This window comes from Puccinia triticina, chromosome 8A (genome assembly GCF_026914185.1).
Source record: "Puccinia triticina chromosome 8A, complete sequence".
NCBI classification, from domain to species: domain Eukaryota; kingdom Fungi; phylum Basidiomycota; class Pucciniomycetes; order Pucciniales; family Pucciniaceae; genus Puccinia; species Puccinia triticina.
Window position 1 is genome coordinate 5,547,784 of NC_070565.1, and position 143,719 is coordinate 5,691,502.

General features: G+C 46.3%; 12 protein-coding genes across 12 annotated transcripts; 9 read left to right on the forward strand and 3 right to left on the reverse strand.

The window, feature by feature from the left end:
• Positions 1-16,805: 16,805 nt before the first annotated feature.
• PtA15_8A591 (uncharacterized protein) lies at positions 16,806-17,757 on the forward strand (the record flags this gene model as incomplete). The annotated part of the gene is made up of 2 exons (XM_053172036.1): positions 16,806-17,579; positions 17,716-17,757. 2 exons carry the CDS (start codon positions 16,806-16,808, stop codon positions 17,755-17,757), a joined length of 816 nt encoding a protein of 271 aa, XP_053023240.1.
• Positions 17,758-22,916: 5,159 nt separating this feature from the next.
• PtA15_8A592 (uncharacterized protein) lies at positions 22,917-24,212 on the forward strand (the record flags this gene model as incomplete). Its single annotated transcript, XM_053172037.1, has 2 exons — positions 22,917-22,991; positions 23,070-24,212. The coding sequence occupies 2 exons, from the start codon at positions 22,917-22,919 to the stop codon at positions 24,210-24,212; spliced, it is 1,218 nt and encodes a 405-aa protein (XP_053023241.1).
• Positions 24,213-31,483: 7,271 nt separating this feature from the next.
• PtA15_8A593 (uncharacterized protein) lies at positions 31,484-35,027 on the forward strand (the record flags this gene model as incomplete). Its single annotated transcript, XM_053172038.1, has 6 exons — positions 31,484-31,667; positions 31,726-32,091; positions 32,190-32,408; positions 32,484-32,991; positions 33,057-33,157; positions 33,283-35,027. The coding sequence occupies 6 exons, from the start codon at positions 31,484-31,486 to the stop codon at positions 35,025-35,027; spliced, it is 3,123 nt and encodes a 1,040-aa protein (XP_053023242.1).
• A 1,056-nt stretch (positions 35,028-36,083) lies between these two features.
• On the reverse strand, positions 36,084-42,812 carry PtA15_8A594 (uncharacterized protein; the record flags this gene model as incomplete). The annotated part of the gene is made up of 16 exons (XM_053172039.1): positions 36,084-36,952; positions 37,049-37,118; positions 37,223-37,669; positions 37,754-38,031; positions 38,132-39,440; positions 39,508-39,710; positions 39,777-40,118; positions 40,219-40,372; positions 40,475-40,867; positions 40,937-41,179; positions 41,258-41,323; positions 41,415-41,619; positions 41,686-41,939; positions 42,035-42,260; positions 42,348-42,475; positions 42,546-42,812. The coding sequence occupies 16 exons, from the start codon at positions 42,810-42,812 to the stop codon at positions 36,084-36,086; spliced, it is 5,454 nt and encodes a 1,817-aa protein (XP_053023243.1).
• Positions 42,813-43,132: 320 nt separating this feature from the next.
• On the forward strand, positions 43,133-45,013 carry PtA15_8A595 (uncharacterized protein; the record flags this gene model as incomplete). Its single annotated transcript, XM_053172040.1, has 1 exon — positions 43,133-45,013. The coding sequence occupies one exon, from the start codon at positions 43,133-43,135 to the stop codon at positions 45,011-45,013; it is 1,881 nt and encodes a 626-aa protein (XP_053023244.1).
• Positions 45,014-45,720: 707 nt separating this feature from the next.
• Positions 45,721-47,960, reverse strand: PtA15_8A596 (uncharacterized protein; the record flags this gene model as incomplete). Its single annotated transcript, XM_053172041.1, has 7 exons — positions 45,721-46,015; positions 46,088-46,529; positions 46,652-47,112; positions 47,186-47,277; positions 47,348-47,574; positions 47,643-47,739; positions 47,841-47,960. 7 exons carry the CDS (start codon positions 47,958-47,960, stop codon positions 45,721-45,723), a joined length of 1,734 nt encoding a protein of 577 aa, XP_053023245.1.
• A 3,645-nt stretch (positions 47,961-51,605) lies between these two features.
• PtA15_8A597 (uncharacterized protein) lies at positions 51,606-54,148 on the forward strand (the record flags this gene model as incomplete). Its single annotated transcript, XM_053172042.1, has 7 exons — positions 51,606-52,129; positions 52,190-52,664; positions 52,748-52,941; positions 53,004-53,217; positions 53,293-53,642; positions 53,703-53,944; positions 54,009-54,148. 7 exons carry the CDS (start codon positions 51,606-51,608, stop codon positions 54,146-54,148), a joined length of 2,139 nt encoding a protein of 712 aa, XP_053023246.1.
• An 88-nt stretch (positions 54,149-54,236) lies between these two features.
• On the forward strand, positions 54,237-59,255 carry PtA15_8A598 (uncharacterized protein; the record flags this gene model as incomplete). The annotated part of the gene is made up of 4 exons (XM_053172043.1): positions 54,237-54,253; positions 54,346-55,303; positions 55,402-56,344; positions 59,239-59,255. 4 exons carry the CDS (start codon positions 54,237-54,239, stop codon positions 59,253-59,255), a joined length of 1,935 nt encoding a protein of 644 aa, XP_053023247.1.
• A 13,992-nt stretch (positions 59,256-73,247) lies between these two features.
• PtA15_8A599 (uncharacterized protein) lies at positions 73,248-75,634 on the reverse strand (the record flags this gene model as incomplete). The annotated part of the gene is made up of 9 exons (XM_053172044.1): positions 73,248-73,257; positions 73,359-73,750; positions 73,838-74,156; positions 74,254-74,310; positions 74,379-74,844; positions 74,906-75,237; positions 75,295-75,356; positions 75,432-75,494; positions 75,626-75,634. 9 exons carry the CDS (start codon positions 75,632-75,634, stop codon positions 73,248-73,250), a joined length of 1,710 nt encoding a protein of 569 aa, XP_053023248.1.
• Positions 75,635-76,036: 402 nt separating this feature from the next.
• On the forward strand, positions 76,037-79,077 carry PtA15_8A600 (uncharacterized protein; the record flags this gene model as incomplete). Its single annotated transcript, XM_053172047.1, has 3 exons — positions 76,037-76,048; positions 78,775-78,986; positions 79,071-79,077. 3 exons carry the CDS (start codon positions 76,037-76,039, stop codon positions 79,075-79,077), a joined length of 231 nt encoding a protein of 76 aa, XP_053023249.1.
• An 8,652-nt stretch (positions 79,078-87,729) lies between these two features.
• Positions 87,730-90,783, forward strand: PtA15_8A601 (uncharacterized protein; the record flags this gene model as incomplete). Its single annotated transcript, XM_053172048.1, has 2 exons — positions 87,730-87,789; positions 90,664-90,783. The coding sequence occupies 2 exons, from the start codon at positions 87,730-87,732 to the stop codon at positions 90,781-90,783; spliced, it is 180 nt and encodes a 59-aa protein (XP_053023250.1).
• A 12,077-nt stretch (positions 90,784-102,860) lies between these two features.
• On the forward strand, positions 102,861-103,327 carry PtA15_8A602 (uncharacterized protein; the record flags this gene model as incomplete). Its single annotated transcript, XM_053172049.1, has 2 exons — positions 102,861-102,907; positions 102,988-103,327. The coding sequence occupies 2 exons, from the start codon at positions 102,861-102,863 to the stop codon at positions 103,325-103,327; spliced, it is 387 nt and encodes a 128-aa protein (XP_053023251.1).
• Between the last annotated feature and the right edge of the window lie 40,392 nt (positions 103,328-143,719).

A 143,719-nucleotide genomic window follows, 5' to 3' on the forward strand; every position in this document is an offset into this window, starting at 1 on the left:
GTCCTCTCAATGGCAGGTCAGCACCGGCCATTGAGATGTAGTCCTTTTGATGGCCGGTCAGTACCAGCCATTGACTTGCAGTCCTTTTGATGGCCGGTCAGTACCAGCCATTGACTTGCAGTCCTTTTGATGGCCGGTCAGTACCAGCCATCAACTTGCAGTCCTTTTGATGGCCGGTCAGTACTGGCCATCAAGATGCAGTCCTCTCAATGGCCGCTCAGTACCGGCCATCAAGATGTAGTCCCCTTGATGGCCGGTCAGTACCGGCCATTGAGATGCAGTCCTCTCAATGGCCGCTCAGTACCGGCCATTGAGATGTATTCCTCTTGATGGCCGGTCAGTACCGGCCATCAACATGGCTGTGTGAGTCACTCAATGACCGGTCAATCCGGTCATCAAGAGGAGATGTACTGTGTCCTCTTGATGACCGGTACAGCCCGGTCATCAAGAATTGTGCGTCCTCCCAAGAACCGGCCTGTGCCGGTTTGGCCGGGATGGCAGTTGATACGTGGATGTCTGGGGTTGGGGATATTGAGGTTGTGTGCAGGAAGGAGCGGAGTATCACAGGCCTCCGGCTGTGTGATATGTGTGTCAGAGGAGCTATGTGGGGAGCTATAGTGTCTTAAATCTGGTCTTGGTTTAGCTCCCCGGATGGGTTTTCCTACTTTAGGGTAGCCTTTAGCGCCTCTGGTGGAGGAGCTAAATTGGATCTGGGGAGCTAAATTTGGTTTAGTCCCTCGATTTAGCTCCCGCGGTGGAGATGCTCTCACTCAACACGCTGAGCAAAGTCAGGTAAAGAAATACAGGCCACCAGGGCTTTTTTTGGGTTTTTATTGCATTTTAAACTTTTTTTAGGCTTTAATACAGTTTTTTCTATTTTTTTTTTTGTTTTTGTTTTTTGGAGTTTTTTTTGAGTATTGATTAATGAGAAGTAAGAAAAGAAGAGATGAATCAAGGGTGGTAAAGATGAGGAAATAACTTGAACCAAACACAATGAGATCACCTATTCTAATTGGCAAGGGCGACTTCTCTCATCATGAGAGCATGGACCTTGTTGTTTGTCAGATTGGGTCCGAGTTGGGCCATCATCACATGGGCCTCCACATTGGTTTCAAGAGGGTTTGGGATCTGCACCAGTTCAATCGGAACATTGGTAAACATGAGATTGCCGGGGAATAGCTCCCGGTCCCTGCGCAAAATGAGCAGGCCATGCCTAAGTCACAGTTCCCAGATTTATTAGTATACATAAAGGGGCTCGAAGGGGCTGGCAATATGAAGAACTGAGCTACTCACGCTTGTATTTCCAGATACAACTTCTCTGAGTTGTGGTTGAGAATTAAGTTTGGTTCAAGTATTGTCGGCGATTTGCAGCGCTGTTCGGGGTTGAAACTGGCAATCTATTTGCACAGCTAGTTCAAACAGCTTGGGGGCCAGCCCCAGCTCTTGTACTCAGGTTCTTGCCAAACATTCATCAGAAGCTGTCCGCGGAGAGGCCAGGCAAAAAGGGAGCAAACATACCAAGTTCCGCATGTGAGTCCGCTTGTGCTTGACCATGGCTCGCTGCAGGAAGGTGATAAGGCTTGCCATTGCCTCGTGAGTGTTTGGAAGTCCTGGGGGGGGGGGGGGGGGGGGGTTGTCCTCCTGAATGCGTGTAAAACAAAGGTCTAGATGTGATTGGGTCAGCTATTGCGCCATACCTGAACTCATAGAGCATAGTACCAGCTCACATGGAGGCAGTGGGAGTGGAAGTGGAAGCGGAAGCGGCCGGGTGATCAGTCTTGCATTCACTCACGACGAGGGACTTGGTTGGAGAGGTGAGGTGGAGGGGTGTTGAGGGTGATGTGTCCCTCCGACGCACGGACTTTTGGAATCTGTGTAGCCCCCCCTCCCGCTGGCCGCTGGTGGTTGTTGGCTTGTTGGCCGTCAAAGCTTCTTGACAGCAAATCGCCGCTATGCCTGCCAGCGGATGTTTGTTCAGGGCGTGTTTGCTGGTGACTTGACCGGGCAAGTTGAAATAACTTGCCTGAAGTCAAGTCAACTTCATCTGAGCTTGAGTGTTGGCAGGAGAGTGGTCAGATTGGCGGCAATTTGACAGAGCGGGGGTCAATTTGCCGGTGGCTTCCACCCCCCGTCAATCTGACAGGCAAAACTTTAAAAAGCAAAACCGCCGTGTAGGGGGAATGTAGTCAATTGGGGTGCTCTGAGGAGCGCACTACTCAGTGTGGAAAAGGGTGTAGCCCAAACCCCTTCTCCAGACCTGCCACAGCAGCCACTCTACTTTCCTCTCTGCTTCAGCAGGAGAGTCGTCGAGATATACTGGTTCTCACCCAGTGGCTCCTACCTTCCAGGTTGAGACACTCCACGGGTATGAAGAGCTCAGCAGACTTGAGTCTCTCCGCCGTGTTGGAAGCCTGGGTTATGTACCAAGATTACAAAATATGGTAATTGGAGGAACATGCACATAATCTTATTCATCATGTAACTATGCATATCCATATTCACCTTACTTAGCTACTGCGGCTGCGGCAATGTTGTATGTAGTCTAGCTCGCCGCCCAGTACCGGTTCTACTCTTTCCTCACCAAGAGTTGGACCAATACCAAGCGTGCTCAGAGCATCAGCATTGGTGGCTAAGTTAGTATGCACTAACTAGCTCGGATCATGCTTGGAATAAGCTAATCCAATCAGCCGACCGCATGGGTGGGGATTAGCGGGTCCGAGGCTGTTGGAGGTTATGTGTTTAGTTCCTGCATGTTATGTGTTTGGCACTTAAACACATAGAGCTCATGCTTATGAGCATGTTGAATATTCATTGTGTGTTTAGTCTGAGGACTAGTGAGGTCTACATGTAGACCCCACTAGCTCCAAACGGAGCTCCGGGTCAAGTTGATCCCAAGTTGATCCAAGCCAATGCAGATGCGGGGGTGTACTAAGTGCCCTAATCTGGGCTAACTTAGTGCTGAATGCGGATGCTCTCAGAGCTGATCAGCGGTGTGTTTCTTATTGTCAGGTTAGTAATCAAAGACCAAGAGTTGGACCAATACCAAGCGTGCTCAGAGCTGATCAGCGGTGTGTTTCTTATTGTCAGATTCACATCCTGTCAGCTTCTTATAGGTTAAAAGCCGTATTCTACCAGCCGCTAACCTTGTGTTGAATTCATTTCTTGGGAGACCAGCAATTGAATGGTTGGAAAAGGAGGAAAGATAAAAGAAATCCAAGAAAAAGCGATTAAAGAGACTTTTGAAAAACAACAAATCAAAAGAGAAAAAGAAAAAGAAGAAGAAGAAAGACTACAAACAATCCGAGAATTTGAAGAGAATCAGAAAAGATCATACAAACAATTCAACCAACCTGTGCAATCCTCCTCCTCGGTAGATGTCGAAATGGCTGGACAACCATCTGCGGAAGACTACTTTTGTCTGAAAGCCAAAATCAATCAACTATTGCTCCTGATCCCTGCCCCTATACCACAATCTGAAGGGAGAAGTGTCCTCAAAAGCTTCCAAAAGAAGCCCCTTGATCTCCACTACATGCAAAAACCAACAAAGGCCCAACTTGCAAAAGGAAAAGCTAATTTCAAGGTCTGGGATCGCGAAATCAACCTAACCCTCAAGTACAGTTGAAAAAGCCAATACTTTCACTGCTGTAGAATCAAACTTCAAGTCAAGGTCCGCCAAAGATCAAGCAGCCATCGCATGTCTTCTGCGGTCCACAATTGAGACATCTTTACTTGACATTGTGGATGGAACTAACTCTGACAACCCGTGGACAATCTTCACAAGCCTCAAGAGCCAGTGCAATCAATCTGATTGACAACAAAAACTTGACCTCATTAGCCAATTTAATGGTGAACAGATTGATTCCAGGAACTGACGTCGACCTAGCAAAGTGGAGCAAAGTTTGGGCTGAAATGGCTCAACTCAAGATTTCTTTTGAGGAAATGGGCGGACTGTGCTTACAAAGTAGCTTCTCAGCGCCTGCGGGTATTGATCCAAAAACATTTGAATTTGTGGTGAGCCAAAAAATTGAGACGGCGACTGCCGTTTCCATGAATGATGTCATGACAGTAATCCAAGCAGCGACCGGGAAATCCCAGCAGAAATCTAGTCCAACCGTCAAAGACCACTATACCCCGATGGATCTAGATGCTATCAATGCTGTGCGCACAAACACCGGTAGATATGCCCCGCCACATTGTTGATTTCCTCAGCAACTCCCACAAAATAGTTGTCAACCCGGACCTCAGCAAAACCGATTGCCAACATCTCAACCCAAACCACTGTTGGTGTGGTAGCTCGCAGGAATGATGATTTTATTACTATGTAGCAAAATCATAACTAATACTATCTACAAAACAGTCTGTGACAGTTGTCTCTGTCAAGTACTACCTACATGTCACAACAACCAAAACTATCAATTGAGAAAGCAAAGGTCTTCTGTGGTGTTCCCCTCAACAGCAATCTCACGGACAAATGGGGTATCCAATGCCACTACTGCAAGCAGAATGGGCATTGGTACAACAACTGCCGGTTGTTTTGGGAAGATGTTGCGTCTGGCATAATCCAACCTCCCCCTGATGGACACGACGCCCCGGGTTCAAACTACTTACCTCCAGACCGCAATTTCGGCAAACACAATTGCTTGCGTCAACTTGATGTCCCAGAGGTTAGTGACGGTGTGGTGCTCCATTCCAAACCATAAGTAGTATTTTATTGCTTTCTTTTACAATATATTCATCATTACATTGCCCATTTCTCCATAACCCTTCACAAATACCTCATTATTATTGCATATTCAGATTCTACATCAAATTTTACATATAGTCACTCATACATAGTATACTCTTATCTTCAATGGTTCAATAGTTATAGAGGATATAAGACTTACAGATAATCTACAGTCTTCATTAGTTACAATACTCAATTCATTAGTAACTTACTGGAATCATTACAGTACATCCCTTTTACATAATTACTTTCACATACTAAACCCTTTACATACATTCCTCATTATGTACTATGGCTATTGTACACATTACATCATTAGATCTGTGCTTACCTCTTTCAGTAGTGCTCATCATTACAAGTTGTTACTATGTTCTCATCACTTTTCCCCATTAGTACATTCTTTTATTCCCATAACCAGCATTCCCTTTTCAGCATTGCTCATCATTACATACTGTTACTATGTTCACATCACTCTTCCTCATTTGTACAACCTTCATTCTCATAGCCAGAACTCCTCATTGTTTGTGCTCATCCCTCCTTTTATATAAGAACTGTTCTTCCACCCCTCACTTGTACCTCATGCAGAGAAATATATACAGAATTTATAGATAATTTTGGATACAGAAATTATAAGTTCCCCACTCTCATCAATCCTCCATCTCTCTTACCCTCAGTAGTCAGTAGTTAAAGCTCATAGTACTAGCTCCTAAGATCAAGCAGAAATCAGCCACACCTTTTCTTCTTTTTTCTTAGTGTTACTCTCATCCCCTCAGCATTAGTCAGGAAGGCAGCCTCATCAGCACCCTTGCATAGCTTACATTAGTACTAGTGTTGCTATCCATTTACCTTCCAAGCTCTATTCTCCCCTTTGAGTAGTTCCACAACGGCAAAATTCTGCTTGACTCTGGAGCATCAACCCACGTGAGTTGCACTCTTGATTTATATACATCACACAAAGAGCTAGCCATACCCAGGAAGATCTTACTTGCGGTGGCTGATTGCTGTGTCAGACGTTGCTGGCCCATTCTCCCATGACATTTCCAGGAAGCAGTACATATTAACCATGAGAGACCACGCGTCAACCTACATATGGTGTGAAGCAATGACCAAAAGGAGTGAAGTCCCAAGCAAGATCATGTCATGGCTCAACCATCTCAAGAACACTTTTCGCCGGTTTCCCAAGAGCATCCAATGCAACAATGCGCTGGAGTACACGGCCTCATTAAAAAGGCTTCTGACCCCAATTGGTGTAGGCTTAGCACCGGTTCCTCCGTATAGTCCCGAACAAAACGGCGAGGCGGAAAGAGTTAACCCCACTTTGGGAGACATGGCAAGGACAATTCTCCACAAGTCTCAGATGCCAAGAACTTATTGGAGCTACGCGTATAAAATTTCTGCGCACATTCACAATAGGATCCCCAACAAGAAGGTTGACACCTGTCCGGTTACCACTCTGTATAGGATTGAAATAGACCCCAACGCTCTGTATCCCTTCAGAGCTCAGGCAATTGTACACGTCCAAAAAGAAAAGCGCGATAAGCTGCCCCAACGCGCGGTCAAAGGTCAACTGATTGGTTACCCCGCGTCCGGAGGTGGTTGGCTTGTTCACTCAAACTACAATGGAAGAATGCTTCACTCAACGTTGGTTGTTTTCCCTGAATTTCCGAATCTTCCAGTCAAAAAGAAGGAACCAAAAAAAGGCGACTTGGATATGATCTTGAACCAAATTGTACTGAAGCTTGGAGAAGAAGAGACAGAAGTGAATGCAAGATCTGAGCAGGAAGCAATGTTGAATCTTCCGGTGACTCAAGATAGAAGACTTCCCAAGAACATCAAGTCAGCATTGACGGCCCCTGATGCAAATAAATGGATTCAAGCAGCAAACTATGAAGTCAATAAATTTTTCAAAATCAACGCATGGGACATCGTGGAGCCGTTCAGTGGAGTGAAGCCTCTTGGTTGTTGCTGGGTTTTTGTCATTCAACCAGGCGAGCGTGAAGGAGACCCGGAAATTTTTCACACATGTTACGTAGCTAAGGGATTTAATCAAGTAATGGGCCGTGATTGCAATGAAACATACGCTCCCACGGCTTCATTTGTCACACTGCGTATGCTAATCTCACTGTTGATGAAGCACGGCTATCCCATCGCCACTTTCGACGTCAGCTCAGCATATTTATATAGCCCAATCAATGAAGAAGTTTACACGCAACATCCGGTAGAAATCCGACCAGATTTGAAAGGGAAGATCTTAAAACTCAAGAAGGCCATGTACGGTACGCGGAAAGCTGCAAGGTGCTGGTGGCTATTCTTCAAGAGCAAGATGGAAGATTTGGGTTTCACGGTCTCACAACTCAAACAATCATTGTATACTTATTGCAGAGGAGATGACTTTATCATCATCTGGCTTCATGTAGACAACAACCTTGTGGTAGCTTCGCGGAATGGCTTAATGAAGGATTTGAAAGATGCAATTGCACAAGAGCTCAAGATTAAGTGGTTGGACAAGATATGTGGATTAGTGGGATTGAAAATCAAGATTGCGGGTCATGTTGTGGAGTTAGATCAAGAAAAACTGGCACAACAAGTTGTCAAAGACTATCTGCGCACAATTTTCACTCAACGCAGCACCCTCCCAGACACAAGCCTTGAGATCAATGCCGGAGAACCATTAGATCAAACTAGATACCGGTCCATCATTGGATCCCTGATGTATCTAGCGGTGGGGACTCAGCCTGACTTGTCTTATGGAGTAAATCTGCTTGCCCGTTACTTGCAAGCACCATCAAAACACCACTGGAAAGCGCTGGATTCCTTGGTTGGATACGTTAAACGGACAACATCGATGAAACTAGTTTTGAAAGGCGGAGGTGACTCGTTGGATCTGTGGTTGGATGTGAATTGGGGCGGAGAACATGAGAGGTAGACATTGGGGTTTGTGATCAAGCATTTGGGAGACTTGGTGGCATGGGGTGCAAAGAGGCAGACAGTGGTAGCACTCTGGACATGCGCGGCGGAGTATGTGGCGTTATCCGAGGGAGCTCAACAGCTAGCGGGACTTTTGATGGTACTGGAGGAACTCAATCAGACAGTCAAGATGAACATATTTTGCGACAACAAAGCAGTGGTGTTGATTGCAGGTGATAATGCGTCCAAGAAGAAAACAAGATACCTGGTTCAAGCATTCTACTTTATTAATGACTTTGTGAGGGAAAACAAGATCAAGATTCAATGGAACAGCACAAAAACTCAACAAGCCAATATCTTCACAAAGAAACTTGGTCCCAACAAGATGGAAACAGCGCTGGAAAACCTTGGCATGAAGGCATAAAGTTTGTAATCTTGGGGGGGGGGGGATGTTGGAAGCCTGGGTTACCAAGATTACAAACTATGGTAATCGGAAGAACATGCACATAGTCTTATTCATCATTTAGCTATGCATATCCATATTCACCTTACTTAGCTACTGCGGCTGCGGCAATGTTGTATGTAGTCTAGCTCGCCGCCCGGTACCGGTTCTACTCTTTCCTCACCGAGAGTTGGACCGATTCCAAGCGTGCTCAGAGCTGATCAGCGGCGTGTTTCTTATTGTCAGGTTAGTAATCAAAGACCGAGAGTTGGACCAATACCGAGCGTGCTCAGAGCTGATCAGCGGTGTGTTTCTTATTGTCAGATTCACATCCTGTCAGCTTCTTATACGCCGAGACCCGAACACTGGCCCCGGTGAAAACCTACCAACTGGTAGGAACCAACGAAGCCTACGGGAAGACCTTTCGGCTGCTGCGGCCGCAGCAAAGGTCTACCCGGAACGTGTGCAGACGACGGAGTAGACCTTGAAAGGGATTCCTAGGGAAGAACCAGGAAGAACCGACATCAAACATCCCTTGCCGCCCTGTACGCGACCTCCTCCGAGCTGAGGCACCTTATGTACCTCGCCTCACGTGTTTGGAGGCTTGCCACATACAGGGCGAGGCTGGGCGGTCCCCATGGACTCGACCCACCTCCCACTGCGTTCCCGGTAAGAAAACATACCACCCGCGGGTAAGGGTACCAGGAAGTTTCAGCCTAAAACAGAAACCCGGCATTACTGCCACGGCCAGGCGGTGGTGTGTACTGGCGGTACCGAACTTTCGAAGTCCGCGTCCCTGCTTCGGTGGGGCACCTGTTTGGCCTGGTCAAGATGTATAGCACTGCGATCCTCGCGGGCTTTGTTACGCTTGCGGCGGTGCCTGCAGTTAATGCAATGAATGAAAGATTTTCATGAGCTAAACTCACCAGGAAAGCTCAAGAAGTCCAGTTCCATGTATAAGAGACCCGGTTCATGAGAGGCAGGGGCCTCGAAGCCTCGAACTTGAGTCCCAGTGTAACGACTGGGATTTCTGTTAACTACCATCTACACGTTTTCTAGAATTACAATCACGTTTTCTAGAATTACAATTAGAATCGAGCGTAACACGATAGCATCATGCGCTTTAAGAATGATAAAGATAATTATCGTTCTTTTGTAGTAAATTAATTTGAAATAACTCGGTTGTTTTACTAATATGATCTCGGAATTATTCATATATAATTCTATGTTGTATCCGTCTTTGTCCTCTTCTTTTTCTTCTTTCTCATCTCGTTATCTTTGTTCTTTATTTCTCATTACTATCGGGAAATACTAAATACTATTCGATTCAAACTTCTATCCTCTATTGATAAAGTGATCCTCATTAGAGTTCTAAGAGGATCATCTTTCCCCTCGTTCTTATGCTAGGCTATCTTGCCAATTGAGATAAGAATAGTAGGTGGGCCCTCACAATTATAACGAGATCTTTATATTCAGACTTCCATATAATCAAGCTTAACGATCTTGGAATCCTGTTTTATTAATCATCATATCGTTCCGCATTTCTTTTTCAGGCTATCTTGAAACCTTCGAAATTCAAGCTTCCCAAAATTTTGCCCGAGTTTGTATCGACCATCATTGTGAAATTTTTTTTGTTGTCAATCTCTTCTCTCCAAATCATCCCTCCCCTTTCGTCATAATGTCCAATAACTCTTCTCCTCTCAAATACGCTCCTAATCGAATGACCCTTCCTCGTGGGAATTCATCCGCTCAGTTCACTCAACCGCCTAATGTTTTGCCGACTCCTGGTGATCATGCTACTCCCCCTCCATATAACTCTCTCCCTTCTCCTGGTCCCGCCCCGCCAAATTTTGTTCCTCGACCAATTCCTTTTACCGAAGATACTATCAAACAAAATCCTCACCCTGTTCCTAATCCTCATTTCACTACACCCCTCATTCCTATTGTCCCTCCCTCTTCAAACAATCACAATGTCGCAGATTTATTAGCTGGACTACAAGTTAACGAAGGTTTAGATCGCGATCACACCATTCTCTCCCACGCACAGTCCATTGCCAATCTTCAAATCGAATCACGCCGTATTGAAGATTCTATTCGACGGAACGAGCAATCTATTCGGGAGTTAAACGAACTCAGGGTTTTCGCGGCAGACGTCACACGGTTGAGAGCAAGTGTACTTCGCGAATTTCGTGAAGTTTGAGAAGTGACGGACGCTGCAAATTTAGCTATGAATGCTCGATTGGTCCGTTTAGAAGAACCTGTTGTGGCACCTCCTCCTCCTCCTGCGCCAGCGGTACAGCACATTCCGGAGCCCCCTTTCTTTTCTCATATTCATTTTTCGGGGGACGTTTCAGAGACTTATCGCTTTGTTTCTTTGGTCCGAGATACCTTTGCTCGTTTGCCAAATCATTTCGCCAACGAACGTCAACGCGTTTTATGGATTTCTTCCTACTTCAGAGCGGCATCGGGCCGTATTGGCGATTCTTGCCCTTCCTACACTTGGTGGCGCAGTTTATTGGCACGGAACGCTCATGTTCAGAGATTGGATGTTCGACGGGCATCGGCGTTATCTGATTACGTCATAGATGAGCTGTTGACTTCGGAAAATTTTTTGAACGCGATTGAAGACACCTTTTCTAATCACACGGAAGTGGAGGATGCGAGAAGACAGTTGTTGGCGCTTCGTCAAGTTTCGAGGCCCATTGGTGATTTCAATATTCATTTCATAACTTTGCTGTATGGAGTCGATCTCTCGGACGCTTCTCAAATGGAGATCTATGAAACAGCGATCAATCCAAGAATTCTTGATTTGGCGGCGATTAGAGGTGGATGGAACGAATTGACTTCTTTGGAAGCTAAGATGCAGTTGGCGGTCAAGTTATTGGTCGATGTCCCTCGTGTGGCGTTGATAAGTCAACAACGATCGGCCCCTCCTTCTGTCCCTCGATTGGAGCCGCGAGTTGCTACCGCCCCTGTGAAGCCTTTACCTCCTGCGGTCCCGATGGATTTGGACGCCATGGAAGCTGCGGAGGGTTTTTCTTTCGCCAATTTCAGAGCTGAATGTCGCAAGCGTCACATTTGCATCCGTTGCGGTGAAAATTACAATGAAGAACATGAAGCTATTCACGGTTGTCCTCTTCCGGACGATCAACGGTTGAAGCGTCCGGATATTTTGCAGTTGTGGCGTGATATGGGGGGGACGCTTCGAGAGGATTCTCCGACGGACTCTCGTCGTGATCGTCGGTCCAAATCTCCTCGTGAGGTTCGTCGTGAATCAACTGTGGGAAAAGGGAAGAAACGCGAGTCGGTTTCAGAAATGGCACATCAAGGGCCAGCGAAGCGTTCTCATTCTGAGTCCCCAGTGGCTTCCGCTCCTTCCGGGTCTTTCATTCCTTCCGGGGTTCCTTCTGGTTCGGGTTCTGGCGGACCAGTCGCTGGCCCTTCTCAACAAACTGTGGAGCCGTTGGATTTGATCTCAGCGGAGCCATGGTCTATCAGCGAAATTTTGTTCCATTGTCAAATGATGGAGGCTGAGTATGATGACGAAGAGGGTGAAATAGAGCGTAAGTCTTTTGAGTTGATAAAAAAACCTAATGTTTTGAGCAATCGCCCATTTTTTGATGGAAAGTTACTCGTTAAGAAGAACAAGCTAATTGATGTTTCTGTGCTTGTTGATTCGGGTGCTTCCACCTCTTTCATTGATGAACGTTTTGAAAAAATTCAGGAAACTAAGATTTATGATTGCCGTTAGATATCTATTTTTAATCTAACTACAATCTCTAATTTAAAACTGGAAAGAACTGGAAGATGTGTTTTACCTAAGAGCAAGCGACAAGCCGCTTTCTACTTAAGTGAAGAGTTGAGATGAGGAAGTGGGAACCCGAGGCGGTCTTTTTCCTTCTTGGTAGAGAATTCGAGTTACTCGATAGATCTGAGGACACCAGATTATATCCGTCAGTATTCTCGGCTTTCTTCCTCTTGAAACCTTTTAGGTTCTTACTTGAGTAGAGCGTTCTGCTCTCTTTCTCCAGTTCACTTTCAGAAACGGCGTAACAGTACGGCAACGTTATCTGCTTTAACAGACAGCTCGTAAGTCTTTTCGCCTTTTGTTTCTGCCATAAGCTTCTGTCTAGCACTGAGTGCTTACCGATTTGGTTACCAGCGATTTGCTTGGAATAGGCTCCGTCCGAGTTATCCTTTTGGTTAACAACGTCTGGTAGGTTCGAATGCAGCATTAGCTTTCATTCTGATCAATTCGACAGATTCCGACCCAGCTGCTTACCTTTGGCGCTTGCTGTGGTTATTCGATCTGCGAGAGACTTGTTGCTGAGATTTTCCGCAACCTTAATCTTCCTGCTCGCGTGCGTGGCACCTGTTCGCATCCAAGAGATGTGATCAGTCTTTTCTGCCCCGCTGCGGCGGTTTTGGACTGCGGTTCAGGGTTCGCTTTGCTCACCTATCTCCGCAGCTGATTGGGCTCCCGACCTCTTTCTCAATTTATGAGACTGAGGTCGTTCACTTAGGCGTGTATCTTCACACTTTTTGTGTCTCAGAATAAGATAAAAGTAAAGGATTTAGAGTTCGTGCTTCAAGTACGATCATTCGATGGTTCTTCTCCGGTTTCTGGCGACGTTTTTCATTTTATAGATGGTTTTATTTTGATCCCTACTGTTAAGGGCAAATTTCTTCACTCATCCGTAAGGTTACATGTTACTAAGTTGTCTTCAGCGTCAATTATCTTGGGCAGTACCTGGTTGAGTGCCACTAATACTTTTATTGGTGGAGTTAAGAACGATATTGTTATTCATGGCTGCAAGATTTCGACTTCAGTGAAGGAGCCGCTTAAGGGTTCTTGTTTGTTAGATGAGTTTTCCGACGTTTTTGTATCTGAAAGCCTGGTTTCTCTGCCCCCGCATCGATTGGGTTTTGACTGTGAAGTAAATTTGAAAGACAATTCTATTCCCCCGTTTGGGAAAATGTACAATTTGAGCAAAACTGAAAGAGTTCAATTAAAGAGTTATGTTGACGACAATTTGAGGAAAGGGTTTATTCGCGTTTCTTCTTCTGCAGCGGCTTCTCCCATCTTTTACGTCAAAATGGAGGGGAAGGCTGATCGCCCTTGCGTGGATTATCGGTTGTTGAATGGTATGACTGTCAGAGATTCTTGTCCTCTTCCGGTTATCTCCCAGTTATTAAACAACTTACACGGTTGTAGGTTTCTTTCAAAAATTGATCTTAAAGCGGCCTTTAATTTGTTGCGGGTCGCCGAGGGTCACGAGTGGAAGACTGCCTTTCGCACTCCATGGGGTTTATATGAATACTTAGTGATGCCTTTTGGATTGGCGAACGCACCGGCAACTTTTCAGAGATTCATACAGCACGTTCTGCGTGAGTATTTGGACGTGTGTTGTTTTGTTTATATTGACGACATCTTAATTTTTTCGCGGACAGAAGAATCACATTTCGAGGATTTGCGCAAGGTATTGGGGAAGTTAAGAGAATATTCTTTGAAGGCTTCTTTAGCCAAATGTGAATTTTTTTGTTCAAAGGTTACTTTTTTAGGTTTCGACATAACTGCCGAGGGTTTAAAGATGAATAGTTGTAAGTTAGATACAATCAGAGATTGGCTCTATCCAGCAAATTTGAAAGGTTTGCGGCGATTTCTAGGGTTTACAAATTTTTACAAAAAATTTATTCCAAGGTTTTCTCATGTAGCAGGGCCTTTGACGACTTTGACTCAAGAAAAAATTGGCAGCAGTGTGGGTTTTCAAACTGATGAGTCGTTAGCAGCTTTTGAAGAGCTGAAGCGTTTGTTTATGGAAGAACCGTTGTTGAAACATTTTGATTTTGAGAAACCAAGGATCGTGCATTGTGATGCATCTGGGTTCGCTATAGCTGCGGTTTTGAGTCAGTGGGACACTCACGGACAGGTTTTCCCTGTAAGTTATTTCTCTTGGAAGCTAACAGATCGGGAACGTTCTTGGCCTATTTTCGATATTGAACTTTTAGCGATAGTGGCGGCTTTTGAGGATTGGAGAGCGTGGTTGATGGGAACAGTCGAGCCGGTACAAGTTTTCTCTGACCATTCTAATTTGTTACACTTTAGGACCGCTAAATATCTTTCTCCTAAACAAGCTAGGTGGGCAGGATTCTTAGATAATTTTCATATGTTAATCTATCATATTGCGGGTTCAAAGAATCCAGCGGACGGACCAAGTCAAAGGGATGACTTTGTGGGATCTCGCCGGGATATTATGGAATCAGAATTGTTGGCAAGGAAGATGGTGAGTTGTGATGAAGTATCTTCTAATGACAGAGCTTCAACAATAGGTTTTAAAGGGATACATGATATGGGTTTTCAACGCCCAAATCAACAGCTGCTGACGTTTTTTAAGCAAAACTATACTGACGACGAATTGAAATTAAAGGGAGTTACTTTACAAGACGATGTGGTTTGGTTTAAAGACAGAGTCTTGGTTCCAGCTTCTCTACGGGTACGAATTTTGACGATGTACCATGACGCACCGACAGTGGGCCATCCGGGTGTCGCTAGGACTCTTTCAACTCTCACTCAAACCTTTTCTTGGCCTCAAGTCAAGACTTCGGTCATTAATTACGTCAAATCTTGTGATTCATGTCAAAGGGTGAAGGCTCGTAGGCAAGCAAGTGACGGTCAGCTTGTGCCATTGGTACCGGATGATAAACCTTGGAGTACTATAGGTATGGACATGATTACTAAACTTCCTCTTTCGGGGGGATATGATTCAATACTAGTAATAATTGATTTATTAAGCAAGCTAACACATTTTATTCCCTGTAAAGAGTCTTCTTCGTCGGCGGTTTTGGCAAATTTATTCAGGAAGAATGTTTTTCGTTTACATGGTTTGCCTGAAAGAATAGTTTCGGATAGGGGAGCTACATTTGTGAGTGAATTTTGGAAATCGTTGATGACTGCTTTGAGTATTAAGAGTTTGCTGTCGACGGCTTATCATCCACAAACTGATGGCCAGACGGAGCGTATGAATCAGGTGTTAGAAGATTATTTACGACATTTTTGTTCATATTATCAGGATAATTGGGATCGTGCTTTGGATATGGCGGAATTCTCAATTGACAATCTGGACTCGGCAAGTTTACGAGTTTCTCCGTTTTTCTTCACTTACGGACATCATCCAAGATTCAATATTATAACTGAATCTCGTGGTCGCAAGGACTTAGATAGTTTTATTACGGATCTACAATTGACTCAAGAAACGGCGATGGAGTGTTTGGATTTAGCAAGGAAAAAACAAGCAAAGTATTACAATTTGAAGAAGAAACCAGCTCCAGTGTACAAGGAAGGAGAAATGGTATTGTTGCTGCGAAAGTTTATTAAGACCAGACGCTTAAACTCCAAATTAGATTATAGATACATTGGGCCGTTCCAAGTGGTGAAAATGATAGGAAGCAATGCGGTTCAGTTGGATATAAGTAAGGAATATCCTAAATTGCATCCCGTCTTTAATGTTTCTTTGATTGTTAGGTACATTGGTCCGAATGCTTACTTTGATCGAGGATTGATTGAGGGTATTAAAGAAAAGTATTATGCGGACGAAGATGTAGTGGATTGGACGCTGTTGAAATCGATCTTGGATGCACGACTAGTAAGGAAGGGTAAATATGAATACTTACTTTCGTGGAATAATTCTACTGTTGGGAATGATACGTGGGTTGCTGAAGAACATCTTCCAGAGAAATTGAATTTGCGCATCAAGAAGTTTCAAGAAGTTCATGGTGAATTGTTTGGCCTTGCGAAGCGAAAGAGGAATAAAAAAACGGCCACAGCTTCGGAAGGATTGTAGGTATAAGGTGAGTCTTATTTGTAACGACTGGGATTTCTGTTAACTATCATCTACACGTTTTCTAGAATTACAATCACGTTTTCTAGAATTACAATTAGAATCGAGCGTAACACGATAGCATCATGCGCTTTAAGAATGATAAAGATAATTATCGTTCTTTTGTAGTAAATTAATTTGAAATAACTCGGTTGTTTTACTAATATGATCTCGGAATTATTCATATATAATTCTATGTTGTATCCGTCTTTGTCCTCTTCTTTTTCTTCTTTCTCATCTCGTTATCTTTGTTCTTTATTTCTCATTACTATCGGGAAATACTAAATACTATTTGATTCAAACTTCTATCCTCTATTGATAAAGTGATCCTCATTAGAGTTCTAAGAGGATCATCTTTCCCCTCGTTCTTATGCTAGGCTATCTTGCCAATTGAGATAAGAATAGTAGGTGGGCCCTCACACCCAGCCTCAGTGGGGGCGTGCAGCAATACTCTGCCGGTCTCTTTCCGCATAAATATGTCACATTATGACCTGTTGGTAGTGTTTCATTTCATCTAACGTCCCCCCTCCTCCAGCCTCCTCCTCCCTCCAATAGAAGCTGGGTGTTTCATGCTGTCAGTGTCGGGTTTGTTTGAGGGCCTTGGACGTGGGGATGGTCGAGCCGTGATTTGCGCGGGGGTTCCACGTGGAGTGTGACCAAGCAGCAAATTTCAGCCCACAATCCACGACGGCACGCCGCAAGATTGCACAGAAATCCGCTCAGTGCGTTTTATGCCCGGAAATTGGACGACATGATTTTATATTTTATTCAACATCTCTATTGGATCCTTCCCTTGATCGACCATGCTTTTGTACTCACCACATCGGACCCAGAAGGGATAAGGATTCCTAGAATGCTTATGGATTTAAACGCGTTCCCACCGGATGAGCTTCCAACTACGTCTCGACTCTGTTCCTTACAACCGACTCCTTCATCAGATGCTCCGAAAAGAGACTATGTCGCACAGAGTTACCCGCACTGGTTGGCCTCCGCGTCAAATAACTTTCCGGCGAATGATCATTCGGCTAATCCCCGCAAGCGGAAGAATGTTGATGCTGGTATAGAAAAGATGGCGCTCATTGACCCGGCCCAATGGCAGAAGACTAGTTTAGAGTACCAAAAGGACTTGGAAGTCGAAAATGAAGTTAGTAAACCGCAAACAGCTGAGCCCGTCAACTCGCAAGAAAAAGAAAAACCAGTGATTGAGAAATCCGGCACTTCGCGCAATGATCGAAATATGGACATTAGCCGACTCGAAGAAAGTGAAAGAAAACGTGTACCGTTCAACGTTAAAAACTGGAGTTTTGTTAGAACAAATTCGAACATTCAAAGTAATGAGGATAACGAGACGGTGAAGAATTTTTTCAAAGCTATGACAGCATGGAAAAGCGATGTTGAATTGAGTGCATTGAAACTAGAGCCTCATCAACACGGTAATGAAGAGTTCTGGCTTCCAAAACAGTATGAAACATCCTTTATTGGCCGGTTTAGAGACAATGTAGTAGGCTATCCAGATGAGGAAATCTTACCACGTAGTGCCAGAGGATTAGAGATTTTGAAGACCATCTTGAAACTATCAGATGAAAAACTCGATCTTGAACGTTACCCGGTTTTTTCGAACCACATCGTAGAATACATGACCCAAAAACTCCGGGAGCATCTCAAGCATGCTTGCAACAAATCCTGGGGGAATATTGGAAACATTGCAACAAGAATTGAATATATCAAGAAACTAACCAAATGCATGGTTTTCCTTCATATAGTCCTTCTTTGTCTTTTTAACGAACATGAAAGTGGAATATTAACCAAAGGTTACATTGAAGACTATCTGATTGACCTCGGCCATGTCTGGCGCGATATTGAAAGCGGTTCAAATAATATGCTCAAAGATGATGTTGGCCAAAGAATGCACGAATTTCTGACCTTCAAGCAGAATTGGCCAATTACTGGCGCAGGAAGTGTCCTGGGCACGGCCTGGAAGATCGTTCGACACTGTGCAAAAGAAAAGAGTAATTTTTTCCCAGCAGACCATGGTATCGTTGCGGAGATGGTCAACAAGCTAATCCTTTATTCAAACTATGGAACCATTCTCAACAAAGCCCAAGCAAAAGTGCGGGGGCGGGAAGCAAAAAGTAATAGAATTAGAAACCTCATAGGATCAGTGCCCTAGTCCATTCATTCTTATTTTTTCATCTGTTTTTCCCAGCCTCTTAAGCAAAGCCAAGATTTCAACATACATCAAGCTGTGTATCCATTTTTCAGGAAATTTAGGGGGAAAAATATAATACGAGGCATTCACTCAATTACAAATTTTGTTCTATCTTCTTCTCCACTGGGAAGCCAAAACTTACATGCACCTCTTGAAAATTGGGGGAGTAAATTCATCCACCCCTGCTGCATATGTAGCTTGATAAAGCTGATATATTTTAATTATTACTGTGAATGGATCTTGAGTGTGACAATTAAATTGGAGAAGTCATGCACAGAAACACACATACCATGGCCAACATAAGTGAGAGATGGGTTCTCTTGAAAAACAGTATTTTCATCACAAATCCATACATCTTCATGATACCTTCTGACCTCTGCTGATCGAGCATATAATGGTTTTTTAGCTTCTTTATGCAGCTTGCCGGGGGGCTGAGAACAGGTTGGGGCAGCTTCCATGTGGGGTGCTTTGTGCCCATTGGCGCGGGCTCTAAAAAGAGCTTTGACCTGTTTTTGGTGAGGTGTGGACGAACTTAGCTAAGAGCATCCACCCTTGTTGCAAGCTTAACAATGATCAATGGGTCTTTCAATGTGACTGTTCTATTGATGACCACGTCAAAAGACTGGTAATCAATAGAGTGGTCTTTTGATTCTATGACCGTCCGGTATTTTGATGTGACCGTTCTATCAATGATCAACTGGTCTTTTGATGTGACCGTTCTATCAATGACCAAACGGTCATCAGGGGGTTTCAAAGTAGACCCGCGCGTGCATGCAGGTCACTTTGCATAACCCAGTTTTGCGGGGAGACTGCAAGTCAATGTTCAACATTTCAGTTGAACGCCGGCTTGCCTTGCCTTGCAAGTTAAATGCGCGGGTCTACTTCGAAACCCCTTATTGATAGAGCGGTCATTTGATTCTACACCCGATTCTATGACCGTTCAATCAATGACCGACTGGTCACAATTCAATGACCGGTCTTCACAAGTCATCAAATGGGGCACAACCTCAAGGAGGTGTAGCTGGGATGATGATGAGATTGGTGCCAGAGGGATGTATGGGGTACATATGGAAAAGACATATCACCACGGATGTTTGCTCAGCACTTGCGTGCAAGTGCCTTCACCCCTCTCTTTAGGAACCCTTTAAGATCTCTTGCAGAACTTGACACCAATTTATGCGTAATTTTGGATTGAATTTATGCTCAAGTGTGTCTGAATTGATGCTGAATCTTGTATGGATTCATGTTGGACATGGTTTCATATCAACCTGATATCCACCCCAACTGGACTATTTGAGTAATTGTATCTTTTCCAGAACATGGGTTCAACTGCATTGCAAAGCAATCTCCATTTCTTGGCAGAAACCAGATTCTTCTTGATGTAATAATATATTTTCATTGATCATGTGCTTATTATGCCGTCCACACTGCTCAAAACATGTTTTCATATATGAGAAATAAAACTTTTGGCTTGGTAGGTATACCTTTGTGATTAAAGTGCATAAATTCAATGAATCTTATTTCTGTTTTTATCACTTGAGATATTTATAGACTTGTGGAAAAAATTGACATAGTGGATACTTATATCTTTTGTATTGATTGATGCTATAAGCATCACATACTTTGAGAGAAAAGGTGATTTTCTTCTGAACTGAGCTAGCTTCACTCACTGTCTATCCCCTTGATGTTTTATTTTTGCATCAAATGATGAAAAATTGTTAACTGATCAATCTCCATAACCACCTTGTGATCTTGCAGGTGGCAGATAGGCATCTGGGCTGCAAGCATTCTCACATAATTTCCTTTAGCAAATTTTATGATTTTTTTCACAAGAGAGTTGGAAGTCTGGGCTAAGTTCAGGGGAGCCCCATATTATCCAGGGTTTCTTAATCACTTCAGAAAATCCCAAAAAAAGAATGTGTGTACATATAGGTGAAAATATATATAATTCTTTTAAACATTTCATCTAATATTCCGGTGTTGCGTGGGCACTCAGCTCAGCATTGCTTGGCTGTGTGGTAATATAGGTGTCACACAAACGTATGGGCGTACAGTTGTGTGACAAATCCTTCCAGCTAGCCCCTCAGAAAATGCACACCGAATTCAAACCAGATTAAAATCATGATTTAAGAAAAACTGTCATATTTTTGGCAAGGATAAGATACCTTCTCCATATTATACCTTGGCCCAAGGGGACCAAGTTCAAGCAGCATTGATAATTACTCTGTCACCTCACACACCTCCTTTTGAATTATGTATGCGCTGAAAATTATAAAAAGAATGTTCCAGAGCAACCTGTAGGACATATATATGGGTTTACACAGAGGTTAAAAATCATCATGGTCAAAAAATTCTTATCTTTGGTCAAAATTATAAATTTAGTACAACTGATCATAAAGTTGGGCTGGGTTTCAACATAGTTATGGTGTACATTATACGGTTACATTACACAAAACATCTGACATGATTCCAGGTGACATCAGTATAGATTGTGCATTACATGACCTGGTCTTTGAACCAAGATCAGACCAACTTCAAACCAACTTTGAACCAGTAACTAACAAGGATCGGACCAAACCTTGGCATGAATTGTGCCAAGGCACTCGTAAACAGGTGCTGAGCAAACATCCGTGGTGTATGGGGGTGCGGGGGGCAGTTGGTAGACTTGTTAAAATCTCCCTTAAAGAGGCTCTGTAGCAATGGGTAAATCTAGCAAGCCCTAAAGATTTACCAAACAACTATTTAGCTAACAAGCCCTAAAGAGGGAACGGGAGTGGAAAATGGCTTACATACTTGGTAAATATGCCTTACTGAGTGGGTTTACAGAGATAGTGGTGGATGCTCCAAGTCCCTTGATCGGAGGTGCGCAAGCACTGTCGCGAAGCAACCCTCCAAAGGAGGGACTTATGCCCCTAGCTTAACAAAGCCACTCAAACAGAGGTCCGGGGGACCCGCGCGGAGCGCTCTCCATAGGAGAGGCTTACTTGCTATCCCTCAATTTTGGAAGGAGCAGACGGGATATTCAGTGCAAAAAATAAAAATACAGCCCTATAAATTGTAATAAAAACAATTATGGTGTTCAAAGTTGGTTTGCATAATTTTATGCATGCATAAATCATAAAATCATTTTTGCAGGGGATATGAGTGTCTGATTATGTAATACAAAATTTCCTCACCAAAATATTTTCATGATTTTATGATTTATGCATGCGTAAAAATATGCAAACCAACTTTGAAAACCATAAATAAAAGAAAACTGAATAGACAGTCTTGTAGCCTTGATAAATGCACAAATTTTGACACCTGTTCCAGCCTCTCAATCCAAAGACTGCAATCCCTAGTGAAAAAAGTGTCAAGGCAGCAAAACAAAATTCCAAACCATGTCTCAAGTTTGGAAGATCCATGTGTGGATCCACATTTGGCCAGAGGGAAGCCTAGGGAAGCACAGTGTTGATCTTAGCTTATGTACATACAATGTGTCAATTTACATACAACCTAGAAAGCATGCATATTTGTTGGTCCACAGGATCTACAAGCAATACAGCCTTGTGAATCCTTGTGCAGCTCCATTTCTTGAGAAGTCACTTTTCAAAAATTTATCAAAAATACATTGAGGGTGATACAAAAATTCTGAGGAGACAGAATTGTAGAGGAGATGTCAAAGGGTCAGAAAGCTGTGGCTCAGACCTTTGGAGGTGCTGGGGGCGGAGCTATTGAAAAGTTAAAAAAACCTTACAGCCATTTGGTACTTTCTGCTCCCCTATGAAATTGGGGATAATTATTAATATGCAAGTCCCTCCCTGCGGGAGGGGCCGCTCCACAGCCAGAAACAGCAATCCTCCCACCAGGGGGACTTGTGTTAAGTTAGCTTACCCCCTATCTCACAAAACAGTAGGCAGCAGAAATCCCATCTGGCTGGGGAAAATTTTCAAAAAATTGAACTGTTTACATCTTGAGTCAGGTAAAAGCCATTGAAAATCTGAGCAGACAGAATGGAGGACTTCCTGTTGCAATCTGGGAGCAATCTGAGAGCCTTCCAGATTCTCAAAGCCTAACTTTCCCTGCAAAATTTGGCTCAGATCTGGGTCTGGAAGGGGTTCCCAGATTGACAGGAAGTCCTCCAATTGTCCACCTACATCTGCCCTTCCACCTGCCACCTCCCTGAGGCAGTGGTGCTCTATTTCCACCTTTGAATCTGAAAAGGAAAATCAGGAATTTGTGAGCGCTCTTAACACAGCTCCTTGGGTAAATCCATACTTTGACACATGCCAAAGATGGTCTTATGTACAACATCCCTTGAGTCTGACAGACCAATACAAATGTGCAACCCAATGTGTGTGATTATCAAGAAGGTGGTGTTCAGCTGTCAGGTTTCAGAAAAACATGCACTAAAACATCTGCTAGCACTTGCAAGAAGGCAGTCAGATGTCTTGTGTTGGATAATTATTTAAAAATCAGGTTTGGGTGTTAAAAATATAAAAAAAATGTGAGCAGAGAGCCTGCATGCTTCTTGCGCATCTTTTGGGGTAGCTCACTTGGCCTCCAGTACATTTGTGTAGCTGCTACAGAACAAAACATAACAAAAGGTCCAAAACCTTCTGCTGCCTACTGGGTAGGGCGCATCTGATCCAGGGACTTGGCTAAGTTCGAGGTGTGGACATGGGCTGTCGGCCCGGGCCCGAGCCAGCATCACTTGGCTTGGTGCAACGGTCAACCCCTTTCTCGTCTCCATCAAACAGTTTCTTATACATCGCAATGGAAATCCAGTCGATAGCCGTCAAGTCATTCCAAATCATCCAACCAAACGATTCATCCAAGCCATACGTTCTTGTGAGTATGAAGTATTAGTTGGCTTCGTTGATGTCTACCTTCACATTCTGACCTCACCTCTTGTGGTGGTATGTCCAGTATACAATTGAAATCGGCACCAAGCTCAAATCTTACACAATATGTCGGCGTTATTCGCAATTCGAACGCTTAAGTGAGGACCTCAAGGGGGAGCTGGACTCGGCTACCTCCCGTCGTTGGTTGCCCATCTTGCCACCCAAGTCGACTAGCTTTCTCGGCTATCTCACCGGCTCGAGCAGTCTGATCAACCAGCCATCAAAAATTGTGGAGCGTCAAGCTGGCCTTGAACGATGGTTGAAAACAGTAATCGTTCACAAGGAGCTGAAGGATAAAACTTCAAAGAGCCGGGCGCTCATGGATTTTTTAGAGCATCCCTCAACGCTAAATTCGAATTCATCTCTATCAACCAAGGCGAGCAGCATGGGTGGTACTTCTGCGAACCCATTTACGTCACAGAGCTGGCTGGCCGAACACAATGAAATTCGGGGCAGTGTCAGGGAGATGCATGATCTACTCTCCCGTCGGGACGAGCTCCATCATCAGTCCACTTCCACATCAGCTACCCTCACCGAGCTGAACCGGATCAACGTCACTGCAAAGCGAAACTTGGAAAATATTACTGCTCGCCTCGGACGGCTAACTGAAAGCCTCAAGCAATTCACTCAACCTACCAGTCCAAAGGACCGTACCATTCTTACTGGAGGAGAAATATCTAGGAGAATGCAACTTGTATCTACATTACAAGACGATTGTGAAAGCCTAAGTAAGAAGATTTTGGCTCGGGCAGAAATCGGGACTGGGATCCGGCAAGCGAACCAACTGATTTCCTCGGAAGCGGCGTCACGAGACCGAGCAGAGCTGTTAGGAATCCATAGTAACAGTTCGACTAGTCGACCGACAACAAGAGTCCTCGGTCCAGGTGGATCAGCTTCACGTAATCTTCCGGCGGAGGAAACAGCTGAAACCAGACAACGAGATAACAGACAGTTGATCGACCACCAGCTCCACCAAGTCATAGGCCAAACTCAAGATGAAAAATTGAAATCCCTCACCGATATCCTTTCGAGACAAAAACAGCTCGGCTTGATGATCCATCAAGAACTGGCCGAACAGAATGAAATCTTGGAAGACTTGGATAAAGACCTCGATTCGGCTTCGAGGAAATTGAAGGATGCTACTAAGAAGATTAATCGGCTCACTTGACCTTTTCTTTTATTTTTCCTCTGGCGCACACCGAACTCATCAATGAAGATCAAACTGTTTTCGGAATATTCATTTTGGATCAAGTTTTTATCAACGCTTGATTCAACAGTAATAAATTTCTATTGTTTTTGTGTAATCGGCCGCAATCGTTTACTTAATTCATATTTATTAATCAACGGGGGGGGGGAGGGGGGGGGGGGGGGGGGGGAGATATTTCAACTAGATCTCTTGTATGTTTCTTTGGACGACCTCCTCCTTGGTTAGTTTAATTGAACCATGGAGGGGTCTGTGATTTTTCATACCGTTGAATATATGCAATGTAATGAATAGGGGTTATAACTTATTCCAATCTTCTGCAATCATTAGGAACTCTTTTGCAAAACAATTGCTTTCCTCATATCTGTTTAGGATGAAGGAGATCTAGCCCAATGACACAATCATTCCTCCTGGGCAGGACAAAGTTGGGTCTACCACGAGTTTTTCAGCCCGCAGAAATCCTCCTTAGTAGCTTCCTCCCCAGCAAATCAGTGCTGCACTAGCTCACCCTTGGATGACTCTGTAAATAGCTTTTGAAAAAATCACGATCACATAAGTAAAAAAACTGAATATCATCAAGCAAACAAAACTGCAGCTCTGGGTAAGCTGTAGTAAATAGTTATTCAAAGCTAGAAACCATAACAACACATCTGCCGCAAATAATATCAGCCCAGTTCACATGCATTGGATCAACACTGTTTTTTTTGAAACTTTTTCAGGTCGGCAGATCCGTCTGGAACTGGTTTTTCTGATAAGTGGAATTTTTGGGTGAAATTCATGATAAAATGTGATAAAATCAGTGTCAAGGTTTCCAATTTGAACCAGGCTATTATACACACTTGCCAATCCAGATTCCAAGACTCTGCACTGCAGGAACATGTACAAAATGCCTTTGCAACCAGAAAGCTACTTAGTACTACAACAACCCCAAAGGCGTAGCCGAAAACTTGAAGGGACTGCATCCATCCGTGCCAAAGCCAACAACAAGAAGGAGCTGCGATACCAGTCAATCTTACACCACTGAAAAGAAAAGGGTAACCCCAATGAAATTTATAATGATACAGTAAGTAGCAAAGAATCCCCACCCCCTACATTACACTTTCCCACCCTCTGCCTTGGCTAACTATGGTCCCCTAGCACCAATACTCACTGTCCAATCACTACTCCACTTGCACTCCTGCCTCCATTGTATCTCATATGCCTCTCTCCAATGCTTGCCAATGTGCCCTCTCCACATGACCTGCTTTGTTTTTGGCTCTCTCAGTGCCACCTTAGCATGAGACAGTCCCTATTCCACCTTATCCATTTCCAAATCTGTGTTCAATGTCTGTGCCTGTCCAAGTTGTTAAGTGCATTAATAAATTTAACATGCTTATTTACTGCCCACCTGTTCCAATCTCCGCAATCTACAGTACTGCAACTGACCACCACACTGAAAAAATCATCCTCCACAAAAACCTTAATCTTAAGACTGCCCCATGAAATCTAGAAATAGCTATCTGTAGAGGTATTTCCCAGCCATCAATAGGCTTGTGGGGATCAATATTTTATAAATATATTATCACTGATCAGGACTATAATCTGTGAGTGGAGGGATATTTGGGTCCTTATGCACAGATTTTATGTGGTCATTCAGTCTCATTCAGTCAAACCTGTGATTATTGACATTCAACTTTTGCCTCATAGACTTGGTTCTGGACTGAGTACAACAGATGAGTAGGAGCTATAACTAGTGATAAGAGATGTCCCATTGGACTAAAACCAATTCCAACAAGATTTACAAGCTGAAACATAACCAAAGAAAAAAAAAGAAACAACTTGAGAAAAGAAGAAATAGAAGCAGAAGATTTGGGGGAGTGGATCCTAAGAAAGAATTGGTGACAGATCCTTTGCGGAGAGAATGCAATGTGGAGTGTCCAGAAAGCTCCCAATGTCCCAAATAAATTGTGCTACCGCCTGTGAAGCCCCCGGCTCCCACTTCCTCTGAAGGTAATACTCTCTCTCCTCTTATAAACGCTCTTGGTCATTCTTCTCTCTTGTATGCCGGCTCCGGCCTCATCTCTTTCTTGCTCATATCAATAACTCTAAAGTCTAACCCTCCTGACTGCTGCTCTTGGCTGGTACTCTATATGTAGCCACTTGCGGCATGCTTACATTATCATTTCCCTATAGTTATATCCTAAACCGTGCATATTAGCTTGTCTATTGCGACCGGACTTTCCCAAGTCTGGTGTGAGAATAAAGGTTGGTTGGTGGGTAGAAACGTCCACTAGCCGCCTCTTTCAAGAATATATATGTGTCCGGGCTGAGTGATTATTGGTGTCTTGGCTCTGCACTGCTACTATCCACTAGCCTTCAGCGCTCCTCAATGAGCCTGATCTATAGCGTAATAATCCACAAGTGAATAAAGCTCTGCACTCCGCAAGTAATCCTGTAAGTCAAGATAAGTTCACGTAAAACTCTTCTAATACTCAAGTACATCCGTAAGTGTAAGTACAATGATGAGTAGTAAGTAAGATGATAGAAAGAAGAGAGAAGAGAAACTGTGAACCTCCACCCCCTTCCTTCCCTCCATGCAATTCACCTTTCCCACCCAATCCCACAGATCCAACACTTTCCCGCACTAGTACGTCAGCTCCCCCTTCTTTCCCGCATGTCACTATCTGCTCCTCTCCAATGCTTGACCTCCCAAAACCTCTGTCTAGCCCCGTCAGTCAGTCTCTCACCACCGCCTCCACCCCAGTTCCACTGCTTTGGCTGCCTTGGCTCACCTGCTGACACGCCGCTGCGACCAGTCCACGAGTGTAGTCTGCCGCAGTCCAGCCCTGTCTTTCCGCTCTGGTCCGCCTATTCAATCCGCAATCCGTGCATTCCATCTGCGCGTGACTTTCCGTAAGCTTTCTTAGTGTTATTTCTGACATCATCCTGAGTGCTTATGTCACCAGAATGCACTCTGCGCTCAGCCGCTCTGTGCATTCCTGCCCGTGCTATCTCCAAGTGGACATTCTACCACACCTGCCTATATAAATCACCACACCAGCTACTCCTTTTGTATCCTCACAAGACCCTACGAGGCTTGTGCTTCGCGCGAGGGGCGCCAGCCTGCCAACTCAGAAGGAAGGACTGACTCAGTTTGCCTCCTCGTTGCTCTGTACCCCTTCATGGCCAAGGCACCACCAAACAACAGGTTTGCACATACATATTCAAATCTTAGAGTATTCACATTTGTGGCTGCAAAAGCTTGATCAAACCTGAATCAAAATTCCAAGTTTGTTAGCCTATTGCATGTGTAGTGTCAAACACCTACTGGAGGACTGACCTGCTCAGCGAAGCCGAGTAACGCATTGACAAAGCCAAAGCGAGATCATCCGAACCACATCAAGTGTCTTCCCCCGAGTTTTACCAGGTGAATGCAGCTCTATGGGAGATAGCAAGAACCGCATCCACCAGGAGAAGCCAAATGTTTAACTGAACCTGGAGACGATGGCCCCACGAGCACGCGTGGGGAAGGCAAGAATCGGAGGTGTTTTGAAGGCCAACAGAAGCTCTACCACATGGCTGAATATTCCTTACCAAAATCAGTATACATCTATTTTCTATTTCATGTTTTATTAAGAATCACTACCATGCCTACCTCCATGACACCGATTTTTTACATTGCCTTCTCATCCACCGTTAATTTTGTTTTACCCCAAGGAGCAAAAGCGGGCCTTCTTCGCAAGCCTTGCTTGTCAGTCAAACCTTGTTTTTGTGCCCTTGCTATGGCTGTGCTCCGTGGAGATATGTCGCGCAAACACTTGAAAAGTTGAATTCATTTCGGACACTATTTATTTTTCCTGCCTTGAGACCAACCCCCCTGACAAATATTTGGTCCCTCTGGTGTACATACTGTGGCAAATAAAACTTACGTTTGTGATCTACGCCCTACATTTGGCCCTGCACTGCCGAACGCTGAGATAAATCACGAACTTGCACAAGCTGTAGCACGCGTCAAGCTAAGTCCACTTCCAGCCGTCACGTCATAGGAGACTCGGAATCAGATGAGTACTCGCTGCTTGCTCTGATAGAACCCAAACCAACTATGCATTCACGTGGAATTGTCATAATGATGAAGGAGATAATCTACTCAAGGGTGATGCGTACACCTCCCAATAACCACAAAGATGAACCACGTTCCCGCTCGTTTCTTCACCGAAAGATTCAAAGTGTATCAACACTGCATCAATTTGGGTTTTTCACGCCGGACCCCAAGAAATAGTAAATGTCTGGTATGGCACAACATTTGACACAAAGATCTACCATCCTGAATCTCAGCATGAAAGACTGAGCGCTCTAGGGTGGCAGTGTTCACGAATATGAAGACTTTGTTGGTATTTATATTTACAAAATCATTTCTCAATCTACATACATACCTCTTCCCACTGCTGCTAGTCAAGTTTTCCTTTACAAAATTATTTAGGAAATGTTATTTCCATGTGCTCAGATTTGAGTTTTTTATTTTTCTTTCTTTCTTTTTTCCCCTAACAACCTGTCAAATGCAGATTCAGCCTATTGCAATGCATACATTATTGATCATGTATAACATCTACTTTTCCTTGGAATTCAAAACACCAAGCAGTTAAAAAAGGCTTCATTAACATGGTGAGAGATCAGGAATAGGAGCGATCCAGAGAGAGCTGGCAAAATGGTCCGAAATTGCTGCTGGGGCTTTCGAGTGTTTTTGAAGTCGCTTCCGAATATAATTTCACACAGAATTTGGCTACATGATTGCCCGTGTGTATGTAATTCCCATAGGAAAGAGTTGAACAAACAAGGTATCGTAAGAGTGTAGGAAGTATGAATCCTTATCGATCTTGTCGTTCAGGATAGGGTGAAACCCTGGCGAACAATCTCTGAATCTTGTTGAAAGAAAACAGCTTAACATCTCAGGATGGCACCTGTTAAGTTCCAGTTTGGATCAAACCCGATAAATACGAGGCTTGAGTACAGAATATATCAAGTTGTGATTTCAAAACTGGAGCATTTCCTTCGAAAGAAAGAAGATCGTCGATCGGGATCGAAGTGACGAATAGTCTAATCGAATAGACTAAACACTGCCCAAAAATGTTACAGCTATATTCCAGCCAGGGTGATTCCATGTCAATGAAGAAGCAATATACCTGCTTTGCTGGTCGGCACATGACATTGTCAGCTCGGATGAAAGCATCGGTTCATCGCTGCGGTCGGTCTCTGGTCATGGTGAGCTGGTCTGGCCGCAGACCGTGGACCCCTAATCACTCGATAACGACCGGGTTGTTTTTGTCGGTCCTCATTTTAATTTTTATTCAAGTTTATTTCTCCTCAGCTACAGTTTAAGCCTCTCCTTCCGAGAGTGTCCCGGGGCCGCAGGACGCGGACTCGCGCCGGGACCCTGCGATCGAGAGGTTCAATTAAGCTCGTCCGGGATCGGCCCTGGAAAATAGCAGCAGACTCCATTGTAGAGCTGACTTCGCATGCATGGCCTGCCCTCAGCTCTGCAGTGTTGGGGGTATACAAGAGGCGCTGATGCTTCAGTAGACGACATGCCAGTCAGAATTAGCAGTCCTGCTAGACAGTAGATGATTATAAGACGCCAGCAACTACTGAACATGTACCGAATCCCTTAACAATGGTTGTGGCTCTGGCTAGCTTTCCAATTTTCCTTCGTGAAGTGTCTCTAGCGAAGTTCAGCTGCCTTTGGCAAGCTCAACTAAGGTTAATGGTGTGCATAGCCCGGACCCCAAGTTATTACTGGGTACGCCATCACAACTGCCAGTGATGATTGGTGCCATCCATGTTTACGTCAGAATACCCACCTACAACTATTAATCTCTTTTTGGCCTTGAGCTACAGAGGTTTTTGAGCTCAAGGAACCTTGCATGTAATCTGTCGCACCAAGTTTTCCTCCATCGAAACAGGGCTCTGATGATCAATTACTTCTCCTTCATGTCATAACTGTGTCTGGCCTTTGGGCATCCCGAAATGCCTTGCCCATTCACAAACTCGGGAGGCACTCCAACGGAACAGACTTTAAACATCTTCGGAACGGAAAAGCAAGAGCTTTTTTTGTTTCAAGGCTTAGAGATCTTCCGGTCATTCTAATGCTTAGCGCTCAGCTGAAAAATATGTGGACAGAGTATAGGCTTTAATGTTGGTTGGTCCAAGTCAAAACGACGTATGTATGTAGGCCATCGTTCCTCTGCCTAACCCAGGCAACTCAGTCGTAGGATTCACCAAAATCAGCCGTGTACCGTCATCCCTTCAGTCATTTATTTTCCAGAATTCAGTTCTTGGCCCCCCCATCATACAGCCAGCTTTAACGGTCTGCCCCCAACCATTGCGAGCGCTATTTTTCCGCGTTAAATATACCACTGGCCCGACTTGAAAGTTGGCCGATCACGCTTCGATGGAAGACGGTCTCTCTGTTTCAGGGCTAAACTCTATGATTCTCCATTACGAATTCCGGGTGGCATCTCTCCGTGTCGTACCCCCGGCGCCCACAAGCTAGCCAAAGTCAAATCATCCGCCAAAACTTGTAGTGTTTTGTTTGTCCACAGACATTCTACTCTAGAATCTCTCTATTCGTGGTTTCTCTCTCTTTTTTAAAATAAGGCGACATCCATTGGTGGTGCATTGATTCGTCCAAGGATTGGTTTTTTCTCTGTTGTGGAAAAATTTAAGCTTGGAACGCCTCTTCCCAAGTGATTCTTCTCGCGGCCCGACCTACCCTTCTATATATCCACATAGAGCTCTACTTTTATTAGGATCATTTCCCAACCTTCCGTTTACTTAGCCTCACTAAAAAAGCCCCGGAGTGCTTTTGTGGAAGTTGGCTCCGATCTCGCCTATCTTTGAAAACCCCGCCAGAATCTCGAGCCCATGGCAGATCTACCTTTACTCTCTCAGTGCGTTGCTTCCGAACCCGTCGTTACCTTGACGGGAGATTTGTCTAGCGGAAGGCAATTGCGCAAATCTTGCCGGTTTTGTAGGGTTTGCCATTTTGTTTTCCCTCGCTCTATCGTCTCCCTCCCACTATCTCCCTTCACTCATCCGCTTGCATCCATCATCTGATTGAGATTGGATCATTACTCGGGCTTTAATTTCCATTTGCTCCCGAATCGCAGTCTAGGAAGATACGCTGCACCGGAGAGACAGATATTGGTTGTTTAGCTTGTCGGAACAGGAACCAGAGGTGTGTATACGAGCCAACAGCCGCCATGGGTCGTCCTCGCAAGTACCCCAGGACAGATTATTGTGGAGATCTAAACGGGTCCCTATCGGTGGAGCTCAACTCCCATACATCACCTTACTTTCAACAAGGGTGGAATCACTCGACATTGTACATGCGAAGTCTGCAGCCTCACGAGTACGAACAGGGACCACTCGGAAGCTTTGAATCAGGTAACGATCGTCAGCGCGGTGATTTGCCCGACAATATCTGACCATGTGTGATGAATAGGTATAGCCCCAAGCTCATGGAGATCAACAGACGGCCACGAGGAGACTAGAAGCGGTCCGTTTCATTTGGATCCCTCGGCAAACATGTTACGATATCGACCACTCATGCCTACATTAGGTGGACTGCCTATATCGCCGGATCATCGAAGGGTATCTTCGACGCAAAATCACCCCGGGGGTGATGTCGCCCTTTTAAATCAAATGCTTCCTGCCCCTAGTCCAGCAGCTTCACTTGGGAATTCAATGAATTTCCATCCTCCTTCGACTGGGTCTGAAGAGGCGAGATTTCAGTACTCAGCCTGCTCATCCCGAAGGATTTCACTTGATCAGACCCAAATGGATCCCTATTCGATAGGTCTAGCCGGAGGTAGCCTATCCCCCCTTTTTGCACTTCACATAGCTCACGCAGCCATAATATGGTACATTTGCTGAACTCACCTTCTTGCTTTTTTCATCTTCTCACAGGAAAACTTTCGAATGACCATCGACATTCAAGATCACAATCCCCACATTCGGTTATACCTACGGAACCAGGCCCGTACTTATTGGTAAACACTCATGAAACCATCTCGACCTGTGACGCTGCCCACATATTTCAGCATTTTAAAGGGACCACCCTCCATGTCACTACGCAAGCCCATCTAGAGTTCATTCTTCGAGAGTATCCCAACAGCTATGCTCCAGGTGAGGAGTTATTTCTTCTTTCTGGCACTAAAAGGATACGTGAAATTAATCCGGACGAATCACCTCAAATTATAGTACCGCCTCACAAACATCCTAGTGTATTAGGGCCAAAGCTGTATCATACAATGTTGGCGGATGTGATTTCTTGGTTTGTTTGTGGACAAGCATCCGTATCTGATCGACCGGATAGTTCTTCCGGCACTCAAGAATCTTTATTTATAAAGATGCTCGACTACGATCGCGGTGAAAACAATTTCCAAGAATCAACAATGCACGCCGGCGAGGGTGGGTCCAACCCTCTGACACAGCTGACTTACCAAGAATTGGATTTTATCTACTCGCGATGGCTTTGCGGGAACCCTTTCGCCTTTCTTTTCAACGATGCAACTCCCACCCAGCAGTCTATCCACCTTGCCGAGAACAGTGCATTTTTGGCAACGGTGATTGGCTGGCATTTCTACTTGAGCTCGCATAGCCGTAACTACGCCTCTCCCCAAACGCCTCATCCTCATCTGCACATACCAGCTCGATGTCATATGCCGTTTTTCGAGTACGCCGAAGCACAGTTGATGAGCAGGGCGATGTGCGTCAATAGGTCGACTCTGTCGATAGTCCAAGGTTTAATTTTACTTGGAGCTTTCCGCTCAGTCGATTCTCAGCCCAGATGCGGTTGGGCATTGCTGAGTGTTGCACAATTACTCTCGAAGGAATATTTGTCATCATCGAAGCGTCTCAAACGTCCACGAAGTGTAAGCGGGGAGCTGGATATGGAAGAAAATCAAATGCTAGGAATAAATTGGCTTCTTTGTAAGATTCAACTCGGTCAAAACTCTCACTCGAATCATTGGAAAATGTTGACCAGTTTGCTTTGCAGGCCTATATAAAAGTTGGACACTGCTCTCCATGCAATTTCCGAAATCAAAAGTGCACGCCATGATAAACGCCTCGCCTTCATACCTGGAGGCATATTTAAGTCATGCCCGTATGAATTCTAGCAGCGTCCATACTGAGTGGGCGAACCGCATGCTTCTCAATACCAGTCAAATTCTGGAGGTCTTCTGCACGTTGTGCCAAGAAGATCCTCCGCATACAATTCTCCCGGACCCCACGGCGAAGCAAACCAGTAATGATTGGCTATACGAAAATAAGCTCTATCTGATTCGATGGTTGATGGATACAGCCAAGATGAGGTGTCAAGTAATGGGCACATACGATTCTCCGCCTTCTCACCCAACCAGAGCGACCGGTCGTGACATCCGTAACGCCCATAGCAATATTGTGCTTGCAGTCGTATTTAGTATCTTTGCTTTAAGCCGGTTAGTGCACTTGGAAGATATAACTCCCTCGAACTTCACAAGAATTCCAATTCCGATCTTCCGGGACGTCCTAAAGTTGCTCCAAATAATCACTGCCGAGGGAGCGGATTCGATTGTGGCCATCGGTTCCATCCATCAATCTGGTACTTTGGGGGAGGCACTGCTGCTGCGAATTCTGCAAGGGCTTTTCCCATACTTCTTAATATTGGCCCAAGCTTTCGCCAATACCCTTCGTGATTTTGCAAATACCTCTACGTCGGATTCTACCCACTTGACCAACCAGTTGCTGGAAGTGGTCGAGTCTCTCGGAAGATTTGCATCAGCTGGGCTGAGCTCGTACCCCGCCGAGGACTTTCAAGTAATCGAGGAGGTCCGGGGCAGAGTGGTCTCGCTCTCGGTCATGCTGAGAGCATCCTTTCAAATCAGTGGAAGTCAAGAACAAGCAGGAGCCTTTCAACCTCCGGACTCCGTACCCTTCTGTGAAACGACTCAGATTCAGAGCTTCGTGAAGCCTTCTCGAGAGAGCGAGCGCCTCGCTTCCGAACCCTTCGAAAACAGCGTAGTGAGACAAGCCCATCACATCCCTACCAATAGCTACTCTTCAGAATCGACCGTCATGATCAATTCTTACTCGAGGGCTACTCAAGCTGTTTCCACTGAAGGCATATTCGACTCCAATGACGCCGCACAATTGTCTTTTCAAATGAGCTCTGCAGATATAGGAGGTGTCTCATCATCACCCCCACCCTCAGACCCTGCTTCCTCAGCTTCCTATCCATTTCAAACCAACCACGATCCCGAAGCTAAATCCGAAAACTTACTTATTCCCTCTCAGGGGTCCGGACTCTTGCTTTCTTTTCCTGGCTCTCAGGGATTAATTGAGCCTAGCGAAATCACCGGCACCGAAATCAACTCCCGTCCAGGTGTATTCGGATGTCCCAGAGGAGCAGACCCATATTTTTGTGCATTGGATTCTTCTTGGATTAACCAGCCCCCTCTTCATCAAATCGATCTAGAATCTCACTCGCATTCCCAAGCTTTGGATTCTTTCCCACGAACCAGAACTCCCCATCATCTAACCCCTCCACTGGGGAGCCCACCGGGCTATCGACTCCATTCGCCTTGTTTGGATTATTTCCCTAATAATTTGGAGTTTCACGAAAGTTCTATGGGAAATATTCTCGTAACCGATTCGACAAGTAGGTCATTTGTACCGCAGGAATTGATCGAACCTAGTTCAGGGTTTCAATACGACGCCTTTGCTCGACCAGAGACTTCGCGGCCATCGACACCGACCAGGTAAACTCATCAAGACGACTTTTCGGCTTTGGAGCCGTACCATAAGTTCTCCCCTTTCCTTCCCTCCTATTTGTTAGCAAAGAAATCATATAAGTTGAATATTATGTAACCGTCCAGTTTTGTTGTGGCTGTGCCAGGGATGGAAAGTGTTGGAATATCACTATTCACCGACCATCTTTCCTCATTCTTTATTTGTTATCGATATTCATTCTTTCGGCATGTAGGACTCACCATAACGCTTGTACCTAGATTATAGATTACTTAAAACGCTCAGTACAAGGAAATACATTCATCTGTTTTGATTTTTAAAACTTGCTCTTGAATTATGGCACTTCGGTCGTGCTCGCGGTCTCTCTCAGGGACGCGTCGCACCTTCGGTCCTTGGGGCCGGCAAAGCTAGAGGGGGATTTCTATTCTTCCTTACTGCATTATCATTCCTTTACATTAGGGACCTTGACTTTCATATGACCTGTTCAGTGTTATTTACCTCGGAGAGGATGAACGCAGTCTTATCTTGTCACCAGTAATAAGCTTTATTATCACAGGTATCACCATCCGGTATCATTGCTCTTTCTTGATTGGTTTATGAAATTTTGAGCCGGTATCATTACTCTTTCTTGCTTAAATTTTATGGGGTCTTGACTCTTCACAGTGGAACACATTTTTTTCTCTTTTTTTGCAAAGTTTTCCATATGTTCGGCTGAGGTGAGCACCTGAGCAGAGCAGAGCTTGTCTGAATAACTCTGCTTCCGGAACCACGAATACCGGACTGACCTTGCTGACAGTCCCCCTATTTGTGGATGGGGGATTCGGAGGGTCCCTGCGGGATGGCTAGGCCCTAGTCACTCCGAATATCAACATAAGCCAGGACTTATGAAGCTTTGAAGCAAATAAGCAAGGACTGCATCCCCCCACAATTAAATTATTTAAGTTTGCATATGATTTCTTGTACACATAACTACATGCTTTAACAGAACCGAGCCGATTCAAGATTACAAAAAAAGAAGTTGGAATGATCAATTGTGAGTGTTTAGAACAGGATCGTATTATAAAAACCACGTCAACGTCTCTTTGCACGTTTAGAGCCTGAGGTTGTCGGCGGATTAACAGGGGCGGCCGCGCTGCTTTTCTTGCGGGTACTTCTCGCTGATCGTAAGGTTGGCCCGGTGTTTGATGAGGAGCTTTGATCGACGGCCAATGGAGACAATCCCAAGCCTTTCCGCTTCTTGGTCCGACTAGAGTCTTGTTCAGCAACGGCTCCGATGGATGCTTGTTGCTGCTGTAATCGAGTCTGTTCGGCTTGGTGCGCTTGGACAAGCTTCTGTTGCTCCTGTGCCACCAGCAAATCTTCCCCAGACAGTCGACTTGCAGGTGGAAAGAGTGATCTTAAGAAGTGCAGGGGCATGGTTGATAGTCCATCAGTTATCAGTTCGTGTTCAAAACAAAGCCTTTCACCTCGGATGGGCGCTTCTTCTTCTTCTCCTTCGGATCCATGTGCCCCTCCCATCTGTTGATCAGAGCTTCTTTCGCCACCTATTTCGATTTCTTCTGCCCTCGTTTCTTCTCCCTCAGCGTTTCCACGTTTCGATTTGGGCTGTCTGCTGATCAATCTTTTCGGCTCAGGGATCTGCTCAACATGACTCAACGTTTGGCATTTCAAAGCGTCGATGCTGATGAACCCAGGTCCACTCAGATCCATCTTCTCTAACTCTTCCCACGGTTTTTCCTCTACAAACTTCACTGCGCCATCCCCGAGTCGCTCTTGGAAGATTGTGCTCGAGCCACGCAGAGAGGAGCCAAGAAGATATTTCAGTCGATTGCTTGGGACCAAGTTGGCCCCGTCATCCAAGTTGAGAATGGGAAGATAAAGCCAACGAAAACGTTTCCTAAGAATGCCCATAGTTGCTGTTAAGCAGGAATCGTCCGGCACTGTTTGTAGCAAAGCCGAAGAAAAAAGCGTAGTTTTTAGAAGATGATGATAGGCCTTGACAGGTTGGATCGATAGAAAATGGAACACTACTCAACCTGTGGGGAAAAGTAAAATACTAATGGTGTCCATAATCTGATTCTGTAATGCAGAGTCGCCTTGTACCCGCTAAATATTGGAGACAAGTTTGTCCGGGGGTTACGAGTTAGAGATCAAAATATCAGAAGACGATGGGATTGACGAGCGGCCGTGAAGACTGGATTTGTCCTTACCAGAGCTATTTCGATCCAAATCTCGGCAATCGTCTGTTTGAGGGTTCCAAGATGCTGAGTAAGCCCAGGTAAAGACCAGAGCACGACCTGAATTGAATGGAGTAGAGCGCGCATGATCCGATATTCCATGCGCTTGGGATTCAACCCGCTTGGTTCGGAGGCGGTAAGGCGCGTGTTGAGGAGTGACAAGCCGGACTTCAACTGCTGCCAATATGACATGTAAGACTCGACCGTTGCATTACAGCCTAGCGGCCCGCAACCACCAACCACCTTGATCATGGCATCACCATTAGGTTGGTATGTTCGCACAGTGAGTTGATTCGTGAGGGTGGTAATACATCTGCATATGTGGTGGATACGCAGAATTTCAAGCGCTGAGTCGGTGTTATTGGGGCTAAGTAGTTTACAAATTGACATCCCCAAATACAACGACAATTTTAGGATTAACTGCGAGTAACATGAAGAACATCAGCCAAACCACTACTTGTAGGTAAAAGCCGCAAAAGGTGATGGTTGGGTGCAGAGACTCACAGCTTCAGCTACCTGTTCCGGAAGACAATCTAGAAAGAAGGGCGATGCATCTTTCGAGTCCGTTAAATGTAGTCGCTTAGCCATCGTCTCTACAAGTGCTCCCAGTGTACTGGTGAGATCGAGTGGTGCTTCTTTGTTAGTTGTCATCTGGGGAGGATTTTTCGACATTAAAACACGTATATGAAGTTGAAATTGTCTGGTGCGGGCTGCGTAATTAAAAATACAAGTGGCTTTGAAGATTGATTCTAAATAAGGATACTTTTGATTGACGAGGTCAGCTGTAGTTATCAAACGTTAATCTGGTCAGCGCTCCGAGTAATAAGATGTCGCAGAGATAACGGGAGAATAGACCAATACATTGTGTATATATTAACTTACTCGGCTGGGAATAGGGTAAAAGCTCATCGATTGAATGAATCAACTTTGTGTGAAAGATGGTACCCAGATCATTCTTGCTGACGAAGTCCAACATCGGATTCAAGAAAACTGCAGACTGAGCTGGAATCTGTCTTCGGAGAAGGTTGGAGCCACGGCAAACAGTACCTCTCAGACTTTCAAAGACATCGAGAATTCTTGCGATCAGCTGCGCGAAAGACTCGCGTTGTTGACCGGCTGGATTTTCTGGCGCCTCGGGATCAAGCGAAAGTTCTGAAACAGTTTTGATTGAAATAAGCAAGGATAGCAGCAAACGGCTGCAAAATGCGGATCCTTCATCACTCTGCTCAAACCAGAGTTTCCGTTCGACGCTCAGTTTCCAAGTCCTGACATATTCCTCAATCGCGTGCTCTACATCTTTAGATTTGAAGGAAACTTCTGGGGTGCCTTGGTTTGTGAAACTCTGATGACCTTCCGAACGAGAATGTGATGGGGTCATCATCACCGCAAATTCTTTGTCTGGCGAGTGTGAAACCGGAGAGCATCGATCGGTATGCTGCTCAGATAGTGCTTCGTTGACGAGTTCGTAAATCTGTTTGACTTGGCGTAACGCTTCCTCTGCTTGCGTCGTTTGAGGGGCACGATGAAAATCTGAGCTATTATCTCCACAGAGGTTTACCAACAGTTGCGGTATATCGTCAGCCAGGGGACGTATTGCATACTCTTCGAGACCCACTTCGATGCTTATCAGACCGCACGACATGAGTTCAATAATTAAGCGACGGATGTTTCGACAGAGAGACCGCGGATTGTGAAAGAACAGAGATTTCAGGCTTGGGCCCTCCGCCGCTATCTCTTCGCCCTCTTCGCCCTCCTCTTCTTCAGATGTCATTTTGACGTCAGATTTATCCACTGGTTGGGAAAACAGCCCCTCATCGTCCGAATGGGGATAGTTGGTATGTCCGGCTCTCATAAGGCAGCCAATCAGTCCTTCCTCATAAAGCACGTCGAGATCTTCACAAAACTGCATGATTACTTCCCGGAAGTGCCCCCAATTTTTACTTGTAACCTGCGCGCTATCGCCGGTGTTTTGTGAGAGGGGTTCTTCGAATTCTTCCTGTGAATATATTTTGAGTGCAGCTATTAAAGAGTTCCACAGTACCGGTCCCCAGTCCATGTCCGATCGATATTCTTGCCAATATTTGAGCACCAACTGCGAAGCTTGGTCTGTTGAAGGGGATTGAATTAATTGAAGGATCTCTCGGGTACGAGAGGGCAATGTCTCTCCACCAGGGGGGGCCGTCATCATTTCCTGTGGTATATGTGTGAGCAAAGCTAGCTTACAATAAACAAAATGAAGAAGTAGGAGCAGAACGTACATCAGAGACCGGGTGGTATTCCTTGTGCAGGACTTCCAGAATTTGCCCGTCGACGGCGTTACTTTCGATCACAAGGTTTCGCAGATATCGCACGAACCCACGAACGACTGGAAATGTGCCCCCAATCAAGCGACGAAAGTGGACATAGATGGCGAATAATCGGGATATGAGATCGGCGAGTTGTCCGTTGATCTCCAGAATCTCTTTGTGATTAGAGGCGGTCATACAAATAACTTGAAGATAATACAAGTTTGATTGAAACGAGAGACTGAGGTCGGCGCATGCTCTTTCATCGCCCCGCAGGGCTTCCAATCGGCTCAAATCGATCTGGACGATTCTCTGCATAATCTCGAAGAGTGCAGTGTACGCCTGGCAGGCTTCGATGAGTTGAATTGCCCAGGTGAGCAGGGCAGATGCCATCTGGGGATGGTTAGGAGCTTTGCCGACGAGAAAACCTGAACCCGAGAGGTTAGGAAAGGCAAGTTCGCTGACAAGATTGACGAGGGCGTTAGGTAAGATTTCGGCTAGTAATTTCCTGTTAGCTGAACTTGGTTGGCGAACATCAAGTCGGCGTTTAAGTAGTGAGGTGAATCTTCCGTAGTCTGCAGAAGCTGAGATGATAAAAGAAGTGTTTTGTTTGCGTGATATGGAAAATTCTTGCGAATCAGTCTGTGCTGCAACTTTCAAGAGATATTAAAAGTGGTTGCAAACCTATAGCGGAGTTGAAATCAGCGATAATAGCCATCAGTCCATTTCGCGCGGAGTCACGACCAGGTGAGCGTTTGATAGAACTGCTTCGCTCTCTAGACGCCTTTGATGACGCTAATGGCATCCATTCACTCAGTAAGGCCTGTAAGCCGCTTGCCTAACAATCACGGGTGTGTCGAAAACATAGTTCATCGAAAACTGAAAATCAGATCAAGTGCCAGTCTACGTGCTACAACTGGATGAGATAGACTGTATCTACCTTTCCTGGCACGATATCGCATTCAGTATCACCTTTGGCTACCATTCGTTGTACGTAAGCGCCATAGGAAAAAATATTCCGACGTGAAAGTTCTGAGAATAGTCGGACCAACAAGTCGCCGCCTTCGATACTTTCGATCTGTTCCAACCAACCAACGAGGATATTTTGAAACTCGTCTGCATTTTTCTTGTAATCGTGTTTTACGCATGACAACGTGCTGGCGACCAAGTGGACTCTTTTGTCAGAGGCGCGTAAAAACGTCGTCGCCCAAGAGAGTAGAACTTCCAGCCTGTCTTTGAAGGACACCGAAATATGACCGGCTACTGATGGGTTGAGAAAATATTTATAATAAAGCTTTGAACAATCGTTGTAATCTGTATAACTGTCCAGGATCTTTGGTTTGGCGTGAGCGCTCGAAGACACAAGTTGTCTGATACAGGCATAATCAAATATGAAACTCACCTCGACTAACTGGGCCCGCCGAGTGAAAATATTAACAACAACTCCAGTCCCGATGCCCACTTCACCAATCAACTCGCTTATTCGCCAATTGACAGCATAAAAGTCGCCTTTCAACATTTCCCTAAGTTGATGGGTCTCTGAGCTGGGTGAAGAATTGGCCAATATGATGTCTTCGAGTAATACCTTGTTTGAAATCCATATATCGGGCCAAACGAAATTATCAGGAGAGAAAATGAAGGCACTCTGTACGTAATTTGTTGGAAAAACCGTAGTCAGAAGAATATTCCTGCAATGTGTTTTAGTTGAGAGGAATGGCTCTACCTGAACAGCCAACTTGAGCCTACGCTCCAGCTTCGACAAAAACAAGGTTGAAGTTTGCTTGGCAATCTTGAAAGAAAGTAAGAAAGAAGAAATTGATTAGCGCCACAATACATACGGACCATCTTGGGCTCATCTGACAATAAATGAAAGTACTCACGAAGCGAATCTGGGACAAACAAGCTTCGACGAAGCCTCTGACCAAGTTAGAAGATAGACTGAAGCGCTCGAGTACTGAGTGATGAATTTCGAGTAGGAAGTTGATTTGGGCGAGGTTGGCAGTCTTCAATTGATCTATGAGCCATTTGAAGAATGTGGGCTGATCGAGCAGAGACTCAAAATACAACCGCTTCAGCAGCATGCGACTAATTTGTGAAGGCATCAGTAAACATGATGTTTGGGTGGAGATCGACAAACGAAGAGCAGTTTACCTTTGATTCCATTTGGCAACCCAATGTTTCCTTGTTTCGGGATCTGAGAGAGTACTCGACCTCGGCTTACTTCTTACATTCATCGCAGCCAAGCGACTGCTGGTGGTGATCAAGCTTGTAGTGGATGATGATAGATTCATTTGTAAGGGCACAGTGACTTCTGAGAGTTGCTTGTAAAGGAACTGGCAAACATCGGATGTAAAAGAAAGTGTGTATCGGATGTGACTGAGCTCGTTCTTGTTTCTTTGGGCATTCTAAAAAAATAAGTTTTTTTTTTTTTTTGCGAAGATCTCAAAGTCAGGTCAATTGACATCGAGATTCAGCTCCCAAAGAATATTTGAGATCTCACGATTTCATTCAATCCGATCAGTCGAATGTACCAGGTTGCCCGCGTGGAATCTATCTTGCGTGTGACGAGCATCTCCAACAATTTTTCCCCTTTGAATCCGTGAGGAACGTTTTTGGAGAGTTTCAGTAGTGGAACCGAGTTATCAGCCAGCTCCCGCAGCCAGTTTTCCCGCTTCTGTTCATTGAGCGTAACACGTCCAGGCACTTTGATTGTGGACTCGGTATCGCTAAGTGGCCAGCAGAAGAGAGGAAAATCAGTTAAATACGTGTTGGGGATGTTGTCTGGATTTGGTTGGAGATCGAGGCGGACTTACTAGCTGCTGATGGCATAATACCTGCGTCTAGCCTCGATTAAGGCCGAAAGGGCGGAGGAGGAAACGTTGAATGTAGCCTCATCGGTAATTTTCTTATAGATCATCTGATGGGCTGAGAACGATTCAGTCTGTGTGAGAATCAATGGACTATCAGCAAAAGGCTTTCTTCGCGGAAGGGACAACAGAAAGGAAACTAACTGAGACGAGCATCTGGGCCGAAAAGCCCCATTGGACCAACGACTTCGTGATCGCATCCTCGTGTTGCCCAGGGTGAGTCGGATGCAAGCCGGGGTAGCCCAGCTCGGGCCGGTTGAGTTGGGTGGGCAGCCGCCATTCCGGCGGCTTGAGCTGGTAGATAGTCAGTGCCGATGAGCCCTGCTCGTTCGCTGATGTTGCAGAGTGCTGGTTATCCGATTGGGCTTGGGCGGCTCGAGAAGGGTTGATGGGGTTGTGGGGGTGAGGCATGACGTTGAGGACAGAGGGCCGGAGTGTGCGAAAAAAAACTACATCTGTTGGTGTATGGCTGAGTATTATGTAATCATCCACTCTCGGGCTGGCTCGGGGGTCTCCCCGAATTCAATCGGGTCAATATCATGGCGATTTCGGTTGTGCTGCACTGACAACTTGGTACAAACTGTGTCGTGCGTATTGTTTTCCGTCTTCCTTCCCTTCCGCTAACACATAGTATATCAACAAACTTCTGTTTTGATGTAGAAACGAGAAGAGAGGACACCCAGTGGACGAACGATCGACCTGGACCTCCTCGGATTCCCACCCTCTGATCGATGTTGGCCGGTCGGCTTAGATACAACCTAGGTTGCCGAGCAATAGCTCGGCCCAGACGATTGCAATTCGGGCAATCCCGAACATACGCATTGGAGACGAGGGAGGAGCGGCAGATACTAGCGTCGATCGAGGGCGGACTGAAGAGCGGGCCGGCGGAGCCGATGCCGGAAGATGCGAAGGGCCAGGCGATCTCGGCGTTCCGGCGGATCGGGCTAGTCCTCCGGGCGGTCGTGTACGGCGGTCTGGGTCTGGGCGTGGCGGGGACGCTGGGCTTCTTTGGTCTGCATCTATGGGTCGAGCATCTCGAGCTCGCCCCGGGCCGCCACGATGATGGACGAGCAAGCACCGTGGGCCGCCAGGACGACGACTACGGCTGGGAGGAGCAGAGCGAGGGCTGGGGCGGCGGCCATCTCGTCAAGGGCACCGACCCCTCCCTCGGCTGGTCCATCCGCGCACTCATCCGCGCCGCTTGGGTCGCCCAGAACTGGCAGTCCGGACAGCAAGCCGTCGCCGCCGACCAGCTCCCGGAAGGCCGGCTCGTCGACGCGGCCTACGCTCTCTCCGAATCCCGTCTCCAGCAGGCAATCCTCATGGCTAAGCAGGCCGGCTTCAAACTCGAGGACCGCACCCTCGTCGAGCTCCAACTGCGGCTGGCACACATCTGCGAACGCATCAATACCCCACCGAGCTTGATGAAGGCCTACGAGATCTACTCCCAACTCTGGAAATCATGCGTGGATTTGAGCGCGCGATTCGACCCTAGTGTGGACTCGAGAGACTGGGAAGCCCGGCAAGCGATCCGGATCGCCGACCAGCTCGGACAGCTCGGACTGAAGATCGCCGCCCTGGAACGACAGGCGGAGGGCTCTCGGGCCGAATTTTATCAGCAAGCTGCCGAAAACTATTTGGTCTGGGCGATCAGTCGCGGGTTGGGAATCGGCTCAAGCCTCGACCACTCTGCAGACCTACAATCTACGAGCGCTCAGTCCAAAGCCCCGAAAGGATCGACATGGTCAACGTTTTTCGGCCAGCATGCGCGAGAGCCTGCGGGCCAGAATGATTTCTGTGCAGCCAACAGCGCCGTGGAAGCCCATCTGGCCCCGATCACAGACCGACTAAGCCTGTTATCGGGCCTCCCAATGCCGTCCGAGCCCGCGTTCAAGCCCGGTCAACTGCGTCTGACGATCTCGTCGCTGATGAATCTCGCTGTCCATCTGGTCTCCGTGGACATGCAGAAAGCGTTTGCGATCCAGGACCTCATCCACCGCTTCGTCAGCGCGGCCGTCGAAGAGGCCCGGGAGAGCCTGAGGGACGGGTCCGCGGATGCGAAGCTTCACTACCATTGGCTGAGCAGTCGGGCGGCTCTGTCGGCGGTGTATCTCTCCGAAATCGGACAAGCGATCAAGCAAATGCCGGACCAAGAGATCATCGACCGATGCCGGAAGGCGCTCGAAATCGCCGACTCCACTATCGCTAGTCTCGAGACCGAAGCCGGCTCGAATGCGGTCTTTCAGCCGGGAATCACCCGCTCGTTGTCCGGGCGATTATCAGAGCAGCTCGAAAGCTTGAAGCGGGACGTGCGGTTAACAGGTGCGATGGGCGCGACGTTCCTGGGCCTGAAGTACGAGACATGCCCCTCGAGAGCCGCTCTCGCCCAATCCCCGCGTCTCCACACGGCCTTCAACTGGTGCTATCGAGCCCAGCCTGACGCGCACAACGGCTGTCAACTAGCCAGACTGTTCTTCCAACGCGCCGTCGATTATTCACTCGGAACCTCGGGTGATCAGTCTCGTCATAAACAGCCTCTCGTCTTGCTCAATCCATTAAATGAAAATCTTAGACACCTCTCCCGGATTGATGATCTATCCAAAAATACATGATCTTCGCTTGTCATGATGACGTTGTTCACATATCCGTGCCTATCAATTTATTTATCCACAAATGTTATTATCTACCACTTTGGGTCTTATCTTTTGTTAGCAATCAACAATCCACACTGAAGGAAGTTGCATCCCTATTTCCCGGGCAGATCTAAATTGGCTGTGCTGGCAAGCCCCCAACTTTCTTTAACCCAACTCATCCGATCCAATGTGATCCTGGCAACTGCAGCCAAAGAGAGTCGAACAAAGCTGTGCGAGCCTTCGATTTGTTCTTCTGGGCCCTTAAAAATGAGCATGCGGTTGGAGACCAGATCTCATAGAGGGCAACAGTTGGTGATCCCCCATCCGAGTCCTTGTTTCTCCGACCAGGGAAGACCCCAAGAAAGGGCCCGAGGATGATGGAAAAGCTACAATGAGATATAAGCATAAACCCAAAACTGACAGGTGGCTGAGAAATAAAGTGATTCTAGCTTGCTCATGATATATGGTATATTGATAAAGACGACGATGAACGACAAGAAAGATCAGAACTATGCGGGAACTATTCACGTGTGTGTATGATTTTTTTCCCCTTTCTTTTGGAATTTTAGGAGGATGGAGAGAAAGAGGAAGTGTATGCAGATAGACAAACAAAGCAGAGCCGATATACAGAGGGACGCAGATCGAGCAGATGCGAGCCCGACGGGTACATAGAGAGAAGCGCGAATTCAGGCCAAGGGTTTACCGGTGACCTTGCGTTCGATGGGCGGCTTAATGGGCGAGCCCACGGAAGGCGGGGCGAGCAAGCCGGCGCTTGCGGCAGGCTCGGGGGCCTCGCCGAGCCTTGCGCGGCGCTCGACCTCGGCGAGCCACGCTTGGCGGCTGTCGGAGGTGCCGGAGCCGCCGATAGACGGCTTCCGCATGGCCCAGTAATGCAGATGTTTCTCCTGCTGCTGGGTTTGGAGCTTGGCCGCGTGTTGGCGGACGGCCTGCTCCTGCAGGACCTTCAACACGGAGTACAGTCTGCACCGAGCCGGGCGTTCTCGGTCAGCTCGTTTCTGTGGGCGGGATGGATGGATGGGAGGGGTGGCTTACAGGTCAAGCCGAGGGGTCTCGATCGCCTTGCTTCGCGCCCGGTCCAGGACGGCGCCGACGATCGGCTCGAGCTCCATGGGCCGATTCATCTCGACATCGATGAGCATGCTGGGCTTGAAAGCCGGCTTAGGCGGGGGGCCCTTCCCAGCCTCGTCCTCGTCATCCTCGTCATCCTCTTCAAAGACGTCGTTGGTGCTCGCCTGGGACTCCGAGTGAAGTTTCTGAGCGGGAGGCGGATTGGAGGCCGGAGATGTGTCCTTCTTGGGGGCAGGTTTGAGTTGGTACTGTTGGATGGTGAAGCTGATCGCCTCGTCGACCAGCTTGGCCGGGAACTCGGCCTCCCGATAACCCAGCGCTCGGCCCACGTACAAGATCTCTAGCATGGTTCTTCGGACCGCCGGGAGCGTGTAGGGGAGCACTTCGGGTGCGGTGAGTTGGGCGACTGATGCGCGCGACAATGTGCACTTTTTTGTTTGTTTGTTTGTTTGTTTGAAGGGACAGGGGAGGAGAACAATGATCAGGAAGGGTTTGGCTAGAGTGAGTAGTGGGCCGGATGAAAGAAACAGACCATGGTCGAGAAGGCCCCGTTCCATAGGTTCTTGGCCCATCGAGCCGGCTGGATGTGGTCCAAGGCCTCAGCCTCGCACCCGCCAGCAACCATGATCTCATGAAACAGCTTGACGTCATCCTTTCCGCTCTGCAGTTTTTTCTCCCGGGCATCGCCGGTGAGGGGGGATCCATCTTCGGCCAGGAGGCCTTCGACGTAGCGGTTGCAGGGCCCCGGGTCGGTATCGTGGGGCTGGCTGATGTAGTTCTGGGCATAGCCTTCGCCCTCGTAGAGCCCGAAGACCAGCCGGTCCTGCGGTCCGTGCTCGATCACCGGGCCCAGCGACTGCCTTGACGGTTGGCCGGCCGGGCCTGGGGGTGGGGTGCTGATCAGGTTGGCGCCGATCCAGGCTACACAGCTGATGATGTGGATCAGCGGGAAGGCCTCGGCCAACGGATGCTCGATCCCGATCCCGTTCCTTTGAAAATAGAGAGGGGGGGGGGCATCAGAGAGACGAGTGGTGTGATGTGAGATCTGGAGAGCCACTCAACTGGATCAGAACCACTGTCGGGGGAGGATGATTTTGTGCAGAGTGATGCTGATGGGAGGGCAGCAAGAACGGGGCCAGGATGGATGAGGTGGGCTACATAATTATTTATAAAGGGGTTCAGTGTTTCGTTTTCTCTGATTTTAAGTATGCAGATGTAGCTCACTTCAACGTCGGGCAAGCACTTGACGCAGCAGATGATGAAGCGGTAGTTCCTGTCGCAGGCTTCCTCGGCAGACCTGACGAGCCGATAGGGCTTCCAGTTCTTGGTGTGGCCGTACTTGGCTGAGTTGATGGTGAGGCCGTTTGTCTGGATGGAGTCGTAGAGCGAGCGGGTGATTGCGGTTACCCTGCATCGCTGTGATTTCTCGAGGACGTAGGCATAGATCCCACCTGGAGCAGATGGGTGATGAGTGAGAGTGGAGGTGGGTGGAATGGATGTGTGAGGATGACTGACCCACTGCGCCCAGGCCGACGAGAAGGACATCGATTGTGCTCATTTCGGGAGAGTGGTTGGTTGCGGAGGAAATGTCGCTTGCTCTCGGAGCAGGGTGGAGTCTGAAAGACGCTTATCAGGAACCATGTTCCAGGAAAAGTATGTATCTGCATACATATCTCCAAGCTTATCCCCCTCAGTCCACCACAAACGAACTGTTTACCAGAACCTCTTCCTTCGCCCCCATGCCGACGTGACGTGCGACCCCACGCAAACGCCTTGCGGAACTCGATTCTTCAACAGGAACGACGCGCCAATCTCTAAACGACGCATCCCCCGACATCAGCGTGGATAAGCTTCTCAAACCGCGCACGCTCCCGTGAATATCCCCAGCCGAATGCTCCACGACTGTAGATTCTTTCGATCAATAACGGCGATGTGCCCCCCCTTCAAAATACTCATAGCAACATCGAATCTCCCGCCGACGTAGATGTGTTCTCAACAGCTGGGAAAATTGAACAGCCGCGCTGGCTGCTTGGATACCAAGTCCAGTTTGCAGGTTCTTCAACATCCAGTAAAGACTTACCGGCAGGAGGACGGTGTGGGAACACCAAAACTGGTTACAATGAGACGTAGAGTCGTGGGCAGCTTATGCTCTTGTATACCTATTACCTCTCAAGGCGCGGCACTGATGAGGATATAAAAGAAGGGTGAGTTTGAGGTGTCAAAGTGTCCAAGCCATCTCTCATCCTGCCAATCAATCCCCAAGACCACTCCGTGGGAACACCAAAGCTGGTCACAATGAGACGTAGAGTCGTGGGCAGCTCATGCTCTTGTATACCTATTACCTCTCAAGGCTCCACGGCGGCACTGATGAGGATATAAGAAGGATTAGATTGGGGTGTCAAAGTGTTCAAGCCATCTCACATCCTACCAATCAATCCGCAAGAGTCATTCCAACAACTTCACTCAATAATCCTAAAGTCCCCATTACTCTAATTCTCCCTAGCCCAATCACCCCCATACTTACTGCATTTCAAGATGGTTTCCCTAGCATACCTCATCACAATTGTCGCAGTTTTTGTTGCGGTCGTTCGCGCCGAGGAGCTAACCGGCGGCAAGAAGTCCGATGTTGAATCGAAGTGGCTCGGCGGGGTCGGCTTCGGCCTATCTCCCTACTCGTACATGGGCTGGGGCATGCCCCTCATGGGCGCTAGTTGGCTCAGCCCGTGGATGTCGGGCTTGTACGGCGGCTGCTCCGCCTACAGCATCCTGGGCCCCCTCTACAACGGCATGCTCTTTGCCAAGGCCTCCGACTCGGCTTCCAGCGTCAGCCGACGGGCCATCTCGCTCGACTCCGACCACCTCTTCCGCAGAGCTAACGACGAGCAAGTCTCCTGCAAGAGCAGCACCGGCGAGACCCACACTTTCTCAACACAAGATTGCCTTGGGTGCGTACCCTTCACTCCTTTCAGCGCTCCGTCCTCGATCCGTAATAAGCTAACCAACACTCTAAATATTCTCAGTGCCGCTCGTCAATTGGCTGAGAAGAGCCTCTCCAAGGCTTCTGTTGGTGCTTGCACATTGTCTCTTGTCAGCCCCAAAGACCCAGTGCTAGCCAAAGATGTGTAAGGATCCGATCTCGCCCCGACTTTCCGATCCGACGGTCAGTTTCTTACCTTGTTAACCGGCTGATAATGTTTTCCCGATTCTTGAATCATCCAGCTCTTCGGCTGCATTGGAGAAGGCGACACGTAGCATGTTGAAGGCTTGTGCGGACTCGTCGTCCAAAGTAAGCAGCACCCCGCCACTTTTCCAGACATCTTCCTCTGCTGACAGAAAGATTGGCCCCCCAATTAGCACGACCAGGCCCACCCTGCTGCCGACAAGGAAGTCAACCAAAAAGAGGTTGCTATGCTACTTTCTAGGACTGCATAGTTAAGGGGAACATCACCTCTCCAGAGTGCCTTTTCAAATTTTGACCATGTTCCATTTGTATCTCTTTCCACTTGTATCCAGCATGTATCTACATGAAGCTCGTCAAACTTGTTGTACTAAAAATTTACCGGCAAAATGATATTTATAATTCCCAAGCTCATCACAACCTTCTACAAGTTTTTCGCACATCAGAAAACAAAAGTAAGAAGACGTGATGTTCACAGAGAAACTGTTTATCGTAAATATTTTTGAATGTCAGTCAGTAGTAGTAGTTGAAGAATTAACAAAACAGTCATCAAGAAATAAAGAAAACAAATGTTGCAAAAGATGATAAGAACCAAAATAAATACCAACAGTTTGTGACTAAACAACATAACTACAACAATCTGAACAGGGAACAATGAACAAAAAATACAACCAGATTCAAAGAACAAGTAAGCAACAAATGAAAATTTAGTATGGTTAATCCACAAAAAAAAATAAGAGAGAAAACATATCACAACAAACTATTTGATGCAGCTCATATTGTGTTGAATTACTACTCCTGAATCAAATATCATTTATTGAAGATCCAATAATCTATTAAAATTTTGATACCCTCTGCCCTGCTCCGCAACCCAGTCTCAGCTCCCACACCAGGAAAAATAAATTTTCACTAGACTACAGGTGACATTAGCCCCAGTCCAATGAGCCAACCACCAGCTGCATAGTTGGCCACATGGACAGCTCCCTTGTAGGAAACAAGGAGCCTAGTTGTGGCAGCCATTGTTGCTTGATGTCACCTGATGGCTGGTGACCCTTTATTTTTTCTGGTGCCAATTGGTCCTCCTGCATTCCCTGTGAGCTGTCCCAGTGGAGGAAGATGAGAACTGAGGACAGGAGTTCTGGGGTCCTGAAGATGGTAGATTGCAGGATGAGGAAGCAGTCTGGGATCTCCAGGCTCTTGAACCTTGAGGGTGCCATCTGTGACATGTACGTGTAAGACATGGAAGCCTGTGCTGTGGAGTCCACGCCACAGCTCATAACACCCGGTTGGTGCAGTTCCCCAACTGCCAAGTATTCCACATGCGTTTGTCTGCAGCATTCTGACTGAACTCTGAAAATGCTTCACTCATCTCATGTTGTATCAGACCTGACCATCGAGCTGGGCATTGGTGACTTGAGATTGGCTCCGAACATGGGGAAATTGCCTTTTGTGGAGTTGTTGAAAAATAAAACCAGCACAAAGACAAAGAGCAGATGGTCCCAAATTGAACCAGAAGAAAGGCAGGATGTAGGCCAATCATTGACTAAATTTTTGGATTGCTAGCGGACTATCTAGCAACAGTGGGCTGATGCGTTACGTTACAATATTTAGGCCTAAACGTGTAACACATTGACCGTTATTTTTAAGAAAAATGTGTTAATTTTATCAAAAAAAATCAAATTTTCAATACTTTACTATAAATTACAATATGTTTTTGGCTGTATCTATGAAAAATGGCCAATATTTGCTGTTATTTAGGGTATTTTTGCGTATTTTTGCACCCGTGGGTGTTATAGTTAACTTATTTTATACACTCGATAATCTTAATTTTCTGTATTGTAACTTATTTTGTGATACTTTACAATACTTTACGGTTATGGTCAACTGTAATGCCTCAGGCAGGGGAGGGTTGAGTTTGTGTTGATTTTGGAAACCCAGATTTCCTCAGATCTCACAGGGCCATCTGGGCAGATCTAGGCTTTGGGAAAATTGTGCCTATTGGAAAATCTGGAGAAGCTGCCTGAGTTCCCAGATTGACAGAGAGTCCTCCATTCTGATTGCCTTTGATCTGTGGAGGGGTTGGCAATGTGAGTCTACAAAATCTGCAGGAGACATATTAAGGTGTTTTGTTTTCTGAAGGTGAATGTATTACTGGAGGATTTCTCTTTGGTTTCAGACGAAGGCTTTCCTGAGTTGCGGGTGTTTTTTTTCGGATGGATGTTGGATATGCATATGCTGAAGCGTGGACTTGGCAAAGGCGAAAGACGATGGTCGCGAGCGAGCTGAGCGGACTCCACGCCAGCCATGGACGACCACCCCGCCCTGCCCCAGCACATCCTCCTCCTGCACCTCAGCCAGCACCACCTGCGCCAGGCGGACGAGCTCGGCCCCCAGCTGACCGCCCGGCCGGCCCACGCGACGCAGGCCATCGGCAGGCTGCACTACCAGCCGAGCGGGCCCGCCACCGCGGCGGACGAGGACGAGCAGCAGCTGCGGGGCGCCGGGCAGGCCTACCGGCGCCACATCGCGCTCGCCGTGGGCTGTCTCCAGGCGACGGCCAGCCTGCCCCCCGACGCCGTCCCCGCCGAGCTCCGCCTCGCCGCCCACTGCCAGCTCGCCCGCCTCCTCCGCACCGAGACCGTCGAGACCGCCCGGGCCGCCGCCGCCCTCCAGCACGCCCAGGCCCTCGCCCGCCAGGCCTTCCCCGCCCGGCTCCCCCTCGCCCTCACCCTCGCCGAGGCCCTCGCCCACACCCAGGCCGCCGACCCCCGCATCTCCTTCCGCCAGATCAAGAAACAGCTCGAGCGGGCCATCCAGCTCACCCTCAGGTAAGCCCCCCAGCCACCCCCCCCCCACCACAGCTGCTGACTTTGTGGCCACTCCAACAGGGGCCAGACCGTCGCCGCCGAGCTCGTGCCCGCCTACTACCGGCTGCAGCTCCAGCTCTGCACGCTCGCCTACGAGCGCGCCCAGGACTTCCCGACGGCGCTCGCGGCGCTGCGCAGCGTGGTCGTGCTGGCCGAGGCGCGAGGCGACGACGAGCTGTGGGCGGCCTGCAAGACGCACGAGCTGAAGATGGCCATCGACCGGCGACAGTGGGCGCTCGTCGGCCAGCTCTTCGCCGGCCTCCTCCCGCGCATCGCGCTCCCCTCGCCCGGCGAGCCGTCGCCCCCCTCGACCGGCCCGCCGCCCCCGCCCCGGATCGCGCTCGGCCAGCAGCTCACCAACTACGTGCTCCTCCTGCTCGTCGTCTACTACGCCGCCGTCGGCCTCGCCGAGCCCGCCAAGGCCTGGCTCAAGCTTCTGCGCACCGCCATGGACGCCCCCTCGCGCGAGGAGGGCGAGGTGGAGGGGACCTACAAGGTGATACGAGCTTCTCTCCCTCCCTCCGCCTCGCTCGATCTCTCTCTCTAACGCCCACCCTCTCCCAGATCTACTTGCACCAGCCACCCATGTCCTCCCCGGTCACCCCGCGCAAGCGCACACACGACGACGCCGCCGCCGACCACGCCGCACCCCCGCTGTTCCTGGGCACCCCGCCGGCCCAATACGTCGCCGTCAAGATCATGCCCCGCGAGCTCATGTACACGCTGACCTACCTCGTCAGCCTGGCCGTGCACTTCGACGGGCACGGGAAGTCGTCAGCCTCTTTCTTCCTCGTCTGGATGCGCGCCTTATGTGAACTGATGCGCCCGTCTGCAGGCCCAAGTCGTTGGTGTATGCCCAGGAGGGTTTGAAGCAGGTCGACCGCCAGCTGATGCGCGGCTTCCCGAGCCTCGCCGGCGGCCGCTCATCGGGGGGATACCTGGCCTCGATGGCCGACCATCTGCGGCTGCTGATGCGGATCAAGACCGAGCTCACGGTGCTGTCGGTCCAGCTGGCGATCGTGCGGACGGACTACCTGGAGGCGGACCGGGTGAGTGTCTCTGGGCCCGATGGATCCCAGACAGCAGCAGCAGCAGCAGTAGCAGCAGGCTGATGATACGTGCAGCTGTTGGTCGAGGTGATCAAGACGACGTGCGAGCAGGGCCGGTGGGCGGCGGAGAGCGGGCGGGTGGCGTTCCTGAAGAGCATGCTTTCGCACGCGACGGGCAACCTGGGCATGGCGCGGCAGTCGCTGCTGACGAGCATGCATCTGGCGCCGGCGGGGGGCGAGCTGGGCGTGCTGGCCAAGGCGTGCTACGTGCTCCTGCGGCTGGCCGAGCCGGCCGAGCAGCGCTCGGAGGCCGTCGACCGCCTGATTGGGGAGCTGGCGCCGCTGGCCAAGACGGGGCTGCCGGCGGTGGCGATGGCCGTGCACGTCGTGCTGGCGCTGAGCTGCGGCGAGATCGTGAAGGCCAAGTCAGTCACTCTACTCTGTGGACCCGTGGCCGAGTGACTGACGTGTAGGGGGCTGTGCAGACACCACCTGACGAGCGCGCTCAACGAGGCCAACAAGACGGCCAACACGCATCTGAAGATGGGCCTGCTGGGCCTGCTCTCGACGATGTTCCTGAACACGCGCAGCGACCAGGCGACGAAGATGCTCACGTCGTGCTACAAGCTCAGCCAGGGCTTCGCCGGCGGGCCTCCGCTCCAGCCGGTGGCCGGGAACGTCGCGGCGGGGTCCAGCCTGGGGCTGTGCGTTGCGCGCAAACTCGTTGGTCGGTTGTTCTCTGTTGTTTGTTTCTTTCAGATGAGGTGTTGATGTGGGTGGGGTGTGGACAGAGATCTACGAGGCCCAGGCGGCGGCCGATGCTGCTGCGGAGGGGGATGGGCCGTCGGAGGAGCTCGGGCTGCGGACTGCGCGGCTTGCTGCTGCCACCACGCTCCAGCAGCGGCTGCTGGAGCAGACACCTTTGCTTTGAAATGTGTTTCCACGGGGTGTTGTTCGGGGATGTTGTTTATATCGGTGTTGTTGTTTTGACGAGGGCGAGTGCTGAGTTGCTGGGTGCGATGGAGACCCGCAGACAGTGCAGGCCGGGCAAGACCGACCAGCTGATCCACCACATCTACGCCAAAACAGCCCAGCTCATCACCCACGCACGCACCCAGCCACCCCCAGGACGACTGAAGACCGACCGATGGGTAAGCAAGCAGCCAGACTGCACACAGAACAGCAGACACTGACGACAACACCCCTCCAGTTCAACCTCGAGCTGCCCGAGCCAGACTACTTCAGGGACGAGCTCAGGACATGGAAGACCAGCCCCCAGAACACCGCCATCCTCGTCTTCGAAACCATCCTCGACACCAGCGCACTCCCGCCCACCGCAGCCCTCACCCTCGCCCACCAGCCCATCCCCAACCAGCAGCAACAGCACATCCTCCTCGAGCGATGGCAAATCGCCCTCGCCGGAAACCCACAGACAGCCCTCGAGCCCCCCACCGTCTACCGCCACGCGATCATCCACTTCCGCGCACTCTTCGCCTATCTCCACACCATGCCCGCCGCAGCCCTCGCACACGCCCTCCGCAAGCCATCCGATCACCGCCTGCTCACCATCGGCCTGCGCATCAGCACCGCCGACCCTGCAGCACCTCCCAGCCACAACACCGCCTTCCACGACCTCCCCCCAGCCGCCCGAACCACCCGCCACTTCCCCCCCATCCGCACCCCAAGAGGACCCATCCACACAACCGTCACCTTCCGCAACCACACCCACTTCGCCATCGCCGACAAGGAATCCCTGCTCAGCTCCCGCTTCCGCCTCGAGGACCTGCGCGGCCTGCCCCCGCCCCCCGCCGACTCGCCCATCGCCGCTTTCCCACCCGTTGGCCTGTCTGTACCCACCACCAACAAGGCTCATCCTCCCAACTACTGCTCCCCACCCACATCCTACGCCTCGCTCTCCTCCCGCCACCACCCGCATCCTAAGCCGCTCCCCTCACCCGACCAGCTCTTCACCCCCGTCGAGCCCTCCAAGCCCCACCCCGCCGACCCACTCACCGCCGAGATCCTGGCGGCCACCCAGTCCTCCCCATTCGCGCCCCCGCCCCGCTCCTCGCCCACCCCTGCCAACGTAAGCACCGACTCCTTTCTTTTTTCCAGACCACCACTGATTCCCACACACACACACACACACACACACACACACAGAGCTCAGCATTGACGGCCAAGCTGGCCGCCCACCGCCAGTCGCTGCCCCCCGTCCTCTCCAACGCCCTGCCCTCCTCGCCGCTCAACCGCAGCCACTCGAGTGCCGGCGCGGGCCCGGGCAGGATGGCCGGGAGCCACGCGGGCGCCAGTCCGCGCCAGCTCTCCGTGCTCTCCAGCAGCCCGCTCTCCGGGCCCTCGTCCTCCATCCGCATCTCTGCCGGCCGGCCGCACGCCTCCCCGGGGGTCGGCGGAGGGCTGCACCCGACGGCCTCGCCGACCACGACGGCTTATCCGCCGGCCGGCCCGACGAGCCCCGGGCCCGGCCAGCCCATGGTCCGCCGATACTCCTCCTCCCGCCACTCGCGCTCCCTCGGCCAGGCCTCCTCGTCGCCCGCCGCCAGTCTCCAGACGGCGGACTCCGCGGGCTCGCTGGCCCGCCGCACGGCCCTCGGCGCCGCCGACGAGCCCTTCGCCCCCGTCCCCGCTCCGCCCCGCCCGCCCGCGCCAGACCAGCGCGCTTCCAACGACATCGCCCAGTTCCTCCAGCTCATCGCCTCCTCCTCCTTCCAGCCCCCGCCCCTCGCCTCGGGTCCAGCAACAGGCCCCCCGCGCCGCCTCAGCCGCCCCAAGGACGCGCCCCGCACAGACGACTCCATCGACCCCGCGCCCACCATCGCCGAAGAAGAGGAGGAAGACGCGGACGGGCTCAGTCTGTTGATGAAAGAGAAGCTCGACCTGGCCCTCAAGAAGCTCGCCGGCTCCGTCCGCCAGGCCCCCCTGCCCCCGCTCACCCTCCCGCCGCCGTCGTCGTCGTCGTCGGCCGGCCCCCCGGCCCACCCCGCTTCGGCGGGCGCGTTCGCCGCGGAAGCGCGCCGCGCTGGCCTGGCCGGCCCCGAGCTGCTGCCCCTGTCTTACCATCCCCGCCTCCCCGGCCCGGGCCTCTCGCTCGCCCGGCGGCCCCTGCGTGGCCCGGCAGCCTTGGACGACCTCGCCGGCGCCGACGACGACGACGAGGAGGAGCGGGCGGGGGATGCGGGGGACGGGACGGAGTCGATCCGGCTCGAGCTGTGACGGCTTGGCCTGTCGCCCCGCGCCCCTCGTCCTCTCCCCCCCGTCGCGCCGTCGCTCATCGTCCTAGACCATCCTCCTGGCCCGCTGCCCCTCTCTCTTTCTGGCTGTCTTGCCCGGCGCCGGTTGTATGTAGTGTATGCTTGTTGGGTATCAGAGGTCCTTCGCTGCCCTGTTGCAACGACACGTGCTGCCTGACGCTGTTCGGCAGCGCCCGGGGGCCGGTGACGCGGGCTCGGCTGCCGGGCGTCTCGCGCACACGCCCCGGCCCGCGCGCCTCTTCGCCCGTGGGCGCTTGGACCGTCTCCCGGCTGCAGACGTGTGGCCCCGGGCCGCACGGCCCGGGTCCAAGAACGCCCCGCCGGTGCGGCGTTCGTTGCGTGATTTCCTCAGTATAATGTCCGGAAACTCTCTGTCAAGGAGCAGACTATCTGGTAGGATAAGCATGCAATGGAGGAAGAGTTGGTCGGGTGGACGACCCCTTAACACGAGTGAGGAGTGGTGTGCCACAGGGGGCCACCTATCCGGCTCTCTCACACCGACATTCCACGTCACCAGTCCCTCCGGCAACGCCACACAGGCGAGGAGGGCCGAGGGGCTGTGTGCCCCGGTCCCAGCTCTGGAAACCCCCTGCCGACGCGGCAATCGGCCCCACACACCCGGCTCATGCGTCGGTGCGCGGCGGCCAGCGGCTCTCTGCGCTCATCGGCCGTTCTCTCTGCAGGAGAATGGCCGCTGGGGCTCCGCGCCTGCAGCCGGCGCTGCAAGCCCGGAAGCACATCCTCAGCTCCATGCCCAGCATTTTTGTTTGCAGAATGGATTTTTGCTCAGGCTTGCAAGGGTTGGCGGGTGCTGGGCACGCCCAGCGTATCGCTGCGCTCCATGGCGACTGCTGGGCCGTCCTGGCAGCCAAACAATTGCCATGTTCCGCGCCCTGGATGGCCTATTTCGCTTGGGGAACAATTGCAGACGGTTGGAGGGGATCTGTGAGTCTGCTGCAACGATGTATTGCCGCAGCGCGGAGCGCGGCTAGCTTAACACAAGTCCCCTCCGAGGAGACGCGAAGCGCCTCCGAAGGAGGGGCTTGAATATTATGTCCCAAATTTTGCGTGAGGGCAACCAGCCATTTGGCTGAGGAACACATTACAACCCCCAAATCACCCACAAGCACTCTGATTCTGGTCACGCCTCTCAGACCATTGAAAAGCTTGTGATTTTTGGGTATATGTGCGGCCCTCAAAGCTCAAGGTTTCCATAGCATTAGGAAGCTAGGGGAATGGATAAGTATTGGACATTGGAGCAATCCGCCCAATGCAGGCCCAGATAAGTTCTCGGATAGATCCGGTCCTTATTGCATACACGGCATAAGGCATACAAGCTGGAGAGTAATTTCAAAATTTCTATTAAAATTGTAAATTGATACTTTAAAAACCGTGAGACTTTCCGTGATCCAAGAAAAACAGAATCCAAAGTCATCAAACTTTGCTTTACCAAACCTGTGAGTGCCCTTGCCAAAAAAGCTGCTGAGCAGCTTATTTATGGCCAAATTTTCCCAAATAAAAAGCAGGAGATGCCCAAGATGGGTAGCTACAACTGCTCCTCAAGGCATTTGAGAAGGACTCGTGGTTTATTTTAAATTGGGTGTTGAGTTTATTTTTTAGCATTTCCCTGCCAAAATTTGGATGTCCTCAGCCCGGGGGTCCGACTTTACACGTAAGCCTCTCCTTCGGAGACGCTTCGCGCCTCCTTGGAGAGGCTTAGTTGAGCTCGGGAGCGCGGTCGGCCTGGCCCATGTGAGCACAACCATCAACAGCAAAGCAAATACAATGCTTGTATCTGTATCTGATTTGCACCCAATACTGTTTATTTGTAGGGGGTTGGAAAAAGGACTCCCTTTTTTGGGGGAAAACAACTCCCATACGTTGTTGTGGCAACGTATGGGAGTTGTTTTCCCAACTCATTTTTTGGTTAGGGAGGTGTTGTTATTATTTCTTTATTTTCCCAAGGAATCACAGTTGTCCGCCCAAAAGGCCCTTCGTGGAGGGCTTCTTTGGGAGTCGTGCTCGGGCACCGCAATCCCCATATAACTTTGTTGCGCAACATGTAACCCGGGCGCCACAACCCCTGTATAACATTGTTACGCGGCATGAAACCGTTGTATAACATTGTTAAACGGCATGTAACTCCCGCATAACATTGTTAAGCAGCATGTAACCCCAGTATAACATTGTTAGGCGGCATGTAACATGCACAAACACCTTGTAACCCATCAGCAACATGTACACACACCAGGTAACACATGTAACATTTCACCCCTAATGTACCAATTTGTTAGGGTTGGGTAACCAGGGGGTGCGTGCACCGCTGTTGGAGCAGAAGGCTGGATGGAAAGCACTGCAAAAAGTGCGCCCGTCAGCGGAAACATGTTATAATTGCGCCATTCGAAAGGAGAGACTCAGGCGGTTCTTTTGAGCTACTACAATTGGTTTAAAGCTCAGCAAAACTGGGTCTACGTGAGGTTTGAAGTTTGTAATGCATGATGACTAATGTGCAGCCCTGATATGTCATGTTCTGATGACAAATTATGGCTGTAATTTGCATAGCACGGTGTACATTCAACATTAGAATATCACTGATATTTTTAGACCGTTTGGATTTTTAACAAAAATGTTATACAGGTAGCATTAACTTCCTACTGAGCCAATTACGCTTTTCTGTTTCTCTCTTGTATCTACATACTAGCAATCCTCTTCAAGCATCACTACTGATTGACATCAGTCACCATTGCAGACCTGTTCAGCCCATAGACTTTGGCAGACTGATGTTGGCCAGACTTTTACCACCCCATTGTCCCATTGAACAAGGCATCGGGGCAATAAGAACTGTGAGCAAAAGTAATCAACCCATCAATGAAGAGCAAGCAACCATTCCCCTGATTAGCAGGTGTTACTTCGTCTCCTCCTCCCTTCCTGCCCCTCCCCCATCAATGATCTTGCTCTCATCCCCTCGCCTCCATCCAATCCCCCCCAAATACCCTTGCATTGCCCTCCATCCCATCTTGTGCTAATCCTCTTTTGTCCATCCTGCCTTTCTCTAATCTCCTGCTCCCTCCCCCTCATATATTCTTCATTATCCCTCTTCCATTCTTCTTGCTCCCACATCCTCCCTGGTTTGATCCTCCTAAGTAGAATAAGGCTTTGAGATCCCCCTTTTGAGGTTGAACAGCTTGAATTTTGATTACAGCTTGTAAATTCTTTCCCATTCAATAACCTTACCTTTCTCTCTCATTTAATTTTTACTATTGACAGTTGTGTGATCATCCAAGAGTGTGTATTTTCAAAAAAACCTAGTCCTCAGCTGAACTTTTGAACACAATTAAAATTCTGCAACCAAATATTCAAGTAAAGGAAAGTGTGTCTCACCAGCTGGCATTTGAGTCCTTGGCCCCCAGGCTAGCTGGGTATGACTTTTGAGAAATTTTCACAAAAATTGAGGCTTGGTAAAACCCTTGCAGAGTGGCTACTGTGTGCCCATGTATGTACCACTCCCATGACCAGACAATCTTGGACATCTGAGCAGGTTGTGGGGTACTGTTGGCTGCCTGTGCAGCATCAGAACATCCAGCTTGTCAACCAAACCAGTCAAAATTCTGTTGGGTGGCCAGCAGTTGGGCTGCAATGACCTTGGGTGGTGAGTGGTCTGAATGCTTGGCTGTTTTTGGAAAATGTGCATCCCCAAACTTAACACAAGGCCCTTCCTGAGCTCACAGGGCGCGAGCACCCTCTGGCTTGTGGGCCTCATGTCCAGCATTTGGCTTGAGGCCGCCCAGCCAAATGTTGAAAAATGCCTTCTAAACCTCATATCACCAAATACCCCTCTGAGTTCTTCACAGCATCCACTACCATTAGAATCAGCTTTTATTTCTACACAATCTCATTTATTCAAACCAAGACCTGCCACCATCCCCTAAAAAAATTGATGCAAAAATTCCACCAGAGAGCCTATCCAGCCTGATGTAAACCAGATAGCCTGTCCGGTCTGAACACATGAAAATAAGGTTAGATGTCATATGTCAATACCCTGTGGGACACCAGCCTATGCACTCAAGATACCTGCCATTCTGAAGTTAATATTGAAAGAAACCATGAGAGTGTGTCCAACCTTGACCTTTGGATGATCCAATGGCTTTTTTTTTTGCTCAGGAATAGCCCTCACCGGCTCAAAAGAATGACCACTGAGCGGCCAATTTTTGTGGGATTTACTCAAAACAATATGTACAAGATAGCTCAGATTGAGGCCACAACCTGGTATATGGGGCTTTACAATTGTACTTTGGGTTTCAAACAGCACCAGCCGTGTAACTGATGCATGTAGGAAGTTCTGACACCAACCACAAGCTCAGATCAGTGGGACATTTCTTCTTCAATGTGTTTTGCTTAATGGTTGGACTTTGAGAGCAAGATTGAGTGCTATAGTTATGGGGTTGTCTGACACAGCCCCAATTTAATCTGCACCATTCTGCAATACAGATCCTGCCTGTACCAAAGTGAAAATGATCATGATCTTTATTCCAAGATGCAAGGCAAAAGCAAAAAAATTGGATTTACAGAATGCCAGGATTTGTGCACAGTAACAGGACCATCTGTCCAAGCATTGAGGGTTCTCAAAGTTGAAAACATACAAATACATACTGCCAATGGCCATACACACCATTTTTGCAGGGAAGCATTTGACAGTCCCTGCAAATAAGGTTGTATGTTTTCATGACATATGACGCTATGTTGCAACTTTGAGAACCTCAATTCAATTTCTACAAAACACAATACTGCTGGCTGACAATCAATAACATTGACAACAAAGGGTCTCTTTGTGAAAATCACATATTCTTGCTTCTGTTTTGTGATGTGCAAAAAACTTGTAGAAGGTTTTGGGTAGTTTGGTAATTATAAATATCATTTTGCCGGTAAATTTTTAGTACAACAAGTTTGACGAGCTTCATGTAGATACATGCTGGATACAAGTGGAAAGAGATACAAATTCAACAAGGACAGGGTAAAATTTGAAAAGGCACTGGCAAGAGGTGATATTTCCTTATGCAGTCCTGGAAAGTAGCAGAGCAACCTCTTTTTGGTCGACTTCCTTGTCGGCAGCAGGGTGGGCCTGGTCGTGCTAATGGGGGGGATCAATCTTTCTGTCAGCGGAGGAAGATGTCTGGAAAAGTGGCGGGGTGCTGCTTACTTTGGACGACGAGTCCGCACACGCCTTCAACATGCTACGTGTCGCCTTCTCCAATGCAGCGGAAGAGCTGGATGGTTCAAGAATCGGGAATACATCATCAGCCGGTTAACAAGGTAAGAAACGGACGGTCGGATCGGAAAGTCGGGGCGAGATCGGATACTTACACATCTTTGGCTAGCACTCGGTCTTTGGGGCTGACAAGAGACAATGTGCAAGCACCAACAGAAGCCTTGGAGAGGCTCTTCTCAGCCAATTGACGAGCGGCACTGAGAATATTTAGAGTGTTGGTTAGCTTATTACGGATCGAGGATGGAGCGCTGATGAATGAGAGTACATACCCAAGGCAATCTTGTGTTGAGAAACTGTGGGTCTCGCCGGTGTTGCTCTTGCAGGAGACTTGCTCGTCGTTAGCTCTGCGGAAGAGTTGGTCGGAGTCGAGCGAGATGGCACGTCGGCTGACGCTGGAAGCCGAGTCGGAGGCCTTGGCAAAGAGCATGCCGTTGTAGAGGGGGCCCAAGATGCTGTAGGCGGAGCAGCCGCCGTACAAGCCCGACATCCACGGGCTGAGCCAACTAGCGCCCATGAGTGGCATTCCCCAGCCCATGTACGAGTAGGGAGATAGGCCAAAGCCGACCCCGCCGAGCCACTTCGATTCAACATCGGACTTCTTGCCGCCGGTTAGCTCCTCGGCGCGAATGACCGCAACAAAAACTGCGACTATTGTGATGAGGTATGCTAGGGAAACCATCTTGAAATGCAGTAAGTATGGGGGTGATTGGGCTAGGGAGAATTAGAGTAATGGGGACTTTAGGATTATTGAGTGAAGTTGTTGGAATGACTCTTGCGGATTGATTGGTAGGATGTGAGATGGCTTGAACACTTTGACACCCCAATCTAATCCTTCTTATATCCTCATCAGTGCCGCCGTGGAGCCTTGAGAGGTAATAGGTATACAAGAGCATGAGCTGCCCACGACTCTACGTCTCATTGTGACCAGCTTTGGTGTTCCCACATCGTCCTCCTGCCGGTATCTACTGGATGTTGAAGAACATGCAAGCTGGACTTGGTAGTCAAGCAGCCAGCGCGGCTGTTCAATTTTCCCAGCTCTTAAGAACACATCTACGTCGGCGGGAGATTCGATGCTGCTTGAGTATGTATCTTGAAGGGGGGGCACATTGCCGTTGCTGCTGAAACCGCACACGCTCCCGTCACCATCCCCAGCCCACGGCCCGACTATTAACTGTGTGGAAAATCTGGTCCAAGCAGTTGTTGGACACATTTCTTTACTTCCTCCGACAAGTTCTGCAATGTGTGGGGTCCGGATTTGGGAACCCATCAGGCATACTCTGTCCGATATGAACTGTTCGGATAGTATTGTGCGAGCAGTTAGTCCACTGTAGATTCTTTCGGTCAATAACGACGATGTGCCTCCCCTTCAAGATACTCAAAGCAACATCAAATCTCCCGCCGACGTAGATGTGTTCTTAAGCTTTCTTAAGAGCTGGGAAAATTGAACAGCCGCGCTGGCTGCTTGGCTACCATGTCCGGCTTGCATGTTCTTCAACATCCAGTAGATACCGGCAGGAGGTCGGTGTGGGAATACCAAAGCTGGTTACAATGAGACGGGGACGTAGAGTCGTGGGCAGCTCATGCTCTTGTATACCTATTGCCTCTCAAGGCTCCACGGCGGCACTGATGAGGATATAAGAAGGATTAGATTGGGGTGTCAAAGTGTTCAAGCCATCTCTCATCCTGCCAATCAATCCCCAAGATCACTCCAACAACTTCACTCAATAATCCTAAAGTCCCCATTACTCTAATTCTCCCTAGCCCAATCACCCCCATACTTACTGCATTTCAAGATGGTTTCCCTAGCATACCTCATCACAATTGTCGCAGTCTTTGTTGCGGTCGTTCGCGCCGAGGAGCTAACCGGCGGCAAGAAGTCCGATGTTGAATCGAAGTGGCTCGGCGGGGTCGGCTTCGGCCTATCTCCCTACTCGTACATGGGCTGGGGCATGCCCCTCATGGGCGCTAGTTGGCTCAGCCCGTGGATGTCGGGCTTGTACGGCGGCTGCTCCGCCTACAGCATCTTGGGCCCCCTCTACAACGGCATGCTCTTTGCCAAGGCCTCCGACTCGGCTACCAGCGTCAGCCGACGGGCCATTTCGCTCGACTCCGACCAACTCTTCCGCAGAGCTAACGACGAGCAAGTCTCCTGCAAGAGCAACACCGGCGAGACCCACAGTTTCTCAACACAAGATTGCCTTGGGTATGTACTCTCATTCATCAGCGCTCCATCCTCGATCCGTAATAAGCTAACCAACACTCTAAATATTCTCAGTGCCGCTCGTCAATTGGCTGAGAAGAGCCTCTCCAAGGCTTCTGTTGGTGCTTGCACATTGTCTCTTGTCAGCCCCAAAGACCGAGTGCTAGCCAAAGATGTGTAAGTATCCGATCTCGCCCCGACTTTCCGATCCGACCTTCTGTTTCTTACCTTGTTAACCGGCTGATAATGTTTTCCCGATTCTTGAATCATCCAGCTCTTCGGCTGCATTGGAGAAGGCGACACGTAGCATGTTGAAGGCGTGTGCGGACTCGTCGTCCAAAGTAAGCAGCACCCCGCCACTTTTCCAGACATCTTCCTCCGCTGACAGAAAGATTGATCCCCCCCATTAGCACGACCAGGCCCACCCTGCTGCCGACAAGGAAGTCGACCAAAAAGAGGTTGCTCTGCTACTTTCCAGGACTGCATAAGGAAATATCACCTCTTGCCAGTGCCTTTTCAAATTTTACCCTGTCCTTGTTGAATTTGTATCTCTTTCCACTTGTATCCAGCATATATCTACATGAAGCTCGTCAAACTTGTTGTACTAAAAATTTACCGGCAAAATGATATTTATAATTCCGAAGCTCATCACTATGGAGGCCCTGACACGCCAATCATGCCAAAACAAATAAAAAACAAAAAACAAATTTTTGAAAATGATAAATCCATTTTCCAATGAATCCAAGCGCCAGAGTTGCCATACAAGTACACAAAACTTCCTGCAATCTTCCAATGCCCCCACTTACAATTGTTTCAGGAGCATATTGGGCTTCTGCATGTGGAAGGGTCCGCACATCAACACATAACCTATCCCACATAGATGTACCATTGGTCCTGGGTACACACCTTGATGACTTCAGTCATTGTTGCCTCCTTGACCGGAGGGATTCCCCCGGTCAAGAGGTATGTACACCTCCCTGACCGGAGGGATTCCTTCCGTCAAAGAAGTGAGTCAACCCAGCGAACTGGATGTGTCCAGCTCGCCGGGAGGACCTCTCTCGCCAAGCTGGATACATGCACCCAGCTCGGTAAGGAAGGTCCCAGCAAGAGTCCACCCAGCAAGCTGAACATGTCCAGCTTGTCGGGAGGACCTCCCTCGCTGAGCTGGATACGTCAGGTCCGGTCAGGTCCCGGCGAGCTGGATATATATTTATCCAGCTCGGTGAGGTCCTGGCGAGCAGGATACATGTGCATCCAGCTCGGCGAAGGAGGTCCTCCCGAGGAGCTGGACACATTCAGCTTGCTGGGGGGACTCCTTGGCAACAAAAGGATCCCAGCGAGCTCAAGCAGGGTACATATGTCCAACTCGTCAAAAGGACTTCGCCGAAAGGACTTCTTGACAAGGCAGCCAGGTTGACAGCTGAGCCCCGACCGCCAGTCGGGTATACCTGACTATGCGACACAGTTGGATGGGCCGCGGGACACGCGTCAGTCAACCCTGGCGCGGGCGTTGGCATCTGTGGTGCGGGGGGATATATATAAACATCCTCCTGCTCACTGACTCAGTTGGATAGTCAGGTATACCCGACTGGCCTTGGTCGGGGTCCAGCCCTACCATGAGGTTAACATTAGCAATGGGGGCATAGCCTTATATTCTGTATATTTTGTATTGTGCTCCGTGTATGGGAGCGGAGGGGATGAGACACAGGGCGGGCCGGACGATTGGTGTTAGAGGTCAGGATGCACAATGGCAAACTTTGGTGGTTATCTATGTACTTAGATCATATGTACATAGATGTTTTAGCTTCCGTCAGTGACAGGTCCAAACCCTAACCCTGTCACTGCCGGGCACGTACAGTCAGGCTCTTGCACGCCCGGAATCCTTTTCTCTTTCCTCACCGAGATTGGATACCGGGATCAACACGTGGAGAGCTGACCGCCGCCGGACTGTGCCGTGCAGGTTAGTCAACCATGCTTAGCAATTCACCGAGATTGGATACCGGGATTGACACGTGGAGAGCTGACCGCCGCCGGACTGTACCGTGCAGTTTCCGAGCCTTTATAGGTTAAAAGCCTCTCTTTTCTAGGCCACGTTTGTCACAGGCCGTGTTTTCCATATCTGCGGGAGGTCGGTAGATGAATAGGTTGCAACAAGACATAGAAATAGAAAGGATTTGTCTGAGAGACGAAGGAGTCACCAAGGAAGAGATCGAAAGAATCTTACAGGAAAAATACCCCCCAAAACCCCACATCCTGACCAAAATGGCAGCCAACCCGAACAATGCGCTTGCCAACCTACAACAACAAATGGCCCACATGACGGCTGAATTGAATCGTTTGAAGGCGGCCCCACCCCATGTTCACGATCCGGTAACTGCCGCCGTTCGAGCGCAGGAGCACCGCCAGGAAATCATCCTGGGAAGTTTCCTAAAGTCACCCCTTAAGCTCCACCGAGAGGTAAACCCCGACCACGTTGTACTGTCCTTCAACTCGGCGAACTATGCCCAATGGGAAGAGTTGATCGAAGCAACACTTCAGTACGCTTTCTCCGTCACTGAACCGATGATCGCAAAAACCAACAACTTCACGGACCTGGCAACGGAATACAACCACGCTATTGCCAGTCTCATGAAGAATACGATTGACAAACCCCTACTCGGGATCATCAAGGCGGCCGGACATAAGACCGCGAAAGGTATCTTTGAGGCGCTCAAACTCAAATGTGAGCGATCGGATCGACGTCACAAAATTGATCTGATGACGACCTTAATGGAGCTAGCAAATGACACTAGCCTTGCAAATGAGCTGACAATGTCAGCGTGGGCTAAATGCATGAGTGAACTCGAGCAGTCAAAACTTACTCTAAATGAGGCGGTTGGGATTCTTCTCCAAATGAATTTCAAACCGGTCACCAGTACGGAATTGACAAAGTTCGAATTCTCGGTCGATCAGAACCTGAACGACAAAAAGGACCCGTCTTTTGCCAACGTTGCTACGGTCATTCAAGCCGCCACCGGGAAAGTCAGTAAAAAGGGAGTCGATAACATGGCGATGGACCTTGATCACATTCATGCTTTCAACCAAGGCAGAGGGAAATACGTCACACCTCAACGTCGTGCTCCCACCAATAAGTCATCCACGATTCGCCGTTGAAAGGGCCAAGTATTACAAAGGGTAAGGCCAGACTGAAGCGCAGACCAAGCGATACGGAACTGAATGCGCGTACTGCTCGGAAGATGGCCACTGGTTCGCGGATTGCTCAGAATATTGGCGAGCAGTGGCCATGAAGAAAATCAGCCCGCCCCCTCTGGATTTTGAGTCAAAAGATTTGAATTACATTCCCCCCCGGCGGTCTGAAAATCATGTGCGAAAAGTGAACTTCCCTGGCGTGACCGAAGGTGTCCTCCTCGACTCCGGTGCATCTGCGCATGTGAGTGGCGACTCCTCTTTCTTCGAACCGACTCGAAAACTGACGGCCCCACGCACATTCTATCTCGCCGTAACCGACTGTAACATTACCGTGACTGACATTGGAAGAGTGACGATCCCCACGCCAACGGGGAAAATTGTGATTGACGACGTCTACTTTGTGCCAGGTGTAGATGGAATCATTTTGTCAACAGGCCGGTTGATCGCGGCGGGTTGGAGATTGCAATATGAGGGGACCGATGCGACCTTGCTCAATCCTTGTAATAATCGCTACACAACAATCTTCCACAATTATTGTTGGTCCCTAGAAACAACCAAAAATCGCTCTCATGTCAATAAAGTCTCCCAATTGCCATCTTTTGATCCATATAAATGGCACTTACGCCTTGGTCACGCTTTGGATGAGATTGTGAAACACTATTTGAGGATAAATTACCCTGAGGTCAAGCTTAAATGGTCTGAGCTCTTCTGCGACCGCTGCACTATCTCCAAAAGCACAAACCGGAAGTCGCTTGGAGTTGAATCTCAAATTGTCCGGGATAAACCACTTGACATGATGGTTTCAGACGTTGCCGGGCCGTTCAAGGTAGATCTACACGGGATGAAATACTGCGTTACTCTTCAAGACCACGCCAGCACTTTCTCTTTTGTCGGGGCAATTGAGCGGAAAGCAGACGTACCAGATAAAATCATGTCCTGGATGGAACATCTGAAGAACTACTTTGGACGGTACCCCACCAATGTTCGATGCGATAATGCCCCAGAATATGTCCATGCTCTGCGGAAAAGACTAGATGTGATTGGCGTGAAAACGGCTCCAAGCGCTCCCTATACCCCTCAGCAGAACGGTGAAGCTGAAAGGCTAAATCGGACGATAGGCAACATGGCTCGTACGATGTTGCACGAGAGTGGCCTTCCTTGACGGTTCTGGAGCTACGCCTGGTCAACCGCTGGCCATATCAACAACCGGATCCCGAATTCCCAAACAGGGGAGAAGTCGCCCGTGGAATTATTCTATGGTGTGCGGCCTAACCCAGACGTTCTGTACCCATTTGGCGCAAAAGCATTGATCCACATCCCCAGCGATCGCCGCAAGAAACTGGACGAGCGGGCGCAGGAAGCTGTCATGATTGGTTATCCGGATGCGGGGGCAGGATGGTTGTTCTTCTCCCCTCGTGAAAGGCGAGCAATACACTCCACGGCAGCTGTTTTCCCGGATTTTCAAAACCTTCCAGTAAAGAAAAATGTCAAGAAATCAGATCTGGATTTCGTCCTCAACCAAATTATGCTGAAACTGGGAGAGGAGCGTACCGATGAAATTGCAGCAGAGGAGGCGAGGCAGATGGCTCAACTGAACCCAGGCCCAGAAATTGATCTGCCAAAGACGATCAAGGCGGCGTTGTCAGGAATCGATTCGGTATTGTGGAAGGCGGCGGCGACGTATGAAATGGACAAGTTTGGCGAGCTGGATGTATGGGAGGCGGTGGACCTTTTCAAGGGCATGCGGGTACTGGGCGCGCGATGGGTATTCTCGTTGAAGAGGAGGCCTGATGGGTTGATCGAAAAGTTTAGGGCGAGGTATGTTGCGAAAGGCTTCAATCAACAACTTGGAGTCAATTGCAACGAGACCTACGCTCCTACGGCATCTTTGAACACTCTGAGACTTTTGATTTCAATGGCGAAAAAATTTGGACTATCAACGGCAACATTCGATGTTAGTTCAGCATACCTATATAGCCCAATAGAAGAGGATGTCTATGTTCAACCTCTGGTCGAAATCTTCCCGGAATTAAAAGGAAGAGTAATGAAACTAAAGAAGGCGCTGTATGGTACAAAACAGGCAGCCGCTGCTGGTGGAAGTACTTCAAACTTACTGTGGAAAACTTGGGTTTTGAGGCGAGTGAAATTGAACCATCTCTATACTTGTTCCGGAAAGGTGACGGTTTCGTGGTCATCTGGTTGCATGTCGATGATGGGTTTGCGGTTGGTTCAGATGTTTCTTTATTGCACCAATTGCGCAACGGGATGATGAAAGATTTGGAGATCAAATGGAGCAATAAGGTCAAACGACTCATTGGCATCAATTTTGAACAACATCGTGATGGAATCTACCTGGATCAGAAACTGATGGCGGATAAAATCGTGGAAAAATATGGGCGGAAGACCTTCACCAGAGCGGTGGCGCTGAGCAAGGACGTGCTTGAGACTTACACTGGTGTGGCGGTAGACGCGACGGGATATAGATCTGTTATTGGCTCACTGATGTATCTGTCGAGTGGGACGCGACCTGACCTCTCTTTTCCAGTAAACCTGTTAGCTCGTTTTAGCGCTAATCCCAGCAAGACTCACTGGAACGCGCTCGACTATTTGATCGGATATGTCAAGAAAACATCAGGAAAAAAGTTGGCTTACCATGGGAAGGGCGACAACTTGCGATTGTGGACGGACGCAAACTGGGGGGGCGAGCACGAGAAGTCTAGGACTGGTTATGTGATGACACATTGTGGGGATGCCATTGCATGGGGCTCAAGGCGGCAAACAGTGGTTGCACTTTCAACGTGTGCAGCAGAATATTTGGCGCTCTCTGAAGGTTCCCAGCAACTAGCGCATATCATGAATATCCTGGACGACATCAAGCTATATCCTCAAATTTCCATACATGTCAACAATGAAGCCGCAATTTTGATTGCAACTGACAATGCATCAAAGAAAAAGACAAAATATTTACAACGTGCTTTCTATTTTGTAAACAACTTGGTGCGGGCAAATGACATCAAGCTGGAATGGACGAGCACAGTGAATCAGTTGGCGGACGTATTGACAAAGCGGCTTGGCGCGACAAAAATGGCGGAGGCGGGGATTAAGCTAGGGTTGGTCGATTAAAGTTTGCATGCGTGGGAGGGGGTGTTAGAGGTCAGGATGCACGATGGCAAACTTTGGTGGTTATCTATGTACTTAGATCATATGTACATAGATGTTTTAGCTTCCGTTGTAAGACTCAAAAGTGTTCCTGAGAACCTTTTGCTGAATGGAGAAGGGAATGATGGAGGTGCAAACTCTGCCCTTCTATACTATCAGATAACAAGACCCACCAAGGTAAGCTTGGCAAGTTTTAATGAAGTGATAGGGTGGGTTGGTTCAAGATGAGCTTGTTGATGACACTGAATAAATTGTTGTTTATTGTTAATGTAAGGGTTGTTATGTATGTAGGTTGTTAAGTATATATAAGGCTGTAACTGTAAATGTTGGGGTGACTGTGATTGGTGAGTAATGAACTGAGGAGCTGACAACTGGGGAGGAGAGAGCTCCTTATATAGACAAAAGTGGAGCCCCAGAGGGCTTGTGGGTTAGGGTTTCAGCTAATCTAGACAACAGTGTGAGGGATTTTAGCTGGTGGGAGTAGATACAAATGATGTCATACTGTGTCTAGAGTACATAAATGATGTCATAAGAATGCAGTAGGGCCGCATGAAGGCTGCGTAAAGTGACAGTAGACTGCATGAGTTGACAGGTGGATGCAGGGGGTGCATAAATGAATTCTGAGGCTGCAGAGTCAGTGTGTGATGACATCATAATATGAAATAGAAGAGTACTTGATAATATGTAATGACTGTAGTCTGATGGGGAGATGTATGTTTGTATCCTGTGATGTGTATAAGCATAATGCTGTGATCCTTGACTTGAGGCTTGTGACAGGCTGGTGACTGGGTATGTTGAACGTGTGATGGGTGTCCAGTGTCCAAAGAAGTGTAGGTTCCAATCCAGCGGGGTTCAGGTGATGCTTCCAGTGGTGACTAGGGGTAAAATTAGCCGCAGAATCCATTTCTGAGGTCTGTTTGATGGTATCTTGAGGCGTGTTGTGAGTAAATATATGTATGAGAAAAAACTTTTGATTTTTCACTTTTCCGTCTACCACACCGTCAGTGACAGGTCCAAACCCTAACCCTGTCACTGCCGGGCACGTACAGTCAGGCTCTTGCACGCCCGGGATCCTTTTCTCTTTCCTCACCGAGATTGGATACCGGGATTGACACGTGGAGAGCTGACCGCCGCCGGACTGTACCGTGCAGGTTAGTCAACCATGCTTAGCAATTCACCGAGATTGGATACCGGGATCGACACGTGGAGAGCTGACCGCCGCCGGACTGTACTGTGCAGTTTCCGAGCCTTTATAATTGGGGAAGGGTGATGGCAAGTCTGGCATCTTGGGGGTTGGTTGTGGCACAGTTGGCGGCCCAACACCGTCAAACAGTGATTCTTCCTGAAACTTGGCATGTACGGTGGATGAGATCAATATCAGCCTGGCAAGTATGGCGGTCCAGGGGCATGTTTTGAGAAAATTGTGACAAGCTTGTCATTTCAGGGGCGGGAAATCAGGGTTTTTGATTTTTTATGGCAAGATTGGTGCGTCAGGGCCTCCATACATCACAACCTTCTACAAGTTTTTTGCACATCAGAAAACAAAAGTAAGAAGACGTGATGTTCACAGAGAAACTGTTTCTCGTAAATCTTTTAGAATGTCAGTCAGTAGTAGTAGTTGAAGAATTAACAAAACAGTCATCAAGAAATAAAGAAAACAGATGTTGCAAAAGATGATAAGAACCAAAATAAATACCAACAGTTTGTGACGCAACAATATAACTCCAACAATCTGAACAGGAAACAATGAACAAAAAATACAACCAGATTCAAAGAACAAGTAAGCAACAAATGAAAATTTAGTATGGTTAATCCACAAAAAAATAAGAGAGAAAACATATCAAAACAAACTATTTGATTTAGCTCATATCGTGCTGAATTGTACTCCTGCTGAATCAAATTATCATTTATTGAAGATCTAATAATCTATGATACCCTCTGCTCTGCTCCGCAAAGCTCGGCTCGGCGCCCACCATGCGTGGCTCAGCTCGATGATCATAATGGTTGCGACGAAGTGGACAACAGCCCGTCCTCCAGGCCCCACTCCACCAGCCACCCCGAATCTTGCACAGGATCTGCCCGTCTTACGCCGATGGTTATCATGCAGTTCCCGCAGAGGACAGGCGTCAACAGCTCCGAAATCATCCACACTCAGGCTTCCATACACCCGTTTCTGTTGAGCAGGCTCGCTGGTGCTTGTAATCAGAGCACAGGATGGTTTTGTTGGGCCAAGTGGAATCAGTCTTCGAGCTTGGAAAATGCTCCTCTGTTTCAGCTATGCTTTCGTATGGATCCTTGCAAAATATTGCTTGTGGTATGTTTTGCCCCTTCCTAAGTTAGCATCAGTTTTTTGAAATATTGTTTGATAAGGGCTGCAAACTGCAAAAATGTTCACGTTTATGGTCCAGAGCTGGATGCAGCAATCAAAATTGCTGTACTGAGTGCTAATGCTTTCCCTCAAGTAACATCTGTTTCCCCCCCAACCAGCAAATCAATTCTCTCAAGCCATCTGGACTAATCTACATTCAAGTTTTATTTCCCACCTTGTTCTCCTCCAAAACATTGCCTTTGTGATATTTTGTCCTTGTTATGTCTCAATTGCGTTCAGATGTAGGTATGCAAAGGAACTATGCTACTTGAGGCAAGATGGGAGCAAGATGATATACAAAAAGAAACGCCGGGCTGAACAGTCTATGTATGCAGAGAGAGAGACAGAAGGTATGTATTCACAGGCTTGGAGCGGCAAGGAAAAGGAAGCAGGGAAGGAACGAGTCTCTATTTGGCGGAGCTGCACCCAAGAATGCATCTATTTACTCTCTAAACAACCCAGAAAAAAACACAAGAAAAACGCAAACGTTTTGGAGAAGAAGACACAAAAGAAAGGCAAGAACAAAACAAGAAATGGGGTCTCCATTATAAACAAGAAAAACCGTGCCAAGATAGGTCAAGACGGCCTATGAAAAGAAAGGACAAGGGTTGAGCACATGGAGGAGTGAGGCGAGGGAGCGCGGAGACGAGGACAGAGAAGAGAGAGAGAGGGGGGGAGGAGACTCACAAGAAGTTGCCGATGATGAGGCACGGCAGGCCGAATGAATCTCTGCGCACGGTGAACGAGAACGTGCAATTGACGAGGTCGCTAACGACGAGAGTTTTGCCCGCATGGGCGAACTCGTATGGGTAATTATCCGCATTCACCGGGAGCGGATCGGAGGACGAAGAGGCGAGGGTGAGGCGCGGCTTGGACGGGCCGGCCGGGTCGTCCGGGCCCGTCGTCGGCGCACTCGATTCTTCTGCCAGCGAAGGCTTGGGGTGCGGCTCATCCGTCGGTGGCGCGGTCGACGGGGAGGGCGAGGCCGGGCGGGGCTGGTCTTCCGGCTTCTTCGTGGGTCCCGCTTTGGCCTCCTCTTTCTCCTTGAATCGGTACAACACACACGACGTCAACACCGCCTGAAAATAAGGGGGGAGAAAGAGTCAGAGACAGGGCGGGGCTTGTCGAAAAAACGATGGGGGGGAGGAGGGGGTGTGTGGACGGACCTTCTGGCCCTCGTCGAGTGCGATCCGGTTGAATTTCTCGAGGAAGTTGAGCCCGCTATCGGCGTCCCAGAGTTGCTGGATCTTGATGAACTGGGCGGACTTCTTGGGGTGGTGGTTGTCGAAGGAGGACAGGAGCGAGAAGCACGGGAAGGAGTGGATGCCGACCAAGCTGTTGAACTGTTCATTGGTCTTGTAGATCTCCCCGCTCCGTCGCCACATGCAGCCCGGGATGGGTAGCGTGTCGAGGATCGGTAGACAGGTCACTAGGTTCCGCTGGAATTGGTATTCCGCTTCGACTAGATCTTCTGCACTCTGTTGACTGGTGATCGTCTGTGTGTGTGTGTGTGTATGGGTTTTGAGAGATCGTCAGTGATGGTCGATCGCAGATGGTATGGTCTGCTCAACTTACGGAAAACAAGGTTTGAGCTTCGGTCCAGAGCGTTTGCATCTTGCTCTTGGAAGGCTCGGGTATTCTGAATTACAAGGGAGGCCAAGTGATTAGATAATCGGCAGGGGGGGCCGGTGTATGTGGCTGCTCAACTTGGACTCGATCCACTGGGCGGTACCTTTTTCGGAGTCGGAGTAGTCAAAGGTTTCGAGGCCGGAGCTGCGGATGATCTGGCCCAAGCGGTCTTCCCTGTTCTGCTGGGCATCGAGGGGCTGGAGGGGGTCGAGATGGGTGAGGAAGTCGAGCGAGCAGGAGTCGTTTGAGAGGATCTGGTCGTAGTTGATCGCCGCGGGCGAGATGCCGGTGGTCTCGAGTAGCTCGTGGTTGAGCGAGGACCTTGGTTGTTGGCTGGTGGTGGTACTGCCGATCGTCTCTGAGAATAGGCCGGGGTAGGTGTTGAGGAAGTCGCTCAAGTCGATCATCGGTCCTTCGGGCTTCGAATCTGGGGCCTCCTTGCTGTCTTCGAGCAGGGTGTGCTTGATGTATCGGTCGGGCTCATCATGGGTTGCCGGTTCGGGTTCTTCAAATAGCTTGAGTGCGCCCGAGCCTCGGAAGAAAGCTACAGCGCAAGTGGGGGGTTAGATATGCACTCGTGAGAGTGTATGTGTAGACAGACAGACCTAGGGATTGGTCGAGAGGGTTGCTGGTGGGCGAATCGGTGGATGAGGGGCTGAGCAGGAGGCGGGGGCTGAAGAGGGTGGTGAGATGAGAGAGCTGGTTGATGGGGTTGTGGTGGAGATGGTCGACTGCTGGGGCGAGGGCGTTGTTCTGGCAGGGGCCAGAGATGGCGGGGTCGATCTGGGGAGGGTCGTTCTGTTTCTTGAATTGGGGCTGGGGCTGGGGCTGGGTGTTCGCAGTGCTCGACTGGGACTTGATGGTTGCCAGCAGGCTCGATCGTTCGCTGGCCGATGGGGGCTCGTCGCAGCACAGATGTCCGATCTCTCGCTTGATGCTGTGGAGGGTGCAGGGTCAGCAGATGGCTGGTTCTGCGGTAGATGGAGTGTCTGACCATCTTCCGCACGGCCGGGCGTCATCGCAGGTCATATGGGAGCGTTTGCAGAACAGACATGCCTGGCGCAGTGGGAAGCGGGCAGGGTGAGTGTTTGTTGTGTTAGTTTGGGATAGTTGGGGTGCGTGCTTGTTTACCTTGGCTACTTTCCGTCGCTTGGCCAGCGGCTTGCCAGCCGTGCTCGTCGTGGAGGGTGTTTTCTGGGGGTTGAATTGCTGCTGCAGCGGGTGCTGGTGTGGGTGGGGTGCTGACATTTCTGAAGGGAGTAGTACACAGATCGGAGCTATTCAAACTCGCCTGCAGCCCATACATAAGTCGATAGCTCATTTACATAAAACATCACCACCCGGCAACCTCCGCCCTGCTCCGTCCGAGTCGATCTGACTCCGTTCTCACTGAGACACCAGCACGCTCAAATTTATGTCATGATCAAAAACTGCTTTATGAGCTAGCTGATAGGACAAATCATGGATTGAGATATATGGTTCCACTGGCAGTGTTGGTTTCAACAACCCCAAGCAATTAGCATAATTATGGTCTTCAAAGTTGAAATCATAAAATTTTCAATGCATGAAATCATAAAATCATCAAGCTTTTAAGTGGTACTTTTTCATGTAGCATTCCAGAAATATTGCACTGCTTCGAGTGTTTGGGTGGTAGTGTACATACATGTCTTTTTCAGCTTGGAAGTTTATGATGGTGTTGTGATTTTATGCAAGTCAACTTTGAATGCCATAAATTAATGAAGGGCCATGTTGATCCTAATCTAACACAAGTCCCCCCTGGTGGGTGACTTGCTGTGGCTGGCGGCAAAACTGCCCCTCCCATAGGGATCAGGGACTTGTGCACAAGGTCAAATATTTGGCTGAGACAGAAATTGCAAATGGCTGGTAGCCCCAGCCAGCCTCCCCCTCAGCTCCTGTGGTCCTTGCCCAGAGCCAATCAATGCTTCTGGACCTCAGCTTTCATTTGGTGCTGGTCTCATCTCCTCAATCCCAACCATTCTACCTGTACTAATCTTTCAAGGATAAAGAAAAGAATGAAGAAATGTAAAAAAGGATCTACAACCAACGGTGAAACAGATACAATACCACACACTACCTTCAGATATTTGTGTATTGTACCTGCTGACAAATATAGAATTAGTAAATATAACTGTATTGTATCTGCCTGTAGATACAATACCATAGTATTGTATCATTAAAGTAAAGCTTTATTTTCTTGTTTTATTGCCATATCCATCAGTACACTCTTTGGAATGCGGCAATGTGAAGAATATTTCTTCATTGCTCTCTTAACAACCAAGGTAAGAGTTACTCGGTTTCAATCAATCAAACTTTCATGATATTTGCTAACATTTGATTGAACCAGTCAAGGACTGGAAACATAGCACAATTGGGTGCTGCTCTTGCGGCCCAATGCCATTCCATAACTGATCCGCTCAAAACGTGGCTAGCTTTGGGGCTAATTTTAGATGACAGTGCTCCAATTGATGCACTCAAATGGTGGATCCAGCAAAAGACCGCTGGCAATACACACGGTGGGCTTTTGCAAATGGCGCTTGATGTCTTGAGCTGCCCAGGTAAATTTTTCATTTGATGATTCCTTAATGTTATATCAGAAAGCTGATGTTTCTCATCTAAATTTCATATTATTTAGCAACGTCAGTTGATGTGGAACGCGCATTTTCCTTTGGCTGCCATAATGTAAACCAATCTCAACACCGTCTCAACTCAGTTTCCGTTACTAGGGGTATGTCGGTGGCGTTTTATTCAAAGAATAACCTGATTGAGCCAGGGGCTCTTAAAAAATGGAAGGATGGCCTCAAGGAAGAGCAAAAGAGAAAGAGAAAAGGGTAACACTCAAGCTCACAGTGTAACACTTTTAGTTATTGTTTTATTTTTTCATTTCATCATGTTTCTGGTTCCATACATAGTATATGACTAACTACACATAGCGTAAAATGAAAGTAAAGATTTTTTAAACTCATCACCAAGGGTTTTGAGGGCAAAAAAACAAAAAAGTACCCATGGTACCCGCGAAAAACACCCGCGGTACCCGCCGGCGGGTGCTGGGTGGGATTGCGGGTGTCCAGAATTGCTGAAAAACAGCGGCGGTACCCGCACCCGCCACGGGTACCCGGGTTCACTCGGCGATCCTTAGTTGCACGGCGGGCAGACCCATTTGTCAGATTTGGGTTGGGCCATCCTTGCATGATGTCAAGCTGCCCTTCAGGTTGGCCTGACCCTACCCAACCTCCCGTCTGCTAGTGTTCCTTCCAACAGGAAGGGCAGGTGGACCTAGTCTGACCATGCTGACCCGCGAGGCAGCATGGTTGGCTTGTCTGATGCGTCCAGCCAACCCATCTGCCTGGTGGGTCAGCATGGTTGGCTTGCCCTCAAGGTTTCCAATAGGTTGGCTGCCCCCAGAAATGAGCCAACCTTCCCAAAAAATTACTGGACTAGTTGACCTGTCCATCAGAAACTCATTTGAGAAAGTGAGTTTCCTGAGACCACCCTTGAGTTTTTTTCACAGTGACCAGTACAATCTGCCAATCATGCTTGCGCATTGAACAAAGAAGAGAAACAAAAAAGAAAAAAAATGTTGGACTTTGCACTGTTTGCTCTTCATGATAAGTAGGGAGTGGGGTATATGATGTTGACTGTGGTGGTGACTAATATCAAGATTGTTGTTGCCGTAGTAGTTGTGAGCAATTGCACTGGTGAGTGAACAGCATCTGAATGCATGGCTTGGTTGCCGGATTGACTCCTCTGTGGACACTTTTTTGCTTCTTGGATCTTGTCATGACCCTGGGCCCTGCGGCCGACGTTGATGTGACAAAAGCTCTGAATATCGTAGATGATGGTGAGAATTAGCTCTACAGCTTATTCTCCCAAGACCAAAGTATGGTCTTTGGGGTAGGCAAGTGTCACCATTGTAACCTAATTGATTAGGTTACAACTATGGTATTCAAAATTGCATATGCCACTGTTTACATAAAATCATAAAGCCAATTTTGGCTGGGAGATGTCAGCGTGCATAAAACTCAAAGTGACATCTCCCAGCCAAAATTGCAGTTTATGATTTTATGTAAAAAAATCTTATGCAATTTTGAATACCATAAACAGACGTCTGGGTAATTCCAGCTTGAAGCCCAACGTCCGGGTGGAATTTATGGCCTAGCCGCCGTCGGGGTCAGCCCGACCTTCCGGACTTTTTCTCTTCCCAACGTCCGCTCTGCAAACCTTTCCTGCAGGGGCAGATGGGGGGCGGCCAACGTCGGCGCGGACGTCCGCCCGCCGTCCAACTGCACCCGCAGTGTAGGGACTTGTGTCCAGGTCGAGGCACAGGTCCCTCCCGCAAGCGGGAGGGTGCTCGCGCCCCGGGAGCACAGGGGACATGTGTCAAGTTCGGGTAAACAAGTGGCAAGTTTTATCGATCTTGTAACTTCCCCGTTCTGACAAAAGTGATTCTGTCCAGGAAGCTTCCAGCCAGCTCGACCGCCTTCTTTCGACACGTCCTCGTTTCCAATCGACTTCGAATCCGGTCTCTCCAACCGCTCACCGAAAAACCAACCGCTATTCGATGCTCATTCCATTCGATCCGAACCTTCACCGCACATCTTCTAACCAATCTAGCCGATCCAAATTCGCCGATATTGATCATCATCAAGTCGTCTTCCCAGCATTTTTGTGAGTTGTCTTTAAGGTTTTATTGATCCTGTCACCACACCGTTCTGACTAAGTGATCTTTTTCAATCGTATCCTTCTGTTCAGGAACTGACAGCCTCCTTGATCGCCTTTCTTGATAAGCTCTAGCCTTGGAACACTCGTTTTTCAGCCGTTTTTAAATTCTCTTTGTGCGAAGGTCAACAGCTCCAAGACAATTTTTCAACTAGTCATGTCTTATCTAGTCTGAATAAATTTGATAGCAGATGAACAGCGGATCGTTTTTCTTTCATGCTTGGTTGCCTGCTTGTTAGAACGTTATCGGATCCGATTGATTTCAACTCCAGCTCTCCAGATATGAACACTTTTGATCTGAATTTCGCAACGTCTATCGTTATTGATTTGCAACCTCTTTCTCATTTGCTGTTCAAGATTTCTCCTAATTGGTCGTGTGGACACAGCTCTTTTGATAACACGCTTACTTGTTGTTTCCTTTTAGGTTCATCACTGATTACTGATCAGTCGATCGTTCTCGTAATCCATCTTCTGTTACCTTCAGAGTAGGTTTCAAGCCGATCGGCTGATCGTTTTTTGAGTATAAAAGCCGGTCTTATTTTTCCATTTTTGACCCATCACCCATCACACCACCCTCCATTCATCGACTCCACGAACTCGACACTGAAGCTATCATGACATTGCCTTCTCCAAATGAAGTCGCGCCGGTCATCGAAGCCTCCTTTTCTCAAACCGAATTCAATCACCTGCGAGACTCTGTGTTAAATGAAATCATCAAGTTCTGTCACAGGAACCCTCCTCGCAACCAGTATGAAAAGATGCGTCTAGTTGATTTATATCGGGAGATTCGTGATGCTTTCTCGAAAGTACGTCTAGTTTATTTTTCATTTACTTTTATAGATTTTAATACTAATTGATTTGTGTTTCTTTTGTATTTAAATCTTTAAAACTTCTTTTTTTATATTTCAAGACCAACATCCACGTCCCAATCCAAAAAATTAATAAGGAAAACCCCGAGGCGATTGGTTTGGGATCGGCTTTGGGTTCTGGTGAGATAGCAGGTCAAGTTATGTGCGCTAGCCCGGTTTATTACAGTAATCAGAGCAGTAAGCACCTCGTTTCTTTCTCTTCTCAAGTATAGAAAGGTTTAACATGTGTTTGTTGCTGCGTATTTTCTAGCCAACACCGCACCGTTTAACTCCTCTAACTCTTAGGATCCGCCCAGCAGCTGCAGACAAGCACGGTAAGATCCATTCCATTTATTTTTGAATAATGTTGCCCACTGGAATTTCAAGCTTTTATTATATACTAATACTAGTTGATCTTTTTTCAGCGGTCCTTGTGATTTTTTTTGTTATTCCGGTAATTTACCAAGTTTTATCTAGTTTGAATCAAGTGCGCATGCGCCTGTTGCAATACTGCATCCCCTTGCCATAATTAAACTACCCAAGCTTCAAGTAGCTTCTGAGTTGTCCTAATTTTTGTTCAATGAAGCCCCAAGAAAATTCCAAACTCAGCAGTATGGCCTACTGTCCAAAAACAAGTTCCAATGGAGAAGAACTGGTAGTCTCCTTAGAGCATTCGCATTCGTTTGCTAAGTTTTCGGGTTAAGTAAGCCCGGGTTTGTTGGCAGGTTAGCTGACGAGGTTGCCTTCAAGTGGGCAAACGCATTCGTTCGGTCAGTTTCAGGCTAAAGTGCGCTGAAATGAGTCGCAGACCGCCCTAGCCTGAGGCTAGTTTTCAGGTTAAGGCTCGCTAAATTTAGCTGACCTTAGCCTAAAATCAAACCTGAGGCTTGTTGACCCGGGGTTAGCCCGGACCGATGCGATTGCCGCTCGGGTTAAGTTGCCCAAAATCGTCAACTTAACCCAACGAATGCGAATGCTCTTAGTCAAAATTTGATCTGCAAAAAGAACTCATGGTAAATAAGTCTGCCATTTTTTCCCTTTAGATCCACATAACTTTACCAGAGTATCTTTTATGGCTTCATGCCCATGTGGCATGCTCAACCATCCCCTTAACCTCTGAATAATAGTGAGCTGTGACCTTAAATTGTATTCCTCCATCTTTAAGAGAACCTTGAAATTGGGCCCCAAATTTGGCTCTGCCATCTACAACTATGGTGTGCAGTGTGCCATAGTGGTTTATCCAGTTTTCATGAAACCACACAACCATTTGTTTTGCCTGAATTTTTTCCAATCCTATTGCCTCAATCCATCCTGATAAATTTTCCTGTGCAAGAACTAAATATTTCCATTTACCAGCTTTGATGGCATTGCACCAATTCAGACTTTCCTCAAAAATCTCCCACACTACACATCACCCCCTAAAAAAACCTGGCTCCCATCCCCCAGTTTGCAGCATCAATGCACAGAAGGCTACAAAACATGCAAAGATACACATGTATTGTTACATCAATATATATGTATTGATACATCAATATACATGTATTGCTTCATTGATACATATGTATTGCAACATAAATACATTTTGCTACATGCAATACATATGTATTGCTAAAACAATACATGAATTGATGTATGTGTATGGCTGACTCAATACATATGAATTGCTAAATGCATTCATGTGTATTGCTAATTTGATACCTGCTTAGCAATCACCAGGGAGGGATTTTTTGCACTCTCTAGAGAGTGCCAGACCATAATTTCTCTCTGGAATTCTTCCATATGTGAACCATTTCCTCATGTGTAGCTCAATTGTGGGTCAGCTGTATGTTTATACTGAGCTCATACTGAGTTTTTCCATATCCAATCTTGTGTGTTACAGTGAGTTAAGCTCAACTATTGGGGTTCTCCAATCAATTGCTGGTACACATAGGGATCCTCCACTTGCTGGTGTGTACTGGAAATCAAGTGGAGAAACCCTCCAGTTGAGTACCAGTATGATCATGCATTGAGTGGATACAACCTCCACTCAATGGTGATTTGGAATGCCATCAAGTCAAGACATAATCCATTTGATGAGCCTGTGTACTGTTCATGGAGTGGAGAGCTTCACTTGATGACCATGTATACTGGCCATTGATTGGAGAAATCCTCTGCTCAATGACTAGTTTGTAAGCCATCAAATAGAGGTTTTATCCTCTCAATTACCAGTATGTACTGTGAGATTATGGTCTCAGGGGACCGGCATTCTTCTCATAAATTGAGAAGAATGCCGCGAGCCAAAACAGCTGCGGAAGATGGTAAGCAAAGCAAACCCTTCCGCAGTCCAAGCGCAGAGCGGCTGATGTTGGAAAAACTCTGTTTACACCTCTGGTGCTTACAGGTCCAACGGAAGCAAGCGGCAAGACTCGGCTCGAGGAAAATCCCGACCGAAAGTCATTATCTGAAAGGATCACCACAAGCGCCAAAGGTAAGCGGTGGGATCAATACTGGAAGATAGAGATAAGGCTGGAGCTAATGCACTGCTCACTTTCTGCTAGACAAAGTCGACGCAAAAGAAATCAAAACCACCAATTCCTCTTGAAGAGAAGGAGAAACAATCGGTGAGTTACTGAACTACAAAGCTAAAGCAAAGGGAAACAAAAAGACTAATAAGCAAGCGCGGCTGCTAAAACTGCAGATAACGTCACGAGTTTACTACGTCATTTCTCCAAAGCTTGAAAAAGCGGGATAGCGTTCAGCAACGGTTCTTTACGTGTAAGAACCGAACTTGGGCTGCACCGTAGGGCAGAGCAAGAAAACTGATGACAAGTTATCTTGGGTTGGGAAACAGACCGAACGGTTTCGCAGAGCTTCATCTCTGTTCTTTTCTTTTTCTCTCAAGTTTAATCAGTAGAGAGCGGCCAATCTCCTGCTCTTAGGTAAAAACATCTTTTACCCTCAACTCTCTAGATAAAATCAATTGTATATAAATCATAAGTCTAGATTATCTAACAAGAAATAATACTCTTAGTTCTTTGTCTTCTTTCATGTACTGGCCATCAAGTGGAGACACCATCCACTTGATTACAGGGCACTGGCATGTGAAACTTTCAGCTCAATGACAAGCAAATAATGGTGGTGGATGTAAGCTTATGGTCAAGCTTCACTGATCTGGGCGTCTTGGGAGGTCTCAATGGGGCGGGGTACAAGGTCAAACCTTGGAGGGAAACACTTCTGGAACCTAACTAGGGATGCATTGCAACTAGTCCAGGGGAAGTGTCAGTACTTCCCTGCTGTATTTACAATTAGAGATGAGGAAGAGGAAATGCTCACCTAGTCCAGGGGAAGTGTCAGTACTTCCCTGCTGGACTAGGAGGGCGCGGGTCAACAAGGCCTAAGAACTTGGTCCGAGGTGATTTGGTGACATCCTTGTGACTCCTTTGGTGAGGTCGCGGGGCGTGCGCTCACATCCTCCCCTCCTATAAGACAAGTGGAGGGGGCCGATAGGCTGGGTGGTGGCGTGGTAGGTGGGAGAGATGGTCCCTCGTCAGGACTGGATGAGGTGGCTGTAGAGTTTTCCAGAGAGGCTTCAAGCGGTGTTGGAGGTGATGGTCGGCGTTTGATAAGCTCCTTGACCTTTGAGATATGGAAGACCGGGTGTCGTCAATCGCCCGGTGGCATGTAATTCGATGTTTTGGCCATGGTTGGAAACATTGATTATTTGGTATGGTCCCTCAAACCACGGCTTCAGTTTGTTGGTTCCTGGTTGGTGTCTATCCCGCCAGTCGGCCAAGTTGAGCCACGCCTTACATCCTTGCACAAGTGGCTCGCGGTTTTTGCGTCTCTTATTGTGGTGTGTTGCCTGTCTGATGCGGCTTACCCACAGGGCGTCCCGGGCGTCTTCCCAGCTGCTCTCGCGGAGTCTTAGCCAGTTGTCTAGGGCGGGGATCGGGTTGTCGTCCGGCAGCAAGGACGGAAAAAGCCGCGGTTGTCGTCCAAAGACAAGTGCAAATGGGCTGACCCCCGTCACCCCATTTGTTGCACTATTTATTGCAAATTTGACCGCAGGTATGGCTTCTAGCCACTTGCTGTGCTTCTTGATTGCTGTCGAGCGCAGGATTTGTCCAACAGTTTTGTTGGTGCGTTTGCTCCGACCGTCCGCCTGCGGATGGAAAGCCGAAGTCATGTGGAAGTTGATGTTCATCCTGGCCATCAGAGCCTTCCAGAATTTGGACGTCCATGACTTATCGCGGTCACTAATGATTGATCGCGGGGCACCAAAGGTGGCGGTCCAACCACTGAAGAAACGGGAGGCTACTTTCTCCGCTGAGTCCGTTTGTAAGCAGGGGATGATTTTTGTGAACCCCGGCAGCCGGCAGGTGACTGTCAGGATCATGTTGTAATGGTTGGATTGTTTCAGTGGGCCCACAAAGTCGATGGCAAGGTTGGACAGCGGTTTTCTGGGTATTGGTGGGGTCAGCATTTTTCCTGTCGGCGCTGTAGTTGGTGCCTTTGTGCGTTGGCATACCTTGCACGAGGAGGTAAATTCTAGCACATCCTTTGATAGTCGGGGCCAGAAAAAATCTGAGGGTAACTCATCTAGCCTTTTCTGGTAACCTAAGTGACCAAGGCGGCCGTGGGCTTCTTTGATCAACATTTGACGTACATTCCCTATGGAGGGAATTATCAATCAATCTTCCAGGAAGAGCAATCCATCCACGTCCACGCAGTCGTCTCAAAGTGGTAGGGCACTGCGTGCATCCACGCAGAACTTGTCAGCATCATAGCCCTCGATGATCCTGGCCCGTAGGTCTGCCAAGAGAGCGGTTCCCACCTCTGTCAACGCTGCTACGCGCGTCACGTCCGCTGATGAAGGCCCTTCAGTGATGTCAGTCTGGTCTTTTCTTGACAGGGCGTTTGCTACAGTGTTGTCTTCACCTTTAATGTAATTGAAATGTAGGTTGAAGTCCGCAAGGAGTTTGGTCCATCGAGCTTGTTGTCGGCTGAGGTTACGTTGTCGGGGAAGGTGTGTCAGCAAGTGATGGTTGGTCATGATGTTGACTTTCATTCCCAGGAGTAGCATTTTCCACTTTTGCAGGGCGTGTACTACCGCAAGCAATTCCTGTTCATGGACCGGGTAGTTTTGTTCAGCTGAGGTCATTTGTTGGGATTTGTAAGCTATAGGCGAGGCCAGTTTCCATTCCGCGCCCTGGAATAACGCTGCTCCAAGGCCAGAGCCACTTGCGTCTGTGAATAACCAGAGTAGATGTTCTGAGTCAAAATCGACGTTCTTCAGGGCGGGTAAGTTTGTCATGATGCGTTTGATGTTTTGAAAAGCTTTCTCTTCAGCCTCCCCCCAATTGAAGGACTGTTTGTCAATTTTTGAGCTTGTCAGAGGGGTGAGTGTGCCGGCGTACTTTTCTAGACCCCAGATGAACTTTTTCATCCATTGGACTGTCCCCAAGAATTTTTTCACACCTTTTGCGGAGCTTGGAGTCGGCCATTTTTGGATAGCTGTGACGTTTTCATCGTCCTGGTGGATGCCTTCTTTTGAGATCCAGTGCCCCAAGAATTTGATCTTTTCCCGGAAGAGCTGGGTCTTCTTGGGGCTACAATACAGGTGGGCCTGTCTGAGACGTTCAAGGACTGATTGGACATGTTGTTTGTGTTCTTGATGCGAGTTTGAGAAAACTACAATGTTGTCCAGATAGACAATGCAGACGTTATTTATAAGGTCGCCCAGTGCCTCTTCTAACCGGGCCTGGTGTGTCGCCAGTACGTTTGTCAATCCCATTGGCATGACGACCCATTCCATTAAGCCCCAGGGTGTCTTTACGGCCGTCAGAGGGATGTCTTCCTCTTGCATCCGCGTTTGAAAAAAGGCGTTGGTTTGGTCAAGAATGGAAAAGATTTTTCCCCCGGCGACCATGCGGACCAGCTTGTCTACATTGGGCAATGGTGAGCGATTGCAAACCATGAAACTGTTAAGCCTTCTATAGTCGCACACCCACCTAGGCAGAGCCGTAGGGTCCTTTTTTGGGATGATCATACTTGGCGAGGCGTATTGGCTGGTTGAGTGTCATATGCGTCCGGCTTCGAGGTGCTGTTTGAGCAATGTCTGCCACGCCGCAAGGTGTTTTTTGGGATAAGGATATTGTTTCTCATTCACCACTGCATTTGGATTGGTCAGAATGATTTTGTGTCGGGTTCTTGATGCTTCAGACTGGATTTTTGTTGGGAAGAAACTCTCCGTGAATTGTCCCGCCTCCTCCGCTTCATCCGAGACCGCCGGAATGGCTAGAGGGAAGAGGTCTTCGAAATCAAGGAGAACTTGGCGTTCTGAAGACTCGCGGTCCGGTTCCTCCACCGCTGCGGTCATGTAGCTTTTTTCTGAATTTGGGGGTGCGTTTCCATGAATCCTGATACCTGATGATTTGTGTATCAGGAATGAGCCCCAAATAGAGACTATGAGGTCAAAGTGAAATAGAAACGGTGTTCCTAGGATGGCGTCGTAAGATCCTATCACCGGGCCAATCCAAAATGAAACTGTGCGGAATTCAATCAGGGTGTCCTGGGTTGTTAGATTGCCAACAACGTATTCCTTCAATAGTAGAGGTGTGGATAGAGGCGTTTTCATCGCCAGGTGGACCCGTGTTTGTTGCAAGCGGTAATGGGGGTAGATTTGAGGCGTTTGCGGCCTCCCAAGAAATTAAATTAATTTCTGATCCCGTGTTGATTAGGATTCGGACAAGGGTGTCTTTCAACCTTATCGTTAGGATGACGCGGGTCGGGGGTCGAGATTGATTGGATTGTGTTGAGATACCGGTGTGTGATGGTGCGAGGACGAGGGGCAAGGGTGCGTGGGCGAGGGGCGAGGGTGCGAGGGGCAAGGGTAGGGTCATCTTGCGATGCCGTCAAAGTCAGGTTCAAGAAAAAAAAAGTGTAAGCTCGTGGTCAAGCTTCACTGATCTGGGCGTCTTGGGAGGTCTCAATGGGGCGCGGTACAAGGTCAAACCTTGGAGGGGAACAGTCCTGGAACCTAACTAGGGATGCATTGCAACTAGTCCAGGGGAAGTGTCAGTACTTCCCTGCTGTATTTACAATTAGAGATGAGGAAAAGGAAATGCTCACCTAGTCCAGGGGAAGTGTCAGTACTTCCCTGCTGGACTAGGAGTGCGCGGGTCAACAAGGCCTAAGAACTCGGTCCAAGGTGATTTGGTGACATCCTTGTGACTCCTTTGGTGAGGTTGCGGGGCGTGCACTCACAGTGGAGCCAAGCTTTTTTCAGCCTGGTGAGCCTGCATGAACCGCACATTGCGCTAGGAAAGTCCCAGCTCAACATCCAGCATGTTGTGGTGATTTATATAGGCAAGCGTGGTAGAATTTCCACTGGGAGATAGTGCAGGTGGGAATGCACAGAGTGGCTCAGGCAGAGTACATTCCGGTGAAATAAGCACCAAGCATGATTTCAGAAAGCACACTAAGAAAGCTTACGGAAAGTCATGCGCGGATGGAATGCACAGATCACAGATTGTGGATTTTGGATCGCGGATTGGATAGATGGACCGGAGCGGGAAAAAAGGGCTGGACTGCGGCGGACTACACTTGTGGACTGGTAGCAGCAGCGCATCAGCAGGTGAGCCAAGGCAGCCACAGCGGGTGGAACTGGTGCAGAGGCGGTGGTGAGAGACTGACTGATGGGGGCTAGACAGAGAGTGTGGGAGTTCAAGCGTTGGAGAGGAGTGGAGTATGGGACAGTGAAGCGCGGGAAAGCGGGTGGAGCTGACGGAATAGTCCAAGACGCCGTAGAGATTCACGGCATTGGAGGTCTAAGCCATCATGATAGTCTTGGTTTAGACCGCCACATGTCAGTAATCTCAGCTTCTGACTTCTTGTCTGGGCTAACCCAGGATCCTTGTCCTCAAGTTGGCTGGGTATGGGATGGAGAGGTGCACTCTCCTCCCCCCTTTCCTTGGCGTTATGCGCCTTGTCCTTAGGACATCCCGCGCTCTGCCCGTGGAATGCTTCCTAGAGAGGGCATCCATCTAGAGGGAAGGCATTGCATACCCAGGCTTTATGCCCCACAAGCACTAAGGTCCGAGACTTCCAGGTGGGTGGGACCCCCAACTGAGTGGGTGGGTGAGGGCAAAAATTCCTAATTTTGCTACTCCTTTGGTGCTGGTGCTTGTTGGGTTATCTGTGCTTCGGCTTGGGTAGGGAAATTGTTAGATTAACCTTCTCCTGCCTTTCCTGCCGTCTAGCTGTACCAATACTCCACAGCTCTGCACCGCGCATCCAAACCTAATTCATCTCGGGCTTTGCCCGGGCTATGCAGGCCATTGCATTGTGTCAAGTACCAATGCGGGAAAGTGTTGGATCTGCAGGATTGGGTGGGAAAGTCAAAATGTATGGAGGGAAGGAAGGGGGTGAAGGTTCACGGTTTCTCTTCTCCCTTCTTTCTATCATCTTACTTACTACTCATTCATTGTACTTACACTTACAGAAGTACTAGAGTATTGGAATATGTGACCTTATCTTTACTTACGGGATTACTTGCGGATTCTGTGCTTGCGGAGTGCAGAGCTTTATTCACTTGCGGATTATTACACTATAGATCAAGCTCATTGAGGAGAGCTGAAGGCCAGCGGGTAGTAGCAGTGCGGAGCCAAGACACCAATAATCACTCAGCCCAGAAACATATATTCTTGAAGAAGGCGGCTAGTGGTCATTTCTAACCACTGACCATCCTTTATTCTCACAATGTACTGGCCATTCAGCTGGGATTTTACAAGCTTGGTGTACAGCATTTACTGCCTACTGAGCTCGTAAAATCCCAGATAGATGACCAGCATGTGCTATTGCGCGAGGGATTCCCTGGCTTGATGAATAATTTTGATTTGAGTTTGCGCTTGAAGAGCCAGGGTGCTGATGACCAGTGCATTTTGGTCACCAAGCACGGCCTCTGCCAACTCAATGACCATTTTGTGCTTGTCATTGAGCCAGAGAAGCCCTAGCCCAACAACCAGCACCTGCTGGTCATCAATCTGGGCCTATCTGATCTTGGTGGGCAGTTTATACTGCCTACAAGGCTTGGATAGGCCCAACTCAATGGCCAGCATGTTGTGGTATGCTTTATGGTTACCCATCTAGCCCATTTCAAAAATTCCCTTTTTCTCATATGTACATTCTCAAATCAACCAATACGGCGACACCATTGGATTCTACGGCCAAAACTACACAGGACACCATGGACAACACATCTTACACCCCTCTGGATCAGAAGATACAACCCCTTCAAGACACCATCAGCCAGTTTCACATACACAAACACCATACTCAGGTCATGTAATCCGTTACATGAACCACACTTACCCAGGACATGTAATCAGTTACATGGACCACTCTGACAGCTTGTCCACCCTCTACATATACTTTACCTCATCAGCTGCACTCATTACATTGTGCTATGCACATGTCATGCAGTGTCATGCAGTGTCATGCAGTGTCATGCAGTGCTATGCACACTTGATGCAGGCTTATGCAGTCTAATGCAGGTGCATGCAGACTAGTGTAATAGGGGCTGCAGTCTGACAGTTGACAGATGACATCATGCAGGTGTCAAGATAGCAAAAACCCCTCATGCAGCTTGCAGATGACATCATTTGACAGGCCAGGCCAGCTAAAATATCTCACCTCCTATTTCTCACTAGCTAAATTCCCTCATATGACATCATGATCTCATGTGACCTGTCAACCACCAGCCAAAATACCTCATTGTAGCTTTCAGGGCAGCTAAAACCCCTCATTCTCTTGTTCCCCTGGAGCTAAAATGTCTCACTCTTTTCTATTTAAGGAGGCTCTCCTCCCCCCAGTTGTAATTTCTCTCAGCAAACTACTTGCACTCAGCTTACCCCATAACAGTACAATACTTGCTCACTCTACAGTATTAGCCCCACTCTATATTGTGGTTTTACACCCTTACATACAAATTACAACCTCATTACAACACTTACAAATCAGCTACATTACCATAACCCTTAAGCCACCTGCTCAAAGTAGGCTATCTTTTGATACACCTCCACTATCACTACATAAACCTTCCAATCGTAGATTGGGGGGCTTGTTTTAGTGTCTAGTGACCCAGGAAAGGCAGAGGTAACCTCATTCATCCCTTTCCGCACTCAGCAAAAGGTTCTCAGGAACGCTTTTGAGCTTTACAATGTACTGGGAGTCAGCTGGGTCTTCCCTAGTGTGATGAACAGTACACACTTTTCATCAAGTCCCAGTACATGTACCAGCGACTTGCCAATGTCCACCCTCAGGTTTTCCCAAACCTGAGGGTGGACATTGTCACATCTAAGTTTATTAAAGACAGACAAACACAAAAACAAAAATCAAGGGTTTCCCCCTTTTAAAAATCCAAACAAAAAAACCGCAACCAACACCACCTGGCCAATACCCAACCTCTTCTAGAGAGGTTGCAAGTGTTGCGCCAACAACCCCCAGCGCGCCGCATTGAAGGCAATTGCAAAGGGGGGCCATCATTATCTAAACCTCAAACTGTGCAACTGCAACAGCGGAGGGGTTTGGGTCTACCACTGGCTGGAAGTGCAGCGCAGCAAGTCGACTGGGGATTCACACTCGCTTGGGTCCTCCTATTTATACCCCACCCCGCACTCCACAGTTAACCAACCGTACAACCCTGCCACTCAAGCTGCACAACAACACTTGCATCACCCCCTCAACCGTCTCCAAATTCACCAAGCTGCCTGGCCCCTCCGCTTGTGTTGCTACGCAAGTCCCAAAACTTCACCCACCACCCAGACAGCTGGTCCAACTTGTACAGCATACCCCCTCGCCATTCCACGCCTCCCCCCTCGTCCCAGCAACTCAACTCCTGCGCCCTGTTTGCATGGTAATGTATCCCAACACCCCAAAATCCAGCCCGCCATTGCCCCAGCGACATATGTATTGCCTGGACCAGCTCCTAACCACTAATCACCCATTTTTTTCCACCCACCTGCCACTTGCTAAATCCGAGGCACAACGCTACTCTTGATTTGCCAGGCATAACGCAGCATTGCTTGGACTTCCCTACCACCTACCCGCCACCCGCTCAACTTCAGGCACAATGCTCCTCTCAATCCGCCGGGCAGAAAGTGGTGTTGTTTGGTGTCAGGGCCAGGCTTGTTAAACGACTGGTCCAAACTGATTGTCTCTTCAACCACCTTAATCACTACCAAAAACATGGCCGGGAGGCAGCCAAGCGCATGAAGAAATACTGATGCGACCAGCTCTCCCCCTCCTTGTTCCCGCGGGGGGTTTTTTTTTCTTCTGTAATGTTGCCTTGTAAACTGTTGTCTTGCTATCCAAGGCCACATCAGCCATTCATTGTCCTCTCGGCATTGCTTGGCCCAAGGCTATTCCTTGACAAAACGCAATGTCCATGTTACCTACTACAGTCTTTTAGCTTATGACTCTTATGCGACTGCGTTGATCTCCACAACGGGGTTAGCCGTATGATATGCCGTGTCCCGCGAAACCGTCCCGCAGAGCTATTCCACCCAACACACTTTGAATAAGCAAGTACAACCATGATTCTCAAATCACATTCTTCAAAGGCCGCTGGTGGCCGGTATCCTCTGCTGTTACAAGCCAGTACTGTCCCATATGAGCGTGCGCGCATTGGACAATCTTAGACTTCAGCCGGTGTTTGCGCTTCCACCCGCCCAAAGATTGTCAGTTGGTTGATCAACCCTCTGCGGTAACCGCGGTGGCCCAATGGGCAGAAGGGACGCTTTCCTGTTGAGGCATTGTGGCCGCAAATTGCGCCCCATTTGGGTTATTTTTGTCTGGAGCAAGTGCATGTGGGCCTGTCCTAGTCGCCTTATGTTTACACCGTCCGGTGGTTCTGCCGTTAACGCAACACACACCTGTCAAAGCGCGTCTGCGCAGCGCCGGTTAGCCAGATATGCGCTAAATTAACGTCCTCAGGTCCTCAAATGCGTGCCGCGAGTTTCATGACACAAGCATAACGGCGCGCTTGACAATTTGCATGTCAGGAGGGATCAACTTGACGATTGGTATTGATCGGACAAATCCCCCTCATGACCCCTTGACCAAGCTCATTCACAAACCCGGGGCCCGTTATCCGCTGACTCAGCCTTGTCCTGGAATTCCACAAATATACAAAAACCTGACTGTCAGTTCACAAAAGACCTGGATTGAAATGATTAAGGCCCCAATTATAAACCCCTTTTTGAGATATTTTTGAAAAGTTTTTGAAAATGAACTGAATAGTATTTGAAAACAAAATGAAAACATTTTTTTTTTCAAAAATGGTTCAAACACACTCCCTGGGTGTATTTGAGTGCATCTGCAGTATTTTTGGAATTAAAAAGATCTCAAAAAAAAGTTCAATTTCTTTTTTGGGCAAGTTCAAAAACTTTTCAAAAATATCTCAAAAAAATGTTTATAATTGCGGCCTAAGACTTCTGCAAGCCTGTGCGGCCAGTTACTTGTATGCAGTTTCATAAACATTCAGCTAAATGCCGAACCAACCGCTGATGTTCCTGCCAATTGCCTGATTTCAGACATTTAATCCCTCGGACCAACCAAATTGATCAATTGCGGCATGATGATTGAGACCAAAGGACCTCATTATCAACTTGTTGCCAGAAGGATAAGGTGACCTTGCCTCTGGCCAACAACTCCGCCCAGCAATATCCCACTTTCATGAAGCTACTACTCACTTCCCAAGATTGAAGTGCGTTAAACCCATCTCCGCCTTCCCCATTCACCAACTTACTCACTTTTCATTGCCCAGGCTCAAAGAACTACCAAAGCTTGCTCAGGATGTATAACAACACTTTATCTTTCACCTCACTCGGCGCCAACGTCGACCATTCAGTTCAAGGCCCGTTCAGGATAAATTTATTCAAAATATCAGGAGTGCTTACACACCAAATTTTGAGTATTGAACCTCCTGAAGGAACCAAGCCCGGCTTTGCTCAAATCTACGTTTTCTGTGACAAGGGGCTTGGCGGAGCAGAATGTTGGGCTAGCAAGGCTAAAGGCAAATCTGGTGACTTGGGCAAAGGATCATTGATGGAGCCTGGGCTGATCTTGAAGTTTGTCCAATACTTACAGCAATGTCAGAAAAGATTGCCAAATTTTTTGGCTGAAATGAATTCTGCATTTCAGCCACAGGCCTGTACAGCTTCACTGTACAGGCAGACAAAACCCGTTTGGGCAGCTGGTTTTGCTTGACATGGGTGCCGGGCCGGGCAAGGGGCAAGGGAGGCAGGGAAGGCGAAGGGCCAGATCAAAGTAAAATTGCTCCAGGAATCCAATGGTGGGGCCCTCAAGGCCCCAAAGTGGAAAACAAAGAAACTGGGGGTTTTCTTCTGATGACATTCCTGACATACAGGAGCCATACAGGCTTTGAGGCTGAAATCAGCAGTCCAAAAGCTGGCCGCAAGCTTTTCTGACATTGCTGTAAATGCAAATAATCCATACGCAAACGTTTTCTGGTCTGCCAAGGATATTCTCCAGTCAAGGAACACATTGACACTCAAATTAAAAGGAGTTCCCAAAACCTAACTTGCAAGCTCCCCGCACGCCAATTGCACGGGCCTTGAGTAAGTCCGCCATCTCTGCCGGAGATATGCTGACATTGTGACATGACCTTTTCCTGGGGGTTCATGTGCTGTACATTTGATCACTGCTTTTGCCAACAGACAAATTGAGCTGCGTGATTACATATCACCTCAAAAGAATTTCACATTCCGCAATCAAAATCTTGAGCGCTGATAGGGCTGCTAAGTAATAAAAATATTGCTGCTGAGTAAAACAATTAGTGTTGCTGACTTTAAAAAGTAGAGCGGGGCATGTGGGCTCTGCAGCGGCGCAGCCGCCTTTGCCTCTAGTTACATAAGAAAATGACGCTCCCCGGGGGACATAGGGGGATACAAGACCAATCCAAGTTTCCCTGCGCGCCCATAGTTCAATTGTGCCCACCTTCAAACCCCCGGACACAAATTGTTTTTAACACTTTCCCTCACATGTGCATGCCACTCCCGCTGTTCCGCAGCAAATAATTGAGTCTTCTGGATACAGTAGGTCTGCAGTACCAAAGTCTTATATAACACCCTGTGCTACTTAAGTGAAATGTGATAAGAGTAATCAACACCACATTGTTGCACCATGCACTTGGAAAAAAGGTAACTGTGATTAAGGAATCCTCTGTGCAGAAGGAAATACACAGGAAATAGATATGGCAAATATGTGAAGACAATAAATCTCAAAGACAAGAGGCGTACATAACCCAAGCTGAGATGCACATGAGCATTTAAGAATTGAATTTTCACCTTGGAGTTCTCAGACAAGCTGTCATATTGTTTCTCCATCTGGTTTTAGAAGGAAGGGGATATTGAAGTGCCTGTTGATATCCACCAATCTAACCTCCTTTGCCTTGATTTTATTTTGTGCCTGTGCCTCTGAAGCCTGCATTTTTCATTAAGTTGTGGGTAAAGGTATGAAAATTGTACAATCTGTAGTCCTGTAGTATACTACACAAGGTGCATATTCCCCAATGATAAGCTATTCACACTTCAGAATTTAAAATTCTAAAATTTTTCATCACTTTGTAAAAATGTTAGGGAAAAATAAATCCAGTATTTTCACATTTCATATTGCTGGGAGTCAAATTGCATGTTACACAGGTTTTCCTAGCTTTTTCCCTGTTTTTGAAGAATAGAAATTTGATTTCAAAACGGGTGTGCAGACTGGTTGCACACCCAATAAAATGGTGTGCTCACACCATTTCACACCCCTTATTTCTCTTGGAAAGCTGGCACAAATCCAGCTCCAGGCAATCTACCAGATTACCTGGAAGAACACCCTTTCTTTGGGCTGGCTCGCCGGGACTTGGAGGAATATGTACCTCTTGGCAAGTTAGACCTTTGACCGGCCCATCAAGGGTGTTTTTCCCGGCAAACTGGTCAAATTTCAGCTTGCCAAGAGTTCCTCTTGGCGAGCTGGATTTGTACAAGCTCTCCAGGAGGTATTGATTTGTCTCGGCGAGCTGAAATTTGACCATCTTGCCAGGAAAACACTCACACTGGGCTGGTCAAAGATCTAGCTCGCTGAGAGGTGCGTATTCCTTCCCATGTACCTCTCCAGCTCTCCAAGAGCTCTTCAGGCAAGGAAATATGACCTCATCTCACTGAGAGCTCTTGACGGGCTGGAATTTTACCAGAGCGCCAGAATTGGTGTGCTAGGCCTAGGGACACCAAAAATATTGGTGTGCCCAGATGGTATACACCAACATTTCTTGGGGGATTGGAGTTTCCGGTGTAAGACTCAAAAGTGGTAATGAAACCCTTTTGCTGAATGGTGAAGGGTATGATGGAGTTGCAAGCTCTGCCCTTCTGTTATCAGTCAACAAGATCCACCAAGCTCAGCTTGGCAAGTTTTATTAAGTGATAGGTCTGGTCTGTTCCAGATGAAATCTGTTTGACTGGCAACATGTAAGTGTTTTAATTACTTTGTTATAAGGGTTGAATTATTGTTATAAGGGTTGAGTTATTGTTATAAGGGTTTTAGGATTTGAGTGTGGATGAGTGTTAGGTGACTTGTGAGTTCTGGGTGAGGAACTGGGGAGCAGACCACTGGGGGCAGAGAGAGCTCCTTTTATAGACAAAAGTGGAGCCCCAAAGGGGCTTGTGGGTTAGGGTTTCAGTTAATCTAGACAACAGGGTGAGGGATTTTAGCTGGTGGGAGTAGATACAAATGATGTCATAACCCCTCAGGGGTGCATGAATGGTGTCATAATATACCAAAGAACATTCTAAACATCCCTGAGGTGACAGTAGACTGCATGAGCTGTCATACAGGGGGAATTAGTGTATACACACAGTCTGAGGCTGCAGAAACAGTGTAAATGATGTCATACTATGTATATAAAGTAGTGTATGTAGTTAATATGTAATGAGTGTAGCCTGACAGGGAGATGTATGTTATTATCCTGTGATGTGTATAAGTGTACTACTGTGAAACTTGGGTTGGGGCAGGTGACAGGTTGGTAACTGGGCTGGCCTGTGTCCAAAAGGGTGTAATTCCTGATCCAGAGGGGTTGTGATGACATTTACAGTGGTGAATAGGGGTGAAATTGGCCGTAGAATCCATTTCTGTGGTCCATTTGATGATATCTTGAGGCCTAGTATGAGTAATTATGTGGCATAGAAAAAACGTTTTATTTTTCCACTTTTCCGTCTACCACACCGGTCCCATACACCTGCAGACTTGGTGTATGTAAGTTCTCATGCCATTCTTTTTGGCGTAGTCAAGTGGTGTGCCTGCCCTAAGCACACCTTTTTGGCGTCCTTCAATTAAAATTTTGGTGTGCCTTTAGGCTGACCCTAATAATTTATTGCACAGTTGCAGTATTCACACTTATTGCTACATGTGTATCCCTAAACATTTGTTTAAGTGGTGTTTTGTTTGAAATTGCACACTATAATTTACCACCAGTACAGACTATTTTGAATCTTTCCAATTTGGCAGTGGAATCAATATTTGACCGCTGGATTCTGAAAGAATAAAAAGGACTAGGAGTTCATTTCTCTAGATTAGAATTTGTAACTATTTAACAAGGTTTTTCTAACTTATGATGAATCAAAGGAAATGTATCCTTTATTTACCTAGGAGCAAGCGAGTGTGCCGCTCTTGACTGTTTGAGAGATAAATGGAATGAATATGAAAGCAGCAAGGGTTCTGCGTATGTTGTCTTAGCGATCTGTGTGTTGTAAACCTTAGTTAGCTTAATCTTCATTTGGAAGTTTCAGTTCTCTTTAAGTCTTTTCTTACGCTCTTTGAGCCTGCGAGTATTATGGTCCGTTTGATTGGTTCTCAGCAAAACGGCCAAGGAATAGCGCAACATTATCTATGAAACGTTTATGCAATCCTCTTTTAGTGCTTTGTTTCTTTTGCTGAGTTACAGAAACCTTTACTCACCCACTTCTTCCTCTTCACTTTGTGTGAGATTGGTATGAGTGGTCTTTATCTTTTCGACTTTGTCTAGAAGAGAGGATCGATGCGTTAGCACTCTACTTGTTAGTGTTAAAGCTAAATCATCTTTTGCTCACCTTTGGTGGGCGATGTTATTCTTGATTTAAGGGACTGTGGCTCGGTATTTACCGCAAGCTTGATTTTGCTGTGCGCTGAGGCCGGACCTGCATGCATCAAATTTTGATAAGTCAGTTTTACAACCCCGCGGAGCTGATTTTTGGACTGCGGAACCTGGTTTGCTTTGCTTACCATTTTCCGCAGCTGATTGAGCTCCCGGCCGCTTGCTCAATTTATGAGTTTGTGGCCGTTCACCTAGGCGTGTAATTTCACAGATTCCAGTTTCAGGCTGTGGGACTCAACATTTATACCAAGAATCAAAACATGTTTGCTGAAAAGTTGGTTCCAAGCCTCCATAATTTGAGTCATTTGGGAACCAGACAAATTTCACAAAGAGCTATTGGCAAACCCATCTTGCAAAGTGCTGGGGAGTCTACTCATACACTAATGGTTTCAAATGGTCCTTTGCCAAGTTGTTCACGGAGCTCAAGCTCAGTGCCTATCTGTAGCTGCCAATTGAGCCAAGTGACACGGCAGGAAAGGCCAACAACCAAGTGTGAGCCCAAGGGATTTCATACCAGCATTGCCCTGGGCCCCTGTAGATACTCAAGGATACCAATTTGCTGGTCTGTCTGTGGCCAACTATTTCCACTCCTATTTGTAAGACCAGATGTACCAACAAGAAGGATGGGGTATTCACACCACCACACCAGTGTGGAATTCAGGATTTCAGATGCTTCAAGATGCAGAAGGCAGAGTGGTATATTCACTGTTCTGCCTCAAGTTTCAGTTGCAGGTTGGTTTGCAAGGTCCACCGTAGGCAGATTTTGTTCTGGTTGAAATTCAAGGTTTCATGCTCCAATGTTGCTCTGCTCTGGTATTTGTTCCTGCATCAGTGGGCCGCTACGCTAAACTACACTATTTTAGCCCTAATGTTTAGTGTAGCGGCAAAAAGCGCTGGCCTTTTTTGAATAGCGTTAGCGCGCTGTTAGCGCCGCTACGCTGCGCTAATTTTCAGCTGCGCTAATAGCACGCCAATTTTTGTTTAGCGTTAGCGCTACACTACAGCCGCTAAGGCGCTTTTAGCGGAAAAAAGGCCTTTTTTTCCTCAAAAAGCGCTGTAGCGCAGCGTAGCGAACGCTCTTTTGCGCCCTGCGTGCTTAGAGTTAGCGCCATTGCGCGAATCTGCGCTAACGCTACGCTAAAAGCTAAAATAGCTTTGCACCCTGTGCGCGTAGCGTTAGCGCAGATGCACGCGATTGCGCTAACACTACGCTAAAAAATAGTGCATTTGCACTGCACTACGCTACGCTAACAGCTATGGTAGCATAGCTGACCCACTTTTGAGTTCCTGTTTGGCATAGTCTTTTTCTTTCCTTTTTTTTGTGTTGTTGTGGGATCTGTGCACTTGTCAAGCGCAAGGAGAGGATGAAACATTCCATGACATGTACCACCTGGATTCCAAGTGTGATTCCACACTTGGAGGATGGGTTGCCACAAGGCTGAAAGAGCTGCAGCAAAAGTAGGGCAGCACAGTGGAAATGGGCTTGCTACGCTGTGCTGAGAGTAGCAGCCCTGCCCGCTGCACCACCACTTTTTGGGTTGGTGAAAAAAGCGGGGGACCACTACTTTCAGCGGTAGCGCGGCAATAGTCCCGCTGTGCTACAGCTGTTTGGGCTGGGGAGGTAATTTCTGATCCACAGAATAACCATTGTAGCTTTTGATTGATTTTCATAGTTCTGAATCTTTCAGAGTCTTCTCTGCCATTTTTTTATTGTTCCAATACTCACAAAACCATGCAACTGCTGCCTGGCTAAGTTCCAACCTTGGTGTATCTTGTGAAATTGAACACAACCCAAGCTATCCTTTTTTAATTCTTCCGCATCATCATCTGGACCAACACAGAGGGTAGCATAATCAGAAAATTCTTCCCCTCTACTAAGTGCCTTCACCTAGGAAAGAGTCCCATAACACCCAGCAGTGTCACAGGGGGAATGATGGGTGATCAATAGATCTCTGCCTGATCAAGAATCTAGGCTTCAAGACCATGCCAATCATGACATTATCTACCTAGCGGTTGATGTGTCATGAGGGATCTAGTGGAAATTGGGTACTGGCTGGGCCAAAGGCTGCTCAAGATTCTGAAAGAAACATGGCCTATGGCCTGAGACAGTCACAGAAGATTGGTGAGCTGAAGAAGATCAGGAGCACAGAATGCTCAGGGACTCAGAACAGCAGATCAGAAGTCTCCAGAGGAGCAGGTCTGCCTACTATGGGCTTGTAACTAAGTGAAGTCTGTATTTCATATGGGAACAAAAGAAATACATCTGGGAAAAAGGGGCCTAAAGAGGGGCCTAGCTGACTATGGAACCCTGATGGAAAGAAAAAGAACAAAAGAGAAATAGGCCCTCTTCTTGGCATGGGGTAGAATTCTAACAGATTCACACCAAAATTTGATGCTTGGGGACAAGCCTCTCTGTGATATAAATACCTTGCAGGGGCCTCCTCCAGAGAGGCTTTTTCAAGCTCAAGCCTTGCAGCGGGGTGGATATTGGGTTGAAGTAGGTTGGACATCACCTGCTTGCCCTAGATCTAATGAGAGGGGCAAGCAATGGCATGAATTTGGTTCACCAACAAGTTCAAGCCAACAGTGCCCACAGGAGGTGGTCAGCAGAGTTTCCTTCTAACTTAACTAAGTCCCTCTCTATGTGGAGGGGGGGACGCTGTTGCGCAGGGACCCTCCGTTTGCTCCCCCAAGGAGGGAAATTAGCTAAGGTAGAGTTTCCTTGACCTTCAATTGAATCAAGGCCAGCAGCTCCCCTCACCAACCAAGGTTTGCCTCCAGGGAAAGGTCAGTAACTCACCTCCCCAACCTGTGTTCACCATCATGGGTAGGTTGACATTGAAAAGGAAAGTAGGCCAGCAGCTCACCTCACCAACTAATTAGTTCTACCTTCAAGGGCAGGCCAAAATGGAGAACTGGTCAGTGGCTCCCCTTGCTGACCCAGGTTGGCCATTTTGGGCAGGCCCAAGAGGGTGGCTGGCAGGCTGCAGAGCTGCATTACTCCAACCCAAAAAAGCCATTGATTCATATCTTTCTTGTTTTTTAAGTAGGCTTTATCAGCCTCTGTTATTGGTAGAAAGAGACTACACATTTTAAAACGGACCTACTTCGCGCAGCAGCAAAAAACTCTTCGCGCACAGAATCGACCGTCCCTTGACGTCAATGCCTCTGTGCACGCAAGCTGAAAAATACTTCGCGCACAGAAAAAAAGGAAGTGTGTTTTTGAGTTGATTTCTTTACCAAATTCAAGAGGGAGTTTTTCTTGCCTCTCACAAGAAGTTTCAGAAATTTTAGGGCCACCCTTATGACACCAAAAAAATCTCAAACATTAATTCCAGAAAATAGTGGATGAACCCCCGTTGGAGACTTGATTGGCAGGATCCCCTGCTTGACCGTCAGTCCCCGGGAGGCAGGTAGCTACTAGCACCACCAAGCAGCACAAGACTTAGAGGAAACTAACACTAGGAATACGCCGGATCTCAGCAAAACTCAGCAAAGCATTGTCTCAGCGAAGCAAACTTACCCGTACCTCAGCGACACGATACAATAAGATCAATCCCCAGGAAGCAATGGCCACATCGAATGAGATTGATCCGCCCCCAGAAGCTACAAACCTGCTCGAAAAATCGACGACTACTGATCGCGAAAAATTGAGACCAATGATGAAGAGAGCACTACCAAGAGTGACACAGATCAAGAGTTTGAAATTCCGAACGATGCAATTGAGATGGTCACTGTAAGCTGGAATGTTTATCTCTACTTGATTCCATAGCTCATGTGATGTTTTCCTTTTGCTAGCGGTCTGGACAAGTCATAAATCGAAAGCCACCTCCGAAATCTCCGTGCAATTCTGAGAAAGATGAAACAAAAGTAAACAAAGTCAATGAACATGTTCAATCGGAAAGAAAGCTTGACGAAAGTGACGATGAGGATAGGAATGACTGGGTTGTATTCAACCAGGTATGTGCACCCATCATTTATTGTCAATGTACTCCAAGGATCCTGACGAAACGTCACCTGAAGGCACACTCTGATTACACAAAGGTGCGGGCGCAAGTACGATCAGCTATTTCCATGATCCACGAAGTGGATGGGGATAGTCACTGCGGCTTCCGATCGGCCGCAGTCAGCTTAGGACAAGAAGAACGTACATGGAATGAGATTCGAAAATCCATGGTTGATGAAATGGATGTGATGCCTATCTACAAAGACAAACGGTACATTCAGGCGGTATCGGTTTCTGATCGGATTCCGTACAGCCAGTTACGATCAAATCTAGACTACTATGAGTCTCCGGCAGAGCGAACAGCCTATTGGATCAATTTTCCTCGACACGGTGATCTTTTGGCTGATACGTTCCAGTGTCCAGTCATTCACATATCAAATTTGATAACCGCAACATTCCTTCCTTTGTCGCACAGTCCAACCACCAATCCACCAATCCTCCTTGTTTATCTCAAAGGCCGCTACCATTACAATGCTTTCAAGTTTGAAGGAAGTATATATCCTGCTCCTAAGATATCTCACCACTGGTTTGGATTTCGAAGTGAGGTAGCGAGTGATTGGGAGGGAATTATACAGCTAAATTGCGACGAATGGGATAGTAGATTTCCTGCAGATGCATCTTTACCGCCTGTGATTGTAGGTGTAGACTAGCTTCTCTCAATCTTGATTCTCTTGTGTGGGAGATATCTTATTCAATCAATTGTTTCATTCTATTTTCAGCCAACTATGCTTGTATTTGCAAGGATTCTTAGCCTGTGTTTGCAAAGATTCTTAGTATGAAAGAGTGAGGTAAATGGATGAACAATACCAAAGACTGGAACACATCACTATCTGATGATAGATGTCATTTTGAAATCTCTGGAAAAGCTTGTATTCAACAAGATTGAGCAAGAAACCTCAAAAATGAAATATTTGAACTAATGTACCTGTTCCTTTCTTTCATAAACCATATGCTGTTAGATTAAGGGCTAAAGTACTCACCCCACAATTTTGGGCATGTAAAGTGGTGCAACTAAATTATTTTTGGAAGGAAGCAGGGTGGGAACATGCCATACAGCGGTCCTGCTTTAATATTTCATGAGTTTTTTGCATCATAAGGATGCATCCAAAAACTCTCATATTTTTTGGAAGGGGCAAAGAGGACCTCTTCTTTTGATTCATAAAAAAAAAGTTGGGAAAAAGCCTCTCCTTCTGTTGGGGGAAGTCGCTGTGCGCGAAGTATTTTTTGGCTTCCTGTTTCATGATGAATCTCTGCAAATCAGGCTTGACAAGTCAGTAGCGCTCTCAAGATTATTTTGTCTTGTATAATTTCTCAGGATACATGTGGGTCAGTACATAGAGAAAAGAAAACAAGGTGCAGCGGTATGTAGCATGTTGGGATGATCTGGAGCCCAAGAAAATTGGAAAAAATTATGTTATGGAGGATGTACAACAAAGAAACAGAAAAGAGCCATGAAAAACCCATTCTCCGTGCGCCACAAAGGGAGCGCAAGTTCAGCCTTCCCCCGGGGGCCCCTATCTGCGCGATGAAACTGTTCGAGTTGAGCAGCCGCGCCGGGGCAGAGAGATGCTGCGTCAGCCGCAGTCTCCCGCCAATAGGTTTCACCACGCCCCCGCCCGGTTGTGAGCCTGGTGCAGCACGCTTGGGCGTCACCACGGTAAGTGAAGTGCGCGGAATTACACCTCTCCTTGGACGGTAAGTCTCATATCAGGCCTGCAGTATCGATCTTGAACTTTCGGGTCAACTAACGAGCCCGGTTTGCCTCCCCACCAATCTGCTCACAGACTCTTTCTTCTATCATGCCATCCAAGATTCCGATCGTCAAGAAGCGCACCAAGCCGTTCATGTGGGTCAAAGATTCCAACACACTTCACTTCGCTTTCCGAGAACGTTTCTAATGCCCTTTCTTTTCTATCTTACCATCAGTCGGCATCAATCCGACCGATATGCATCGGTCAAACAGGCATGGCGCAAACCCAAAGGTATTGACAACCGAGTCCGTCGACGTTTCAAAGGTCAACTACCTATGCCATCCATCGGATACGGTTCCAACAAAAAGACCCGACACCTGATGCCCAATGGCTACAAGAAATTTGTCGTCAACAACCCTGGAGAAGTCGACCTGCTTCTGATGCACAACACCACCTTTGCTGCTGAGATCGCCCACAACGTCTCGGCCCGAAAGCGAATCGAAATCATCGAGAAAGCTCGCATTCTTGGTGTCAAAGTTACCAACGCTGCCGCCAAACTGAGATCTGAAGAGTAATCGATTGGACCCTCATATTGTTCTGGCTCTTGTATGCTATCCTCGACATCATTTTACTTTGAAACCTCATGACCAAAACACATGAACTTAAGTTCGACCGCATTCCGGGTCCGTCCAGCCTTGTTGCTGCAGACTTTCTTGCCCGATGGGTCGATACTGCTTTGCCAAATCAAGCACACTCCCTTGTCATTACATATCTCAATCCCCGAGTGCCTTAAGTACCCCGATCCCATAGTCAAAAGCTATTTTGAGCCATTGAGATTTGACTGAATCGTGAGTATCAACTGCCCACAGCAGTATGCCCCACGAGTGAGTTTGGCTCTTTTATGCCAACCTCCATCTGATTATGAGCAACTCCTGCAATGAACAACGTCATTCGAAGATTCTGTTGCTCCTTGAGTGGTCGTGGATTGGATCCGCGGCGGGAATAAGTCTAGAAACTGAACTGACAGATTCTGATCTTCCAAAAGTTTTTGGTGGGGATTTTGCAATTTTGACCCTGTTCCCAATGGCAAAGGACTGGTCATCATATTGAAATATCATATGACTGCTGTGTTGGCCATAAACAGCAGGATTAAACATGTGATGCACAATCCTAGAGCATTTGCATTTTTCGTCAAATAAGCCCGGGTTTGTGGGTAGGCTAGCTGACTGAGGTTGCCTTCAAGTGGGCAAACACATTCAATTGGTTGGTTTCAGGCTAAAGTGACCAGAATTGAGCCAGAGACTGCCCTAGCCTGAGGCTAGATTTCAGGTTAAGGCTAGCTAAATTTAGCTGACCTTAGCCTGAAATCTGCCTTGAGGTTTGTTGAGTCTGGACCAATGTGATTGCCGGCCAGGTTAAGTTCCCAGAAATTGTCAACTTAACCCAACAAATGTAAATGCTCTTACCAATGGCAGTTTAGCCACTCAATTCAACTGCCCCAGGCTGAGCTAATCCCAGGCTAAATTAGTGTGAAGCTGCAAATTTAGCAAACCCTTAATACATCTAGCAGTGGTTAGCTCACAAGCTAGCTATCTACTCAGAGCATTTGCATTTGTTGGGTTAAGTTGACAATTTTGGGCAACTTAACCCAAGCGGCAATTGCATTGGTCCGGGCTAACCCCGGGTCAACAAGCCTCAGGTTTGATTTCAGGCTAAGGTCAGCTAAATTTAGCAAGCCTTAACCTGAAATCTAGCCTCAGGCTAGGGCGGTCTGCGACTCATTTCAGCGCACTTTAGCCTGAAACTGACCAAACAAATGTGTTTGCCCACTTGAAGGCAACCTTGTCAGCTAACCTGCCCACAAACCCGGGCTTATTTAACCCAAAAACTTAGCAAACAAATGTGAATGCTCTCACCCATATCACACAACTGACCCAATATGGTCAAATCAGTTCTTGCTACTTTGGTTAGTGACAGATGCAAGTCAAGCCTCCCACAAACTTAGCTCAACCGGGAAGGATGCTGTAGAAAATACAAGGGTGAGAGCATGTTTACTGGTTGAGCTAAGTTTGCACAAGGTTTGACTTGCAGCAACAATGGGCCTATAATTCCGTGTAATAGTTCACAAGTAAAGCTAATGAATATAAAATTAGGTCTGAAAACTTTCTGTCTCTGTAACATGTAGTAAGATAATGGTAAAAAGTGTACTACAATATTATGTAAGATAGAAAGTAAGAATATATCATGATAGAGCAGAGAAAAATAACCCCCAATCCCCTCCTTCCTCCATGCACCTCTTGCTGCTCCCACCCAACTCCACATTTTGCATACTCTGCTCCCATGCTTGCTCCATCTGACCACCGCTTGCCCACCTCCCTTGCTTGACACATCTCCAATGCTTGGCCTGCCACATATTCTTCTAGCCTCCCACACCCAGTCTCTCACCAGCACCTCCACCCCAGGTCCGTCCACTGACAGAACCCCCTTTGGCTACCCTGGCTCACCTGGTGTAGCACCACTACTAGGAGCAACAATGCATCTATTACCCTAAATGTAATTAGTGCCACTTAAACTAAATTGTAGTGTTTGTTGCTAATAATCTGGGGCTGTAATTTTTAGTGTAATACCAACCCGCTAAAACCGGCTAACACTAAATTACAGCTAATTAGTGGCTCACTACACTAAATTAGCTGTAACTTGTAGCAAAAATTGCACTTTTTTGTCAAATCTGAGTTAGCTGTAATTGTAATAGTCTGTCTGCTACAATTTTGTTTAGCTTAGCGGCGCTAAAAAACCGCTAAATTAGGGTATTACAGTCAAACCTGTGAAACCGCATACTTGTATGAGGGCATAACCTCCCAAACCACATACTCATTTGGGTCCACCAAAATCTCATTTTGGCCTGTAGCTAACCCTTGTAACCACATAGCAAATTCAGTCCACCAAGGGGTATGCGGTTTCAAGGGTTTGACTGTAGATGCTAACTGTAGCGTAATAGATGCATTGTTGCTAGGAGGTCCACGCCTACAACCCAAAGCAGCCCTGTTCCAACCTCACCATGAAAAAACTGAGGGGACTATGTGGCAGGTGATGTGAAGCTAACACCTGTGTCCATCCAATTCCTTGGCTTTAAACCAAAGATAAACTTGCCATTATCTTTGGTTTGGAACCAATGGGAGGGCTGAGCAGAGCTGGCCTGGGTAATAAATTCTGCCAAACAGCCCTTGGCAGAAAAAATTTCATAGCCTAGTGGTTTGCAGGCTAACAGGCAGGTTGCTGGTTCAATCCCCCCTGTCCCCATCCAAGTTTTGTCCCTTTTTTCCTTTGGCTACTAGCTGAAGAAAATAATGCCATTTTCTTTGGCTAAAAGCCAAATGACAGCGGAGCTGCCCGGGCCAGCTCCACTGGAGTTGGCGCGCTGGCTGGCGCTGAATGAGCTGGAATACATTGTATTGGTGTATCCAGTACATACCAACACAATGTATTGCCGTATCCAATACAAAGCAATACAATGTATTGTTGTATCCACAAAATAGCAATACCTTGTATTATGCATATCAGATACGTACCAATACAAGAAAAATGCACATTTTTCTTTGGCTAAGAGCCAAATAATTATAGTGCCACAGGTGCCCCATCCCCCATTTGGGGGTTAGGGGACAGTTTTTAGGGATTAGGGATTAGGGGGAATATGAAAAGAAAACTTGGGCAATACTGGTCAGAAGCGTGTGGTAACCTTGCTTTCTGCGGTTCTGACACAGCTCCTCCCAGCTAGAGATGGCATTTGGCCTCCTGTTATTTTGGATAAAACAGATACCTGGCACCGCACCTGGCACCGCCTGGCTGGTGTGGGTGGTACCTGCGGTACCCGCACTGCTAAACAATCCTCATATTGCTTTGAAACCCTGAAGTAGGGTATTTAAACATCAAAAATATTATAACTAATCATCCAATATATTCCTCCTTGTCACTTGCTTTTTCAATATCTTCCAGGCCAAGGGAATCTGTTTGATTGTGTTGAACAATAAGGCTGACAATGTGCCGGATGACTTTTGCCCCTTGCTGGTGGATCTCCTGGTGAGTGGTTGAGCGACTCACTTGGGTAGTGATGTTGGCAGATTGGCTCTGAGTCACTGCTGGCACCTCAAAGGAATCTACCCCTTGTGTTTGGTGGTGGTGGCAGCAGATGGATGATGGTGGTAGTAAGCTGATTTGGCCCGCGTTTGGTGGTTGAGTGCAGGGGAGGGCAGGTTGATGACTGGTCCAATTGGAGCTTGACTATTCAGCCGGGTCTGCACTTGGGGGCGGGGTGCTACATCCAGCCACAGCAGCGGTAGTGGGAAGCAAAACGCGCTGCTGACCAGCGGTCAGCGCCCCTGGGTATATGGCGGGTACTGCTGAGGGTACCCGGGTACCTCCCTTTTGGCCTGAAAAACAGACACCAGGCACTGCCTGGCGGGTGTCTAGCTGGTGTGAGCAGTACCCGCCCGTGGGTTCTGGGTACCCCCAAACGTGTACTAAATGCCATCTCTACTCCCAGCTCCATCCAGCTCTGCCCTCCTATTGGTTCCAAACCAAAGATAATTGTGAATTCATCTTTGTTTTAGAACTGATGGATTAAATAGCCATGTCTCAAAGCTAACTCCAGCCTTTACTCCAACCATACACATAGGGGAAAGTGGTAGGACCCCCTGATGATGACAAAGGGGCCATAGTTTTTCAAGGAGATTAATGTTGGAGTCACCACTGGACTTTAAACACATGTTACTGAATGTCACCTGAAACCTATTCACATCAATTTTTTTAGTGTGCCTGTGGCAGGTGCTTGTTGATCCCCTACACCAGCATCCAGTTCCCCCGGCCTCTGTACCGAGTGCCTAATCTGTGGTTTTCCTCAAGATCACCAAGCACCTTGTGTGCTTTTGTCATCCAACATTTAGGCTTTTGCCCAAATGCATAAGCAATCTACTGAAAGCTTCCAAATTGGTAGACTGAGTGGGCTCAGTGCACGCACTGCTAGCACCAGTCATTTTAGATCCACCATGGTGTAATTATATAAGACACCACAATGCTCTAAGTACTTCCTTCATCTTGCCATCGAGATCTGCAGGCCTCCCTGAAGTGATCTAGAGCCCAGAAAGCTAGATTTCCCTGCAAAAATCTAGACTTTTTGGGTCTAAACCAACATTTGTGGGGGTCCCAGATTGCACAGCAAGTCCTTCACTCCAGATCTGGTTCTGCAGACCAGATGTCCACGGGAAGTCCTCCAGTATGTCACCTCCTGGACTAGCTCAACAACAGTATGTTGTGAAGCTGCGATAGGACAGAGCTGAGGGAAGTGAAGAGGGAGCAATGAAAGCATGGAACCTCATGGAACAGAAGCTGTTAAGGTTTGCTTTGTTGAACGCCAGTGAATTAGGCTCCAGTGTATGTAAATGTATGGGATGATGTCATTGACTGGATTTGCTCAGCCAGAGAGACCAGGGCGCGAGCCCTCGAGAGCGCCGATAGCTGCCGATAGATGTCGAACAGCATAAAACCAATGACCACTTCGGCAAGTACATAACAAACCGATTTCAGGCAAGCCATCCTCACCAAAGACATCCATCATGTCCTCGCGTATCAAACATGACGACATCCTCCTACTCGAACAGCCACTCCTCAAGGTAAGCTGATGGTTGATTGCTGTCGATTCTTCTCTTGATCATCCCCCAATTGATGGAAACTGGATACTGATCGATAGACTGGCTAATAATCTGTTTGTTGTATAGGTCCCAACCGATGCACTACGTTCTTCATTACGCTCGACACAACGGGTACTCGAACGTGACTTCGATAAACTTAATACAAGTTTGAAGGAGGCCGCCGGAAGCTCCACTGTTCCGACTGATGGCAATGACCATCTATTGGCAGTCGATGTAGAAAAACGAAGCGAGACTGTCAAAGTCATTGACGGCCTTCTATCCAAAGCAAGAGGCCTCAAACGCAAAGTTAGTCCATCATCATGCTTTGAATTGCTACTTGATATAACACAAACGCCCCCCCCCTCCGATTGGCTTATAAATAGCTCGACGACACCTACAATAATCCTCGCACTGGAATGGGGCCTTCACTCAATCGAATCAAAGCAAGAGTAGATCATCTCCAAAATTTATATTCGTCTGAATACTCCACGGAAATTGCGGTTAGCTGTTTTGTTTTCTCTAGATTGACCATACTTGACAACCAAAATTCACTTTTTGGATTTTCATTGAACCGTTCTGGAATAATAGTATAAGAAATTTTCTCAGACTAGATTGGATCGACATCTGGTTGATTTCATGCTTCGTTCTGGACATACCCAGTCCGCTCAATCTTTAAGTCAAGTAGCTGGCATTGAAGTCTGTAGTTCTTTATCCTCCTCCTTTTTCATCGGTAGTAGTAATATTTCTACCGTCTTTATACTGACAGCAACCTTGAGCGTGTTTGACAAAAACAAATTGCTGCTTTGCGGCTCTCATAGATGTTGACAGACGCGCCTCTTTTTTCAGAATTGGCTCGGATTGAAAAAGCTTTAACTGAGCATAGCTGCTCAGAGGCCCTAGCATGGTGTAAAGAAAATGCAGCCGCATTGAAAAAGGCTCAAGTGAGGTTGATCACATGCGGAAACAAAATCTGCCAAAAGGCGCTGATTTGCTTTCTTCCCAGTCTCCTTTGGAATTCGAACTCCGTTATCAAGAATTTATTGAATTGGTCAAAGCTAAGAAATTCACTGAAGCAATCAGTTACAGCCAGAAACAGCTGGTTCCATGGCAAAGCACACGCCTGGCGGAGATCAGTCATGTGATGACCTTGTTAGCCTTTGATCATCGAACGAGGTGTCCACCATATGCTGTATGTCTAATTTCTCGCCATATCTGATCGGCATTTGTAAAGGAAAGTCTGATGATGTGCGCTTTTTTCATCTGAACAACAGCGCCTGTACGATGAGAGTCGCTGGGCAGATCTACTAGCCAGTTTCAGATCGACGCTCTTCGCCTTACTTTCCATACCCGAGCAGCCGTTTCTGCATCTGTCGCTCTCAGTGGGCTTGGCTTCCCTCAAGCTACCTGCATGTTATGCCAATTCTAAGCAACCAACAACTGCGACGATAGAGGATCTAGAGATGACCCCGCCATCATTCCAAACTCGACTGCTAACTCCTAGTGACTTCAACAGTTCTTCATCTACGACTAACGGTCTGGGTAATGCACCCACTTCGACTCACACTCATCTCGCACCACCATCGAATTACGATCCAAGTTTGGTCCAAAACGATCACCGAGCTTCCCCTCAGAGAAACCCGGATTGCCCGACTTGCGATCCCGCTGGACTAGGCGAATTAGCGAAGGAATGCCCCTGGTCGCATCATGTTAATTCGATCATCGTCTGCGGCCTCACCGGTAAAGTCGTCAACGACGGTGATGGACTCGCCGTCCTGCCGAACGGCAGGGTCTATTCGCGTGATGGATTGGAACGTCTCGCATGTAAGGATGACGGGCGTGTTCGTTGTCCTAGGACCGGTCAAGTGTTTAATATCGAAGAAATCCGCCGGGTTTACATTTCTTGAGATCCATCACTCACAATATTTTCACATCATATAACAGTGTTTGTTTTTGTAATTTTACTTTGACTTCAGTGTAAAAACTTCTCATGCACCCTGTTTCAACTAGTTACAAATCTCAAGGGGTCGTTATTCAAGGTGTTCAGCTCTCTTTACAAGTTTATGAATCGCAATTTGTTTATAACTTGCAAGGCTCATACATACATCATTATCGGATATCGATCTTTCTCGGATACATCCACTGAGAGTTGATTTTTTTTTTTCTCAAAAGAAGAGTCTGGGCCGCCGGCCGACCTTGGTTGGAAATTTCCAAAGTAGACTGGAGTAAACCTAACCTTCAGCCTAAAAAAGGAAACAGACAGCCATTCTCCTGCCATTTTGGGTGCCGTTCAACTACATAACCCTACCTTTTTTCTTTATGGCCCAGTTATACAGATGTTCAATTATCATCTTGGAACTAACAAGTTGGAGTGTCAACCCGAGCTGTGTAGTTCGCTGAGCCCACGACTCCGTCCAATGACGATGCTTGACCGGCAAATGTATCGACAAAGAGCCGGTCATCAAAGTATAACTTGACGAGCCGACGAAACTTTACAGCATTTTACAGTACCACAGCCCAAATACATCGTCCACCAGTCCCACCCTTGTGAGTTGGCGGGCAGGGTCTCTGTGAGACAGAGACCCTATGATGTTCGCGCCAAGCTGCGATACACACCAGTGTGCCCCGACAGCCAAGTATATAGTCGCCGCTGATTACCGGCTCTAGAGGCTCCGAAATCCAAACATATCGATTATGATGAGTGGTTTCCGATTTGAACGTCGTTGGCCCATGTCGCATCGGCTCACATCCGCGCTATATCAAATGGGTCGTCATAGACCGTCGTGGACGAAGCGGTATGAAGTTACTATACACAGTGTGGCATAGGTTAGAGTGACTCGACGCTGCATGGTCCTATATGGACTCTCAAAACACAAACTCCTAGGCATCCAGAGAATTCTTCCGCCGCTGACGACTAATAGTCAGTCATTCCTCTCGCGAATCGCTGTCTTCAATCCGATCTCACAAATTATCCTTAGAAAACACGATTACTTCGTTAATCCTTTTATATTATTTTATCACATTCCCTCGGCCGGAATCAACTGCTGCACAGACCCTTCTGATTACTGGACCGTTGGGTACCAGCCGTTCAGAAAACAAACACCGCAATAAAGCAGCCCAAGATGATCTTTCATCCTAGGCTGCTAGCTCTTTATGGTGTACTATTGGTCATCACGCAAACGCCTGTCCAATGTTCCAGCTCAACATTGATGAAACGAACATGCGCCCCTAAAGCTCCCGAAGCTTTTCATCCGAAGTGAGTGTCCAAAAAACGCTCAGAGAATCAAAAGTAGCACGCTGATCAGTTCGAACCTCTTGCCCTTAGATGCGGCAGACTCGCTGAACCGGCCGATTCTGAACTGTAAGTCAAGGAGATCCTAAACGTCGATAGAAATTTCCTGTGCTACAAATTGATTAATCTTTGTTATGTTACTTAGGATTTCATCACATGGGACACAGGATGAGTGCGTGTACTAAGTCGATTCAAGCCTGTTCTTATGATTCTTACATTGACTTGACCTTCTGGCGTAAATTCTGACGACCTCCAATTGAATAGTGAATCTAGGATTGGGCAGGAAATGAGCCCGGACCAATTTGATCAATTACACGCTCATGGTGACAGTGGGCCAACTTCGTAAGCAAAATATATTTGATTGGTGGTCGCAATGTAGAGGATGTTGAATGATCTGTTTCTGACTTTTTCCAAATCAGGTCAGGGCATGTTTATGTAAAACAGAATCATGCTGAAGAAGAGATTGACAATTGGAAAACAATGTAAGTAACCTGACAGACAGCTGGAGGCTGAGTAGTCCTCCCTGGGTATTTTTTTACTAAAGTCGGGAACAATTTTAGGGAAGTTGGGCAATTTGTTACTACTGCACGTAGGGTGCTTGGATTGGACTCAGGTGGATTCACTGGTTTGCGGAAATTGTTCCAGTGAGTTTCTTAATTATAATTTGAACCTCTTCAAGCTATGAGCTAACCACATTTCAGTATCTGTTAATCACTCTACCCGGTAAAAATTGAAATATTTGATTAGTCAACATGAATATGATGATGTCATGGAGCTCTCAGAACTGATTACATTGACTATAAATTGGCTCCCAAAGGCTATTCCACAGTCAGTTCCTCCTTTTTCTCCAGAGCAAAATATACTTTTACTTAATTTGTTGATTTTTTGTAGTAATCCACTTGCCAAGTCATTGGAAGGAGAAAACAGAAAGGCAGTATTGGAAGATTTGGAGAAACAATTTAAACATGTGTATGTAACTCCAAAAAATAGCTCTCACCCCAAGGATTCCAATTTTGGAGGATTAATTAATGACTTCTTAATTTTCAATTCAAAACAAGTGAGCTGTATGAAATATTACGATTCAAATTTCCATACATATCACAAAGTACAGCAGAATCAATCCTGGAATACATTGTACAAGGTGGAATTGGCAACAATTCTGCACTTTCCTCAGGAGCCCCATGGGATTACAAAAATGTTCAGGAAGTGATCAAGAATTTTTACAAAAGAACAAGCCCACAATCTCCACATGGTGGGTCAAAGAATTCATCCAAAAATGAATAAACTTGTTTTGAACCTAATTGAGATCAATACTAAGCATCCATGAATTCTCCAATTTACTCTTAGATCAAATTTCCAAAGATCAAGACAAAGACTTTCCTCAAGTTATGTAAGTTTGATTTTTCACAGCCAAATTTTACACTAGGAGAAGTTGAGCTGAATCATGCAATTATTTCAGATTGCTAAAAAACTTTTATGCACTTGCACCCAGCCTGATTCAATTTCCATGCAAATGGAAAAATAAGTTGGAAGAATATTTAAAGTAAGTGCAAGCTTACAAAAATCCAAAATCACAATGCAGAAAATTATGCAAGTTATGTACAATCAGGATCTCATATTAGTTTTTCTATGTTTTCATTTATTTTTCAGGAAAAAAGGTTACAAGGGTCAAGACATTTTTCTTGATGAAATGATTCAGTTGACCTTAAACTTCTTTTCAGAAAGAGGGTATACGTAGGTATATTTTCCTTTTGTAAGGGTTGTTGGTGTGATTGTGATGTCAACTGGTCAATCTTAAAATCTAGTTATTGGAAGAAAGGTCAATCTGACTTGGATTTTATTGAGGAAATAAAACATAAGTTCCAGAACATGTATGTTTCTATTCACTTGAATAATGTAGCAACACTGGCAAAAATTGACTGATTTTCTTATTTTCAAATAAACAATTCATGCACTAGTGACCTGGAGGTGCTCATTGATGCATTGAATCCTGATATTTTTCAATACCAGAGAAAATCTCTCAAGGAATTTGCATTGCATCATGGTGGATATACTGAAGAAAAATTCTCTGCATCTAAATTGAATCTTGATGCATACAAAAAGCTATTCGAGGATTGGAAAATCTCAAGAAGTGATTTTTTACAAAGTGGGTCATTGAATTTGCAATGATTCTTATTTTAATTCTGTGTGATTTTTTCCCAATAACTCAATACTTTTCCCTCCAAAAAAAACAATGGAAAAATATATAAAAGTGAAAGAAGGAACTAAGTATGAAAATGTGTACCACCTGGAACAAAATTTACTTCAGCCTCTCCAAAATGTGGAACCAGCAGAAAAAATGATGTAAGCATCCTGAAATATGAGAAGAATTTCAACATGAAGTTGATATCTTGATTGTTGCCCAATTTTAGATCATTCAAGTACTTTATCAATAAAGCAATTCAAGTTTTTGATTTGGATTTTCATAAAGAGACAAAAATGAAAGATTGGTGGTAGTATGTCACATTAGATTACCCACAAAATGCAAAACAGTATTGATTCAGTGATTGATTTTTATTTTATACATAATTAAGCTTCAAACTTGGTAAAAGTATTGAAAAAGAGACATTGATGAACCTCTCAGAGCTTGTTGGTCATAACTTGGTTTGGTTGAAGCAAGAATTTGTGTGAGTCCTTTTGGAATTCTCATCTATCATTTTTAAAATATTCATCACAGATCCAATATTTCCACATTGAATATGGTTCTTTGAAGGGAGCATTTCAATGCATTACTTCACAGAAGATCTATAGAGGAGATGGAAAATGATTTGATGAAAAAATTCAAACCTGTGTATGTGGACCTTTAAAATCCCTGTCAAAGGAAAAATTCATTCTAAACCCATTTTACTCAATTTTGATTCTTTGATCAACAAAGAACCTTTGCTGAACATCTTGAGTTCTACTATCCTGGGATTTACCAAGACCAAACAGAATCTTTGATGACATTTGCACTAGGTCTTACTTTGGGCTATCCAAACCACTCATCCCTTGAGGATAAATGGACTCCTGATGAATTTCAGACTCTACTGAGAAATTGGAGCAATTTATCAGGCCCAGGTATGTCACATTGAGGGTTGTTTCCCAAATTTTAATTTAAGTCATTAAATTATTGATTGTAATGATCTTCCATGTTTTTTTTTTTTTCAAAAATAGGAAAAAAACATCCAAAGATGTAGGTGAACTTCTTGTCTAAACATTTTAGGGATAAATCATACTAATCTTGAACCTTCAATTGTCAATTTAAACTCTGTCAGGTCTTTGGAAGAGTACATCCCACTGTCACTCCAGGTTTTCAGCTTTCAACCTGAACATTTACAGGAAGATCTGAAACAATACCTAAAGTGATTTGCATTTGAATCTAAATAATCAAATAAAATATTGAAAAGCTAATTATATTTACTACCAGATTAATATTCCCGAAAATAAGGCTTTTTGACAAGAGAGATGAAAATCATGGAATGTCGCTTCAAGAAATGATTCATTACACAATCCTGTGGACTGCAGAAAATAATGTGTGGGTTCCTTTTCTTGCATGCGAACCAGTTCAATTCTCTGATATAATGATCTTTTGAAACTTTTCATGGTAAAGCCACTATGGATGGGAATATTTCAGAAGGCATTTCATTTTGAATGAACAGCATCTATTATATGCAAACTTCATTGAAAAGATGTATGTATCCAATCAAAAAGTATTCTCCCTGCCCAGAAAAGAAAGAAAAAAAATATACTTGGCTGATGCAAAGATGTGTGAAAATTTTACAACAGAAATGTGAAAGCACGTAATGAAATTATTGACTCATTACAGCCCAATCTCTCAAGAGATAAAAGGTCTTCTCTCATTTCATTTATAAGAAATAAAGGAGTATCTGATAAAGATAAGTTTTCTCTTGAAAAGCTTGACAAGCAAAAGATTCAAATTTTGATTGAAGAGTGGAAGAGAAATTCAAATATATTACAATTCAATACAGAGAGTGAGTCAATCGGGAAATGAAAAAGGTGGCTGTATGGACTGAGTTTTATTTTTTTACATCAAATTTCAGGTGAACCACCAAAAAACAAACAAAAAATTACAAATGAGGATTACAATTTTTTTGGAAATCCTGGAGGTGTGGATGCTACAGGGTCACACAGAAAACCAGGAAATCCATATAAAGCAAGTATCCCTAGAAATCAGGATGAAAAATCAAATCCAGAAAATCCCCTGAGGAATATTTATCCAGGAAAAAATGGAAATAAAATCTACCAAGGAAATAACATTTTACCATCACAACAAGACAAACCTATTCATTCTCAAGAAAATGTTTCATACAAATTAGGATCCTGGAGATTGAAAAATGTGGTTGGAGATTCAGAGAAAAATCCAGGTAAAGAGCCTCCAGAAAGTGAGTCAATCACATATTGCAAGTGATTAATCATAAATTTGCTAAGAATGATTGTTGATGTTCACTCTTTGTAATTCACCCAAATGAAGCTATGAACTCGAGGGAAGATAAAAGAGAAAACCACAATGGAAAGCCTTTCCAACAATACCAAGGAAGAGCCAAGTATCCTTCAAATGTTGATTCCCCACCAAAGTCTCCAAAAAAAGTAAATAATGTAAACCAACTGAGAAAACCTGTACAGCAGGTTGGGAAAAAAACAGAAGACAATTTAAAACCTTCATTGAGGCAGAAACACACAGAATTTTACCCTACACCACCCAATCAGAATATACACACAGAAAAGAAGGAGAACATGGTATACTCAGGAGTAGAGTGGGGAAACAATCACCAGGAAAAACCAAAGTCTGCGGGAAAAGGAAATGATGTAAATCAATTGAACACGCCAGTACAGCAGGTGGAAATAACAAGAAAAAAAGATTCAAACCCTTTCTTGAGGCAGCAGCACACAGAATCTTACCATACACCACCCAACCAGAATATACACATAGAAAAGAAAGATAACCTGGTATACTCAGGAGTAGATTGGGGAAAAAATCACTGGAAAAAACAAAAGAATTCCCAAAAACCAGAACATAGGAACTCAATAAACCAACAGGAGAATGATGAAAACATCCAAAACATGAATCAGGATAATTCAATCAAATCTCCAGAAAAGAATGAAATGAATCAGGATGAGTCAATTGAATCTCCAGAAAAGAATGAAATGAAAGCTGCTGTAGAAAAGTACAACATACGCTACAGAACAGGTAGACAGGATCAAAAAATGTAAGTTTTTCACATCAAAACAAAACAAAAACCAATTCAATACTAGGCATGTCAACTGTTATCAGATCAAAAATTAAATACTAGGAGAAAGTCCGGATTTTATTGTATTGAAAGAATACATACAATCAATATACTGGACTGTATTCAAAGGAGAATAGATGTTGAACTGATTTGGAAAATTCCTTGATTACAGATCAGTTAAGATGTTTGGTATTGTTGGAAGGCGTTTATATTTGAGCAAATATCCTGATTCCAACCAGTTTTTTGGGTATGTTGACTCTCAGATTTCTTGTTGAATCCACACATCTGCCAAGATGTTTCATTTCTAAACTTTGTGGAGAATGTAACTGATTTTTATGATGGTTTTGCATCCTTAATTAGGCAAATTCATTCTGGTGAATTTGTGGAATTTTCAGAATTGATAGAACCTACTTTAAATTGGCTCAAAAGCCAGGGTGAATTGTAAGCCTTTCTCATTTTTATAACATCTTTCCACAAGGTGAATTTTCACTTCAATTCAATCAATTATCTCTATTTTTTCAAAGCAAATCATCATCTGGTCTGCCAGTGGATGAGGTTGATGTATTGGCACACATAGCTCAATTTGATTGGGGGCTCCAAAAAATGTAAGTGCATCCCTCAATCCTTTGGTAAAAAAGGAAAGAATTGATTGTTGAATTAGAAAAATGTTTCCAATCCTCTAAAAACAGCTCTTTGGATGAGTTCCTTCAGCTTCATCCCAAGCTGTCCAAGAACCCAAGGTCTTTCATTTCATTTGTGTTGAAATCAGGCAGCAAGTCAAAAGAGAACTCTGGGGATTTATGGGAGATGGATAACATTGAGAAGCTCTATGAAGATTGGAAGCAAAGACCAAAATGGTACCATGTTTCCACCTGGTGGAAGATTTTGAAGGAGAAATTGTCCAACTCTTGGCAAAGAATTTTTGGGTTCCTCAGAGGAACAACCAAAAAAGCTTCCAAATGATCTAATACATCATTTTCATTTCCCAATGAATTCTTGAATTATGTCCAATAAATCTATATCATTCATGAATATATTTTTCAATTGTTATTTCTATACACTATAAGCCTGTTGTGACCCAGGCCCACAAAATATAGAATTTGAAAACACCATTTGTTTCTGTGAATTCCTTCAGTATGGCCAATTAGCATTTATGATCTGCATATTTTTCATTTGTGATTTCCATACAATGTGAACCTGTGTGGTTTGTCAGATCTTACAAAGCCAAAATTTCATTGCATGAACTTGCATGCTAAAAATCAAGGCCCTGTTTGTCAGCAATATCTGGCAAGTCTCATAATTTAGATTCTCATGACACCTGATGAATATTTGGTGGACTTGATGAGGTGTCACACACCATGTCATGCAAAAATCAAATTATTATGCTTGCAATATTGAAAATGGGCATAAGGCCAACTGTACCATTCATTTTCTCATGAGGGCAACCAAGTTTATAGATTTGAGGGTTGTTTTGTTAATATACTCTTGAACCTCTGAATTTTTATCTTGAGGTTGCTACTGGTGAATGGTACTAGACCCTCTTCTCACAGGGAGAGAATTGCACCTAATGAATTGGATGGGGACAATCCAAACGGCAAGAATCTACAAGAATGGTGATTGCAACCCCCCAGGGTCCTAAAGCTTGGCTGAAACTCCAGCCCACTGGAATCAAAATATTTTAAAGCATATTTATTTTAAAAAAGCCACTACTTGAATGTAAGCTATTATTCCACAGGCATCCTGCCAGTCCCATCATTTTTTGGTCTCTTTTGTCTTTCGATCCACCACTTGCAAAAAGTAAGCAGCAGATTGCTGATTACAAACAGACTAATTCCCTTCTCCCTGATGTTGATTGGGGTTTCGCGTACCACGACGCTAAAAGAAATGGAGTACCAGGGAGTTGAATCCTGTACCTCTCGCAGTTGATGCTGAGCCAGATGCTAAGCGAGCGCTCTACCGATGAGCTAGAACCCCACGCCATGGACAACTGCAGCTCATGTTTCGTTTTGTTCAAACTACAGAACGGCCTTTTTTCACAAACACATCGTATCACGATGGTTTCGAGGGAGGTACATATTTATGAGCTCGAGAATACACAAGCTGACAACTAGTTGACAACTGACGGCACCGTCAGCCTCCAGCCGACATTGGGACAGTCATTGAAAAGAGAAGATAGGGGTCCACCTTCAGAAGTCAGCTTGTGTGTCTGGTATTGATGCCTTATCGTTCAACTTGTTCATCTATCTATCAATCTGCTTTTCCTCCTCAATGAAGAATTTGCTTTTTGAAAATACACACAAAATCAAACAACCAAACCAAAAACACACAAACAAACAAAAGTAATTAAACAAATGAGATATAGTGAAAAGAAACGGGCCAACAGTTGCCAAAAGTAGAAGATTATGTGGATGGTACGAAGAGATGAGGGTGAGGAAGAAGGAGAGCTATTTAGAGACAGTTTGTTTTAATTCAAGAAAAGATTTAGAGGTGGAGAGATCAGCTCCCAACCGGATAGAATCGAGTTCCAAGCGCTCTACATCGAGTTTCAACTGGACCTTCACCTTCAGCTCGTCGTCTTCGACAAGAGGCGTTGTTTTGTTGGAGTCCAAATTGGAGTTGCGATTGAAGATAGAGAAGCCGTGTTTCCCCTTCTTGAGTTTTCTCAACGAGTCCTCAGAGCGTTGGACGTTGATGAGGATGGCAAGATATTTTGCCGAAAGTTCGTCGATGATCCCGCTCACCAGATCCGTCCGGACCTGCTCGGTCAGGTTCTTGCCGTACTTCTCCAGATAGACCTGGATGTCATTGAGAATGTCGGCGATGAAATAACTGGGCTCTGTCGGGATCGTCTTCGAGGCTCGGGCCGAAGAGCCAACCGAGCGGATGAATCGGAGCTTCTCTGAACACCTTTTCACTAGCGTCGTCCGTATTTCCGAGGTCAGTTGCGGTACTAAGCCCACTATCTTATTTAACGAAATTTTCAGAACTTCTATGAAGCCCCCGCAACCCCAAACACAGATAGCAGATGGTCAGTTTTCGTCACGTTTTGGTCGAATTGTGTCTCGTCACCAACTCTAGATACGATAGGGAACCAATAAAAAACTGACCTTCTGGCGTTTGAGAATCCGGTCCAATGGACACTTTAGGGATTCGGGGTGAGATGGAGTCAGAGAACAAGCTCAAGACGCTGAGTTGTAGGCGAAGAAGATCGGCCAAGACGATAGTTAAGATCCTCAAGAGCTCCTCGTCCTTAGATTCTTCGGATAGATTGTTCGAGGGAGAGTTTGGCCGACTGGAGCCTGATCGATTGGTCGAGGGGGCCGCCAACTAAACGGGGAGATATACATCATATAAGACACCACACCATCAACCTAACCGATGTCGAAGTCGTCAGAGAGACCAGACCCGTACCGCAGAATATCATCTCCACTGACCCGATTCAAGTCCGTCCTCCCCCCACTTTTAGCTCCACTCACATTTCCACTCTCTGTCCCTGGAGTCCCCGATGAGTACAAGTAAGATCCGATTACCGAATGCAACCATGTGGCATATCGTGAAATGGCCTAACCATTACCCATTTCGATTGCACCACGATCAGAATAAGCAGTAACAGGTTAGTGTTCAATAGGGGAACTAGAGAATTTATTTCTAGCTCTTTCTCAATGAGGTAAACAAAATGAAAGCATGGAAAATCATCACAAACCATCAATGTAAGTCTCCAAAACCGATGAGTGAGATCGGTAAGAAAGATATCATCCTGCCAGACCGAGTGAAGTACATGATCGATAGTTGCCGAGCCTTTGAGGAGATAATCTGATCTAGAATTTTGGTCGTGAGCGTTGCTAGATTGAGAAAGGGTGATGGTAGTCGTAGTATTAGGGGGCTTGAGTCCATCGAGAAGGCCGTCCTCGATAGTCAGGATGATTTCCTTAGTTCGTATCTGAGCATAGACTGCCAGCTGCCATTTGCTTTTGAAAGCTTTCCAGTCCGGATGAGCTCTGAGACTGATGACCTGTCGTGGGTTACTACAGAATTCTTCGAGCTGCTCGAGGAACTTGATCGTATAGCTGTAATTCCGATGGAACGTGCTCGGGTTGCCGGCGGCAAAGAGGCTCGACCCAAGTGAATTAGTGATCAGTTGAAGGGTGGGTAGGATGACTGAATTGATGAGGACGTTGTAATGGGATTGGGCGGATGGCTTCTCGCCGTTTGTCTCCTTTGGTGAGCATCGGTTCTCTTGTGTGGACCCGGAGCGGGATTCGATGATGGTCTGTTTAGACCCGGCCAGATGACGGTCAGCAACCTCGATTATCGTGCTCATCTCGCGTGCGATGAAAGCTAGGATCTTGTTATACAGCATCGGCAAGGGCACAAGTTCTGGATCTTCGGGCAGCCGTAAAGAATTCAGCGAGGGGTTCAAGTGGGGTGGTGGATTGGAATTCTTGAATCGGGCGACTTCCGGAGATGCTGGTAGTACTGGAGATAGGGCACCCGTATTAAGTACGTTGGGATGAATCAACTGCAAGGAAAATTGTAAGTCAGTAAAACAAAAAAAGGGGCGGGAGGGGGGAGGGGGGAGGCATTTCATACTTTAGACATTCTAGGTAAAACCACCTCGGTTTTAATCACCTCTTCGGCTCTGGCGACAGCACCCAGTGAATCGTATGCTCTTAAACACTCCAGCAGACAGTCTCTCTTACGAGTATCTGAACGGGGTGTGCGGAGGATTGATTTGAGTAGGGAGCCTAATTCTCGATGTAAGGTGTCGGTGATGTGTGTGATCCTGGGTTGCAAGCTGGTGACATAATTAAGATCGGTGCCTTTGGAGACGAGATAGAGCATGCGGGTGTACTCGTTGGTGATCCGTTCGATTCGCTTGACGCCGCTCTCGATATTACTGCTGTCGTCGGTCAAGTCGAGAGCGAGGTCGGATCTACGGTGCTTGGATCCTGATCGATGGAGGGTTCCTAGTGGTTTACTCGACCCAAGAGAGTGCGATCCTTGGTTGGCGAGTAGTGTGGGTTGCTGGATCGACAGCATCTCTTCGACTTTGGTGACGCTATCCCCACAGTCGAGCATCAATCGGACGAGCTTCTTGGCTTCGATCACCTTGCGACGTTCGTTCAGCAGGCCTTCGAGATCGCCACGTTCGATTTCGAGCTCACTTCGAGCCTCTAGCACGTCCTGCTTCGCCTGTCCGATCGGTGCTTTCATCTTTCCCATCGCCCGTTCGACTGTACCCCTGAGGCCCATTCCGAGCCCGATGAAATCCTCATAGTCCTCGTTGATCAGGCCGACCAATTCCGACTTGAGTCCAGACAGATAGCTTCGTAGTTCCGTCCGAAGATCTTCTAATGCGGTATGACGTCGTGAGAGTAGAAATTCGTCTGGATCAAAGTCTGGATCACGGAAGACTTGATGGGAGAGTGGCAGGCCGACGGGCAGCTCGAGAAGAGGTGGCTCAAAAGCCGCTTCGGTGGAGTCTCCTGGAACTAGTAGTGAGGTAGTTATTGTGGGAGATGATGGTTCTTCTGTGCTATCGTGCTTCAAAACGGATGTTGAATTGGCCATCTTCGATTGGGGCTGCCTGGTCTTTTTTTGCTCGGTCTTTCGAATCGAGGCTGATGGATTGTGAGCTGCTTCGTACACTCCGCTGTCTGTCTCTTCGTTTCCTCGGCTGAGTCTGTGTGGTTTTTCTTGGGAGGAAGTGTGGTGGTCTTTCGATCCGCTGGAGTGAGTCGAGTGATTACGTCAGCGACAAGACCAGTCACCAGTGCACTGCATGCAAAATTGTGAAATTTCTTCTGAAAGAAAAAAAGAACAGAGACTGATCTTTCTCAGCCTTGAAGAGCTTAGCAACTTGCATGGAGGGGAGATCATGTGAAGGTGAATCTAAATCCTAGTCCTCATCTTTTAAAATGGAATCCTAATGCTACCTCACAAGCTTTAAGGAATCCAAAATCACAAGAGGCAAAAATCATGCATCTGGGAAACTTGGAAACAAATTGAGCAAGCGGATTCTGAAGCTACGTGCTACAATATTAAAAGACTTTTGCGCTGAGAATCAGATGCAGGTATAACATCAAAGCCCTATGCGCTGAGAAATGAATCTGGTCAGATGCAAAAATGAAGGCCCCGTTTGGCACCCATGATGTTATGTAATAACCACCGCTTTTCTATAACCGGGCCTCACTGAGGCCCATATTGTATCACTCGCATGTTTGGCAAATTTGGAAAGTCATGTGGGTCATCACGACTTGCTTCATGACTCCTCATGATCCCCGCCATTTCCCATATAGTACCCCTGGGGGTGTATTTGGAGTCATATCGGCGCCCTTACACAACACCACCCACCTTACAAGCTTTTCATCCATATTTGTTCAAGTCCCCTCATTGCCACCTCTACACTACACACACCACGCAGCAAAAATTTTCCGGCACACTCGATTGACTTGCCTTGTCAGCCTTGCACTCGGCCTTGCCCTTGACCTTGTCCACGACCTCTTGCCTGCCCCCTACGAGTGATAGGTGGTTGCCTGGGGCAGTGTCGGACTCCCCTCCCGCGTGCATTGTTGTAGGCAACATATTCTCTCCACATGTTCTCCGCAATCTCATCTCGCCATGCGAAATGCTCCACTCGATCTACAACGCTTTCTTCATCATCATCGTTGTCACCATTGTTTGAAGTTGGATCGTTCGGTCGTTCTGGAAAGTCTTGCCAGAACGAGCTGAGTTTGTTGATACGCTACCAAGTGAAGAATCTGATTCGGTGTCGGAGTCGGTCCCATTTCTTGGATTGCCAAGAGAGCTGTGCTGGTCTTCATCATCGAGGTGAGGTATAAGGCTGCTGAGATCCATAGTTATAATATTGTGCCGAGCCAAACAGTTTGTGCCTGATGGTTATGTGTGGAGTGTATGACAGGATAGTCAGCCAAACGCTCGAGTTATGTTGAGATATATGAAATTCACGAGTGATGTTCATCACATTAGGTAAGTGTGTGACTTCACATAACATCATGGGTGCCAAACGGGGCCGAAGAGGTTCCAAACATGTGCTCTCTTCCGCCTGGAGAGTGTCGTTCATACCTTGCGCAGCAGCCCCCGTCAGGAGGGCTTATTGGTTGGAATTTATTTGCAGGTTTCTCCAAGTGAAAATGAATGATGCAAAGTATGTATGATAGCAGTGATGAATCATATTCTCTTTCCTTACGGGAGCTGATGTAAGCCTCGTGGAACTTCATAGGGGTCCCCATAAAATGTCAAGCTCGAAAAACAACAAAAACGTGAAGGATGATTCCAAAAGAAATTCACAACTGTCAAGTGAAGATTAACCAAAAACATTTGAACCCAGTTGTTGTCCACGTGAGCCACACCTGCGCGTCGAAATTCGTATTATTCACCTGAACGTCGGAGACAAACTAGGTGATAGGGGATCCAACTTCAAGGATATAAAGGATGCTGATGCTGATAGGGACCCTAATGTTCCGCACAAATCATGCTTTTGGGACGGATCTTCTAAGGCCGGACGCTTGCCGACGAGTTAACAGCGCCCTAACAGTCCAGTATACTCGATGCAGCATGTCTCTACTCCAGAGCGTGACTTTCTAGGATCTCCAGGACCCTGGTGAGGACGGAATAAATTAATTGGCTAGAGTACCAGGAGCTTACTTGTCGATTGAAATTGAGGCTATCATCTGACAGCCCCTTCTAGCTATCCCCCATGAACCACCATCCCAAAGAAATGTGAAGCTTGAAGTTTTTCGAGTGAACATTAACGGATCCCTGAGACGGAAAGAATCTCGACCGCCCAGAAGCGATCGGAATATCGTGGGATGGATGGATCGTCTTGTGATGAGCCACGATTAGCGAAGGAATGCCCCTGGTCGCATCATGTTAATTCGATCATCGTCTGCGGCCTCACCGGTAAAGTCGTCAACGACGGTGATGGACTCGCCGTCCTGCCGAACGGCAGGGTCTATTCGCGTGATGGATTGGAACGTCTCGCATGTAAGGATGACGGGCGTGTTCGTTGTCCTAGGACCGGTCAAGTGTTTAATATCGAAGAAATCCGCCGGGTTTACATTTCTTGAGATCCATCACTCACAATATTTTCACATCATATAACAGTGTTTGTTTTTGTAATTTTACTTTGACTTCAGTGTAAAAACTTCTCATGCACCCTGTTTCAACTAGTTACAAATCTCAAGGGGTCGTTATTCAAGGTGTTCAGCTCTCTTTACAAGTTTATGAATCGCAATTTGTTTATAACTTGCAAGGCTCATACATACATCATTATCGGATATCGATCTTTCTCGGATACATCCACTGAGAGTTGATTTTTTTTTTTCTCAAAAGAAGAGTCTGGGCCGCCGGCCGACCTTGGTTGGAAATTTCCAAAGTAGACTGGAGTAAACCTAACCTTCAGCCTAAAAAAGGAAACAGACAGCCATTCTCCTGCCATTTTGGGTGCCGTTCAACTACATAACCCTACCTTTTTTCTTTATGGCCCAGTTATACAGATGTTCAATTATCATCTTGGAACTAACAAGTTGGAGTGTCAACCCGAGCTGTGTAGTTCGCTGAGCCCACGACTCCGTCCAATGACGATGCTTGACCGGCAAATGTATCGACAAAGAGCCGGTCATCAAAGTATAACTTGACGAGCCGACGAAACTTTACAGCATTTTACAGTACCACAGCCCAAATACATCGTCCACCAGTCCCACCCTTGTGAGTTGGCGGGCAGGGTCTCTGTGAGACAGAGACCCTATGATGTTCGCGCCAAGCTGCGATACACACCAGTGTGCCCCGACAGCCAAGTATATAGTCGCCGCTGATTACCGGCTCTAGAGGCTCCGAAATCCAAACATATCGATTATGATGAGTGGTTTCCGATTTGAACGTCGTTGGCCCATGTCGCATCGGCTCACATCCGCGCTATATCAAATGGGTCGTCATAGACCGTCGTGGACGAAGCGGTATGAAGTTACTATACACAGTGTGGCATAGGTTAGAGTGACTCGACGCTGCATGGTCCTATATGGACTCTCAAAACACAAACTCCTAGGCATCCAGAGAATTCTTCCGCCGCTGACGACTAATAGTCAGTCATTCCTCTCGCGAATCGCTGTCTTCAATCCGATCTCACAAATTATCCTTAGAAAACACGATTACTTCGTTAATCCTTTTATATTATTTTATCACATTCCCTCGGCCGGAATCAACTGCTGCACAGACCCTTCTGATTACTGGACCGTTGGGTACCAGCCGTTCAGAAAACAAACACCGCAATAAAGCAGCCCAAGATGATCTTTCATCCTAGGCTGCTAGCTCTTTATGGTGTACTATTGGTCATCACGCAAACGCCTGTCCAATGTTCCAGCTCAACATTGATGAAACGAACATGCGCCCCTAAAGCTCCCGAAGCTTTTCATCCGAAGTGAGTGTCCAAAAAACGCTCAGAGAATCAAAAGTAGCACGCTGATCAGTTCGAACCTCTTGCCCTTAGATGCGGCAGACTCGCTGAACCGGCCGATTCTGAACTGTAAGTCAAGGAGATCCTAAACGTCGATAGAAATTTCCTGTGCTACAAATTGATTAATCTTTGTTATGTTACTTAGGATTTCATCACATGGGACACAGGATGAGTGCGTGTACTAAGTCGATTCAAGCCTGTTCTTATGATTCTTACATTGACTTGACCTTCTGGCGTAAATTCTGACGACCTCCAATTGAATAGTGAATCTAGGATTGGGCAGGAAATGAGCCCGGACCAATTTGATCAATTACACGCTCATGGTGACAGTGGGCCAACTTCGTAAGCAAAATATATTTGATTGGTGGTCGCAATGTAGAGGATGTTGAATGATCTGTTTCTGACTTTTTCCAAATCAGGTCAGGGCATGTTTATGTAAAACAGAATCATGCTGAAGAAGAGATTGACAATTGGAAAACAATGTAAGTAACCTGACAGACAGCTGGAGGCTGAGTAGTCCTCCCTGGGTATTTTTTTACTAAAGTCGGGAACAATTTTAGGGAAGTTGGGCAATTTGTTACTACTGCACGTAGGGTGCTTGGATTGGACTCAGGTGGATTCACTGGTTTGCGGAAATTGTTCCAGTGAGTTTCTTAATTATAATTTGAACCTCTTCAAGCTATGAGCTAACCACATTTCAGTATCTGTTAATCACTCTACCCGGTAAAAATTGAAATATTTGATTAGTCAACATGAATATGATGATGTCATGGAGCTCTCAGAACTGATTACATTGACTATAAATTGGCTCCCAAAGGCTATTCCACAGTCAGTTCCTCCTTTTTCTCCAGAGCAAAATATACTTTTACTTAATTTGTTGATTTTTTGTAGTAATCCACTTGCCAAGTCATTGGAAGGAGAAAACAGAAAGGCAGTATTGGAAGATTTGGAGAAACAATTTAAACATGTGTATGTAACTCCAAAAAATAGCTCTCACCCCAAGGATTCCAATTTTGGAGGATTAATTAATGACTTCTTAATTTTCAATTCAAAACAAGTGAGCTGTATGAAATATTACGATTCAAATTTCCATACATATCACAAAGTACAGCAGAATCAATCCTGGAATACATTGTACAAGGTGGAATTGGCAACAATTCTGCACTTTCCTCAGGAGCCCCATGGGATTACAAAAATGTTCAGGAAGTGATCAAGAATTTTTACAAAAGAACAAGCCCACAATCTCCACATGGTGGGTCAAAGAATTCATCCAAAAATGAATAAACTTGTTTTGAACCTAATTGAGATCAATACTAAGCATCCATGAATTCTCCAATTTACTCTTAGATCAAATTTCCAAAGATCAAGACAAAGACTTTCCTCAAGTTATGTAAGTTTGATTTTTCACAGCCAAATTTTACACTAGGAGAAGTTGAGCTGAATCATGCAATTATTTCAGATTGCTAAAAAACTTTTATGCACTTGCACCCAGCCTGATTCAATTTCCATGCAAATGGAAAAATAAGTTGGAAGAATATTTAAAGTAAGTGCAAGCTTACAAAAATCCAAAATCACAATGCAGAAAATTATGCAAGTTATGTACAATCAGGATCTCATATTAGTTTTTCTATGTTTTCATTTATTTTTCAGGAAAAAAGGTTACAAGGGTCAAGACATTTTTCTTGATGAAATGATTCAGTTGACCTTAAACTTCTTTTCAGAAAGAGGGTATACGTAGGTATATTTTCCTTTTGTAAGGGTTGTTGGTGTGATTGTGATGTCAACTGGTCAATCTTAAAATCTAGTTATTGGAAGAAAGGTCAATCTGACTTGGATTTTATTGAGGAAATAAAACATAAGTTCCAGAACATGTATGTTTCTATTCACTTGAATAATGTAGCAACACTGGCAAAAATTGACTGATTTTCTTATTTTCAAATAAACAATTCATGCACTAGTGACCTGGAGGTGCTCATTGATGCATTGAATCCTGATATTTTTCAATACCAGAGAAAATCTCTCAAGGAATTTGCATTGCATCATGGTGGATATACTGAAGAAAAATTCTCTGCATCTAAATTGAATCTTGATGCATACAAAAAGCTATTCGAGGATTGGAAAATCTCAAGAAGTGATTTTTTACAAAGTGGGTCATTGAATTTGCAATGATTCTTATTTTAATTCTGTGTGATTTTTTCCCAATAACTCAATACTTTTCCCTCCAAAAAAAACAATGGAAAAATATATAAAAGTGAAAGAAGGAACTAAGTATGAAAATGTGTACCACCTGGAACAAAATTTACTTCAGCCTCTCCAAAATGTGGAACCAGCAGAAAAAATGATGTAAGCATCCTGAAATATGAGAAGAATTTCAACATGAAGTTGATATCTTGATTGTTGCCCAATTTTAGATCATTCAAGTACTTTATCAATAAAGCAATTCAAGTTTTTGATTTGGATTTTCATAAAGAGACAAAAATGAAAGATTGGTGGTAGTATGTCACATTAGATTACCCACAAAATGCAAAACAGTATTGATTCAGTGATTGATTTTTATTTTATACATAATTAAGCTTCAAACTTGGTAAAAGTATTGAAAAAGAGACATTGATGAACCTCTCAGAGCTTGTTGGTCATAACTTGGTTTGGTTGAAGCAAGAATTTGTGTGAGTCCTTTTGGAATTCTCATCTATCATTTTTAAAATATTCATCACAGATCCAATATTTCCACATTGAATATGGTTCTTTGAAGGGAGCATTTCAATGCATTACTTCACAGAAGATCTATAGAGGAGATGGAAAATGATTTGATGAAAAAATTCAAACCTGTGTATGTGGACCTTTAAAATCCCTGTCAAAGGAAAAATTCATTCTAAACCCATTTTACTCAATTTTGATTCTTTGATCAACAAAGAACCTTTGCTGAACATCTTGAGTTCTACTATCCTGGGATTTACCAAGACCAAACAGAATCTTTGATGACATTTGCACTAGGTCTTACTTTGGGCTATCCAAACCACTCATCCCTTGAGGATAAATGGACTCCTGATGAATTTCAGACTCTACTGAGAAATTGGAGCAATTTATCAGGCCCAGGTATGTCACATTGAGGGTTGTTTCCCAAATTTTAATTTAAGTCATTAAATTATTGATTGTAATGATCTTCCATGTTTTTTTTTTTTTTCAAAAATAGGAAAAAAACATCCAAAGATGTAGGTGAACTTCTTGTCTAAACATTTTAGGGATAAATCATACTAATCTTGAACCTTCAATTGTCAATTTAAACTCTGTCAGGTCTTTGGAAGAGTACATCCCACTGTCACTCCAGGTTTTCAGCTTTCAACCTGAACATTTACAGGAAGATCTGAAACAATACCTAAAGTGATTTGCATTTGAATCTAAATAATCAAATAAAATATTGAAAAGCTAATTATATTTACTACCAGATTAATATTCCTGAAAATAAGGCTTTTTGACAAGAGAGATGAAAATCATGGAATGTCGCTTCAAGAAATGATTCATTACACAATCCTGTGGACTGCAGAAAATAATGTGTGGGTTCCTTTTCTTGCATGCGAACCAGTTCAATTCTCTGATATAATGATCTTTTGAAACTTTTCATGGTAAAGCCACTATGGATGGGAATATTTCAGAAGGCATTTCATTTTGAATGAACAGCATCTATTATATGCAAACTTCATTGAAAAGATGTATGTATCCAATCAAAAAGTATTCTCCCTGCCCAGAAAAGAAAGAAAAAAAATATACTTGGCTGATGCAAAGATGTGTGAAAATTTTACAACAGAAATGTGAAAGCACGTAATGAAATTATTGACTCATTACAGCCCAATCTCTCAAGAGATAAAAGGTCTTCTCTCATTTCATTTATAAGAAATAAAGGAGTATCTGATAAAGATAAGTTTTCTCTTGAAAAGCTTGACAAGCAAAAGATTCAAATTTTGATTGAAGAGTGGAAGAGAAATTCAAATATATTACAATTCAATACAGAGAGTGAGTCAATCGGGAAATGAAAAAGGTGGCTGTATGGACTGAGTTTTATTTTTTTACATCAAATTTCAGGTGAACCACCAAAAAACAAACAAAAAATTACAAATGAGGATTACAATTTTTTTGGAAATCCTGGAGGTGTGGATGCTACAGGGTCACACAGAAAACCAGGAAATCCATATAAAGCAAGTATCCCTAGAAATCAGGATGAAAAATCAAATCCAGAAAATCCCCTGAGGAATATTTATCCAGGAAAAAATGGAAATAAAATCTACCAAGGAAATAACATTTTACCATCACAACAAGACAAACCTATTCATTCTCAAGAAAATGTTTCATACAAATTAGGATCCTGGAGATTGAAAAATGTGGTTGGAGATTCAGAGAAAAATCCAGGTAAAGAGCCTCCAGAAAGTGAGTCAATCACATATTGCAAGTGATTAATCATAAATTTGCTAAGAATGATTGTTGATGTTCACTCTTTGTAATTCACCCAAATGAAGCTATGAACTCGAGGGAAGATAAAAGAGAAAACCACAATGGAAAGCCTTTCCAACAATACCAAGGAAGAGCCAAGTATCCTTCAAATGTTGATTCCCCACCAAAGTCTCCAAAAAAAGTAAATAATGTAAACCAACTGAGAAAACCTGTACAGCAGGTTGGGAAAAAAACAGAAGACAATTTAAAACCTTCATTGAGGCAGAAACACACAGAATTTTACCCTACACCACCCAATCAGAATATACACACAGAAAAGAAGGAGAACATGGTATACTCAGGAGTAGAGTGGGGAAACAATCACCAGGAAAAACCAAAGTCTGCGGGAAAAGGAAATGATGTAAATCAATTGAACACGCCAGTACAGCAGGTGGAAATAACAAGAAAAAAAGATTCAAACCCTTTCTTGAGGCAGCAGCACACAGAATCTTACCATACACCACCCAACCAGAATATACACATAGAAAAGAAAGATAACCTGGTATACTCAGGAGTAGATTGGGGAAAAAATCACTGGAAAAAACAAAAGAATTCCCAAAAACCAGAACATAGGAACTCAATAAACCAACAGGAGAATGATGAAAACATCCAAAACATGAATCAGGATAATTCAATCAAATCTCCAGAAAAGAATGAAATGAATCAGGATGAGTCAATTGAATCTCCAGAAAAGAATGAAATGAAAGCTGCTGTAGAAAAGTACAACATACGCTACAGAACAGGTAGACAGGATCAAAAAATGTAAGTTTTTCACATCAAAACAAAACAAAAACCAATTCAATACTAGGCATGTCAACTGTTATCAGATCAAAAATTAAATACTAGGAGAAAGTCCGGATTTTATTGTATTGAAAGAATACATACAATCAATATACTGGACTGTATTCAAAGGAGAATAGATGTTGAACTGATTTGGAAAATTCCTTGATTACAGATCAGTTAAGATGTTTGGTATTGTTGGAAGGCGTTTATATTTGAGCAAATATCCTGATTCCAACCAGTTTTTTGGGTATGTTGACTCTCAGATTTCTTGTTGAATCCACACATCTGCCAAGATGTTTCATTTCTAAACTTTGTGGAGAATGTAACTGATTTTTATGATGGTTTTGCATCCTTAATTAGGCAAATTCATTCTGGTGAATTTGTGGAATTTTCAGAATTGATAGAACCTACTTTAAATTGGCTCAAAAGCCAGGGTGAATTGTAAGCCTTTCTCATTTTTATAACATCTTTCCACAAGGTGAATTTTCACTTCAATTCAATCAATTATCTCTATTTTTTCAAAGCAAATCATCATCTGGTCTGCCAGTGGATGAGGTTGATGTATTGGCACACATAGCTCAATTTGATTGGGGGCTCCAAAAAATGTAAGTGCATCCCTCAATCCTTTGGTAAAAAAGGAAAGAATTGATTGTTGAATTAGAAAAATGTTTCCAATCCTCTAAAAACAGCTCTTTGGATGAGTTCCTTCAGCTTCATCCCAAGCTGTCCAAGAACCCAAGGTCTTTCATTTCATTTGTGTTGAAATCAGGCAGCAAGTCAAAAGAGAACTCTGGGGATTTATGGGAGATGGATAACATTGAGAAGCTCTATGAAGATTGGAAGCAAAGACCAAAATGGTACCATGTTTCCACCTGGTGGAAGATTTTGAAGGAGAAATTGTCCAACTCTTGGCAAAGAATTTTTGGGTTCCTCAGAGGAACAACCAAAAAAGCTTCCAAATGATCTAATACATCATTTTCATTTCCCAATGAATTCTTGAATTATGTCCAATAAATCTATATCATTCATGAATATATTTTTCAATTGTTATTTCTATACACTATAAGCCTGTTGTGACCCAGGCCCACAAAATATAGAATTTGAAAACACCATTTGTTTCTGTGAATTCCTTCAGTATGGCCAATTAGCATTTATGATCTGCATATTTTTCATTTGTGATTTCCATACAATGTGAACCTGTGTGGTTTGTCAGATCTTACAAAGCCAAAATTTCATTGCATGAACTTGCATGCTAAAAATCAAGGCCCTGTTTGTCAGCAATATCTGGCAAGTCTCATAATTTAGATTCTCATGACACCTGATGAATATTTGGTGGACTTGATGAGGTGTCACACACCATGTCATGCAAAAATCAAATTATTATGCTTGCAATATTGAAAATGGGCATAAGGCCAACTGTACCATTCATTTTCTCATGAGGGCAACCAAGTTTATAGATTTGAGGGTTGTTTTGTTAATATACTCTTGAACCTCTGAATTTTTATCTTGAGGTTGCTACTGGTGAATGGTACTAGACCCTCTTCTCACAGGGAGAGAATTGCACCTAATGAATTGGATGGGGACAATCCAAACGGCAAGAATCTACAAGAATGGTGATTGCAACCCCCCAGGGTCCTAAAGCTTGGCTGAAACTCCAGCCCACTGGAATCAAAATATTTTAAAGCATATTTATTTTAAAAAAGCCACTACTTGAATGTAAGCTATTATTCCACAGGCATCCTGCCAGTCCCATCATTTTTTGGTCTCTTTTGTCTTTCGATCCACCACTTGCAAAAAGTAAGCAGCAGATTGCTGATTACAAACAGACTAATTCCCTTCTCCCTGATGTTGATTGGGGTTTCGCGTACCACGACGCTAAAAGAAATGGAGTACCAGGGAGTTGAATCCTGTACCTCTCGCAGTTGATGCTGAGCCAGATGCTAAGCGAGCGCTCTACCGATGAGCTAGAACCCCACGCCATGGACAACTGCAGCTCATGTTTCGTTTTGTTCAAACTACAGAACGGCCTTTTTTCACAAACACATCGTATCACGATGGTTTCGAGGGAGGTACATATTTATGAGCTCGAGAATACACAAGCTGACAACTAGTTGACAACTGACGGCACCGTCAGCCTCCAGCCGACATTGGGACAGTCATTGAAAAGAGAAGATAGGGGTCCACCTTCAGAAGTCAGCTTGTGTGTCTGGTATTGATGCCTTATCGTTCAACTTGTTCATCTATCTATCAATCTGCTTTTCCTCCTCAATGAAGAATTTGCTTTTTGAAAATACACACAAAATCAAACAACCAAACCAAAAACACACAAACAAACAAAAGTAATTAAACAAATGAGATATAGTGAAAAGAAACGGGCCAACAGTTGCCAAAAGTAGAAGATTATGTGGATGGTACGAAGAGATGAGGGTGAGGAAGAAGGAGAGCTATTTAGAGACAGTTTGTTTTAATTCAAGAAAAGATTTAGAGGTGGAGAGATCAGCTCCCAACCGGATAGAATCGAGTTCCAAGCGCTCTACATCGAGTTTCAACTGGACCTTCACCTTCAGCTCGTCGTCTTCGACAAGAGGCGTTGTTTTGTTGGAGTCCAAATTGGAGTTGCGATTGAAGATAGAGAAGCCGTGTTTCCCCTTCTTGAGTTTTCTCAACGAGTCCTCAGAGCGTTGGACGTTGATGAGGATGGCAAGATATTTTGCCGAAAGTTCGTCGATGATCCCGCTCACCAGATCCGTCCGGACCTGCTCGGTCAGGTTCTTGCCGTACTTCTCCAGATAGACCTGGATGTCATTGAGAATGTCGGCGATGAAATAACTGGGCTCTGTCGGGATCGTCTTCGAGGCTCGGGCCGAAGAGCCAACCGAGCGGATGAATCGGAGCTTCTCTGAACACCTTTTCACTAGCGTCGTCCGTATTTCCGAGGTCAGTTGCGGTACTAAGCCCACTATCTTATTTAACGAAATTTTCAGAACTTCTATGAAGCCCCCGCAACCCCAAACACAGATAGCAGATGGTCAGTTTTCGTCACGTTTTGGTCGAATTGTGTCTCGTCACCAACTCTAGATACGATAGGGAACCAATAAAAAACTGACCTTCTGGCGTTTGAGAATCCGGTCCAATGGACACTTTAGGGATTCGGGGTGAGATGGAGTCAGAGAACAAGCTCAAGACGCTGAGTTGTAGGCGAAGAAGATCGGCCAAGACGATAGTTAAGATCCTCAAGAGCTCCTCGTCCTTAGATTCTTCGGATAGATTGTTCGAGGGAGAGTTTGGCCGACTGGAGCCTGATCGATTGGTCGAGGGGGCCGCCAACTAAACGGGGAGATATACATCATATAAGACACCACACCATCAACCTAACCGATGTCGAAGTCGTCAGAGAGACCAGACCCGTACCGCAGAATATCATCTCCACTGACCCGATTCAAGTCCGTCCTCCCCCCACTTTTAGCTCCACTCACATTTCCACTCTCTGTCCCTGGAGTCCCCGATGAGTACAAGTAAGATCCGATTACCGAATGCAACCATGTGGCATATCGTGAAATGGCCTAACCATTACCCATTTCGATTGCACCACGATCAGAATAAGCAGTAACAGGTTAGTGTTCAATAGGGGAACTAGAGAATTTATTTCTAGCTCTTTCTCAATGAGGTAAACAAAATGAAAGCATGGAAAATCATCACAAACCATCAATGTAAGTCTCCAAAACCGATGAGTGAGATCGGTAAGAAAGATATCATCCTGCCAGACCGAGTGAAGTACATGATCGATAGTTGCCGAGCCTTTGAGGAGATAATCTGATCTAGAATTTTGGTCGTGAGCGTTGCTAGATTGAGAAAGGGTGATGGTAGTCGTAGTATTAGGGGGCTTGAGTCCATCGAGAAGGCCGTCCTCGATAGTCAGGATGATTTCCTTAGTTCGTATCTGAGCATAGACTGCCAGCTGCCATTTGCTTTTGAAAGCTTTCCAGTCCGGATGAGCTCTGAGACTGATGACCTGTCGTGGGTTACTACAGAATTCTTCGAGCTGCTCGAGGAACTTGATCGTATAGCTGTAATTCCGATGGAACGTGCTCGGGTTGCCGGCGGCAAAGAGGCTCGACCCAAGTGAATTAGTGATCAGTTGAAGGGTGGGTAGGATGACTGAATTGATGAGGACGTTGTAATGGGATTGGGCGGATGGCTTCTCGCCGTTTGTCTCCTTTGGTGAGCATCGGTTCTCTTGTGTGGACCCGGAGCGGGATTCGATGATGGTCTGTTTAGACCCGGCCAGATGACGGTCAGCAACCTCGATTATCGTGCTCATCTCGCGTGCGATGAAAGCTAGGATCTTGTTATACAGCATCGGCAAGGGCACAAGTTCTGGATCTTCGGGCAGCCGTAAAGAATTCAGCGAGGGGTTCAAGTGGGGTGGTGGATTGGAATTCTTGAATCGGGCGACTTCCGGAGATGCTGGTAGTACTGGAGATAGGGCACCCGTATTAAGTACGTTGGGATGAATCAACTGCAAGGAAAATTGTAAGTCAGTAAAACAAAAAAAGGGGCGGGAGGGGGGAGGGGGGAGGCATTTCATACTTTAGACATTCTAGGTAAAACCACCTCGGTTTTAATCACCTCTTCGGCTCTGGCGACAGCACCCAGTGAATCGTATGCTCTTAAACACTCCAGCAGACAGTCTCTCTTACGAGTATCTGAACGGGGTGTGCGGAGGATTGATTTGAGTAGGGAGCCTAATTCTCGATGTAAGGTGTCGGTGATGTGTGTGATCCTGGGTTGCAAGCTGGTGACATAATTAAGATCGGTGCCTTTGGAGACGAGATAGAGCATGCGGGTGTACTCGTTGGTGATCCGTTCGATTCGCTTGACGCCGCTCTCGATATTACTGCTGTCGTCGGTCAAGTCGAGAGCGAGGTCGGATCTACGGTGCTTGGATCCTGATCGATGGAGGGTTCCTAGTGGTTTACTCGACCCAAGAGAGTGCGATCCTTGGTTGGCGAGTAGTGTGGGTTGCTGGATCGACAGCATCTCTTCGACTTTGGTGACGCTATCCCCACAGTCGAGCATCAATCGGACGAGCTTCTTGGCTTCGATCACCTTGCGACGTTCGTTCAGCAGGCCTTCGAGATCGCCACGTTCGATTTCGAGCTCACTTCGAGCCTCTAGCACGTCCTGCTTCGCCTGTCCGATCGGTGCTTTCATCTTTCCCATCGCCCGTTCGACTGTACCCCTGAGGCCCATTCCGAGCCCGATGAAATCCTCATAGTCCTCGTTGATCAGGCCGACCAATTCCGACTTGAGTCCAGACAGATAGCTTCGTAGTTCCGTCCGAAGATCTTCTAATGCGGTATGACGTCGTGAGAGTAGAAATTCGTCTGGATCAAAGTCTGGATCACGGAAGACTTGATGGGAGAGTGGCAGGCCGACGGGCAGCTCGAGAAGAGGTGGCTCAAAAGCCGCTTCGGTGGAGTCTCCTGGAACTAGTAGTGAGGTAGTTATTGTGGGAGATGATGGTTCTTCTGTGCTATCGTGCTTCAAAACGGATGTTGAATTGGCCATCTTCGATTGGGGCTGCCTGGTCTTTTTTTGCTCGGTCTTTCGAATCGAGGCTGATGGATTGTGAGCTGCTTCGTACACTCCGCTGTCTGTCTCTTCGTTTCCTCGGCTGAGTCTGTGTGGTTTTTCTTGGGAGGAAGTGTGGTGGTCTTTCGATCCGCTGGAGTGAGTCGAGTGATTACGTCAGCGACAAGACCAGTCACCAGTGCACTGCATGCAAAATTGTGAAATTTCTTCTGAAAGAAAAAAAGAACAGAGACTGATCTTTCTCAGCCTTGAAGAGCTTAGCAACTTGCATGGAGGGGAGATCATGTGAAGGTGAATCTAAATCCTAGTCCTCATCTTTTAAAATGGAATCCTAATGCTACCTCACAAGCTTTAAGGAATCCAAAATCACAAGAGGCAAAAATCATGCATCTGGGAAACTTGGAAACAAATTGAGCAAGCGGATTCTGAAGCTACGTGCTACAATATTAAAAGACTTTTGCGCTGAGAATCAGATGCAGGTATAACATCAAAGCCCTATGCGCTGAGAAATGAATCTGGTCAGATGCAAAAATGAAGGCCCCGTTTGGCACCCATGATGTTATGTAATAACCACCGCTTTTCTATAACCGGGCCTCACTGAGGCCCATATTGTATCACTCGCATGTTTGGCAAATTTGGAAAGTCATGTGGGTCATCACGACTTGCTTCATGACTCCTCATGATCCCCGCCATTTCCCATATAGTACCCCTGGGGGTGTATTTGGAGTCATATCGGCGCCCTTACACAACACCACCCACCTTACAAGCTTTTCATCCATATTTGTTCAAGTCCCCTCATTGCCACCTCTACACTACACACACCACGCAGCAAAAATTTTCCGGCACACTCGATTGACTTGCCTTGTCAGCCTTGCACTCGGCCTTGCCCTTGACCTTGTCCACGACCTCTTGCCTGCCCCCTACGAGTGATAGGTGGTTGCCTGGGGCAGTGTCGGACTCCCCTCCCGCGTGCATTGTTGTAGGCAACATATTCTCTCCACATGTTCTCCGCAATCTCATCTCGCCATGCGAAATGCTCCACTCGATCTACAACGCTTTCTTCATCATCATCGTTGTCACCATTGTTTGAAGTTGGATCGTTCGGTCGTTCTGGAAAGTCTTGCCAGAACGAGCTGAGTTTGTTGATACGCTACCAAGTGAAGAATCTGATTCGGTGTCGGAGTCGGTCCCATTTCTTGGATTGCCAAGAGAGCTGTGCTGGTCTTCATCATCGAGGTGAGGTATAAGGCTGCTGAGATCCATAGTTATAATATTGTGCCGAGCCAAACAGTTTGTGCCTGATGGTTATGTGTGGAGTGTATGACAGGATAGTCAGCCAAACGCTCGAGTTATGTTGAGATATATGAAATTCACGAGTGATGTTCATCACATTAGGTAAGTGTGTGACTTCACATAACATCATGGGTGCCAAACGGGGCCGAAGAGGTTCCAAACATGTGCTCTCTTCCGCCTGGAGAGTGTCGTTCATACCTTGCGCAGCAGCCCCCGTCAGGAGGGCTTATTGGTTGGAATTTATTTGCAGGTTTCTCCAAGTGAAAATGAATGATGCAAAGTATGTATGATAGCAGTGATGAATCATATTCTCTTTCCTTACGGGAGCTGATGTAAGCCTCGTGGAACTTCATAGGGGTCCCCATAAAATGTCAAGCTCGAAAAACAACAAAAACGTGAAGGATGATTCCAAAAGAAATTCACAACTGTCAAGTGAAGATTAACCAAAAACATTTGAACCCAGTTGTTGTCCACGTGAGCCACACCTGCGCGTCGAAATTCGTATTATTCACCTGAACGTCGGAGACAAACTAGGTGATAGGGGATCCAACTTCAAGGATATAAAGGATGCTGATGCTGATAGGGACCCTAATGTTCCGCACAAATCATGCTTTTGGGACGGATCTTCTAAGGCCGGACGCTTGCCGACGAGTTAACAGCGCCCTAACAGTCCAGTATACTCGATGCAGCATGTCTCTACTCCAGAGCGTGACTTTCTAGGATCTCCAGGACCCTGGTGAGGACGGAATAAATTAATTGGCTAGAGTACCAGGAGCTTACTTGTCGATTGAAATTGAGGCTATCATCTGACAGCCCCTTCTAGCTATCCCCCATGAACCACCATCCCAAAGAAATGTGAAGCTTGAAGTTTTTCGAGTGAACATTAACGGATCCCTGAGACGGAAAGAATCTCGACCGCCCAGAAGCGATCGGAATATCGTGGGATGGATGGATCGTCTTGTGATGAGCCACGATTAGCGAAGGAATGCCCCTGGTCGCATCATGTTAATTCGATCATCGTCTGCGGCCTCACCGGTAAAGTCGTCAACGACGGTGATGGACTCGCCGTCCTGCCGAACGGCAGGGTCTATTCGCGTGATGGATTGGAACGTCTCGCATGTAAGGATGACGGGCGTGTTCGTTGTCCTAGGACCGGTCAAGTGTTTAATATCGAAGAAATCCGCCGGGTTTACATTTCTTGAGATCCATCACTCACAATATTTTCACATCATATAACAGTGTTTGTTTTTGTAATTTTACTTTGACTTCAGTGTAAAAACTTCTCATGCACCCTGTTTCAACTAGTTACAAATCTCAAGGGGTCGTTATTCAAGGTGTTCAGCTCTCTTTACAAGTTTATGAATCGCAATTTGTTTATAACTTGCAAGGCTCATACATACATCATTATCGGATATCGATCTTTCTCGGATACATCCACTGAGAGTTGATTTTTTTTTTTCTCAAAAGAAGAGTCTGGGCCGCCGGCCGACCTTGGTTGGAAATTTCCAAAGTAGACTGGAGTAAACCTAACCTTCAGCCTAAAAAAGGAAACAGACAGCCATTCTCCTGCCATTTTGGGTGCCGTTCAACTACATAACCCTACCTTTTTTCTTTATGGCCCAGTTATACAGATGTTCAATTATCATCTTGGAACTAACAAGTTGGAGTGTCAACCCGAGCTGTGTAGTTCGCTGAGCCCACGACTCCGTCCAATGACGATGCTTGACCGGCAAATGTATCGACAAAGAGCCGGTCATCAAAGTATAACTTGACGAGCCGACGAAACTTTACAGCATTTTACAGTACCACAGCCCAAATACATCGTCCACCAGTCCCACCCTTGTGAGTTGGCGGGCAGGGTCTCTGTGAGACAGAGACCCTATGATGTTCGCGCCAAGCTGCGATACACACCAGTGTGCCCCGACAGCCAAGTATATAGTCGCCGCTGATTACCGGCTCTAGAGGCTCCGAAATCCAAACATATCGATTATGATGAGTGGTTTCCGATTTGAACGTCGTTGGCCCATGTCGCATCGGCTCACATCCGCGCTATATCAAATGGGTCGTCATAGACCGTCGTGGACGAAGCGGTATGAAGTTACTATACACAGTGTGGCATAGGTTAGAGTGACTCGACGCTGCATGGTCCTATATGGACTCTCAAAACACAAACTCCTAGGCATCCAGAGAATTCTTCCGCCGCTGACGACTAATAGTCAGTCATTCCTCTCGCGAATCGCTGTCTTCAATCCGATCTCACAAATTATCCTTAGAAAACACGATTACTTCGTTAATCCTTTTATATTATTTTATCACATTCCCTCGGCCGGAATCAACTGCTGCACAGACCCTTCTGATTACTGGACCGTTGGGTACCAGCCGTTCAGAAAACAAACACCGCAATAAAGCAGCCCAAGATGATCTTTCATCCTAGGCTGCTAGCTCTTTATGGTGTACTATTGGTCATCACGCAAACGCCTGTCCAATGTTCCAGCTCAACATTGATGAAACGAACATGCGCCCCTAAAGCTCCCGAAGCTTTTCATCCGAAGTGAGTGTCCAAAAAACGCTCAGAGAATCAAAAGTAGCACGCTGATCAGTTCGAACCTCTTGCCCTTAGATGCGGCAGACTCGCTGAACCGGCCGATTCTGAACTGTAAGTCAAGGAGATCCTAAACGTCGATAGAAATTTCCTGTGCTACAAATTGATTAATCTTTGTTATGTTACTTAGGATTTCATCACATGGGACACAGGATGAGTGCGTGTACTAAGTCGATTCAAGCCTGTTCTTATGATTCTTACATTGACTTGACCTTCTGGCGTAAATTCTGACGACCTCCAATTGAATAGTGAATCTAGGATTGGGCAGGAAATGAGCCCGGACCAATTTGATCAATTACACGCTCATGGTGACAGTGGGCCAACTTCGTAAGCAAAATATATTTGATTGGTGGTCGCAATGTAGAGGATGTTGAATGATCTGTTTCTGACTTTTTCCAAATCAGGTCAGGGCATGTTTATGTAAAACAGAATCATGCTGAAGAAGAGATTGACAATTGGAAAACAATGTAAGTAACCTGACAGACAGCTGGAGGCTGAGTAGTCCTCCCTGGGTATTTTTTTACTAAAGTCGGGAACAATTTTAGGGAAGTTGGGCAATTTGTTACTACTGCACGTAGGGTGCTTGGATTGGACTCAGGTGGATTCACTGGTTTGCGGAAATTGTTCCAGTGAGTTTCTTAATTATAATTTGAACCTCTTCAAGCTATGAGCTAACCACATTTCAGTATCTGTTAATCACTCTACCCGGTAAAAATTGAAATATTTGATTAGTCAACATGAATATGATGATGTCATGGAGCTCTCAGAACTGATTACATTGACTATAAATTGGCTCCCAAAGGCTATTCCACAGTCAGTTCCTCCTTTTTCTCCAGAGCAAAATATACTTTTACTTAATTTGTTGATTTTTTGTAGTAATCCACTTGCCAAGTCATTGGAAGGAGAAAACAGAAAGGCAGTATTGGAAGATTTGGAGAAACAATTTAAACATGTGTATGTAACTCCAAAAAATAGCTCTCACCCCAAGGATTCCAATTTTGGAGGATTAATTAATGACTTCTTAATTTTCAATTCAAAACAAGTGAGCTGTATGAAATATTACGATTCAAATTTCCATACATATCACAAAGTACAGCAGAATCAATCCTGGAATACATTGTACAAGGTGGAATTGGCAACAATTCTGCACTTTCCTCAGGAGCCCCATGGGATTACAAAAATGTTCAGGAAGTGATCAAGAATTTTTACAAAAGAACAAGCCCACAATCTCCACATGGTGGGTCAAAGAATTCATCCAAAAATGAATAAACTTGTTTTGAACCTAATTGAGATCAATACTAAGCATCCATGAATTCTCCAATTTACTCTTAGATCAAATTTCCAAAGATCAAGACAAAGACTTTCCTCAAGTTATGTAAGTTTGATTTTTCACAGCCAAATTTTACACTAGGAGAAGTTGAGCTGAATCATGCAATTATTTCAGATTGCTAAAAAACTTTTATGCACTTGCACCCAGCCTGATTCAATTTCCATGCAAATGGAAAAATAAGTTGGAAGAATATTTAAAGTAAGTGCAAGCTTACAAAAATCCAAAATCACAATGCAGAAAATTATGCAAGTTATGTACAATCAGGATCTCATATTAGTTTTTCTATGTTTTCATTTATTTTTCAGGAAAAAAGGTTACAAGGGTCAAGACATTTTTCTTGATGAAATGATTCAGTTGACCTTAAACTTCTTTTCAGAAAGAGGGTATACGTAGGTATATTTTCCTTTTGTAAGGGTTGTTGGTGTGATTGTGATGTCAACTGGTCAATCTTAAAATCTAGTTATTGGAAGAAAGGTCAATCTGACTTGGATTTTATTGAGGAAATAAAACATAAGTTCCAGAACATGTATGTTTCTATTCACTTGAATAATGTAGCAACACTGGCAAAAATTGACTGATTTTCTTATTTTCAAATAAACAATTCATGCACTAGTGACCTGGAGGTGCTCATTGATGCATTGAATCCTGATATTTTTCAATACCAGAGAAAATCTCTCAAGGAATTTGCATTGCATCATGGTGGATATACTGAAGAAAAATTCTCTGCATCTAAATTGAATCTTGATGCATACAAAAAGCTATTCGAGGATTGGAAAATCTCAAGAAGTGATTTTTTACAAAGTGGGTCATTGAATTTGCAATGATTCTTATTTTAATTCTGTGTGATTTTTTCCCAATAACTCAATACTTTTCCCTCCAAAAAAAACAATGGAAAAATATATAAAAGTGAAAGAAGGAACTAAGTATGAAAATGTGTACCACCTGGAACAAAATTTACTTCAGCCTCTCCAAAATGTGGAACCAGCAGAAAAAATGATGTAAGCATCCTGAAATATGAGAAGAATTTCAACATGAAGTTGATATCTTGATTGTTGCCCAATTTTAGATCATTCAAGTACTTTATCAATAAAGCAATTCAAGTTTTTGATTTGGATTTTCATAAAGAGACAAAAATGAAAGATTGGTGGTAGTATGTCACATTAG